Genomic DNA, 144179 nt, shown 5'->3' on the forward strand with positions numbered 1-144179 from the left:
CAAAATCGTACATTAGCCTTAATATGTTGCTGCGCTGTGTTTTTTGTAATTGTAATGACTAAGCTATTTCCCTTTTGACATTTGTATAGATTATTTGTGAGTAAGTTGAGTCTTATTATTATGTTTTGCTTACCTTTGAGTATATTTTGTAGTATGAAGTTATTTTTTCGTTTTTATTTTTTTTTTCTATAGATTTTAGGAGCTTGAGTGTTCTTAAATTTAATAATTAATTTTTTTTACATTTTCAAACGCTTTATTTCCCATTTGTGTTTGTATTTCCTGACTAGAAGAAATTGTGTACCTCTTACTTAGCTTCAAACACCGTTTAGCTGCCTTTTATAGTTATTATTTTTTACTACATTAACACTTAAGCGCCCACAAACTGTTTATGTATATGTACTTTTGTATATACATATATGAAGACTGTACTAATATTTCATATAAGACGACATATACATATATGTATATATATGTATATTTATATATATTTTATAGGAATTAGTTGCATCAAATATATATAATGATGTTTCGCAACAGTTGTTCAAATTGTTCGACTTGTTTATATACAAACTCATGTTTAGCAACAGTATGCATACAACTTCGCTCAAATTGTTGGAAAAACTTTTTGCTTTGGGAAAATGTTGCTCAGCATTTTCAAGTTTACTAGCATGTTGCTCAACATTTTTGCGACTTGTATATATACATATTCATGTTTAGCAACACGTTTGTTTAATGTTGCAACAATTTTTTATTTTAGCAACATGTTGCTCAAGAATTTTGTAACATGTATATGCATACTAATGTCTAACAAAATGAATTTTTTGAAGAAATGTAGTCAATTTTAAGCTTAGCAAAATGTTGCTCAACAATATTCTCATTTGTTAGATACATACTCTTGTTTAGCAAAATGTTGCTGAAACGTTTGCTTAGAAATAAAGCTCAAAATTTTAATTTTATCCACATGTCAATCCACATATATGAGACTTGTATATATTATACATGCTTCTGTTCAGCAACAGTTGCAACTTTTGTAAAAAAATGTTCTAAAAAGATTTGATTTTAGCAACATGTTACTCAAAAATTTTGTGACTCATATATATACATAAACAGGCCTAGCAACGTGTTGCGTAAACATTTGCTCACAAGCTTAAAAAAATATTTGGTTTTAACAACATGTTGCTCAACATATTCGTAATTGGATAAACATATACACGTACACACTCTTGTTTGAAATAGTTCTAAAAAATTGTTATTTTAGCAATATTCTGCTCAACATAGCATATATGCATATTTATGTTTAGCAACATGCTGCTGGAATATTTGAGTGGAAATGTAGAAACATGTTGCTCAAGATATTTGAGCCTTCTTGTGTAGAAATCTTATGGAAATTTTTAATTTTACAAAGATTGTAGGCGTAAGAGAATTTGGATATTAAATTTTTTAGTGTGCTTTATTAAATTGTAGTTTTTTGTAATAAAATTTAGCTAGGACAATGCAGAAGCTGTACTATAAAAAAATAGTTTCGAATCAACTTGTTTATGTTTTAGTGGATTTTAAGTTAAATTTATAGTGAAGGTTAGTTCAAAATATCAAAAGGTTCACAACTAGTTTACTATTTCTAAAAAATCTAGTGAATATTAGTCAAGATTATTTACATAAAAATATTATATAATCAATAAATTATGTCTGTACAAAGTTATGTAAAACTGTATAATGCTTTGCTTTTAATCTTAGAAGCATATTTACTTAAAACTAGTATACAATATTTACTCTTAATTATTTGTCTTTGTTTATTTTATATTTTTTTTACTTACGTCACTAAAAGCAGTCATTGTTTCTCCTTAAATGTTATAATTCGTAAGTTATAGAAAATTTACAAATTACTTTATTTTATGTACATGAATTTAGATAACAACGATAAAAAAAAATATTTTTAAATAAAAAAATTATAAATAAAAAAATTCGATAACAAAGTTAATAATAAATTATAAAGCGAAATATTAATAGTAATAAATAATATAGAAAAAACAAAATCTGATAAATGTTGATAAGATAAATTATATATAAACATATTTTATGCACACATATATTAAAAACTCTGATATCTGAAGCGCTAACCTAAGAGAATAATAAAACAAACAAATATATTTCCCCAGGAATAGTTTTCGATACACCTGGCAACCTTGTTGTCAACTGACGGTATACAAAGTGCCCTTATGTGCGACTGCTTGTGTTTAAGCTACTTTTCGCCCTCCTCTCAACTTGCAATCCTACAATTACAGAGCATAGAAAGTTTTTCAAAGATTTTGCTCAAAAAGTTTGACTCAGTATTTATTTTGAACCCTATATAACTCAGTATTTATTTTGAACCCTATATAACCCGGAAAAATCACATGTCACGAGCTCACAAATATACCTATAGAAGCAGAGAAAAAGTACTTAAGTCCAATTTGGTCAATGAAAGTTGTACAGAAAACGTTCTTAAATATATCTTTTGTAGTTACGCTTTCAACCAATTGATAACTACACATTTACAATACCAACAACGCAAGGTCTAAATGTTGTGTTTCCAGGCGTTCAAATCAAAGAAAGCGTGAAAATCTCAAAATTTAGGTAAATCAATTTCTATTCAACAAAATTTATTTAAAATTATTATTTTTATTGTTATTTAATTAGTTGAATTGGACTTTTTTATTTTACTGCTATTGTTGTGAACCATATTTATTCTCAAAATTTATAAAAATTAAGTTAAGCGTTATTTCACAAAAAATTGTTATATTCTCACGAAAAATTAAAACTTAAAAATATAATCCAGCGAAAGTTCTCAAAATTTATAAAAAACGACTTAGCCGCTATTATTTTTTACGTAAAACTTCACTGAAATGTATGCATATTTTTGTTCCTGTTTAATTATTTGAACTTTACTACTATAATATTAGAAATTTTGGTAGAGTAACTGTCTTTCGACACACCTAGGCCTACAGGAGGCCCATTGTGACATCTTGAAAATTTATATGGACCATATTTTTTGTTAAAATTTTCAAAAGTTGACTTAAGCTTTTATGCGTGATTTTGTATAAATTTGTTGAATTCTCGTAAAAAGTTAAAATTTAAAATAAAAAGCAAGAGCAAGTACAAAATTCTCAAAATTTATAAAAATCGTTTTATGCGGTTATTAATTTTTTTTTTAAATACTTAAATATTCACCAGAGATTTGAGTATATTTTCTGTTGTTATTTATTTATATGACTTTTATAATATTGGAAAAACTTACAAAAGTTTAGTTAAGCTTTTATACGTGAATATGCACAAATTTATTGAATTTTCAATAATATAAATGCTCAAAAATTTTTTATACTATGTTCGGTTGATTTTGAACGGATTTTTGAGATTTTAAAGATCGACGTTTTTGTACAACAATAACCGTTATTTGACGAGAAATCGTAAAAACTCTTCTCGGAAAATAATGTTTTGGATAGTTTGTGACTATTTTGAATTTTCAAAACAAAAATAACAAAAAAAAAATGGAGTAAATATAATATTATAAAAATAGCACACAAGTCCAAATCGAAACAAAAAAAAAAAAAGAAAATACGAAATAAAATACCAACACATAATTTCCATATGTAGCAAATTATTTATTTTTATTGTAAAAATCATAGTTCGAACTTAATTCTCATTTCATATACGCACACTCACGAACAATACACAACAACATGAACATTTTTGTAAATTTTGAAATTTAGTCGCCATAAAATATTGAAAATAAATTGTTAAATAAATTAGCGCTGATTAATTAATAGATTCACTTGAATTTATTCACATATTTCAATTATAAGCTATATACATATGTATGTATGTATATGTGAATGGTGTACAGTTAGCTTGCAATGCATTTTGCACATTTGCAAATTTCGCCGTTTTTAATGCGAATTGGTGTTTTCGATCTTACAGTGACTTTTACCAACTATTTAGTACAGTTATTTAGATTTTGTCGCTTACACTCTACTACTACACACACACACTCGCTCATGCGTATAACATCATTTTTGATTTCACTAAAAATTCCACATTAAATTTTTTGCTTAATTGTTTGTATATATTTATATAAATGTATGTATTTATGTGTATGCCATATTGGAAGCTATATATGTGTATCCAATAGAAATTGCTTAACGCTTAAATACTTAAACTAATCAGCCTCATAGTGTAAGCTTAAATTTATTTATTTTAGTTTTAAGTTTTTTTTGATAACATTTTTTTAGAAAAAAATCTATTATTCAAAATTTTATTCAATTATTTTTTGCTTGTGTCTTTAACGAGAAATATTTTTTAAAGCATTATTTTTTATTTCGTTAATTTATTTAGTATTTTTAAAAGTATACAATTTTTATTCATAATTTTAATTTTTCCAAATCATATAAATTGAATAGTTTGTTAGTTTTTGAAATTATTTTTTAGAAGCTCCGAGCGACTAATATTTTTGAATTGCAATTAAAATCTGTATATACAATTAGTTTTGTTATTTAAATATTATAGTTTTTGTAAATCCAATTTTTTTATTATGGAATTTTATATGTTTGACTCATTTTCAGGTGTTTGGATTAAGAAAAAGCAGAAACAAGTCAAAAATGTAACTTCTTGTTAAATAACTCGAAATTTAGAATTTAAAATTTCTGAGTAAAAAATATTTTGTTTTTTTCCTTTTCATAAAAAGCCAATTTTTAAAGGAAATTTCTAAAAGCAATTTAAAAAAAAAAGTAGAACTTCAAATTTCTGTGTAAAAATATGTGGTTTCTTGCTTTTCACAAAAAGATAAATTCAATTTTAAATTAATTTTACTATAAAATTATGAATTTGAATAATTTCCTATTTCTTCTCTTTGTAAAAAAATACGTAAAAATTTAGCAAAATTTTCGTCATTTCATAACTCATCACTATTGTACTACTAAATGTGTCGTAAACTTCATATTAAACTCCGAACAATATGAGAACTTCAAAAATATTTATTTGGACCAATTTATCCTAAGCGGTCCTTACTAGTACTGAAACTGAGTATTAAAAGATTATTTAAATAAAACCTCTTTCTTTCCAAAAAACCTACACAAGATCTATGAGAAAAATTAAGTGAAGCAACCAAAACCATTCATTTAGAACAGTGCAGTGGTCTAAGAATGAATTGGGAAATTATAAAAAAAAAACATTATAGTCAAATCTCTGAACATAAATAATTTTTTTTTTTTAATGAAAATTGTAGTTTAAAGTTATATTCTGAGGCAAAATACCTGGAAATTGAGCAATGAATATTCAATATAATCACTGAAAAGCGATGAAATTATGGCTTAATATTTTGCTGAATTTTGAATGAATTTTTGAAATATATCTAAATTTAGCTGACCATATTTGTCCCGGCAAAATCCGACAGTTTTTTTAGTCATCGATTTGTTTCATATTATAATTCACTGAAGATCGCGGTGAGAGAGCAACACAAATTTATTCAATTTCCAAGCCAGGGACGCTTAACACGGAATTCGGACTATCCCGGACAACCCAGGACAAATGGTCAGCCAAAACTAAACGTTTTTATACAGATCAAATTTGTTTCTTTCCATATACCTCAAAAACAAATATATATATATATATATAAATGTGTTATAAATTTTTCCGCATTATCGATTTTTAAGGTCGATATTTTTATGCCATCTATTTTTTTGCAATAATTTGCGCAAGTTATCGTTATTATTATCGTTTTTTATGTTATCGAAATCTATTATGGAATTTTATGTTTTTAAATTTCGAAAATTTTTGAAATTTACTCGAATTATTGATTTTCTGTTACCGATTTTTAAGATAGATATTTGAATATTATTAATCTTTATATTATTTTGCACAGTTTCTCGAGTTATATAGAAAATTATTTTTGTCGATATTTATAGTGGAATTCTATGTTTACGAATTTTGCAAAAATTTGCACAATTTTGAAATCATTTAATTATCGATTTTTATGTTGCCGATATTTAATATAATATATATTTTCGTTATTGATTTTTCGATTAGTTTGCATCATTTTGAAAATTTTGTTTATAGCAGTTAATTCGTAACTTTTTTACACAACGACTTTTTTTGTTATAGTTGTTTTTATGGAATTTTATATTATCAAATTTCGCATTAATTTGCACAATTTTTAGAAAAAATAATAATAATGGAAAAAATAATTTTAAACTTTTAAGGAACGATTTTTATGCTATCGATATCAATTACGGAATTGTAAGTAACTGAATTTTAAAACAATTCGCAAAATTTAAAAATTTTGTTTATAGCAGAGAATTCGTAATTTTTTTTACAATCGTTAGTTGTGTTATCGATTTTTAAATGGCTCTTCCCTCAAGTAGATCTAGATGCAACAATGTTATTAGCAAAATTTGTCCAGGTGCTTAGATCTGCAATATCATTTCGTCTTCAATTCAATAAAAAGTTATCAATCGCACCAGCAAAAAAACAAAAACAAACAATTTTTTTTTTTAGAATTTGGAAAATAGTATTTATGATACTTTCTCTTGTATTTGTAGTATGTTTTCAAAAGTTTTGGTATAAGTAAGGTTTTTTATGCATGTATGTATATATGTGTATTTACGTATATGCTCATAAGCCAAACATTTCTTTCAGTGTTCCACTATATACGCATACTTGAAGCTTAAATTTAAAACGATTCACTATATAATAATTAAATGTATCAGTACATATTTCAATATTAATTAATTGATAGCATTACATATATGTATGTATGTATGTAAATTTTAACAGTAATAATATTAAATATTTCGCTTACATTCTCATTATAGCTATAAACACTTGGGCTCAGTTTTGTTTTTGAAAAAATATTCAATTCAAGATTTTCATGATTTTCATATATTTCATATTTTACTTTGTTTAGTTTTTTCTTCTTCTTCTTCTTCTTCTTTTTCAGTTTCTTTTTGTTTTTGTTCATAATAATAATATATAATAAAATTTTACAAATAGAAACAGTTCAAAAAGCACCGATCTTCAGCTAAGTTTTGCTAACGTGATCACGTCTGCACGCGTCCCACGTGGCATATGGTTTTTATATATACATGTTTATATGTATGGTTTTGTGTAAATGTGTGTTTGTGTATCTGTGTTCACTACAACTATTTTCTTATGCCTAAATATTTCATATAAAGTTGCTTATAAACTTACTGCTTACTTTTACTTGGTATTATAGTGTTCTATGTACATATGTATGTGCGGTATTTTGCTATACTTATATATCATATTTTACATATTTACTTATGCTCATTTATTTATATTAAAGTAAAGTCTAAGTTTATGCAATGCGCTTACTAATTAACTAAACTTTTCTACTGCTTACGAGCTTTAGAAATGACAAACCTCGAAAAAATTTTACTACAGGAAGTTATAAATTAAAATTTTGTGTTGAATTAGGTAGTCACGCTGTTTTCTAAACGTTTCTTTATTATTTAAGCAATATACTTTAGCAGCTGACTAACTTTATGCTTGTGTAGGATTGAAGTTGAAAGATAGGCCTCGAAAGTTATGTGCAATGAACTTTTGCGTGCAACTTTCATTAAATGGCAAAGAGCTTTCATCGATTTTCGGAAGGTTTCACTTGTTAAGTTTTTCTATCGCAAAATTTTAATAAGAGATTGCAAAATGTTCTACAATATTAAAAAAAACTTTCACTAAACTGCAAAAAGCTTTCATCGATTTTCTGAAGCTTTCATTTCTTATATTTTAGTAATTTTTAGCTAATGCAAAATTATGACAACGTTCAACTAATATTCGTAAAAGCTGTAACGAAAACTAAAAAGCTTCCACTAAATTCAAAAAATATTTCCAAGCATTGGGCGAAATCTCGTCAAATTCATCATTCAGCAAATTGCAACATATTTCACAAAATTTTAAAAAACTTTCGCTAAAGCGCAAAAATCTTTTATCAATATGCAAAAGCTTTCAATTGTTAAATTTTTCTTTATATGTAAAATTGAGACAACTTTCAACCGATATTTGTAAAAAATTCAATCTTATTGCGAAAGCTTTCAAAAAGAGTAGAAAAGCTTTCACCACGTTTTAAAAAAATATTAATAAATTAAGAAAATCATTCATCAGATTGCAAAACAGCTCACAAAATTTTAAAAAAACTTTCATTACATAAGAAAATATTTTCGCATCTAATAACTGATTGTAAGATGCAAAAGATTGTAAGATTGTAAAAACGTCAATGCAGCTTTAACAAAACTTTTAAAGCTTTAATGCATTTTTTTTAAGCTTTTACTACAACTACGAAAAGCTTTGAGCAAGATCTAAAAATTTTTGTAACATCTCATCGTGAACTTTCGCAAAAGCCTATAGAGCTTTCGTGTAACCTTTTTAAAGCTTAAGCTTCGAAAAAGTTATCAGAAAAGTCTAAATTTTGACAGATGACTGCAAAGCGTTTTCGCTCAGAAATCAGTAAAGCTTTCATGCTTGTATTAAAATTTTGAAGCTTTCACTAATTTTTCAAATTAATTCAATTCTGTTCTAATTTTTTCACTAATTCATTTACTAGCATAAAGTTTGTCAAAGTGCAGCATGATATCGCAAAACACGCAGTTCTAAATCAATATAAGGCAACTTGTTTTCTCCAACAGTTTTCCAGTTTCGCTAGCATACTTTTTTGAATCTGTTCAGTTAATATTATGTTAGTACTATGCTAATTTTAAATGCAATTTGCAATAGAGCTTAGCCAAACGTTCAAATTAAGAAATATTATTTTAAAGATTTGTTTGTTCTTTTACTGTTATTTTAATATTTTTAAACTATGAAGATGCATAATTTGCCACGTATAAAACTCGCGGTCACATGAAAAATTTCTGAATAATTTTTTAATTTTGTTTCGTCTTTTTTTTAACAAAAAATAGTTTGTGCAAAATAATTGGCTGCCAATTTTGAGATCTTTTCAAGAAATTAAAATTTTTTTATTTCAACTACCACTCATACGCACTCGAAACAGTTGAGTAAGGCGAGTGAATTTTGGAGTTAAATTTATTAAATTTTTTTTTATATTATTAAATGTATATTTTAACTAATTGCTTGTAATTATTTATAGCTACATAGACCAATCAATAAATTCACTAATTATAAAATGACGTTGTCGACTATTAAATTAATAATACCATTAATGTTTTAGTTTTTCGTCTTAGCTCAGTTGTATTTGTGTAAAAGCACTCATTTCCGACCAACTGAAAATGAAAGCGCGCCATTTATCAAAGGCGGCACAAAATGAGCTTTCACCTTTTCATATTGCACTTTTATAATTGTTGTTGTTGTTTTTGTTTTTCTTGGTTTTGTAAGACATTCCAGCTCTGTGCTGCCGCAGCTACGACAGCGCTTTTGAGTGAAATCAACGGGTGACAATACCATTTCCACTCAATGCAATTGAGCACTCAACTCAATTGCTTTGCGAACTTCGACGCGTTCGCCGCACCTCAATCGCAACTTTTCAGTTTGATTTTAGTTATTGTTTTTATCTTCGATAGCACTTCAGCGTACGCCAACCGCGCTCTACGTGCACTCGATGATCATCGGTTGACTGGATTCGATCACCGATGGGCGTGACTCTTGATTCTGCGCATGCTGATGTGCTGCCGCCGCATGAGCGGCTGCCGCTGCAGCTGCTGCCGCGGCATGGGCTGCTGCTGCTGCAGCATGCGCGTGAGAGACGCTCATGTAGGTATCGTTGGGAGCAACTCCGGGTGGGGAGTTGATCGCGTTCGCGCCACTGCCGTTTGCGGTGCCTGGTGGTAGTAAATGCATTTGTTGTTTGATGCTAGCTTTTAGTGGATGTGGCTGTTGCTGTTGCTGCTGTAGCAGCTGTTGTTGCTGTTGCTGCAAATGTTGTTGCTGTTGCTGTTGTAGACTGTGGTGGTGTTGTTGTTGTTGCGCGTTTGAGCCAAGCAACATTGTAGCGGCGTTTGGATTCGTCGTTGCGCCGGACAAATGTTGGGCCGCCGCCGCTGCCGCGTGCTGTTGCAACATGGCGGCATGCTGCTGCTGCAAATGCGCGTGCGTCTGTTGTTGTTGTGTTTGTTGTTGATGTAGCGGATTGATGGAAATTAGACGTGGTGATGTTGGACGAACGGCAGCGTTGGCGTGGCTGCCAGCACCGCCGCTGCCGGGTGGCAGATGGCGCAGGTGTGGATGCATTTGTTGTTGCATATGCTCGAAGGCTTCGCGCGAGTCGGGCTCAGGCACATATTTGTCTGTTTGGAGGAAGCAATGAAGAAGTAATGCATTAATATTTACTTCACCAACAATAGAGTGCGCTTTTCACGAAAACTTACCTAAACACTCTGAAGTTGCCGCCGCGGCCATGGCCAGCTCCTCCTCCAGATCGTTGGGCTTACAGCTTGTCGTCTTCCAGTGCGTGCGTAGTCCGGAAGCGCTTATGTACTTCTTATCACATCCCTGACAGACATAGGGTCGATCGTTGGTGTGCAAGCGCTTGTGGAGCTTCAGATGTACGAACTGTGTGAACTTCTGTGGGCACAGATCGCAAGCATATGGCTTTTGACCGCTATGCAAACGCAGGTGGGTCTTCAAATTCGACGTCGAGGAGAAACGCTTTTTGCAAATGTCGCACTGATGTGGCTTTTCACCGGTGTGCACCAAATGATGCTTCTGTAAATGCGCCAGCTGTGTGAAGCTCTTCGTGCAGACATTGCACTTGAACGGTCGCTCACCGGAATGCGTGCGCAGATGCACTTTGAGATTGCTCAACTGGCCGAAAGTCTTACAACAGACATTACATTCATAGTGCATTTTGCCATCTTTCTTCTTCAATGGATATGGCAGTGAACGGTAGCCGCGCGCCGCCAACGAGTTCGGGCTGAGTGGACTGCCGCTGCGTGGACAGGAATTGCCATCGGGGCTCAGGCTGCTGGGCGGTGAAATGCGCAACGGTTTCATTAGCATCTGTGAGCTGGACTGCAGTAGGTGCAGATTGGGTGTGGAGCCGCTGGACGCATCCCATTGGCGATCGAAGGGCGAGTGTGAGCTGTGTGGCGGCGAGTGGAAGGTGGATGTGGGCATATGTGACAGTGGATGACCGCCACCTGGTGCGCCACCATTCACGCTACCGCTGGAATATGGTGAATACGCAGAGTACGGCGGCGTTTGATGGCCATCCGAGACGAAGGCGCTGTGTGCAACATGCGCCGGCGAGAATTTCAGATCATGGCCCGATGCCGGTGGTGGCGAACAATCGTCCTTCAGACTGCCACGTGACGATGCAATTAGCATTTCGGTGTCATGCAGCGCTGCTGCATGCATATCGGGCGCCTGTGCTAAGTTGGAGCTGGAATCGGGACTGACAGCATTGCCATACCTATGCGATTTCTTATAGGAATAAGCCATCTCTGTGGGTGATGAAGGTGGCGGTGTGGCCGCATTGGCTTGACGGCAAGCAGCCGCTGCAGCAGCTGCGGCCTCTAGTCGATGCTGACCAGTCAATATGGTTTCGAGTATGCTGGAGGAAGGAGGCGTGAAGCGCATGTAGGCAACTCCAGCCGCCGACGAAGTTTGTGCGGCTGTGGGTGGTGGCGGCGGTGTGGTGGTCTCAGCTTCGTAGTACGCCTTGTTTAGTGGCACAATGGTACGCGTCGCATGGCCGTTGGTGTTGTTTAGGCTACGGTCCACCATGATGACGGTGCTCGAAGCGTGTTGTTGTTGTGTCGTTGAACCAGGCATATGGTCCACATCCATCGCTTCATCGTCCAGCTGTGTTGAGGACGTACAAGCAGGTGTGGCTTCATTGGCGGCCAGCAAATCATCTTCGCTGGATGTGGCACCAACTGTGGGCAGTTCGTCACTTGTGTTCTGTTTGCTATTGTTTATGTTGTTTATGTGGCACATGGCCTCAGTCTTAATGGCGCATTTGCTATTCTTGAATTCATACTTTAGCGGCATTTTCACCTTAAACTTGCGATACTCATTCTTATCACCACCACCGCAATCAATAGCGGCGGCAGCGGAAGACACCACTGCGGGCGTCACTGACGTGGCTGGACCACAGTTGTTAACAGCCGCATTGTTGTTGCTGCTACTGTTCGCAGCAGCTGCTGCCGCGGCCACAGCCGCAGCAACGGCCGCCTTTTGCGGATGCGTAATGACAGTCTCTTTTGGGGCAATCGCTTTCTTCGAACAGTCCAATACATAGTTGTGCTCACTCTCGCTATCGCTAGAGTCTTCGGGTGGGGTCAGCCCATCCTCATGATACTCGTTGCTGTGGTAGCCCTCATCGGAACGCACCGAGCGCACGCTACCATCATTCGGCGTCAGCTGATGTTCATAGTGCGTGTCTTTATGTGGTAACGGTGAGCCCGCCACCTCTTTTGCATCTTTCGCGCCACATTCACTTGCCGCCGGCGAGCGTTCGCGCACAATTACCGACGCGCCAGGCTCCTGCTTCAGATGCAGCACCGTCTGATGTTGTTGTATGTGTTGTTGATGGTGTTGCAGGTGTGTGGTAGGTAGTTGTTGCGTCGAAAGCTGATGGGCGCTCGGCCGCTGCGTTGACTGCGCGTGTTGTATGTGTGGCAGTCCGACCAAATGCTGTGGTACATGACTGGCGTTCGCGTCACGGCAACTGGGTGGCGATGGACTAGGCGTGATGGAGCGCCGACTAACGGTCGCATTGCCTGCCACCACCGCTGGTAATGGTGGTATTGGCAGTCCCATAACATATGTGATATGGTTGTATGCAACTTCGGGTGGTATCTCGGGCGCTGGCATGCAGTATGGCGAATTTGAACGCAATTTCGCTTTATGGCTCAGCAGTAATGTGCTGGACGCTGTGGCATTACTCGGTACATCTTCATCTTCGCCATCTGCCTCCGCGTCCTCATCATCGTCCACAGCCTGCTTGCATGCACCGAATATCGTACGCTCCGGATCGACATCATAACCCAGCCGTCGTGCGAAATCCTTGCAATACCACACCATCAACTCTTCGTTGGGCATAATGTCACGTGTGGTGTAGAAATAGATGTTCTCCTGATGTTGACATGCCACCAAATTCATCACCGACAAGCTGTACGCGGAGGCCACATAACGCATCCAATTCGCCTGCGCACGATCCGAGCCATCCAGATAGTAGAAGTAGTCATCTTTGAAGATCTGTTGGCGAAATGCGTCAATCATGTGAGGGGAAGAGAGGAAAACGAAAAGAAATTGGGGAAGTTTGGTTAGCTTATGGGATATAGCCAAAAATATATGTCAACAAGTTAAGTTAGTTGAGTAAGAAAAACAACAACAAAAAAATATTGTACGAAATGGTACAAAACACTTATTTGGCGGCATATTAGCAACAGTGTTGTGCACCATTTTGCCGGTTTTGGAAAAATTTCGACACAAAAGTTCAGAGTTCAGTCTACAAAGTTGCGTTAGAGATCGCTTTCAATGAAAAAAAAATAATTAAAACCAAATATCGTAAATGTATTATAATATGTACAAAAAGAGTGTACAACAACAACAACATTGGAAAATTACATATACAAAAAAATATAGTTATATATAGTATACATGTATATAGCGAGACACCAATTCATAAAAGACCAATAACAGGCAGTATTTAAAAAAAAATTTAAATTAAATATTTGTTGCTTATAAAAATTAAAGTAATATTAATAAATTAATAGTAAATTATTATATGTTTGAATATTCAATATTTTTTAGCATTGATTAGCTCAATACGCGCCTAAAAGTATGTTAAACTATAAAATTGGCTACAGACTGAGTTTGCCAGAATTTGCAAACTTTAAAAAAAAAATTTTACTAATAAATTTATAAAATTTTAACAAACAATTTTTTTTATTTCATACGTATGAAATTTTAACAATTTTTCTTTTTTATACTCGTACGTATGGTTATTTTCTTTTAGTTATAAAATTGAAGATAAAAAGACGAAATATTCTTTAGTTTATGTCAAAAGTTAAAAATATAAGAGCAATACGATTTCGTTAGATCTAGAATATTGTTAACTCTAGTACCATGGAATGCTTTCAGTGTCTTCCAAAAAGGATTAAGCGTATTTTATCAAATATTAATTTATATTTTTAATAATAAAAGTGCTCTAAAAGACTGATTTTTTTGTCGAAAAAATATTTTCTCAATATCTTCGCATATAATAATATCAATTGCTGACAAAATAAAAATCGTCTGTAGCCAGCTTAAACTTTTTAAAAATAGCTTAGCATACATTTAGGCTGCATGTCAATATATTAAAACCAAAAATTTACAGTTATAAGAGAATGTTAAATAGGGAAAGAGAAAGATAGAGCGATAGCTATATATATATAGAGAGAGAGCGAGAGCGACAGTGAGCAAGAGTGTAAAACGTCGAAAGTAGTTGTACTTAACGTTTAAGAGTTAGCGGTAAAAAAAGTTGTTAAAAAGCATAAAATAGTACCTTAATGTTCCCGTAGGTTATGTGGCGTGTTTCCTGCACCTGATTATTTCGTTACGAATTTTGTTTTACGAATTTCGGTCATATTTTTTTTTTTCATTTTACAAATGCGTATGCGTTTTCGAATTTCGTTTTTTAGGTTATGTCGAATTTGTAGATGATTGGTAGAGTTGTTGTTATTTTATTTTTTGTTTGTTAAATTGGTGATGGTAGTTTTGGTGGTAGGAATATATTTATTTATATATATATGTACATGAAATTAAATGGAAAAATTTTGGTTTTGGTTAACGGTTAGAAACTTTTAAATTTTATAAAAATTAATTTTTTTTAATTTTATAACTAAGCATTTTAAAAATTATAGAAGTCAAGATTAGTAAATTTATAGCGTGAAATGTTGGATGGTTTGATGGCTTGATGGATTGGTAGTAAGTTAAAAATGGTTTCTGGAGTGTTGGCTTGAGTTGAGTTTGTTGGAATATTTTTATGGTTTGTTTGATGAATTCGAGGTTATGTAAATAATAATATATATTGAAAAAAACTGAATATGCTTTGTTTATGAAAGCTTGAAAAGCCAGCAGTGCCTTTGTAAAGTTGGTTAGATTTATATTTTTCGAACACAAAATAACTATTTGCATGAGGCGCTTAAAAGTATGCAAGAAAATCAGCATATTAGATATGACATCGGTTTGGTGATTTTAACACAAAAAATATTTTTGGGAAAAATATTAGTTTATAGAAATACTATATTCTGATTTAAAAAATGGTTGTCTTTTAATTTTATACTTAAAAATAATTAATATTCATAAAAAAGAAAAATGAAAAAAAAATTAATTGTATTAAAAAAAATTTATTGAAAAATTATATAAAAAAATTGTATTTTTTTTTTTAGTTTTATTATTAAATAACAAAATTGTTTAATAAAATGTGTTTTAAATCAATTAATCAATTATTTAAAACATTTTTTGAATAGTAATTAAATTGTGGGTTTTTTAAATTTGATTGATTAATTACGGTGTTATTAAAAGAGTGAAAATTTTTAATATTTTTTTAAGTATTAAGAAAAAAATCTTTTTTTTTATTATGTTGATTAATTGCAAAATATTATTAAAAAAAATGAAAACTAACTAAAAAATCATTTTTTTACTTCAAAGTTAATTACATAAAATTATTAAAAAAATTATAATAAACTAATTTAACAATATTATTGTTTTACCAAAAATTATAGATTTTTTAATTTTTATGAAGGTGAGAATTTTAATATAATGTTTTCATTAAATTTTTTTTAAATTCAATAATTTTTTTTTTAATTGAATAAAATTTTTTTAATTCATTATATAAATAATTTTTTTTTTTGGCAAAAAATATTTTACTTTATGCTATGAAATGTGAGCTTATGAGTTACGGAAATGCTTCAAATGACCAATAAATGAGCTGATGAGCCATTTTCTCCATTAATAGTAAACAAACACACACACAAATACCCCACAACAAACACTCAAAATGGGTGCGATACTCATTATTCTCGCAATGTAGCTGCCACTTGTGTATGTGTGTGTGCGGATGAATTTCAATGCATGGAAATGTATGCTTTCTGTTGCATTAAGTTCTGTTGTTGTTTAAGTATTATTTTTGCTTTTGTGCTTACCCGCCAAAAATAGCGCGCCTTATTCGTATCGTTGGGATAGTTCGGAGTTGGAACGCCTTCAAAGGGGCCAAAACGTGTGCCGCGCGGTATCACACCAGTGCTCCAAACTCCTTCAGTCTGCAAAATCAACAAAATCAATTTAAAATTTTAATTTAAAATCAATCAAAACAAAGATATAGATATTGAAAGTAGGCTTCCGTTCGCTTACCTTAACATTTGGCGTTGAGAAAACCATCGATGGTTTCAGTGTTAGGCTGCGTGGCAGCGTGCGATCGGCCCGATTCGCTATGCCACGCTCACATTGCACATCGGGTACTATGTAAACGGCCAGCCGTTCGAAATCATCCTCGCGCATGCGCGTCACATCGTAGTCCTGTGTGCCGTCGGGTGAGGGAGTGCGCGCGCTGCGCATTGGCGTTGTTGTCGCTGTGCAGGCGGCCGTAGTCGTCGAGGCGGTGGGCGGCGGCACTATAGCGGGACTTTGCGTTCGATGCGACAGCGTCGGCGTTGACGTCGCCGCTGTGGACATTGTGCGATTGTTGGCTGGCTGTTGTTGTTGTTGTGATTGTGTATTGACGGTGGTGTTCATGTTGTTGTTAGTGTTACGACTAATGCTAGTACTACTGCTGTTACAATGCTTTCTGCTGGTATGTGCTGCTGATTGTTGCGCTAGTTGCACGTTCATTGTATGTGTTTTTTGATTGGGTTTGTTGCTTCAGTTATTTATACGGTTCTTTGAATTTTCGTACAAAATTCTGTGTATTTCACGTTCTTTATATTGTGTACGAAATTTATCTATATTTATATATATAAATTTTTTTTTGGTTAGTTATGCAGGAGGTTGCAGTTTCCACGTTAGTACGTTGCAAAATGACTTCTTATAATGAAAATTTACTGGAAAGAGAAAAAAAAGTTAGATTACAATATTATAAAACTTTTTAGAAGGTAAAAAAAATATGTAATATAAAAAATATATCTAAATAATATAATTTTATTTTCATTATTTTCTAATTTTGTTACTGCTAAATGGAATTTTCTTAATAATTAACAATATTTATTTTATTATTTAATTATAATTTTACTATTTTCTATTAATATTTAATATTCATCTATTATGGATTAATTTTATAAATTAAGTTAAATTTTTTTTGGTTCCAAAATACTGTAAAATTTCAACAAAAAATAATTTGTTTGATCCGAAATTTTTTTTTAATTTTTATTAATTATGAGAAAAAATTATAAAAAAAAAATTATATCTAAATTATTTAATTTAATTTTCATTATAAAACAAAATATTTTTTGCTTACTGTTGAGTTAATTTTACTAAACAATTGATACATATTGCATTTTTGAACAATATTTATTAATTTTACTTTCATACATTAAAAATTAACGTTTGGAAAATAATAAAAAAAAAACAAAAAAAAAATTATTTTTAAAAAAACTCAAATAAAAAATTTTCAAAATTTGAAAAATAATAATTAGTATTAAAAACTCTTAAATAAATTTTTAATAAGAAAAAAATAAAATCTTAAATTAAAAAATTATCCGAACTTTTTTAACGACTATCAATAATCACTTTATTTTGTTTAAAAAATTTATATTATTAAAAAATAAACCAAATGAAAAAACGTAAATAAATAAAAAAAAAAAATGTTGTGTCTTATTTAAAACAAACAAAATTATATACAAAAAAAAATGTATATGAAAAAAATTTAAATAATATAAATTTTTATTAAAAAATTGTTGTTTTATTTCTATAGCTATTTAATTTAACTTTTAATGAAAAAAAAAATAATAATAATTTTATTTTTTATTTACATATTTTTTTGTTCAGCATAAATTGAAAAAAAAATTCGTTTGAAAATATTAATTTTTTTTAATTCGATTTATTTTTGAATTTACGACAATACAAGTGAAAAACACATTTTATCCCCAAATTTTGCCAAAACATTCAACCTTTGCTTGGAAACTATGCATATTCACACACACGACTGTCTAAGGTAAAAGTTGAAGGCCTCAGATACATATCCAAATATATGAGTACGTATATACTTGTGTATGTGTGTTAGCGTAAAAATCCCGCAATAGTATGCACGATAACCTTAAACTTGAACTACAACAACATCAGCCGAGAACTAATGACCTTTAGACGTAGTAAAAATAAATTTCACCATGAATTTGCTTCCTCTCTTTTGAGCCTCTTTCTACTTGCCGTGAACTCTGCTTCTTGTTGCTTTGGTCAATAAAATATTAATTTTATATTATAATTGTATTAAAAGCCAAGGTTAGAGCAAATTTGTTGTATGTGTGTTCGTTGCATTACTTCACTCACACATACACATGCACACACTCTTTCTGGCGAACACTTGCGCTTTTCGCCGCGCTCATGCAAAGCGTAATTGCCGCCGTTGTCCACTCGAGAGCCACTACCCAATTACCTACTTATTGCTTCGTGAGTATATAGATATGAGTGTGTATTGCTGCTTATTAGGGTGGGGGTGTGCACAGACACTTATATGTATAAACACATGTGTTTGTTGAAGGGTTTGTGTGCGCAAACAATGCAAAAAAGTGCTAAATGCCAAGGCTTTATTTGCATGCCAGTGCAAAATATGTAAATATGTATTTTTGTGGGTGTATGTATACTCATACATCGGTAGTCTAAATAACGCTCAGTCGGTATTTGTAGTGACGACAGTCGCAAAGTTTCGCTGCTGCATTTTCACTTTTACTTTAGCTGCCGTCACTGGCCCTGCTGGCGTGATGCTTCATTATTTCCGATCGGAAAAAAGAAAATATTTATTGATTCCCCCAAGTACCCCAAGTACGTACTCATATATGCATGTATATGTAAGCAATATTTATACATGTGTGTGTAGATACAGTAATGCTGTCGTTCTAGTAGACGACAATATATTGATGAGCTACATTAATGAGACTAGAGTTCTTTTTATGGAAAATTTTTATCAAATTGCTCATTATATAATATTTTATAGTATTATATAGAAGTATTAATTTATTTTTTGAAGAAATTTTCAAAATTGTTTAATTACCAAAACCTTTTTGTGAAATTCTCTTTGAACACATTATCATCTTATCTAACACTATTTATATATAATTATTTTAATTTCAAATAAAAAACGTAGTAAACTTGATTTTTTTTTTTATTATTTTGAAGTATAATTTAGCGCTTTTCAAACAAAATTTTATAGCAAAATTATGCAAAAATTTCTAAAAAGGTTTGTATGCCATACAATTTTAATATATTTTTGTTTCAAAGTCAAATTTAAAAGTTTTTATATAAGTTCTTACCAATTTTTTTTTCAAAATAAATCGGAAAAACTTTTATAGCAAAATTATGGCAAAATTTCTACTAAAGTTTTTATACCGTAAATTGTTTATATATCATTTTCCCAACTTTTTACCAAAATATTATCAAAAGTTTTATAACAGAAATTATTATGGCAAACATTTTACGGCACAACATTTTTTCAAATTAGCAGAAATATGCTGACACTTGTGGTTCCTTTAAAATGATAAAAAAATGTGTAGCAAAATTATGGCAGAAAATATATGCTATAAATATATGTTTTTATAGCAAAATATTTTTTACAATATATTATAGCAATATGTTTTTAATAATAATTATTAGAAAAATGTGCTAAATAATATTTTATAGCAAAATATTTGCCATAATTTATATAGAAAAGTGTTTTTAATAATATTTAATAACAAAACACTTGCCATTAATTTTTTATAACAAATTATGTAAACACAATTTTATAGCAAAACATTTTCCTTAATGTTTTTATAACAATTAATTGAAATAAGTCTGTATGATATAATTTTTACTTTATTTTACAGGTATAATAAATATTTTTGAGCAAAAAATTAAAAAAAAATGGTAAAGCATTTTTATCCAAAAATCTTTTCTTATATATATGTTATATAAATTCCAATGAATTTGTTTAGTTTTTCTTACGCTTTTTTTGATATTTTTGCGAAAATTGTTTTTGTAGCTATTATATTATATTATATATATTGCTGATTTTTTCCCTTGCATTATTTTCTTCCTTTGTAAAAACCCCTTTAACAAATCAATATGCCACGCATAATTTATTCACATTTAATGCATTTTATGCACCCCTTTGGCAATTCCATCGCCTCTCCCGCATTGCGTTTAGACATTGCGCACACATTGTCTCGCCTTATTGGCAACTATTAATAAATAGAATATGTATTTGAGATTTGCGCAGAGCATAACATTCACCTATATATTTACATATACATATATGCATACATCTTCTCACACACAAATTTACACAATGCATTATAAATAAATTTGCATATAGCACTCAAGCCTTGACGCAGTATATAAACAGTTCCGCGTATAAGCAACACTTGCTTGTGTGTGTGTGTGTGTATGTGTGTATATGCACAAATTCCCCATCCTTCCCTCTTTGCAAGCACACTTTCCCCTCTCTTCCTTTATCAACTCGACCTTATCTTATCGCAAGCTTTAAACTTACATGAATCAATGAGTTTGTGTGTGTATGTAAGTATGCGCCCACACTCTAACAAAATATCATTTCAATCACTGTGTTTGTATGTGTGCGCGTAATTTGCACGTGTGCGTATTTGTCCATGACCATGTGAGAGCAAACAATTTACGTCTGTTGCATTCTTTGACGTCGCTAATTTTATTTATACATATTATTTGCATATGTAGGCATGTGTGTGTGTATATATATTGGAGTATGTATATTTAAGTGCTAACACAAACAAATTTTTAATATGTAGAATACTTTTCAGTGGCTTTTTAAATGAAGTGGGTGATTGAGCGTGAGTACAGAGATGAGTAAAAGTATATTGAATATGACATATTGTTGAAAATTATTTATTGAGTAACTTTCATTTGAATATTAGAATTAAACTAGTATTTGTATGCATAATAAATTATTTTTCGTCGTCACCTGCCACCAATTAAAATTTCTAGCTACACTAATTGTTCATTTTCTCACTACAATCCCTTACTATTAAACTCAAAAATCACTCAATTACTTCCCTACACATTATGCACTTTGGAGTCACTTTTTTATGGCTCTCGTTCTTCAATTTTGCATTTTCAATGCCAGGCTTACCATTTGAGCGAAAAAAAGTTACTCAACTTTAATTTCACTCCAACGTTTTATTTGCCACTCAAGTACTGCAAGAGCCTCCAGCTGTCAAGTGCAACTTGTGCAATATATTTGGTAACCTCGTTAGAGGTTACGTACTTGATTTTGCTGCACAAATGCCCTCTACAGGCAATATATTGCCGGCGTGTTTGTATATGTGACGGGGAGTCTTCTTTTGCTCTGTACATACATATGTTTGTTATAAATTGCCTTGAATGCGTCTGCTTGCGAGAGTTTTCACTGCAAAATGTTGACGGTGAAGGTGAAATTAAATGACGCATTGAATTTGTTAAATCACAAAAATAAATTTTGTCGAAATACGAAAGCCAAGGAGAAAATTTTAAGAATGTTTTTTTAATAAATTATTTTTAAATTTTCAATAATTTTTTTTAGACATTAATTAAATATACAATTTTTATTTTATTTTATTAATGTTCTTCATGAATTATTAAAATTTTTTTTGATGTATTATTTTTAAATTTTTATTTAATATTTTAAGTATTAATTACATATAGTTTAATTAGATATTTTAAAGTTTTTTTATTTTTTGTTAAATTATTTAATTTTTAAAATTAATTAAATATTTTTAATTAAGGTTTTTAAAACTTTTTCTTTGTTTAATATTAAATAATGTTTTGTGATTATTTTAAAATTATTTACATATTTTTCTTAACCTTAATTAAACATAATTAATTAAGTACTTTTAAGTTTTTAAAACATTTTGTAATTTATATTAATATATTATCAATTAATAATTTTATGAATTTTTACTTACACACACTTTTTTACATTAAATTAATATTTTTTCTATTTAATTTTATCTTATATATTTTTAAATAAAGATTTTGTTAATTATATATAATAAATATAATAAATTTGTTTGTTAATTTTGATTTATACAATTGTTTTATTTATTTTCAGGTGTAACTAAATTGTCTCTTGTAGTGTTTTTGCCAAGGTAAGTAAATAAAATTTTCATAATCTTTTTTCCTAATTTTTTGAAATATGTATTGTATCTAAAATTGTTAAAATTTGATGTAAAAATGTGTATTAATTTTTTGACTAAAATTTTTTTTAGCTTAAATTAGTTTTATGTAAAATCTTTTAAAATTTTTTATTTTTGAAATTTTTTTGAAATAATTTTTTTTTATCCAAAATATTTTCTATTGTTTTTCAAAATTTTCAATATTTTTTTTAACTTTTATTAAAACGTTTTAAAACTTATTGAAACTATATAAAATGATTCACTAATGTTAACACCAACTTTTTCTTAATCTTTTGAAAATATTTTTTTTATCTAAAATTATAATTTTTTTGTCTTTAATATTTATAAATTTGGTTGAACTCTAAGTTATGTAAAGTCTGTTTATAACTTTTCAAAAGATATACAGATGTTAATCAATCACTAATAAGAAAAAAATTAATTTTTTTGGAAAAAAAAAATTTAAAAAAAAGAAGCTTTGAGACAATCCTAAAAATTTTATTTGCAAAAAACAGAAACAACTCTACCAAAATATTTTATTATTTTACTTGAATAAAGATATATAAACACAGTTGTGCTTACCATACGCCTACTAGCGTTAATATTTCGCTGGCCCTACACGTCGTATGAGTAACCTTTTCCATATGAATTCAAGCAAAAGTGCATATGCCTTGCTGTAAATTATCACACACAGCTGATTTCGCTTTAATTTATTTCTGTAGTTTCTTTTATAAAAATTCTCACTTATATATTTGTGTGTATTTGTATTACAAAATATATATTATGTATTTTTTTTTATATATTTTTCTTACAAAAAATATGTGTAAAATGTAAAGTTTTCACTTTCATGCGAATATTTGTAGGCATCAAATTGATTTTTGATTCTGTCGTTTTGCATTTGCCATTGAGTAGGCGGCTGTTGCTGTGAAAAATTTTTAATTTTCATATATTTGTGTGCTGCCACAATTTTTCACGTCATACAAACTTGTGTACTCGCACTCAATATGCACTCAATTTTCAAATTTTGCGCTTCAAAATTGCTCAGTGGGTGTTTATTTTATGTACACGTATATGTATTTTGTTGCTAATTTTGTTAAAGTCTTACTATATTTGAACATTTACTTTGATTTGCATACGCGCATGCCGCCGCTGCCGCTTGGAGCTCGAACGTTTTGTTTCAAGGCTGCGCCGGAAAATAATTTCACTTTTACCCATAAATGTGCAAAAAAATACGCTTTACGCTACAAATTCGCTACAGCATGTCGGCATTCATACTATTTAGTGTTTATTTTTAAACTGAAGGGTTGCGGTGCAAACATACTGACACACAAATCTACTGCTTGGACATTTTCGATGCAAACCTGTGTTGGCGTGCACCGAAAATTTTGCGCTTTGCAATTTTTCTAAAGCAAATCTTCACTATTTCGCACGCAATTGTTGCAGAATTAAAACAAATGCTTTACACTTTGTACTTGTTCAGCTTGTTTTTGCACTTTTTTCGGAAAAAAATTAAATTTTTATTGATTAACTGCAGCGCTCGGCACTTTTATCACTGCAAAAAATTGCAACAGAAGTCAACAGTATACAGTTATTGCAAAGTCGATTTTTTTATTAAAATTTTCTGTTTAGTATTTTACACGCTCTCAACGAGTACTAAAGTAAAAAATTATTATAATTTTTTTTAGTAAAATTTTAAATAAATTTTTTTTTGTTCTCTATCATCTTGCGCTCGTGCAGCTCGACGTTAACATGCGAGTCTGCATTCAAAAAATGCACTAAAATGTATGTTTAGGCGCTGAGCAGCCCATAGCCGAGCTGTAAGAGCGGTCGAGCGTTGGCGCTTCTGCTAAGCGAGCAATTGTCGAGCTGTCAAAATGAGTAGAATATTGCCTCCATATAAACTACTAGTAGACAACGAGAAAATGGCAAAAACAAAAAAAAAATAACAACAACAACTTAAGGATAATAAACGGTTAAAACTGGTAGCAATGCTTAAAATTATATATATGTGATTCGCTTTTGTTCACTCAAACGAAATACTCAGCGAACTCACAAAAATTCTATGAATATATATATGTATGTTGATTTGTGTGCGCCTACATATGCGGAAGTGTTGTTGTGCACAAATGCAATTGCAGCTGCCATCCACTACTGACCCATTTTTCTAGTCACAAACACACATACTTACAAATACGAGCGCGCGCAAAGCTTTTGAGCACCCTTAAATTAGCATTACACTCAAGCGCACAAAACGCTCTCAGCGCACACAACTCATATAATATGAGTTACACATATGCACACATTTTTATGAGTGTTTGAGAGTTTGTGTGCGTTTGAATTTTTGTATGTGTTTGAGAGTTTGAGTATTTGTTTGAGTGACTCACATAGTTCTTATCAAATGGAGGGTTGTTGTGCATTCGATTGCCAAGGTAGTGTTCATAGTGGCCGTCAACTGCCAGCTGCAACGTTCGGCTGCCTAAAAGCGAGAAAGCTTTCGTTAGACCGCCAAAAAGCTCTGGACTCGCCATGACCATCGTATGGCGGCAAACAACTCAACGGCTACTTCGGCATTTGTACACACAATTTCGAATCTGTTGTGGAAGGCACTGGCTTGCATGTCATATACTTGGCAAGCAGTCGGCGCCAGCGACACAACATACACAGACACATACAAACACACCAACTAATAGCCTTGTATACGCCTCACTCCCGGTTAGCTGCTTCATGCACTTAATGTTTTTATAAGCTATAAGGATTTCCTTAATATTTTTGCACTTTCGCTCTCACACTCTTGTGAGTTTGTTTGTATTATTTTTGTATTTATCTATGTGTGCATGTATAAACATGTACTAGCTTAATGTAAATAGCAAAGGGCACGCTGCTGTCGTTGCACAGGTTGCTCTGCAGCATGTAGTAATTTTGTTTGTGCTGCTATTTCGGCTTCTTTTTGTTTGTCTATGTTTAGCGTTGTTGTTATTATAATTACTAATTTTAGCAAAGCGCCGTCTACCCACCAAATGTGCTGTATTGTATGCACTTTTTTCGTGCTCAACTGTAGCTGCTAAAATTGGTTTGCATTTCGGTGGTATTTTTAGGTTAGTTCGGGTGCGCAATTTATTCGATAAGTGTTTAAAAGTACCGTAAATGAAAATATGTGTGAGTGTTTATGTGTGTGTGCTGCTTAGCATTGGCATGCCTTAGTTTCATGACTGTGACAAAATCTGAAGAAATTGCTTATAAGCATTTTTCATTACAAGGCAAAATGTTGTTTTGTCTTGTTGTTGTGCATTTTTATAGCCATTTTGCTGCAATATTTTTGCCAATTTCGCTTTTATACAGTTACATAATAATTTTATTTTGTATTCTTTGTTGTGTATATGTGTGCCTCGCAACACATTTTCACTCAAAAAGTGAAATTCTTATATACAATTTTGTTTCCTTGTTGCTTAGATGCGTGTGCAATGTTGCGGGGATGGGCAACATGTTGCTGAGCATACACTATGTGAGTTTTAGAATAATTTTTTAGACATAATCTTTGGTTTCAAAAAAAATTTTACTCATATTATTTGTTTTAAAACATAAGAATTTGAACTTGAAAAACAGTTTTTTGCAATTTGACACATTTTTTAAAAATTTGAAAAAAATTATTTTTTAACCCAATCTGCAAATTCCGTAAAAAATAATATAAAATAAAAAACATATTTTTTATGAGTTTTTAAAAGCTCTAATTCTTAAGTAAACAGATAAAAACAAAAATAAATTTTCAATAACAATTTTCAATAAATATTTGCTATCGATAAAACTTTTGATGAAAAATTTTAAATTAATGAAAAAAATATCATAATAAATAAATATTTAACATTACTTTTCTATTAGTTTTAATTTATATAATTTTTTATTATTTTTTTTGTTTTATTTATAAGATTGAAAATTTATCACATAAACATATTTTAATTATTTCAAGCTTTTTAAAAATATATATTAAATATTTCAATTAGAAAATTAAATAGATAAAAAATATCAATCATGAAAATAACTGCTTTGAAGTGTTTAAAAATATTTTAAAAATAAATTTTATAAAATTATTAATAATTTTTTATGTTCTAATAAACTTTTAGCAACAAGCCGATATTTAAATAATATATTATAAAGATAAGATGATATTTAATTTTTTTTTTTATAATTTTTAATTTTTTTTAATTGATTAAATTATTTTATTATTGATTAAATTATTTTATATATAAGAATTTTGTTTTTAATTAATAAAAAGTTTTTTTTATATATTTTTAATGCAAACAATTTTTTTTGTTAATTTTTGTTATATTTTTTAAGGACTTTTTTTTAGAAATAAAGCAGTTGTTTTTAAGGTTTGATTAAATAAATTAATATTTAAGAATAAGTTTTTTTTCAATAAAATGTTTTTTAATAGTTTTTTTTTATGAATAAATAAGATTTTTCACTTATTTTGTACCCACCTTAGATTTATGTTTGCAAAAATCGATGTGATACTTTTTGTTGTTATTTTTTTATATTATATATCTATTTATTTTTTCAATCATTTTTAATTGTTTGCAAATATTTTTCTTAATTTGTATAAATATTTTAGGCATGAAAGATAGTTGTATAGCTTTAAGGCAGAGGTAGCGCAGAGTTTTACTTGTTGCCCATAAAGTTCGTTATGTAGTAACATTAATGCTTTATTTCTTTATTTAGAAATTTAAATTTTTAACTTCAAAAAATGCACTTTTTATTGAAAGTTTTTATAAAAATATGTTTCGTGGTTTGCTGTGCGCAAAATAAATGGCAGTGAACGTTTATTAGGCAGTTTGCGTAACTAACTATTGGAAAACATTATACCGTTATTTCTTATAAAACAATTTCTTGCGTTGCTTAACTTTTATTTTGAGTTACGTAATATTTTTATTTTTAGTTTTTATTGCTTAAAATTTTTTTTCTAAATTTTAATGTTTTTTTGCCTATTAGTTTTTTTTTACTTTAAATCGATAGAATTTCTTTGTTTCATATACGTTATATCGGTAGCTATTATTGTACTTGCCAAGTTAAAAAGATATTTTAATTGTGTTAAGCTTGTTTTAAATATATTTTAAATATAAAGTTTTTGTTTAATTAATTGTAAATATTTTGCAGTTTTTTAAGAATTTTCTTCGTAATTTAATTTTATATTTCACCAAAATATTTTTTTAAATAACTTTTTTTAGCTAAAAGTTTTTATGTAAAATATTTATGATTTTACTATTTAGAGGAACACATCAGTTTTAAATATTTTAAAGTTTTTCACAAATTTTTCAAATTTTTTTTTTCGAACTAATTTTTTAATAATTTTTTTTTAATAATATCTTTTATGTAAAGTTTGTATACTATTTTTTAATATTTAGAAGAACACATCCGTGTCAAAAAAGTCTCGATATTCCAGTTTATAAAACATAATTTTGCAGTTCTGTGGTCCATGTGAGAAAATGCAATCGCAAATATTCTGTCGCTTTTGCTTTCTACTTAGAAATTTGCATATCACTTTCATTTCTCACGCTGACGTGCCGATACTTTATTTATCGTGCACAAAAATGAAAAGAAAATTATTTTGTGAAAGTGTTATTCGATACCGCAAACGTAGAATATTTACTTTTACTCGAACCCAACCTATCCTATGCTCTTTCTTTGATCGCTAACCGCTACCGCGCACCATACAAAAATTTCGAAACATAACCGAGCACCAGCAATGACATTCTAAAGTGCAGAAATGCGAAGAACTGCGAACGTGTCCGCGGCACACAGTGCGACACAAACACAAGATCAGCGTTTACGTGGCGCAAAATGCAACGCTGAGTGCAGCATGCAAAGGGATGCGGGAGACAAAAAGCATATAAATATATACATAAGTGTATATGTATTGTATGTGTGTATGTATATTAAAAGAGTGACTGAGTGATCAAAAGAGGGCGGGTTGAAAGGGAAGCTATATATATGTATACTTGTATATACCAGATATATGTAAATATATATAAATGCCATAAACACTTATGTTTCTGTAATTAGATAAGGATATAATTGTGTATCTGTGTGTGTGCACATTAATATTTTTGTAGGGAGAGCGTAGCCCCAAAAGGCATTCAGTTCATTTGTTTTTGAAGGAGACGGAAGCGTTTAGTGCAACAGGCTACAAGTGTAGCGGCAGTAAAAACACACCAGCTGCATAAAGAACTTACTATGCAATAGTTGGGAGCCATTGCGATAATTTGGCGCTGATGAGCTGTTGTGCGGCGCGCTGAGCGTAATGCCATACTAACTAGCTAGTACTAAGAAGCAATAATAAATGTGACGGGGAAAGGTATGCCGACATATTTAACCATTAATAATTTTCACACAAAAACGCATAACCAACAATACACAAACGACCAACCTCATACACACATAGCGACATAGAAACAAAACGCAGATTTACCCCTGTGTATATTTTTATAGCTTCCTTGTGTCCTTGCTTATGTCAAATATACACACCAGCTACGCAATCAGTTGGCATTTTCATACAAATTTCTGAAAAATTCGCGCGCACGTTAAGCGCTAAGGGTCGCTATGGCATATGTTCGCTATCACAACGAGGAAGCGAAAATTCTAATGAACTGAAAATAAAATAAACAAATAATGAAATATTGAGTAAAGTTCTAAGCATATGTACAAATGCAAACAAAAGGAAGAGCGAAAAATAACGATTGAAAAACGAAAAGCCATTCGCTTTTAATAACGCAATAAAAATGCTATAAAAACAAGTGTGCTTGTTAAATTGAAAGATGACCAGAACAAAGTGCTTTTTGTAATTTTAAATTGGATGTTATACGTATATAAATATTTTCTTAAATAATTTATTTCATTAAACTTAGACAAATATATACTTGAATTTCAGGAATTTTTGAAAAAAAAAATCATAATTTTTGATACAGAATATATTTGAAAATAAACATATTTTGATCAAAAATATTTTTGAATTTTTTTTTTTAAATAAAAATTAATTTTTAAGAAAATTATGCAATTAAGATCGAAAAGTAAAAATAAAAAATGCTTTAAAATTATGTCACATAATTTTAAATTTACTTAAATTTAAAAAATGTTTTAACAACGAATTTGAAAAAATTTTTTGAAAACTTACATTCCAGTGCATCATAAAAAATTTGACACGCCAAAAAAGTATTTTTTTTAATCAAAAATCAAAAAAGGAAGAAATAATTTTTTTTAACAACCTTATATACATTACTTTTAAAATTAAAATATTAATAAAATTTTTAATGAAATTTAGGAGAAAGTTGTTAACACAAATTATTAAAATGAAGCTCAATAAAAATATAAAAGCTATATATTTAGTTATAAAAATAATTTAATTTAAAAATTATTTAAGAATTGAATTTAATTCAATTAAATACAATTTAAAATCTTAAAGTAAATTGCTTAGTTATAAAAAAAGCTTAAGGAGCTAAAAAATTAATACTAGCATGAATAAATAAAAAAAGTAAATAAATTCTTCTAATCAATTAGAAAAATTAACAAAAGGCAAATACAAAAAAGTTATTAAAAAAATAGTTTAGGAAATTTAATCATTTAAAAGCTTAAAAACAGTAAAAATGCAATAAAATTATTAAAATAAATTTAACTTATAAAATTATTTAGTAAAATAATTCAAAAATATATAAAATATAAAGACAATGCTTGTATTAATTATGAAAATACTACAATCAATATAAATTATTTAATGAAAATGTTAAAAAATGTTTGTAAAATATTTGAAAAAAATTTATAAAACAATTATTATTATGATTATGAAATGTAATATTAAAAAAGAATTGTAAACGTAAATTGTTCATTGAAAAACAAATTAAAAATGAAGAAAATTACACAAGTAACAAAGAAAAAAACTTTAAATTAATTAATAATTTTTTATATTACAAAAAATACTATATGTACATATATGAAAAAAACTATAAAATAGGTAAATGAAATTTTATAATTGAAACATAAATATTTATATATATATTTAAAAAAATACATAAGTAAATTATATAATATTTAAAAAAAAAAATATTGAAAAAAAATGATAATAAATTTTTCTTTAAATTTGATTGAAAATTTAAAATTATTAATTTTAAAAAAATATATAATTCAAATATGAATTTTTCATTAAAAAACAAAAATAAATAAAAAATTACTGTAATAAATAATTTACAAAATAAAACCCATTATAGGTACATATGTAGTTAGCACCTGGTCACCCTGCAACGACTGTATTACAGCGCATCGTCGCATTGCTCATCCGCACTCGGCGCTTAAACCGGCAGCGCAAAAAAAAAGTTATTTCGCAAAGCGCATTCAACAATATAAACACACACACACGTACATTCTTAGCACATCAATCTATGCACATTTGTTTGCTTATTAGCTGGCGCGCTCGCTGCCTCGTTAGCCGGTAAAAAGCGCTTCGCGTCTAATCGCAAAATTGCATTTGAAGGACATTCGCTGACGCCGTTGCGAAAGCACTCGAACAACAACGTTGTGTAAACAGAGCGCGGAACACACACATACATACACACACATTGAAATGCCTGCGACGCGCTTTGCACGCCAGCAGATGCTAATAAAATCTAACGTTGTTGAGGCGGGTGTCAGACAGACAGCGGTGGAAAGGGTGGTGACAACAAATATTTGCGTTCGTTCGCGAGAAACGACTGTGGCTGCGATGCGGAAAAGCGTTTCTGTATTTTTTGCTGCTCCTCTGGCGGCTTTTAGAAAATTGAGAAAGCGAACAAACGATTGAAACGGGGTGCAGAGCGGGGTATACCTAGTGTGTTGGTGTGGGGTAACGGGTGTCAAATATTATTAAATGCACTATAAAAGCAACAACAACATCATAAATATTTGTATGCGCTCAACTCAATTAGCTGTTAGAATATATTTACGCGAATATATGTATGTATGTATGCATATGTGTGTCAAAGCTAGCGCTGCTCTCTAGCTATCAGTACGTATGAGTGTTTTGTGCGAAATATTTATTTGTGTTTTTGTTTGCAATTTTTGTGTCGACATTCAACTTGAACTGCGGTGAGCAATGTGGCCGCTTGTTGGTCAATCGCCGCATGCCACCGAAAGGCGCGTGTGTGTGCGTGCATTTATATTAGTTTCGTAAATTTTGTTGTTGTTGTCAGTTTTCATTTTCAAATACGCAATTGCAGCAATCGCTTTGCGTTATGCCACAATTGTCGAAATTTGTATTTTTTCCCATAGAAAACATATGCGTTTATTTTGTTTTATTAAATTTTTTTTTGAAACACATAAATTGATTTGTTTTTTGTATTTTCCGTTGCACATGCAACAAGTGCATGCAGCATTCACATGCTGCAATCTCTAAACTATGCAATTGTTTCCCGTTTTGTTGTTCTTGTTGTCGTATTTTTTATTTGCATAGGACGACCTTCAGTTGTGTGGCGCTGCCACCTTGTTGGTAACACGAGTATGCTTTTTGTTTGGTTTCTATTCTTTTTTATATATATGTGTGTTTTTGTGTGCGTTTATGTGGTTTTCAATTATGTGCTTTTGAGCATAAACACTGTGTCTATAAATAAATAAAGCAGTTTATTTGTTTATATAGACGGGAGCATGAACATAGTTGGAATACATTTTATGAGGGAAAGTTAAAAAATAAAATGTAATAAAAATTTAAATAATATATAAGGAAAATTAAAAAAAAAAATTTATAAAAATTAAAAAAAAAACTTTTTAATGAAAGGTTAATTTTGTAATTTTAGTGAAAAAATGTCTGGAGTGACTGGTTTCCTGACCAACTTTTTATGAAATAATCAACTTAACACAAACAACATAAAATGAGAAATACAATTTTTAATTTAAAAACATATGTACGTAGTTTTAATTGCACGGTGGTAAAATAATTTTAATATTTCAAAAATATACAAAATTTTGAAAACAGATTTGAAAAAAAAAAATTTTTGAAAAAACTTCGAAAAGGTTTTTAAGAAGTAAATTTATAAAAAAAATTCAAAAATTATTGTAAATCGGAAAAGTTTTTAAAAAGTAAATTAAAAAAAAAAAAATTTATTGCATGCATTTGAAAAAATTAATTTTTTTAGTTTAGTTGGTCAGGAAACCATGCACTCAAGACAAAATGAAATTTCAAATAAAATTACATGTGTAAATAAAATTTTCATTAAAAAGTTTGAAAATATAAATTTTGAAAAAAATTATAGATTTGTCAATAAAAACTTTGAAAAATAAGATTTAGAAAAATACTAAAATTTTCTATCGAATGACTTTATGATAGATAGTTAATTTCTCGCAAATATTAAAAACTAATTTTAAAAAAATTTTATTTAAAATTTGTGAAATTGTGCTAAAAATGTAAATATTATATACCTGCATATTTTAAAATAAAATGTAAACCAATTGAAAAAAATATTCAATTTATTGAAAAAAATTAAGAAAAAATTTTAAACAAAGTTTGAAAAAATTAGAAAAATACATAAATTTCTAAAAACTTTAAAACTAAAAATTATAAAAAAATTAAAGAAAATATATATTTAAAAAAAAAAAATTTAATTAAAAAGATACATATATTTTTTAAAAATTAAATAAATTTTCTCTTTTCTTCAATAGTGGTTTCATGTTATAATCTATATAAGGTAATAATTAATATGCATATACTTGTATAAAAAATACCAATATTTATTTCTATATAGCAGCTTTTGTTATTTGCAATAATTTATATCGGAATATTTTCTCTCCATTGCCATATGGGCACATTTTAGTCTAACTAAATTTCAATTGCAGGCATGGCAATCAAGCCTGTTGTGAAATTTACATATTTACAAGTTTATACGAGTACTTTCATACAATAGTTGTTGCTTGAATGCATTGCATTTTGAATTTGTTGAACTTTCATTATCAGTTCAAGGCCAACTAAGTACACATGCACAGATATTAGCAACTATTTGCCTAGTGCGATATATAAACACAAATATAATATTTGTGGTCGGAAATTTTTCTGAAAATTCATTAAATTAGTTGCCGAGGTTTACCACCTAGGAACTAGAGAGGAAAAATGTATAAAAAACATATGAAAAATATCCGTAAAAAATAAAAATTTTTTAAGTGAGGATGGAGAATTCGAAGGAAATTTTTAGAAAATAAATGAACTAAATTAAAATATAGTAAATAATAAATTAAAAAAAAGGTTTTAAAATATTTAAGTCAATTTTTTTTTTCAACTTTCCAATCATAATTTTCAGCCATTTTATTATATTAATTTTTTCACACTAATACGCTTGGAATATGTCAACCCTAATCTCATACCACATCGCTCAATCAATGCGGCATAGTGCCACAGTGCCATTTTATGTGTGACATTCGCTAATGTCAATGCCGATGTTAACGCACACACACACACACAGTTACACACATTTGTAAAACTATTGCAAATCAAAAAGCACAACGGTACATATGTTTGCCTGTACTTTTGCTTGCTTATCGCCTCTTATCAGCACTCGCGCTGTTCAAGTGCGCTGTGTACTAGCTCAAGTGTGAGCACTAACTGTGAACACACACACATACAATATGTACTTGCATACACATGTAACCATATCAGCAGCATTAACAAGTCAATATAATTTAGATAATTTCGTACATACACAGCCAAATAAACACAATGTATAGGTGCGTAATGTTTCTACAGGTATTTGTATGCATGTGTGTGTGCAACAAGATGAGCGCTCATTTCTATAAATATTAGCGCTTTTAGTAGTTGCGGTATGAGGAAGCGTTTGTGCGTTGCGTATCTTATCAGCTATTTAGTTAAGCGCTATGAAAATATTGCAAATTCTCGCACTTGGTAAATTTTATAGCTATTTATATATGCATTTAAGGTTTACTAGCTTGCTGGTTGGTTCTTTTATGATTCAGGAAATATTAAACTCAATGCTTTGCAGGTGTATACTCAAACGTATGTAGTGATTTGTTTATTAAATATTAATTTTTAAATTTTTAAATTTCAAATAAAAACTTTTGTAAATTATTAAATTGAAGAAAAATGTAAAACTTTTAGAACAAAAATTTTAATTAAAATTACTTAAATTTTTTTTTTTTGTAATATTTTGAAATTTATTAAAATTTATATAATTTAACGCAAATTAGTTTTTTACTTAATTTATAAAATTATTTTTTCTTTAATTTATTTAATTCTTTTATTTTTATTTAAATTATCTTTGATTAGTATATTAGAAGTTTTATGCAAAAAATTACAAATATTAAGAATTAAAAAATTTTTTTATATCAAATAGCTTATTATAAATTAATGTTAATACATAGCTTTTAAATGTCGAAGTTAAAAAAAAATATTTATGTTATTAATATATTTATTTCATTTTGTTATCACGTAATTTTATATTGCATAAATAATAAAGTATTTGAATTTTTTAATATTAATTTATTTTTGTTTTCAATTATTTTTCATTCAACACTTTTTTTTACAACAAATTATAAATTTTAAATGCAATTTCTGGTAAGATTTGAAAGAATTTGAAAAAATTAAAATTTTTAAGTTATATAATATCAGAGTTTTTCGAAATTTTATTTAAATTATGATTTTTAGAATTTTTTTATAGCGAATTATAAATGGTTGATACAGATTATCGGTAATAATATTTAAAAGAAACATTTATATTTTTTTACAAATTTTTTTGAAATTTTTTTTTATATAACTTTTTTGCTCTTTTGCCTAAATAAAAATATAATTTAGTCTTTACCAATTGTTTACGACCAACTAGTAAGTATAGCCTCTTCTTTTTGGTTTTTCCTGAATCCAGATTTTTTAAGTCCAATTATAATTAATTTTTTTTTAAACAATTTATCGTCAGTTATTTTTGTAGAGCTACGTCGTTTTTGTGATTTTACATATTTGGCTTATGAATTTTGAGAAATTTTGCAACATATGTAACTACTAAACTGCCGTTGGAAGCACCTTCCTTGTGTTATCCTCTATAGGTCACTCATACGCACTGCTGTTTCGCGCCCAAATTATATGTATATTTGTGATAATAAATGTTTCAACAAACCATTTGGATAATCACACTATTATAACAAAAATTTCTTTTATGTGTATGTTGGTAGCGTTTAGTAGGAACAGTTAGTTGGAAAATAATACAAATGATGCGTATACGCCACGGCGCAAGCAGATCAAAATAATTTTGTGCTAGAAATATGCATTTTTTAGGCAAATTAGTATTTGACTAACATTACTAGGCAGCTGAGATATACAGCTCATATTCTTTAAGGCCAAAAATACATACTGTTTACAAATAATTTTTTTTTTTTACCGAAAAAATACGCATATAGCAAGCACTCATCGTCTTAGATTTGGAAAAAGCCGCCTAAAACTTATTTGTTGGTGCGTATTTGAAAAAAAAAATGCAAATTTTCCCAGAACTGCATTTATATCATATAGTCTAATGTACGAATTTCAAATTACGTTACATAAATATATATAAAAAGTGTACAAAAACTATTTCTGGCGACCAAATTACGCTTACATTTTCTAATATTTTCGTATTTGCCGCTCAGTGCCCGCAGATAAGCAAATAAATTCGCATTTTAGTTGCTGTTTTTGTTTCTTGTGCATTATTGTTATTGTTATTTTCTAAAATTGTTTTCCGTAAATAACAAAGCAAGTGCAAGTGCAGCCGCACATCGACTGCGTAACAACAAAAAAGAAGCAGAAAAAACAACAATTAAATATTAAGAGGCGAAAACAGCAACAATGTGATATAAAAATGTGTTGCACAAGCAATTGCTGTACATTATATATATAGTTTATGTGTTATAGGGGGCATATGTTAGGCGAATTTGCATTTCTTCAGTTTGTGTGTACCAATATATATATATATATATCGTATGTATATATAATATTTATATACTCTATAGGCAAACGCTTTGTGCGCTTACTCAACTTGACCGACTGACCGACTGCGCACTGTTGACAAATCGACAGACAAGCAGGCATTACTTTTCTTGCATTACTCACACATAAATACACATGCACATATATATATATATATATCTAAAGCGATATGTAATTGCAACTAAATAGCTGAAAAACACCGCTTTTTGTGCACAATTTTTGAGGACTGGGATATTGCACTTTTGTTGTTGCCATGCGCTGCGGCAGCAAACCGCAAACGTAAGCGCGACAACAACAACCACAATAACTGCAATGCAAATGCACGCACACACTTAGACATACTTAGGCACATCAATTGCGCTATTTCGCATGCAAATGCATGTGCATATACATATGTTTGTTTGGCGTCTCACACGCCCATCGCCCGCCTAGACGCTCATCTTCTCACTTTCCGCCTTTAATGACTTGTTGATTGCGTTTGTTGCTATTGTTGTTGCTATATTCCTTTGTTTTCTACATGTTTTTGCTATGATAATTCACATGCCCTTTGTTGTTATTGTTGTTGTTGGCTTTTTGTCGCCACCGTTTGGCGTGCATTGTGCGTTTCATTACAACCAGGAAGCGTTCGAGCGCGCAAATGCAAATAATTAATTGAAATAAAAATACTAAATAAGCAAGCGGTGCGAGGGGGTGTGTGTGATGAGACAGTTGTACAATTTTATACAAAATATATATGCTAATATTTATGTGCACTTTTGCATCTGATCGCATATTTATATATTGCGAATTGAGTGGCATTTTTACAAATTGCTCGGAATACACTTGTTGCTGGCGTAAGTCCGCTTACTTACAAACAAGTAACATATATGGAATATAAAAATTTTTTGCTAATTTATCGAAGGGCTAAGGTAGCCTCCAGTCATAGAAAAATGACATTGATATTATGTAAAGTGTTTGTATAAGCATAATTTTTATCTATGTTTGTATGTATATGTACATATATTATATGTTTAATTATTAATCATTATACAATCATATTTAATTGTTTGTTGGGTATACTCACATTTAACTTATGCTTAATGCTATAAAATTAATTGTAGCTTGCCAGTTGGTTTAAAGCTTACCTGAAAATGGAATGAAAATGCATTGTGAATACAAGTTTTGTAAAATTTTTTTTTTCACAAAATATATTAAAATAAATATATTATCGATCCGGAAATTTTGGGATAGCTAAGTAAAATTTTCGGGATCCCGAAAAGTTTTTTTTTACCATTTGTGTTAAATAAATCTACTGAAAAGTTTAAGAAGGATTTTAGGATGTCATGAAAAGCTAGTTTCGAATGCCGGTTTTTTCTTATCTAACTGTATATGTATGTATGTAGAAAGTTGAAACACAATGTATTGTTAATATAATTCGTGCAATTTTTTTTTAATATATTTTTTTTTCTTAAAATTTACTAAAAAAAAATTTATCGATCCCGAAATTTCGGGATTTTGGTAAAAATTTCGGGATCCCGAACAGTTTTGTTACAATTTGTGTTCAATAATTCTACCGAAAAGTTTAAGAAGGATTTTATGCAAAGCTAATTTCGTGATCCCGATTTTTTTTCGAACTTGTAGTTTTAGCATTCAAGTATTTGATTAAAAAGCAGTCATACTCAAAATAATATATAAATAGAAGTAAAAAAAATAAATTATATAATATTATGCAGCACAGTGCAAACAAAATGCATAACTTTCTAGGCAATTCACTTTTCTAATCTTTTAGTCCAAACTTGCTTGCACTACTCGACAAAAATATTGAAACACTCACATATGGCACGCTTGAGAACTAATTCATAGACCAATGCACTACATATTTCTCGTATGTATATACCGTATCTAGTATACGAGTAGTCATATATACATACATATGTATGTATGTATGTATGTAGCAATTTTTCATAATAAAAACTCAAAAGGAAAAGCAAATGTAAAAATGCATTTAGTGTAGCGTTTATTGCATTTGGCCTTGACGGTTCGTTATCAATTTCGCATATTTACAAACGTCAGCAGTGGCAGCGGCAAAAGCAGCGTAAGTGACAGAGGCAGCGTTAGCGATAGAAAACGGCACCTATACGCGGTTTTTGTAGGGGGTTATTTAACATAAAGTAATTTAAGTTGGAAAATTTATGTTAAAAATTTATTGAAAATAAGGCGATTATAAAAAAATATCATATATATATATATATATATATAATATTTCTCAAAATGTATTTTATTAATTTGAAAAATATATATATAATATATTGTTCATAAATTTGAAAAATATATAATATTATGAATTTCAAAAATATATTTTTTTAATGTGAGTTGGAAAATTGATAGCAAAAATTTAATAAAAATGCAAAACAAATAAACATGTAAAAAAAATTTATCGAAATATATTTTTATATAAAAAAATTTTTTTTTTATAACTTTGAAAAAAAAAATATTTTTTTTGTAAATTTGAAAAATTGGTATTTCTTATAAATTTCAAAAACATTACTTTTTATATAAATTGAAAAAAAATTTTTTTTTTATTAATTTAAAAAATATACCAAATATTTTTTGCGTAAAAAAATAAAAATAAAGCTGAATTTTTAATTTCAAGAAAAATAAATATGTAACCACTTTAACATGAAAAGGGACAGCAATGAGTACTAGTCATTTGCAGTAATTAACTCATTTATTTTTTGTTGTAGTATGCATTCAAGTGCGCTCTTTATGTATATATAAAGAGATTTAGATATGTGTGCCTGTATTTATTTACATTTGTTGGTTGATCAAATAAAATGAAAGAAGAAAGAAATAAGATTAATTTGATATTAGTGAGTAAAAAATGTACATATTTCTCCAATTAATAGACATGAAGGCAGTTTTGGTATTGTATTTTTCATAAGTTAGAAACTAAAAATTTTATATACTTGTGTATAATTATATTATGTAAACTTCTGCAGTTATTGTTTTATGCAATTATTATTTTTTAAAATTTTAAGACAATGTTAAATATGCTATGACTTTGCCGGATGTTAGCTTGGGCTTTCCAGCATGTGATCGATGATGATGCGGTAATTACTATACAAGTTTCATAAAAAAACATTTCCTAACTGCGATTAATATGACGGTAAGTGGCAGCTGTTGATGAGCAAGCGCAAAACAATAAGTGTATTTTATGGAAAAAATTAATAATATTTATTTAAATGTATAGTTATATGTATGATCAATATGATCAAGAGGACTTTGTTGAACACTTAATAGCAGCAACGCCTACTGTTTTTGTTATTGTTGCTAAGTGAATACATCTCGCGCTTAAATATTAAGCAATGCGGAAGCAATGAAAGTAAATAGTGATTAAATTATTCTTGGTTTTTTGTTAAGTTCTTTAGGAGCTGTAAGCGAGATTTGCGCTTTAAAGGAACTTAAGAATATTTACATATGTATGTACAAATTTACAAATACGTATATATAATAAATACATATGTATGTATGTACATATAAAGTAGTGCGGAAAATGCTTAAGCTTCATTTAAAATTATTGACAAAAAAGCGATACCGCAATCCCGATCCCGATTCACATCTTATTTTTCGTAGTTTATGGTACATTTTACTTATAATTTGGCATTTTATTTAAAAAAAATTATACCCTTATCCTGAATCCGTTTCCAAACTTGCAATTTCGGGATCCCGAAATTTCGGGATTAAACTTTCACTTTTGAAGTTTACATTTTGCTTATCAATTGGCGTTTCTATTGAAGAAATATTATACCACAATCGCGATCCCGTTTGCATTTTTGTAAAATCGGCATCCCGAAATTTAGGAGTTTAAAAAATCTCGTTGCTTTGTAAAATCTCCTAAAATTAAATACCTTAACTATAGCAGCCGTATATAAATAAATACCGGCTCAATTAAAATTACAAAAAAAAATAAAAAATTATCAAAAAAAGTTTTCGTCTCCAAATTCACCAAACCGCTATTTATTACCAATTTCGCTTTTAAACTCCATTTTAAACATAATTTACTGCATTATTTTAAGCAATCGCTTTCACTTGCCGCGCTTTGTTTTGTGCGCAGCCAGCTACCGCCTACATTTCCTCTCATCCTATTGGGCATTCGTACACACATACATATGTATGTATGTATACATTTTTTACACAATATGCACATGTATGTATGTACGTTTCAATAATTTGCATGCACTTATGTATGTTTGTAGACAACTAAATGCCTGATTGCTGACGACTCAAGGTCGAACGACAACAGCTGGATATTTTAATTGATTTTTTAGTAATTGTTGTTATTGCTTTGGTGTTTTTTGATGATTTGTATTTTTTGTATTGATTTTGCATGCAATTTGCAAAGCTTGCTGTCATGTGTGTGCGTTTGTGCAATGCCAATAAATATGTGCATGTTTTTTATATAAATGTTTTTTGTTTGTTTTTATTGTTGTTGTTTTTTTGTCGCTTTCGTGACTTTCGTTTGCAAGTTAAATTCTTAACAAGCCGTTTTCGTGCTTTTGTAAAAAATTAACAAGTGGGTATGACAAGAAGTATGTGAATAAGTATAAAAACGAGAAAATAAAAAAATTATGAAATGAAAAAATCCAAATTGAAAATTTTAAATAACACAGCGGAATAAATTTAAATACCTTCGTATATCGCAAAGTTTTGGGCACATTTGCATAATATTTTCTTAATATTTAAATTTTTTAATTAAAGAAAAAAATATTTATTTTATAATATATAGTTTTTTTTTGGCTTTAATTATTTCTATACATTTTTTTGTTAATAAAAATTCTTTTTCATACATTTTGAAATATTTTTTAATTTTTGTGTGCTGGCAGCCTCTGTTGAGCATTTCAATATAGCAACATTTTATCAGAATGAAAAAACAAAAAAAAACTGTACTTTAGCCCTAGATTATTCATTACTAATATAAAAATGCCAAGAAAAAAAAATTATTATATTGTAAATTATATTAAAAAAAAATAATTATTAAATATACCTGATAATATTTTTATTTTCGTTATCAATGAAATTTATGTTTTTATAATTATTATAAATTTTCAAAATTTATTTCAGTTAAAAAATTATGCAAAAGTATATAAAGTTATCACATATTTTTTACACTTCCTCACAAATCTTCCCTCCACATCGCACTCAACCACCCACCAACACGTATTCATACTAAAACCTCACACAAACACACACACTCCCTTACCGCTCTAATACTTGCACTTGCCCATGCGGCGATGTCATTGACTGCAACACTTTTACTGTTACTCAACTTATTTTCGCGCACACACCTGCCAACGTGCACAACAACCGGCTGACACACCCACTCACACACCCGTTTTAGCACAAATGGTATTGCATTTAACAACCCCGCTGTGCACATAACCTCCACACATACATATTTACTTAATGGCCAAGTGCATTGTTGGCGTTTTGCGGTTACGTTGCACTTTAACCTTGAAAATTACTTTTTCACGCTGTGCAGCAGATCTATTTTTCTTTGTTGGCCTCCTTCAGCAGGCGACGATTGCTGCCTCGGCGACGGCACATGCGCACACCTCGTTCAGAGCGTAAGAGCGGCAGCAAGCAGCTAAAGAGCAATGGCTGCAATAAAGTGGGCGTAGTATGAGTAAAGATACCTATATGCATTGCCAAAGTCTGCATTCGCATGTCCTTAGCTCTGCATAATTGCTCTGTAAGAAATACTACGTGGCGTATGAGTAACCTCTAAAATGTATGCACATGTCTGTATGTGTGTATGTATGTGCGTATATATGTGAGTGCGCTGCAGTAGAAGCAGTAGCATTCATAATATCTTTCGAGTTGCCGTTGGCTAGTTAGCACTGCTTGACTTTGGCGTCAGCGATGATGGAATATGTTTGCGTCATTAAAATTAAGGGTTGCAGTTGAACGGCATTTGCTCTGCTCGTGTGTCTTGCGTGTTGTTGCTTTGGTGATGATGATGGCATAGTCATTGGCATAGGTTATGTCAATGCCCTTCTTAAGTGCGCATACATATGTACACATGTATATTTGTATGTATGTGTGTATGCATAAGAAAGCTTGTATGTGGAGATTTTCGCTTATGTAAGTATCTGTGTGTGTTTGTCGGTATGTATTGGTCAGAAAAACTTTCGCTTGCGGTTTGCAATATGCCATTTATTATGAAAAGTTTACTTATGTGCATTCACACACATACTTATATACATATGCACACCTATTTATGAGTATAATGCAAATAATTTATGCTACTTAAAAGGTTATGAGCTCATAAATGTGCACATATTTGCTAATGTGCTTTTATTTTTGTGTGTCTAAATACATTTTCGGTCACGTTGTAAGTAATAATTCATAAGTTGTGAATAAGCACATATAGCTTTTGAGTTGGAATAGAGTAGTGAAGTATTTATATATGTACAATATATTGCTTTTCTTTAGAGCAATGTTTTGTCAAATTTAATCAGTTTCTGTAAGAATCATAACTGAAAATATTATTTAGATAATTTTTATATTTATTATTAAAAAAAAATAAATAAATAACCGTTAGTTTGTATAGAGAAAAAATTAATATTAAATATTTTCAAAGCAAATTTCTTTTCATTGAATTATACAAAATTTTTCTAAAAAAGCATATAATGAATTTCTACTTAATTTACTATAATTTATTATGTAATTACTTTATTAATTAAATTTTCAATTTATATATCTTTTATTTATATATATATTTTTATCGTAACTGTAAGCATTTAGTTTATATGATTGGCATCTATGCAGATGGAAATTTAAAATTAAAAGTTTTACCGTTATTATAGAATGTATTTAAAAGATTTGTATTATTTAAAATCACATAAAATTCATTTACAAAAGATTTTTTTTATGAAAGCAAAAAATTAATTTTTTATATAGAGCGAAGATGTATCAAAAATATGTGTGTTATTCAAAATGTGTTTTATGCCATTTAATTATAAACGATGTTTTTTATTAAAGCAAAAAAAAAACTTAATTTATTATATTTTGTTAATAAATTCATTTTTAAATTATTAATTATATTACATACACTTTTTTATTTATATTTTTTTATTAAAGCAAATATCCAAATTAAATTAAGTAGGTGCTAAATACTAAAAAAATAAATTGTTACAAATTAATAAAATTATAATTAAGATTAATTATTTTATTAAAATATTTGTATTAAAAAATATGTGTTTAAAATTTAAGATTTTTTTTTGTGCATTGGAAAATATTAAAATTTTTTTTTTATAAAAATATAAATAGAAACTTGTTTAGTTAAATTTTTTTTATAACACTTTTTTTTAAATTTCCTTTTAATTTTTTTAATTGCAGTGGTTTTGACATTTAATTTAAGAAATATTTAAAAATATTCTGTTAACATTTTTTAGTTGAAAATGAGACAAAAAATTTAGTTTTTTTTTTAAGGTAAAAGAACTGATTTTATTATATTTTTTTTAAATTAAATTCTTAATTTTTTTGTTTAATTTTGTTGAAAAATGTATATTTTCGTATATATTTTTAATTTTATGTACCGTTAAATGTATGTAAAAATTAATTAGTTTAAGTTTTTTGTTCAATATATGTATGTGGAAAAAATTAATTTTAGTTTTTTTATTTATAAACTAATTTATTCTTAATTAATTTTGTTTCTTAATTTTTTAATTTTATATTAATTTTATTTTTAACTTTTCTTAGTTTCTTTTAATTTTTATTAATTACTTTTTAAATTTTTCCAAGCAAAGTTGTTCTTACAGCTTTTCATGAGCTCTTGAAATTATAAATATATATCAACCAAGCAAATATTATACTTATAAACGCTGCAAAATGTTCCGTTTAACCAAAACTATGCAGCGCAATCAATGCGATATCAGCCAATTATAAAAAAACACACTATTGCAGTTAACATGCAATTTGCAATTAATACTTTACATAGCTGATTTTATTGCATTTCTAATCGGCTTATGGACTTAGCGCCGTTATCAGTGGTGTGCGCGCTATCAGCTCAGGCGCTAATGCTGAATATACCTACATATACTTAAGTACAGTATAATTTCATATAAAATTTTTTGTACCGTTGTTGTTGTTTTACAGCGCCTTTTCCAGCCCTTTATTGCCTTTTTAATTTTTACTTTTATTTCTACAACTTTTTTGTTGCCTTATTTGTTGTTGTTGCATAAGTGCATATGCATTCTTATCTTTTTCAAGTGTTTCGCATTGCACTCGCCCTTTTTGCTAATTCTATTGCGCAGTGAAAGTTGTATTGCAAAGTACTTTCGTTGAATGCAGTTTTTCGTGTTATCATTAATTATATTTCTATTGTTTGTCTGGCTATTATTTGCATATTTTCTCAGTAAACAATCGAAGTTACTCAATTGTTGTTTACTCAGCTGAGTGTTAGTGTAACCTTGAATTCATTGCAAGTTCACTTGTATGCTGTTTTTGTGGAAATTTATTAATAATAATTTATTTCTCACAATTTTGTGCTAAATATTTGCACTTAATTGGAAGAAATTCTATATTTAATAGTTTCAAATGAAATATTAACCAGAAGAATTCAGAAATTTTGCGAGAATAAATATTTTTAGAATAGTTTACACTAACTTCCACAGTAATTTTGTTGAGAAAATAGCTGTGGCAGAGCGCAGAACTTTGCTAGAACATAAAATAATGTATAAATTGCAATATGTATCAGTTTTTAGTAAAACTTTATATTTTTCTTATGACTTTCTAGAACTACCCTAATATAAAAATTCTGCTGTCTATTATGCTATTACTTCTTTTTATATATGAAATAATTAATTTTTTTAGCAATTTCTTAATTTAGCTAAGACATTATAGCGGTAAGTGTCTGTAATATTTACAGTATGAATATTTTTTATCAGGGAAAAATTTACTTTTTTTCACGGAAAACTATAATCTGGCATATTAAATTTTTTTATTGCCAAAAGAACTCTTGCATACTGTTTTGAGTTTATTTTGAATTGCCTTCACTTGATAAAATATGAAATTTGTTTACGAAAATTGTACAAGTAGTTAAGCTTTTAGAACCACCCTAATAAAAGAAAATGTTTATTTAGGATAACATTAACTCTAACTAAGTAAAAAAACCACCGTTTTTCCACCGGTAACATAATTTAGCAAAGACAAGTGCTCTTCCGCTGGTAGGTGTCTCGGATATTGTCGGCTTGAAGCTAATTGTCATACAAATTCAGTGTTTTTTTAACAGAAAACTGTGAACTAAAAGTATTTCTATATATTCACTGTCTAAAAATTCTAACAAAATTTTGGAAAATCACTAGAAGTGAATCCGGCAAAACTAAGTTCTTCCAAATCAATTTTCCAAAATTTTAGGCTGGCGACACCACACTAGTAAAGAAAAATGCCTACCAAAGACAGCATTAATTCAAACTAAATGTAAAAAGTACCGATATACATTCCCATCCTGTGTTAAATGTTTCTGATATTTTCGTTCTGAAGCTAAGTCTACATGCAAATTTCATCTTTATTTAAAAAAAAAAAATTGTAATGGCTCGAATACCGACAATTACTAGTAAAAGGTTTTTGAGCTCACTAAAGGTGAAGCCGGCAACCTTTTAGGCAAGTCAAAGTTGCTTGTCGGAATTTCAGAAAATAGTTTAGAAAGGTTAGAGATATTTTCTAAATATTAAGAAGTTTTGTTGAAAATTGCTACCCTAGAATATACCCAACCTTATATACAAAATCAGCCAACGAGTTCAATCAACTCCTTGCTGAAATTATTGATATCAATAATAATTGATTTTTCCATTATGCATAGTCAAACAGACAACAACCAAAGTCACTACAAGCACACACATCTCTCGCTGACTCCTCTTTCGCACCAAGCCGATGATGTCAATATCCTTTAGCATAGTATTTTGCCTGCCACAGCCTACAACACCACTAATCCTGGCCACAGCAGACACAAAAACACGTACACACAAACAACAAATACCAACAAACGAAACTGTGTCTGCGAAATGGGTGAATAAGCCTACCACAACAGCAGCAGCAGCAGTAATGTGGCAGCATGGCAATCACGACCTACGACAACTTGAACAACATTTCGCAGGCACAACAACAATAACCCGAAAGCAGTGCAAAATGTATTTGGCCAACAACAAGAGCCGCCAACGACAGTAAAAGCAACAATGTCAGACAAATGGTAAAAGCGTGTGTGCGAGCGGGGCGTGTGACGGCGAGCGGCAAGTGGCAAACGGCTGGTTCTATTGCAGACATAAAGGCGAACGACCCTTTTCAGTGATGGCAATGCACTCGGTGCGGCCCTTTTTAGCCAGTCAGCCGGTCGGCAGACTACAGCAATATATGCTAATATATATATATGTATATATGGGGGTAAATGTGTTTATGCAAGTCATGTAACTGTTTCTGGAAAGAAATTATGCAACAATAGCCTGAAAAAATTACGAGGATATCGGGATATAAATATGTATGACTGTGCACTTCACCCGTCTAGTCGCACCCATTTTAATGTCAATAACAAGCTAAAGAAAAGATTGAGCCACATTTTACAGGTGAATGTGGAGTTTATCAGGAAGTTAAGGAGTTCAGGCGTAAAGACGTGCGGGTGGATGGAGTTGTTAAGGCTATACTGTTGGGTGTGTGTCTTGGCTAAAAGTAATGAATGAAATTATTAACTTGCTTGGAAGTAGTAGAAGGCCTCAGAAATATTCATATTTGAGGTATTATTAAAATATTTAATATTTCCAATTAATGTTGAAATCTATTTTTTTTTATTAATTTTAAATTATTTCTATAAATATTGTAATTTTAACAAGTTTTGAAAAAATGTTGATCCTTTTAAATTATTTTAGTAAAACTAAAATAAAGAAGATAATTTTACAAGAAAGCATAGGCTTAGAATAAATTAAAAAAAAATTCTAAGTACAGTCTATTGAAATTTTTACCTTTTCAAATTTTTAAAAAAAAAAAAGAAATATTTTGAAGAAAATTTGTTGAAAATAATGTTAAAAATCTTTTAATTATATTGAAAAAAGCATAAAAGTTCTCAAAACTCTTTATAGTTTGGCTTAATTTTAGAATTTTGAGTCTCATAGCAAATTTTGAAATATAGGATTATTTTCCTCAAATATATACTAAATTGTAGTTTATTTTTTTAGTTTAAAATTTTTATTCTTTAAATAAAATATATATATTTGAAACAAGTTTTATTGTATTTATTTTTGATTTTGAAAACTTTTTATTGGAAATAGTAATGAAAAATTATTATCATAACATAAGTTCTTTGAAAAAAGAAAAATTATTATCATAACATAAGTTCTTTATAAAAAGAAAAATTGTTTCAACCTTTAAATAAAATTATTTACCAAAAAATATATTCCCTCCTCACCAATAATCGACTGACATTCAAACACGACGAACGAACAGCCTGAAAAATACACCACCGTGAACCATCTCCCTAACAGTCAAGCGTCTACCTGTTATCCTTGTCAGCATAGCCTAACCTTCCTCGGCCTCGCGCAACCATTTCATGTTGCTTTAGCATCGCTTTTCGCTTTTATATCACATAAACGTGGCTCAAGCTCGGCGTTCAATGACCTGCTGTGTTTTCAACATCGTTTTTGGTTTTTGTTTTGTTTTTGTGGAAGTACGGTCGTCGGCTTTTCCGGCAGCCGCCTTGCGCCACCAGCAATCCAGTCCAGCACCAGCCAGTACATATGCATGTATGTATGTATCCAGCCGTCTGGACTTCAGCATTCACTTGGAACTTTATTGTGCAGGATTGCTGTCGCTACTGCGCTGCCTGCTGTGGCGGCTGTCGTCGGTATACACACCCAATATGGAAAGCGAAACAGGATTCATCGTACGCAAGTATAAAAGCGAATAAACTTTAGTTGTTGTACTATACATATATACAGTTGTTGTGATTCATTACCACCACTGCAGAGGGGTTTGAAGCTTCTTTGTGCCCGCATTGTATGCTTTGCAGAAACTAAAGTTTTTGCTGCATTTGTTCAAGTTGTTGTAGCTGATGTGTTGATTGGTAGTGCAAGGTCCTGCCGACTGGTTGACAGTTGAAACGGAGCTTAACTCGAGCATTGAGTGGATTGTCTGTCTGTTTGGCTGTTTGCAGAGTTGCCAATATGTTGGAAAGTTAGAGGAATAATTTTTGAAGTAAAAATGGAAATTAAAGAAAAATATTATGCAAGTTTTTTCTTAATTTTTCGCGAATCCAAATTTTTTGAATATTTTTAAATGGTTTTTGTAAATTTGGCAGATTTGACTAGAAGTACAATAGAATTGAAGTTAAAAATATGAAAAAAGTTTCTGTAAAGATTTTCGTTGAAACTTCGTGTATGTACAATGTTTCTAGCTCTTTCGGCGCTGAATTGTATGCATCGATTGAAGCCTTTCGTTCATATAACATTTGTTCTATATAATATGTTTTTTCAAACTATTTTATGCCTGTAAGCGTTAAAGCTATTTTTTTTTTACACTCCGAAATGTATGCTATAAGTATTTTAAAATAAGCACCTCGAGTTTTGGGTATGGCTTGTGTAGGTTATATGGCTCACCCATGTGCTCTTTTGCGCCGAAAGGTATGCTGTATGTTTGCTTTTTTTAACCAATAAATAACTTACTTAATACCGGAAAGCAGATGAGAAAATGGGTTTCCAAAAAGAATTAAAAATTTTTTTTTATATTTGATATTCAAAAATAAAAAAAAATTAAGTTGAAAAAATGTTGAAATTAAAAAATTAATTACAAAAATTTTAAAAAATGAACATATATGTATATATACATATTAATTTTGAAACAATTTTTCTTAAAAATATTTTTTTAATAATTTTTTTGAAATTAATATAATTAATTTTTTATTAATTTAAGATAATAAATTTTTTTATTTAAAAAAATTAGTTTATGCATATTTTGTTTTAATTTGGAAATAATTTTCTTTATTATTTTATTATTTATTATTTTTATATACAATTTATTTATAATTTTTTTTCAAATTTTATTTAATATAAAATAATTTAAATAATATTAAAAAAAAATAATTTCAACAAATTTTCATGTTACAGTAATGCAAACTTTTCCTTCACAAAGTCTACCAAGCAGCTTTGTTCTATTTCCTGTTATCCAGAATAACATAGGCACCGCCACTTCTGTTACAGTAGCCCGTTTCCGTGCTGTACCTCATTCACTTAGTTATTCATTGCCACTTGCTATGTCTAACCGTGCCGATTTCCCAACCGTTCCGCTGCTGTTGGCATTGCGAAATGCAAGCACACGCAAATTGGGGTGCATAATCACTTAGGATTGGTCTTGACTTGTTTGGCTATTGGTGGTCACAGCCACCATGCGACACCACTTGCAGTGCGCTGCACCAACTGCCAAGTCACTGCCGTCACCAACACCACCACCACCACCTCGGCTGACTGCTTGCAACATAACTTGATAACGCCTTGTTCACTTATTTCGCACTGCCAATATAAGCGCTGCTCGTCGTTGACGGCTCGTTTGGGGTGGCTACATGCACTCGTCGTCGTATGTGTTGTTGACATCGTCTGCGTGCGAAGGCAATGTCTGCAAAAGCGACAGTGCGCTTTTTGTTGTCTGTCAGCGACGTTAGCAGCACTGCAACGGCGACGCAACAGCGGCCAAGGACCTCACTGTCGTCGTGTCTACGATTGCGCGCACACATACGCGCGCCCATACGAACACACACAGTGTGCGCTGGTTCGTGCTCGTGCGTGTGTTTGTGTTTGTAAAGTTTCACTTTTAATTTTTTTCAACCATTCAAAAAGCGCTCGGCATAAGCGGCAGCCAGCTAATGTCGCTCGAAATGTGCATCGTCGTGTGTTCGTGAAAGGACAAGCGGTGCATTGGCCCTGGGTACGGTCGATAAGCATTGCCAGCATGCTGGTGTTGCTCTGCTGTTGCTTATGCTCTGTGCCCGCATATGACTGCACGAGCAACCAACAACAAGTGCAACACAGAAAGCTGTGTCTGTGTGCATGTGTATATGTGCGCCCGGCTGTTTGGTGTAGTCATCAGTTGTTGTGTCTTTCGACTGGCAGTTCGTTGAACTTTTGCTAAGCCGCCGCTCGCTGCCATTACCACCGTTGGCGCTACCAAACGTTAAAGGATAATAACAACAAAGGCGTGTTGCAGTAACTATAATACTCTGGCTTGTGTGGCAGCATAGACAACCGGACCTACACCAAAATGCCGCCAGCGCGACTCAATGTGTCGGAGTACCAGACCAGTATAACAGCGTTTGTGTTGTCGTCGTCACCGAAAACGTTGTGTTTTTATTGTTGTTGTCGGTTTTTTCGTGTTATTTATTCGCCGCCGTCAGTATTGGTTTGTTTGGTTCTATGGAAATTATTATTTTTTCTTATATATTTTATCGTTGATTTTCGACATGGGTAGTATTGTGGTTTTTAATTTCATCTAGCTGCTGTTGGTTTGTTATTTTATAGCTATAGGTGCGATTGTGATGAAATTGAAAACAAAATTTTTGATGCTCTATTGGTTTGATATGAGAAAAAGTGTGGATTTGATTGTTCTTGATGCTTTTTGTTACGAAATATAGATAATTCCACCTATAACATATTGTGCGCAGATATAAAATGTATTATTAACCTCAGATACCACCTGCTCCAAAATGACCCGGATTGACAAAAAATAGAGCAGTCCGAGTCAAATTTGTTTAGATGGTAGAACCTAAGTGTTGCCTTATAAAGCACTTAATATCAATCGCTCAAAATTGATATTTTTGAAAGAAATGGCGATTTTTATACCTTGATTTTTAACTTTTTCTTGTTTCTAATCATATCATTTTCTTTATACCCTATAAAATAATTTTTAAATAAAAAATAAAAAATAAAATTTTACTCAACGCCACATATTTTGCGAATGTTTTAAGCAAAACTTTTTAAATTTTGATCCAATTACTAATACTTCATTCAATAAATATATTGGCAGTAAGGACCTTGAGTGACCATATAAATTTAACTGAATAAATAAAGCGATCTTTTGTTTGATATAGTGCGTAGATGCAATTATAATTACTTTTATGATCAAAAAAGTCCTGTCACATACTCCACGTATAGCGAAATTGAAACGATTTTCCCAGCGCCATCTAGTTTGAACACTTTTTCGCAGTTTTCATAGCAACATTCATAAAGGTATAATAAATGAATATTGTTTAGACCTAGATAGCATTAAAAATGGTTTATTTTTAAATTACCATATTTCGGAAAGAGTTTGTTTATAAATTTAGGCCAAAGCGCCACCTACCGGCGATAGAAAAATTTTATAATCCAACAGTTAAGACTTTTATGGCTGTTGACTATAGAAGCACAAGCAATAAAGTACTTTACCGGCAAAAAGTCAGAAATGAGGTTTATAGCTTAACTTAACTTCAAATATATTTATCATTTTGTAATTTTCAAAAATATTGTAACCTCAAAATTTCTATTTTTCAAATTTATATAAAATAAGAATATGACACATGCGATATTGGTTTATATATAAAAATTATTTATTAACAGAAACCGATAGAAGAAGTATTGATTTCAAATAATTAAAGAAATTAAAAAAAATTTTAAAATTTTTAAAAAAGTTTTTATTGAAAAAAAAACATTTAAAAATTAAAAAATTTTAATTTTAATTGAAAAAAAATTTTAAATATTATTTATTTATTTGAAAAAGGATTTGTAAAGTGTACTAATATTAAAGAGCTATAAAATCATTTCATATTATTTTTTTTTCGTTGTAATTTATAATATTTTTAAAGTTTTTCAAGTATTGTCTATACATTTTTTTTTATTTTGATAATTTTTACCTTTAATACTACGAGTTGACCCATCGTTATTTTTGCGATTTTGTTTTTTATGATTTGTGTTGTTGTTTTTTCCCTTAATTTTGTGAAGCTTAAGTTTTAGTTTTCCAATAATTTATATAATTTTTTTTTACTTATAGTTATCAGTCTTGTGTTCTCACTTAATATACATACTTTTTACAGTAAGTATTTTACAAAAAACAATAATTTTATTTTTATAAGAAAACATAGCGAAACCGTTAAATAATGCAAACTTATGCTATGCAATTATTTATAGTCTTTATACAAATGTTACAAATTTTTAATAGAGTATTTAATATTTATATATATCTTTCTTTACAAGGAAAAAAAATACCGCAAAATCGTTGTGTTTGTTACTGTTTTAATTTATTGTTTATTATAAATAAATTATTTTTAATTTTTTTTTTTAAATTTTAATATTACTTTTATTTTTGTTTGTTTTTTATTTTTTATTTTTACTGTTTATCTTAACTTTTTATTTTTATTTTTATTTATTATTTTAATATTTATTTTATGATTTTTATTTTAAGATTTATTTTTGTTTTAGTTTTTGTATTTTTATTTCTTATGTTTATTTTTTTCAGCATTTTCTTGGGTAGATAAGTGTTTCTGTCTCGCTTTTTTCTTTCACTTTTATATTTTTAAACGTGACTTGAAAAAATTGACGAACGCAAATATATTTCGAAAATATAACGGATAACGTCTTATCAGTTTGTTGCTGATGAATGAACACATTGCGTGGTATCTGCTGCTGTGACAGCGGCGGCGACAATTACTTCTATACTATATATATACAAGTATATACGTATGTATTTATGTAGTTGGCGAGTAGTTGAGCTGGTTGCTTAGCAATAACGTTAAGTTTGCTAAGTTTTAATGCGTATAATGGTTTTGTAAATTGTTAAAAATTAGTTTTGTTGTTGTAATTTTTTTTGAATTTATTGATATTTTTTTTTTTGAATTTATTTGATTTTTTTTAAAATTTGTTTTTAATTTTTACACATTTTTTTGTAATATTTTCACACAATTTCTTAGCTCTACAACACATATGCGCACACACACAAATCGTTTCTGACAATATGTATAGCCTTAGTACGAATATTCTCGAGGTTTTTGATTAAATGCTTGCTGAGGCTTAGAATTATGCTTAGATTTTAATTGAAATATGTTTTTCACACTTCGGTAGTACTACTATATTTTTTAGTATTTATTATTTAGCATAAAAGATAGCGCACACACAACAAAATTTAGAACACAAAAAATTTTATATTCAGTCTCAAAGAGATTTCAGCGTTTTCAGTCTCAGTGGCCACCAGACATGACCTGCCTCACGCGTTAACATCCCGGTATAGGACTAAAAATTCATTCGCTGCGGCAATCAAGTGAAACCAACAGCGATACGATGTGCAGCGAGCAAGCAACAGCAATAACAAAAGCAACAGCAAAACAACATGACTGTAGCAAGCACCAGAACCAGAACAAAAACAAGAACATATAAGGGCGAGTAAGAGATATGTAAACGGTTAGCAGCGCACGGCACATAGCAGGGTAGGCAGGAGCAGGCGCACAAATAGCTCATACACATATGTACATACCCTTACAGACAACTGCTGTGCGCTGTTACTGGAAACCGCTGCACGGCGCTGTAAAGTATGCAACGCATATTTCGTTTCGCCTTGTTCCGACAGTTGTATGCGCTTTGTTGTTGCTCCTCTGGCTGCTACGCCTAAAATTATGCGCGAATTTTACTTTTTAACAAAAATACAACATACAAATATTTTGGTGTGCGCTTGAAGGCGAAGAAAAAAATTTTATTTCGAGGGGGTTGTAAATTTTGCAGCGCACAAACAATGTCTGCGTGCATTTTTTGTTTGTTTGTTGTTTATGTGCGCGCTGTTAGTCGCCTGTTGTAATTTTGGCAATGGCACTTTGGAAATATAACGCTTGTTGACTTAGGGCCACACAAACGGTCACATACCAGACCTGCTACAAGCGCTACCACATTGTCGAACTGACTACCAATAACTGTTCAACACTCACACATACCTACATACATAAACACGTATAATTGTTTTTATGTGCGCTTACGGTGCTAGTTGAGGCAGTCCCAGACACCCTTCAGGCATGTCTGCTTGAGTTTGGTCAGGGTGCATACATTTAGGCACTGGCGAAATTTTTTTTTTTGCTTTATTTGTTTTTGAATGGATTTTCGTTTGCTTCGTATTTAATAATATATACGGCTGCTGACTGGCAAAATGTTGCGCACTGGTGTGAGCGCTGATTATTTGCTGGCGACGTTGTTGTTGCTGCATGCTAGCGGTGAATGGCCTTTACGGCGCTTATGACGTAAGTTTATGCAGAATTTTAGAAAAACGATATAAAACCTGTTTGGAAAAGGAAATAAGTGAAATACGTTCTGTAGGCAGTTTGCTTTGGATTTTGAAATCCAAAAATCAGTTTTTTGGTGTTTAGACTCGATAATAGTTTTAAGGTTTGCATATTTTTCGGCGCATTAATTTTTTTTTTTATCTAAAATAACAAAAACGTTAAACTAAGCTGTGTTACAATTTTGGTTTGTTATATTGCTGCCCAGAACTTCGATTTGTCAAAAGTATAGCATACATTGAGGAGCCATATGAGTGTTAGCAGGCTAATAATACTAAAAGTACATAGTTATTTACATTAAATAATATTCAAATATTGAATTACAGCTATTTGTGAAGTTAATTTACCTGAGTGACCAGCTAAATTAATAAACTTTGCCTACTCTTAGACAGTACATTTTTTTTTTTAAATTTGTGGCGTCGTTGTACTTAGTCTGGTTTAAGTCAACTAAGTTGAGTTACGTATTTTAAGCGTTAAAATTTTTTAAGTTACTAAAAAATTGCATACTTTTAGTCGATTTCGGTATGTAAATCAATAACCTGTATGTGAAATCAACTAAGCTATATATACGATAAGGGAAAGAAATGATCGAATCATTCATTTTTATAAATCGTATAAAATAATATACAATATTTCAAAAACTCAAAATTTTATGCTTAAGGCAGCTTAAAAGTCGTTGTTGTTGCAACATAAAGAAGAAATAGTAAAAATAAAAATAAAACAAATTCATTCGCCATTGCGACGACAGCTTATGCACACATATACCCATAAGTAACTCCCCACAACTCCTACAACAACAACAACAATAACACATACATACATATGTCTGCATTGTAAACTTTGTTGCTGTTAGTGGCAACTCCAACTGGTGTATGAGTTGCAGCGCTCGGGTAGTAACGAACGTCCTTGGGTGTGAATGAACTGTGGAGTCGTTAGCTGCAACAACAAAAGCAAAAGCAAGGTAAAAAGAATGAACTATTGCAATTGTATGGAAGGCGATGACACTGGCAACAACGGCAACGTGGCAAAAAAATGCAAATAAACAAAGTCGCAAAGTAGAAGCGAAAGCGTCTGCAAAATTACAATCAAACCTTGAAGGAGAAGGGCGAGGAATGACGGTGGAATATAATATGAGTACAAAGAAAAACTCGCTGGCAGGCAGACAGGACAGACGGGTGGCGAGGATTTGAGGCTGTCAGGGTTTTTATGAAAGCCACGGAGTTTAGCTGTCCGCATAATTGAATGCCGGTACCGTTATTGATAGCAATATTTTCAATAAATTATATATGTACATATATCTTTAAATTTCGGTATACATTTAGACTAGATCAGATGTGTTATTTACTAATTAAAAGGTAAAGAGAAAATATATAAATTTTTTGTTTAAAATTTTAATTGTAGTTTTAGTGGTAATTGTAATGGTAATTATAGTAGTAGTAATTGTAATGGTAATAGTAATTATGTATTAATTTGGACTTATAGTTGTAATTATAATTGTAATTATAATTGTAATGGTACTTGTAGTTGTAATTGTAATGGTGCTTGTAATTGTAATTGTAAATTTAATAATACTTGTAATTATGCATTTTAAATATTTATAAATTAAAATACACATTTTAACTTAAATGGCAATTCTAGTAATAATGGTAATTGTAATGGTAATTATAATTGTAGTTTTAAATTTATTTGCATATGTAATAATTTTTCTTTTTAATTGTCTAATCACTAGTTTGGGGAAAAACCTCATATGCTTCGTTACTTTGCTTTAAAAAAAAATTTTGTTGTCAAAAAATTTAAAAAAAAAAATTCCATTTATATGTATGTGCAACATAAAACAATTTTATACCGTTACTCACAGCAACTTACACTATTGAATTAACGCATATACTTCATTATGACATCACCGAGGGTGGCCAGTGACCGGTCGCACTTGGCATAGCCCATAACCGTTATGCGACGCGACGCGCTCTTCTGCTGACACAATTAAGTGTCATGCAACTTTCAAAATGCAACATGAAAATGAACTTAATGCCAGCATACACTCATACACATTTCAACACATAAAAGCATATAAAATGCAAAAAAAGGAGGGACAACAAAATATATGCACTACGCATGCGCGACCGGCACAAGTCATTTGTCAAAGAGATTGCGCGTGCGCAGCGTGCTAATATCGCTGGTGGCGTCGTCTGTGGCGTCGCCTGTGGCGTCGCTCTGACCCGGAGATATTGCGCGGTGAACACATACTTGTGGATGCATCAATGTTGCACATCCGTTCGCTTTCCATTATAACACATACATATATGTATACTGGTTGTTCAAATGTTCTTGATATTTTTGCTGTTGTTTTTGTTGTTACAACTCACATTCGAACGGTAAACTGCATATAAATCAACTTAATCATTGCATTTGGCATTCGTTGCACGTATGCGACGCAGCAAAAGTAAGTAAAATTATTTGAAACAGTAAAATAAAAATGAAATGCATAAAAAGCACCGTTATTTACGACAAATGCATTAGTACGCATGAGGTGCGTAAGTATTTGGCTAAGCGGGTGCCATTTGATTGACAAACTTTAAGGTGCGTTGGGATGTGCGTGTGTGTCTGACAGTCAATCAATTCTAGGAAATTTATAAATGACAATTTTATGCTCAAATGTCACTTTATCCACATACCTAAGTTCTTTAATATACATACATATGTATATATGTATAACTTTGCACATAGTTAAATATGTATGTATATAGCTAATTCAATGTAGTTGTTGCAATAAGTGCAATAACTTTAACTACGTATGTATTAACTAATGTCGAATACTGATGTCTTGATTTTTGCTATCCCGATTTTTTTCGATTCCGATTTTGTTAATCCCGAAATTTGGGTTTGAAAAAATTTAAATGGATTTTAATGCTGATATCGCGATTTTAATAATCGCGATTTTCACCGATCCCGATTTCGGTAATCCCGATGGCAATACTTTCGGGATTGAAAAAAGTTTTTGTTTTCAAAAATTATAAAGACGTTAAGAATATGTACATATTTACAAATCCCGATGTCAGTAATCCCGATGACAAAAATTTCGGAATTGAATAGAATTTTTTTTTTGGAAAAAAATATAAAAAAGTAAAAAATTATTACTTACAATTTTTTTAATGTCCGTCCCAAAATGACAAAATTAGACATTTTCATAAATTTTCTTGTTATATGCGTAAAACCATACATACATCCATATGTATATATGTTAGTACATATAATAAAATATACAACTAAAACGGAGGAAAAGCTTCAGTGTTTGAAAACATCAGTCGCCTCTGGCATTACTGCAACTGTACTCTCTTACATATACACATTGTCGTACATACATATGTATGAATGTACATGTCCATATAGACGCACATATGTATAAGTAAATTAACCATAATAACCCACACCTGCATATGAGTATTCCACCGATCAACGGTGTCAATTGCGGCTGTCACTCATTTCGTATGCAAGACAGGTTGATGGACTGTTGGTTGTCACTATTTTATTGTTGTTGTTTAAAAAAATAGTGTGTACGCACTTTTGATGGGCATGCATGCCAAGCGGACGATGAGTGTTAGATGGATGTAGAACGCCGCCAAGAATTTATGCAAATTTTTGTTTGACACAAAATATTAGTGGTATATACATACATAAGTACGAGTATATTGTTTCACCTCACCATTAACGAGGAAAGTTAAAAAGAAAAGTAAAAATCATTTAAGCAGACGATATTTGAGTTGTAGAGAAGGGGTTTAGGAAAAGAATGTTTGATAAATGAATTGTTCAAAATAAAATACTAATAAAAGATTAAAAAGAAAAATTATAATTTTTCTAATTACAATTTAATTGTAAGTGTATTGGTAATGGTAATAGTAACTATATTTGAATTTTAAATTGTAGTTTTAATGGTAATTGTAACGGTAATTGTAGATGTAAGTGTAATTATTAAATATTTTATTAAAATATTAGTTTCAAATATTATGTATTTAAGCACTAATTCCAACATTAATGGTAATTCTTATTGTAATGGTAATTATGGTATAATTTTAAAGGTAATAATAAATATACTTGAGTATAATGTATATATACATATAATTATGTTGTAATTATAGGTCTACATGCAATTGTAATGGTAATTGTAATGGTAATGGTAATTGATATTAGTAACTTTTTTATTAAAAAAATTCATTTCAAATATTTTGTATTTAAATACTGATTGCAACATTAAAAGTAATTCTAATTATAATGGTAATTATAATTGTAATTTTAATTAAATTTCAATTTTAACTAATAATTATTTTGACTTAAAAAGGATCTTCTACTGATTAATCAAATAAAAAATGTAAATAATGTTAGAAAATAACCACTAGTTGGGGAATCAACTCAAGTGCTGCATAACTGAAAGCAACCAACAAAGCCGCCATTCAACATTTGGCTGTGCTAATTTTGCTCTCTCTTAGCTTAGTTATTTCGCTCTTTTTTACAAACCACTCTTTCAGCAAATACGTGCACTTTGCTGCTATTTCAATTTGCAGTTGTTGTTTTTGTGCTCCCACTTTTTAGCTCAAAGTCACAGTCAATGCACAAAGAGTCCATGGTTAATGCCATGACATTTATGCCACATGCAATTGCATTACAACAAGTAACCACAAACAAGCGCAAAAACGCAAAAGCCAAAAGTAGCAACAACAAAAACATGTCTGCACTGAGTAGTAAATGTTGCAGCTTTATGAGTAGATTATTTCGCATTTAACGCGCATGCGCGCAGACTCTTACTCATGCATTGAAAATACATTACTTTGATGCCGGCAACTCACAGCTCACTAAAAAAAATATTGCAAAAATGAAATTACTCTTAGGCATGCGCAAAACACTGCGCTCTTTTCAATGCTCTTCAGCGCCTTTCATGCTCTTCACTTGTTTATTGTGTTAACTGTTTCGCTGCCTATTGGCTGGTCGTGCGCTGTAGGCCGTTGGCTGTCGCGCGACGACCACCACTACCGTGTTGGTCTCATTGCGCTTGAGTAGGTCGGTCATTGAACTGGCGAACTTGTTTCTCACCATCATTGCCAGTGTCAGTTGTTGTTACAGTGTTTTTTCTTGTTGTTGCTGCGCTCAATTCTTTGCTCGCTGTGCTGGCTCGTCGTACGCCCGCTTGCTTTCTTTTCTACAACATTGCTGCTGTCTTTAGTTGTTCGTATGTTTGCTATTGTTGTAGCTGTTTGTGCAGCTTTTCGCTCTGCGCTTGTGCGCTCTTTTTCGCCATGCTTTAAAAGCTTATGCTCATATAACCCTTATGCATAGATATGCATATTGATACAGGCCACGAAGGCTACCGGGTATCAGTTGCAAAGGACACAGACAGTTGGCAACATCAGCGGCGGTGTTGCAACAAAAGTGCTGTACGTTATAAACTTGAAGCAGGCGCATATTTTTAACGGAAGTTTAAGTTTTAATTGTTGTATTTTTTTTTTTGTAATTAAAAAAGTTCTAAATTCACTCGTTGGTTAGCCCATGAGTGTTTTATTGTGCTCATAGCAACAACAACAAGTTGGTGAAGTGCGGCAGCGGATTCACTTGGTGGCGAGGCATTAAAGCGTAACGCAACTGCACACTAACTTGCCAATGAAATATTATATAGGAAGTGCACTTGTTGCATGTTAATGGCAATGGAAGTGTAGAAATTAAATAAAAAATAAATATTTTATGCCGTGTTTTTCTTGATGGCCTTAGATATATATAAATTTGTATATTTTAATGAAAAGAAGAAAAAATGTTCGGTTGCTGATACTAGAATACCACACAAGATCTCGATTTTGATCATCAGTTTGTCTGACGGCTATACGATATAGTAATCTGGTTTGGTTTTTTCTATGATTGTACCGTTATTTTGGATTATGAATCATGCCAAATTTCGTGAATATACCTCATCAAATTAAAAGGTTTCCTATACAAGAACTTGATTCCGATTGTTCAGTTGGTATGGCAGCTATTTGCTTTATTGGTCCGATATCGGCGGTTCCGTCAAATGAGCAGCTTCTGCGGACGAGTGCGAAAGTTCAGATCGATATCTCAAAAACTGAAGGACTAGTTTGCGTATATATAGACAGACAGACAGACATCTAATAAAAGAAATCCGCGTAAAATAACTTCAAAACTGTAATATTGTTCATCATTTAGAAGAGCGATTTTAGATCATTCAGAATGTTCATTATATATTTTTAGAAATTTTATGAACAGCTTGTGACATTTCAATATACTTTTTATAGTTAATTTATCAATTTTAATTTCAAGTTAGCAAAAAATTTGTATTTGAAAAATTTAACGTGAAAGCAAAATAGAAAATTATAGTGCCAAAAAAGCAAACACATAACATAGCATGACATACAAAAATTTAGCATAACATATCATAACATAACATACCATATCATAACATAACATAGCATATCATAGCACAACTTAACATAACATAGCATCACATAACATAACATAACATAACATAACATAACATAATATATCATAGCATAGCATAACATAATATAACACAGCACAATATGTTATAACATAACATAACATAGCATAGCACAACTTAACATAATATAGCATCACATAACATAACATAGGATTGTAAACCATAACTTAATATATATAGCACAACTTATCATAACATAGCATCACATAACATAACATAACATAATATATCATAGCATAGCATAACATAATATAACATAGCACAATATCATATCATGACATAACACAACATAACATGTTATAACATAACACAACATAACATGTTATAACATAACATAACATAGCATATCATAGCACAACTTAACATAACATAGCATCACATAACATAACATAACATAACATAACATAATATATCATAGCATAGCATAACATAATATAACATAGCACAATATCATATCATGACATAACACAACATAACATGTTATAACATAACACAACGTAACATGTTATAACATAACATAACATAGCATAGCATATCATAGCACAACTTCACATAATATAGCATCACATAACATAACATAGCATTGTAAACCATAACTTAATATATAGACATAACAAAATGTGACATCAAATAATTAAATAAAAACTCTATTTCCTCTATCACAGTTCCAAAAAAGCAACACCAACAACAAAATTTGACAGCAATTCTCAGCACACACACACACAAGCACAAACACCTAAAAGCGACCAGAAAATATGTTTAGCGTATTGCAGTTGGCCAAGTGCGCTGCACACTAGCCCGTGAGAGGTCATTGGCCGGTTTTGTGTACCTGTTATAGTATATGTGATTACACACAAACACACATGCGTTTTATGCACTTGTGCTGCTTGCTTGTCTTTCTTTCGGTGTTTTCATTATCTTTTTTATTTTTGTAATTTTTTTGTTGTAGTCATTTTTATTTTCCATGCAATGCCGTGGGCCCACTGTTGCATGTGCATTGTACCGTAAGGTGTCTGCTGCCGCCGATGAAAATATTGAATTTCAACAATGTATAGAAAAAGAATAAAATATCAAATAGGCAAATGAAACAAAACAAACAGTACAAAATAAAATACGTATAACAGGGCATACACAATAATGAGGGGGCAACTTTGAGAAAATGTTGAATGTCATGGAATTGAGCAGATGAGTAGTTGAGTGTTCGTGTGTGTGTGTGTGCGAGTGTGTTTGTGCGAGTGTCAGGTTTAGGGTGCGCTGTGTTTTGTGGGGGAAATATAAAAGCGAATTCTTTATTGAAGTTATCGTATATCATTAGTTAAATAACAATGAACAAATGTGTTGCAAGCAAACATAGCGGTAATTATTTTTGATTATGTGCTCGCATTGTTATTTAATGAGTATTTATGTTGTTGCTGAGTGCTGATGATTGTTGCTGGTGTTTGGTGTACTAGCAAAACAGAATGTGTGATATAATGGAGGAAATGCGGTGGCGATTGCTGGTAAACAGAGAAAATTAATAAATATTTTTTGTTGTTATATTTTTTTATTGCGTTATATAATTAATTTGTAAGAGACAATTAATGTTTTGTAACATTGATAAACATTTTCTTTGCCATATATTTCAATTATTATATTTTTTCTTAGTATGAAATCAATATTTCTAATGATTGATAAAATTAATGAATTTCTCTAATCATCAGTACAAGTAAAAATACTTTTATTTACATTTTTAGAAGTATTAATTCCACATTTAATTTTTTATTAATTAATTATTTCAATTAATTAAATTTTTAAAAATTAAAAATAAAATTATAATACTTAATATAATTATTGGGAAAAATGTATGTTAATTAAAGTTAAAAAATTATAATGAAAAAAAAATTACATAAATTTACTTAAAAAATCAAAATTAAAGGAGAGTATTTTGAATTTAAAAAACTTAAAATAAAATATAAAATAATTATTCAAAATTTTAGCAATATACCAAAAATGAAAAAATTATAATATTATGAATAGAATTAAATAATTTTATTTAAAAAAATACTTTTACCGGACAAAAAAATTAAAATAATTTTATGTAAAAATAAATTTCAATCAGTTTTTAATGTTTTGTACAAATTTATAAATATCTAGTTCCTAACTTAATCAAGTATTTGTTTAAAATTTTTTATTAATTATTACTAATTATTTCACTAATCATTACCACATATTTTATTTATTATTCAGAATATATTATGTATTACGTAATATGTTCATTTTCTTTATTTTATGCAATAATTTTAATAAATGCTTTGCTAATTGTAAAATGCTTAACTAAATTAGATATTTATTGCTAAAATAATAAAAATTTTAATTGTTATTTATACTATGGGATAATATATAATTTTAATTTTTATTTATTTTTCAATTAATTATTAATTCAATTTTTTCATTACGTTGAATTGTAATAAAAATGAATATAAATATACAGAATGGAAAATTAAAAAAATGAATAACATAACATTGTTTATTAAAAAACAAAATAAAAAGGCAATTTAAGTAATACAAAATATTTTTTTTTCTGTACAAAAAATTTTACGTTATAATACTTTCAGATAGTAGTTGAAAAAATATATTATTATTACCAATATTGTTTTATTAAAATTATAAAAAGTTTTTACTATTAATGTTTAAGATATTAAATTAAAACAATATTTTTCTTATAAATTTTTTTTTAATATTTGAATAGTATTTATTATTTATATATTATGTAACGTTGATACTTTTTTTGATTTAAATTTTTTGTTAAATTTTTTAAAATTTATTTGTTTCAAATTTTAATATATATATATTTTTTTATATATTTCACCTTTCCTTTTGTATTTGTTTCTATAACACTGTTTAAGTACGAATCGATTGAGTTCGCATCTTAAGTCTTTTGTTTAAAGCAGTGTTATACGATATACTTATTTAATTCATGCATATACATATATAACATATAACAACACAAAGTAGCTGTAACTCTTATGTGAAATTGTTGCTTTTATTTTAATAAAAACATATAATAATTCACACTTACTGTATTAAACGTCATTAAACGTAATTAATCGAAATTAATTTTATTAACTTTTTTCAAGTCTTTGCTTTTAAATAATATATACTTTTTATATATTTTGCGAAAAGTTGTTAATTTTGATTCAATTTTTTTTATAAAAAATTAATTGAAATTTTATAAAAACAAAATTAATGAAAATTGTTCAATGAAAAAAATCTAAAAAAAAGAGCTAAAAATAGTTAATAGAATAGTAGAAACAATTAAAAAATTTTTACAACAAAAACTTAAAAATTAAATTAAAATTAGTTAAAATTATTTTGGTCAAAATTTTTTTTTATTTCCACAGCTTCGTTGCAGTATTATAATTGCTTATCTTTTTATATATTTTCTGTTTTCGTGATGAGTTTTCAGTATTTTTTTATATAAAGAAGTAATAGATTTCTTACAGAGTCAAAATAGTGAATCAATAAAACTGCTGCAAACAAAAAAAAACCATGGAATATTAATAAGCGGCCATGCCATTACGCAAGATCCGCTTTGTGCGCACGCCAGCGATTAAAATTTCACGTTAAAATTATAAGTATGAGAGTGTTTTGTACATTTGTTGTCATTAAATTTAATGCTTAAGTGCTTATTAAGTTTTGCTTTTTAATCATATTTCGGTGTTCTTTTTCCAAATTGTTGTTGTTGCTTTTTTCAAAGCAGAAACTACTTAGTAAATATCCTGTTATTATGATGATGTGATATTTCATCGCTTGTTTAGAAAAAGATAAACAAAATGTATGTATAGATATGCATACAAATTATTTTAAATAAACTTTTAACGTTTATTTATTTTAACGTTCCGTTTGTCATAATTTATATAATTTATTGTATTATATATTGTATATAATATATATAATATAAATATAATATCATTACTTAATTATAAGAAATACTTCTCAGCTTTGAATATGCTGCAACACACTGATTTATAACGAAATATAATAATTCATATTAAAAAAATATATATATTCTAATTTAAGAATATATTTGCATAAACTATTACAGTTGTTTGTTGGATTTATAATAAAATTATCATTAATTATTTTTATTAAATTTTTAAATTTTATATTCACACCTTTCACCTGCTTATAAAGTAGCCATAAATTTCAACTCACTCAACACTCAATCACAAGTTGTAAGAAAAAGTGTTGCTCCTATTTCAACACGCACACCCCGCACCAACAATTTGACCAACACACACACATGCACACATTGAAATAGAAACACAAATGCATGCAACAAGTTAGTTGCTAGAAATTATGGCCTCTACGAATATTTTTATGTATGTATGTAAATGTATTTTATATGTATGTAGGTATGTATGTATGTGTTTGTAATATATATATACATATATATATCTCATTTGTATATGTGTATATTTGCGGCCGTGCAACAGTTGAACGCCCTTTTCACGGCAAGTGATTCCAAACGACGCGTCATTTCCCTCAACTCATTCCACTCCTGCACTCCTGCCTTCAGCCTACAGCCTTATCGCGCCGTTTCATTTGCAGCTAATGCTTCTAACCACAAATGCGCTGTGCTGCCACTCAATGCCATTGACTGCTGCCGCAGCTAACTTGCCAGCCACCTAACTATCTAGATGGACTGGCTGCCCGTCTGCTTGCCTGCCTGCCAGCCGCCTGATTCTGCCTCTTTCAGCTAGTCTAACTAAAAACTGATGCGCCTAGCAATTGGCGCGCATGTGGCAGGATGGTTGTTGCAATGTAGTTCTGCTAGCACTAGCTATCTAGTAGCTGGCAGAACAGCCTGTGAACTGGTTTCATTTTCATGTTGGCATCTTCTCTAATGCCAGGCGTTGCAGCAAATGCTGGAAAATAGAGGCAACGATGCATGCATGCGGCGTTATGTATGTATGTTTGTGCAACAGTAAGAATAACGAAAGGCGATCGAGACATTAGCTGCTTTGTGGCTTGGAAAGTGACTTGGCTATTGACTCTGGGCAATCGCTTGAACGTTGGTGTGTGTGTGTGTGTATGTGTTAAACTGGCAGCTGTTTGTGGCAGATTGCATGTATGTGTGTGTGTAAGCTTATAAATACAACTGGCGACTTGGTTGGGTTCAACAAGTGGCCGTTTAAAGTGAAGGGGAATAAGTACAACAACAATAGCAACAACTAATGCATTCATCACAAATATTATGGCAGAAGAGGGCAGTTGCAACATGTTGAAAGGAAGCAAAGACCTTCCCATAAGATTCACTTTTTGCTGACAAGCATGCGCTGTTGTTGTTCGCGTTGTTTTTGTTTTTGCGCTTCCTTCTAATTCCTGCCGGCCGAGCGCATTGCACTGCATTCGTGCAGCAGTCATCTACCTTTGCTTTGTTGATGTTGTTATGTTTGTTATTGTTTTTGCCTTTGCCTTTGCCTTTGCCTTTGGTTTTATTACTTGTTTTTATTTACTGCTGGTTGTTGTTGTGCTTGTTTATGTTTGTTGTGGCTTTTCATTTCATTTCATCGCATCGTCCGTTCGTTGATCTCTAACGTGTAACGTGTGTGCAACGTTCAGCTGGCAACGTGCAACATTTTGTGGAATATTTCAAACGAAAACGAAAACTTATGGCCCAACAACATCTAAAACAACACCAACAGCCAGCACTGGTTTTAAAGGTTGTTGCAAGCGTTGCGCCGAGAACGAAAGCAAGAATGCCACATTTCTTCGTGCAGCAATGCTTGTGGCAGCCACCGCACGTTGACAGCAGATTTTCGGGATCGTTGCCACTTGCTGGCGCAAACACATATACAAATGCATGTATGTATTGTATGTATGTGTATTGCCGCCTGCCAAAGGCTGTACTTTGCTGCCACACACTTGACCAGCGCGCTGCCTCCGCGGCGACCTGCCTCTCTGGTAGCGCGTTCGGTTTGGCGTTGCTTTATTCGGGGTAAATGCACTCTGCACGAAATGTGAATGAACGGTGTGCACGTGAAAGAGGTCTAGAAAGCACACAAACTCATACACGCACAGGCTGTGTTAGGTTTGTATGTGTTTGTGTTGCATGTGGCAAGGATGCCCAGGCGGCAATGTGCTGGTCGTCGATCATGCTGTTGTTATTACCGGCGAATGTGTTCTTTTATTGTTTTTATTTTTGTTATTGCAAGCAGCGGTGTTCGCTTTCATTGTATAATTATGTGAGTGCTGCGTTTGTGTTGTTATTGTTTTTCTTGTTGTTGTCTGCATTATGACTATTTGCCTTGCTGCTACAGCCTACAACAAATCCTCAACACAAACACACACACACATACATACAAAGTTAGATTACATAGGTGGGTACATGTTGTTGTTGCAGTTGTTGTTAGCGCTATACGCTCACTTATTAGTTGCTAAAATGTGCAATTTACGTTTGGATAATTGCAATAAGCGCACAATCGGTTTGAAAAGTACAAAAGTGCAAGAAAATCTAGCGAGTGTCATATGCGCCAAGAACGAGTTTGTTGCTTAAGTCTTTCGTAATTTTCCTTTGCAAAGTGCGCTTGAGAGGCTGCAGGCAGCAGGAATTTTTTGATTACCACAATATATATGTGTGCACGGAAAATGATATAAATGACAGCATTAATAGCGTGATATGAGAAATAATTTGTAGATAATCTGCTTTGTGGCACAGGCTTGACTTTCATGCTGGGAAATTGTTTGTTGGATGCTGTTATTGCTTCGCTAATGGCTTCAAAAGCCAGGAAATTAGTTTCTAAGCGTTTGAGAATTGTTTTTTGCTGGGGAAAATATATTCTTTTTTAATTAGAATTTTTCAAGTGATTAAATCTACTGGCAGCTGGTGCATGATAATGACTTGAATTTTATACTTTTTTCAAAGCAGGTGGTTTTAGTAAGTGATGAGTATTGAGTATAAGCTTTAAAATTAAGCACTAGTGAATAATTTGAGTTCTTTAATTGGTTTATAAAAGATTTTTAAAGAAAACTTTACAAGAAAATATTGTAATTCTGCGCGCTGTTAGTAGTCAATGGGTTAATATAAAAATTAGTTTGGAAAATGATATTATTACAGTTGGTTGTCAAAAATTTTGACAAAAGTTGTCACCAATGTCAAAAAATGTAAAACAACATTTTTTTATTATTTTTTCTAATAATTTGTTAACTTAAAGATGAATTTTTTTTATAAAATGCATTGTTTATTATGACAAGTACTTTTAGTGAGGGGTAAGTATTTCTGAAATGTCATTTTAATGAACAATGTGACATTTATAGTATAGTGAATTTTTGTTATATTTTAATGTTAGTTGTTTGAAGAAAAACTCTTCGAGCTTTTATATGACTAATATAAAACAAGTTTTGCATAGAAAGTTATATTAATCTCTCTGGTTGACAAAAGTTGTCAATCTGTCATAATATGGCAAAGTAAAATCAGTATGAACATTTTTTGACCCATTTGTGAATAACAAAAATATTGTTTCTTAAAAATTCAACTTTTTTATGTTTGTTGCTTTGAAAAAAAGAAAAGTAGTTTTTAATTGACATTTTATTTTAAATTAATATTATAATAAACTTTTATGTGAATTATGAAAGTTGACACTATAAGCTCAGCTAGCTGTTGAAGAGTTGATTAATTCAAAATTTTTCTTTCAAGATTTTATTATTATAATTGGTTGTCAAAATAATGTCAAAACTTTTCATATTTGTCTTAAAATTTTTTCAAAATATTTGTAGATAGCAAAAATATTATTACGTATAGAATTTAATATTTTTATGACTTGCGCTTTTAGCGAGTTATAAGTAGGAATAAAATGACAGTTTAATTAAGAATTTGACATCATAAATTAATTTTTATTATAATGGTGTAAGAAATATATAAAGAAAGAAGTTGAGAACACAGGCTCAGCTATCTGTTGAAGGGTTAATTAAAAAAAAATTAGTTAAATTAATTAAATAAATCAATTAGAGAACATTTTTTATTATCATATTTGGCTGTAAAAATGTGTGTCAAAATTTGTCATAAAAATGACAAAGTAAAAAATATATATAATTATTGTTGAAATTGTGCTCTTAATCAACTTAACATGAGCTAAAATATTACTCAGAAATTGTATTATAATTTTGGTTGTCAAAAACTATGTCAAAGTTTGACACATCAGTCATAAAAATGACAAAAAAAAATTTTGTTTAATTTTTTCTGAAAAATAATAAATATATTATACTTGTTTAGTGGGCGTTCGTAAATTTTTTTTGTTAAAAATTAAAATAATTTTATTACTTTTTATTAAAGATATGCTAAAATTTATATTCATTTATATAATATAATAAGATCGCAAAAAATATAGAGTTTTTTTAAGGTTTAAACGAAATAAAAAAAACAACACTTAACCCCAGCTCTCTACTCTACTTAACCCCAGCTCATAACAGTTGTGCCAAACATAAGCGTGCAAAAAACAAAAAAATATATATAGCAATTAGTATATACAACGCTAAAGCAATGCCCGTAAATGATTTCGGTGCAAAAAGACAACAAAGTGTTACCATCATTAAGCAGAAGACACAAATGTGCTGAAGGAATAAAGCCCGCGCAATAATGTGAAACACAATAGTCGAACGAATGGCAAAAGTCAATGAACTTTGCGTAATCGCACATATACATATGTACATGCATTCATATGTATAGATATACACACACCTATTTATACATATATGTATATATATATATATCCAATATATATCTAAGCAAACAGTCATGCCTACCCATTATTCTTTTTGGACTTAATCACACCTCCCAATGAGAGCGTTGACAATTCTGAGCGTAACAACAAGCACAACAGCAACAATAAAAGCAACAAGTGACACCGCCAGCTTAATTAGTAAATTAACTTTTTTTGCACGTTTTGTTTTGCTTGGCGTATTCCACTTTTTCCACATGGCACGACGAATTGCGAGCATTTGCATGAAATAAACGCACACTTCCTTTGATTTCGTTTACATAAATTAGCAAAATGTGTGTTTTAGTGAATAAAAATAATCAAAAAAAAAATTTTTTAAAATTTGCACACCTACTATGTACATATGAATATATATATATAGCTTTTTATACGTAGTTAAAATCAACTTTTGGCTACTTTTTGGCCGTAGTAATGTGCCTATCAGAAATTGCGTATTACAATTTGACCTTCGGTGAACCGTTAAAGATTTTTATTTGTATGCTACTAGATTTTTTGTAATGTTAATGGAAATTTTAGTATTTAAAATATGAGATTTTGAATGAGTTGAGTAGTAAATTTGGAAAATAATGGCTTTACAAAACGCCATTTGAAAAAAAATATTTAGTAAGAAATTATGTTTTCTGAACATGAAATATTTTGAGCTATGCACTTTTTCAGAAATGTAAATTGAAATGTTATAAAAGTGATATTTAGAAAATACTTTGAATACTTTGATTAAAATGTCAATATAATTAAATTCACTCACAAAATTAAATTTTGAGCTATGCACTTTTTTTTGGAAAAATCATGAAATACCATAGCTGGTCTAAGCTGGTATTTTTAAACACGATATTGTTTTTTACAATAAAAACTTGAACTTTTATTCGAATTTACCAGCAAAGTCATACTATTTCCTTTATATTGATAATTTATTTAATGTAAATAAATTTTTTTGAAATTTTTTATATAATTATCGTAAAATGAATATCAATATTAATTAATGAAAGTGTTTTTGTTCAAATTAAAAAAACTGAAGTCTGCATAAGTTAAGGTATTTAAAAATATTTATATAATTTATTTTTTTTTTATTAAAAGTTTTATTTTTTTATTAAAATTTAAATTTTCTGTACTTAAAATAAAATATTTTAAAATTTTAATTTGATATAATTTAGTTTTATATTATATAGTTTTATATGTTATTTCATATATTATTCGTTTCTGAATTGTTATTCGAAAATTTTAGTCGAAAAAATCTTATTGTTTACAAAATTTTTGTTTTGTTATTTTATTATAAATTTTATATATGGTATGTTTATTTGTTTAAAATATTAAAAAAAAAAATTTGCAATTTGTATTTATTTTTATTGGTGTTAAAATATTCCCAAATATTTATAATTTTTTTATTAAAAAATATTGTGTTATTTTATTTTGTTTCATGCTTTTTATTTAGATTATTTTTAACTAGTTTATTTTAATTGATGTCAAATTATTTTAATTTATTTCTTAATTCTTTAAGTTTTTTTAACTAAGAATAATTTATATTTGATTTTGTTTGTTACTTAATTTTTTTAAATCGATTTATTTAAGTTAGTGTTAATTATTTTCCTAATTTTTTAAATTTTTTTTACTGAGTATAATTTATATTTAATCTAGTTTGTTATTTAACTTATTTTTAGTCGTTTTATTTAAGTTTATGTTAATTTATTTATTATTTGTTTAATTCTTTAAATTAAAACTAATTTATATTTTATTTTTAGTGTCATTTGCTTAATTTTTAATTAGTTTATCTAAATTTACTTTTAAATTATTAAATTATTTCTTTTTTTTAAATATAATAAAAAATATAATTTTTATAAAAATAGATTTTTTTTTTGAGTAGTTTATTTAGCTTAATTTTTTTTATGTAATAATTGTGAATTAGTTTATTACAATTATTTTAATTTATTTCTTATTTATTTTTTATTTTTTTTTAAAAAAAATATTTTCAGTTTTTTTGTGTGATTTGTTTTATATTTTCATTTTACTTTGTTATTAATCAAAAAACTTTTTTTTTTTTTTTAAGTTCAGTTTTGCTTTGGTTAACACCATTTGCTCCCACTGTGCATTTCCCATTTTGTTATACACTTGAGACATCTAACCAGACTATGATTATTCATAATTTACATATAAGTATACATATGTATAGATATGTATCGAAACAAACAACCGCAACAGCAATAACAACAAATAAGCATTCACCTATTTACATAACATGGCCTTGAAATTGAAAATGAAATTCTAAATAAATGTAAACAATAAAAATGAATGTCGCTTTAAAATAAAAACGTCGCAAATTTATTGCTCAGATATAAACAAAAAGCAACAACAACTACAACAACATACCCAAGTGACAGTGATGTGAAACATTAATGTAATTAGCGGAATTAACGAAAGCAAATGCATTTAAAACACTCAATTTATAAACGGGCATTATATATTACCGTTACTGCGATAATCTGAATCTGAAGTAACAATAACAAAAACAAAAACCAAAAGCAAAAGCAAAAACAAAAAGAAACACAAAAAATATAAAAATTTAGAAATAGAAAGTAAATAAATGAGAAAAATCGGCATCACCCTAATACAGTTAGCCAGATTTATTTGTTTAAGCGCGCAATTTAGCAGCTGAAAGTGTTTGTTGCTGTAATATGATGTTCTTGCCATATAATTTACTGAACACATTAAATTTATTGCGCAAATTTATTTATTGTGCAATGCTAATGTGAGCCATTAGTGACAACTGATGGCGTGAGTTTTTTCGCTTACTTTAATTCTAAGCGATTTTAAGATTTTATTGGAACTTTTTTGCATCTGCACATATATACTCGTATATCCATGAGTATGTGTGGGTGTGTTTTCATGTGTATGTTTGTGTGTGACTTAGCATCTACGTAAGCAGGCATAGTATGCTAATTTCCAATTTCAGTTTCAGTTTCATCTGTCAAGCTTTATTCGTGTGCTGAAATGTTTGTATGTATGTGCAGGTGTGCTGTTGCACAGTTTGAAAGTCGATGTGAAAGTCGGTAAGTGCGGTAAGAAAATTATATCAAACCAAGATTTGTTGAAATTACTTTTTTCGTAATATTTTTTGGGTGACAAATTTTTGTATTTAAAAGTTTTTGAAAATAAAAAATTGTTGAATATAAAAAAAAAATTTTATGAGAATTTTTAACAACTGAAGTTGGAAAAAAATTATAATATATAATATTGAGTAAAAATTCTCAAAAATTTTCAAAATTTTTAATGTAAATATATTTTATTAATGGAAAAAGAAAACAATTTAAAAAAATATTTATTTTTTAATTTTTCTCCCACAATTCCACTGAATTTTCAAATTTGGGTTTTTCAAATAACAAACTATTTCAGTTTACAACAAAGTATGGCTTAAATATAATATTTTCACACAAATACTTGAAAATATTTACTTTTGTCAGATTGTATCTATTTGTTTGCACAATTACTATAAAAAATCTAACGATTCACGCTACGTCACATATCAGCACTTGAATATGCGCACACACACCTACACAATTCTAATGAAATGAAGCTAGACGCTACATATACATACACCTGTATACTCATATATCTGAGCACCAATCGGCAGCATTTTCATTTTAACAAATTTTTTCATTATTATATACATCTATGTACTACTATATACCATTCACCCGTGTGTTAGCGTCACAAGCTTTATACCCCGCTTTTGGGCTACTTGGCTAGAGCAGCAGCTACTGCGTTTTAGCGCTTCTAACGCATACAAACTTGTAAATATAATTGTGTCTGACGCTACAAAGATGTTTAAATGAGTGTGTGTGTATATGTGTATTTGTTTATTGCCCGTCACGTTTGCTGTTTGGAGTCATTCAAAGTCAAAGTCAAGGTTTTCAAATGTTTACAAAGAGACTGTGGGTATTTTCTAATGCCAGTGACTGAATTGTGTATTTAAAAAAAATTATTACATTTTATTTTGCTAATTTTTTTTTTTTTGCTTTTGCGCGTTTTGGAAATTTTTGATGTATAAAAATTTTTTTTAAAATTTTATATATTTAGTTTTATAGTCCTATTACGAATAAACTTTGAAAATTATATAATTTTAATAATCGTTGCAATATTATAAACTTATAATTATAAATAGAAAATTTTTATTTCTTATATTTATAATATTAATTTTTTCTATATTATTTAAATATTTAATTAATTTATTTTTTTTTACTTTAATTTATTTTGGAAATTTTTAAAGCTTTTCCGAATTTTTTCAGTTTTTATAATTTTTTATTTCGTAAATTTTTTCAGCTTTTGGTTAAAGAAATATTTAAAAAATTTTTAGTAAGTATTTTTATTTAATTTTACAACTTCTCTAAATTTTTCATAAATTTAATTAATTTTTTAAATTTTTAATAGTTTTTATTTTGTTTTTGTTTTTTTTTAATTTGCTTAATTATGAATTTTTGTTCATTTGTTTCTAATACTATTAATTATTATAACTTTTTGTATCGTAAATTAAAAGAAAAATTTATTGAAGTAATTTTAAAGTTTTTAAAATAATTTTCATTGCTTTTTTAATTTTCTTTTTAGTCCCTTTAATTGTTTAATATTTCTTTTATTTTTATTTTGTTTTGTTTAATTAAGATATTTGTAACTGTTTTTGTAAATATGATTTTTATAGGTGATTGGCGCTTGGAATGATTCGTCACATGTTACTGAGCGCAGTAACTGAACACGGCAACGCAGTTTTCTAGTAAAATATACCAGATTTTGTTATAAACATGTGCGTTACATACAAAACTAAAAAGCAAAAAAAAAAATATATATATATATATAAAATGCTCAATTTTTGCTAGCGCCGCGTAACTGGTTTGTGTGGTAATCACCATTTTTGCACGTAAAACAACAATGTGCACGCTCACTTGCATATTGTGTGTTCAGAAAAATTATAAACAAATCTAGCAACACTAAAAACAAGTGCAAAATTGCACAACACATTTGTTGAAATGAAATAGTCTTTTGGCATTAACTTGTATTTTGCTAGTATAAAAATAAAAATGGGTCATTGATGACTAATTATTTGAGTTTTTCAAAACCACTTTATTGTTTGTTTTTTACATATATTATTTGAATAATATTTTCAACAGAAGCGCAGTGAGTCGAGCGCGTGGTTAATTGAGTGGTAACAGATAATTAATAACTAGAAATAAGACATTATGAGAAACAGCGCCGACACAACAATATTTGTCAACTAGTATATAGTTAAAAAATCATTTGAAATACTGTTAACAGAGTCATAACAGTGCATTAACACTTTGCTATGATTATAGAACAGCGCTGTAAAAACTGAACATAGACGCTGTTATCGCTAAATTAACGCCATGTAAAGACTTAAGAAATCGAAAAATAAAATTGTGTTTAACAAAAACCTTTTCATTAAGCATATATTAAGTAAACAAAAAATATTTTCTCAATATCTGGCTATTCAAGTCTTGAATTAGGTAATATGTGCGCCCTAAAATTAGCTTTAGCATTTACTTTTCACCTTTCAAGGGCATAAAAATATTTCTTTAATTAAAAAAAATCCAAAAAGTTTCAACCACATGATTACCGGATATCTTCTTTTTATAGTTTTATAGTTTTTTTTTTTTTAATTCTTTTTCATTGTCTGATTAGTCATTATATAGTAGCCAATCGCCTCAATACCTTTATATTTTTTCTATTTTGTATATTTTTAGAAAAAATTACATAATAAATTACTAATTTGCGATGAAAAAAAAAATTATAGGGAAAAATGTTAACACCTTCTAATGAAGTAACACACCAACGAATGATACAACAATAGAAATATCTTATATCTATATAATTGCTGTGGCAATCAATCACTTGAGCGCAACAATCGAGCAGTCGACAGCAGCAAATAAAGCGCCAAAGCATTCAATTTATAACGAAAAGCCTCATACAGTAATGAAAAAAACTTAAAAGTGCCTAAATCGAGTTAACTAGGAATCAATATTTTATTTTTTTTATGCATTTTTCTTCCACAAAAATTTTTTTTTGGAAATTTTAAAAACTTTTACGTAATCCTTAAAACTTCCTAAGTCGAGTTAACTAAAAACCAAAATTTAATTATAGTGCATATTTTGGTATTAGAAAATGATTTTTAAGTAGCAAGATATAATCACAAAAATATGGTAGAAATCTGTTGAAAGGTTTTTGCTTGTATGTATGTATATATTCAAAAAGGGTAGGTTCTGGCATTTTATTAGTATTTTATAGCTCCTTTAGCAATAAAGTGGCTACAACTCTATAAAAGTTAGTACTAGAAAAAATTATTATGGTTGACTTTCAAAATATTTTTTTTATTGCTATTTCGGTTACATAGGTATCAGGAAATTAAGTTTTGAACAAAAAATTGTTCTAAACTCTAGACATTTGTATAAACAAATCTTAATCTTAGACATTGAAATAAAAACCAATTTTTTTTTTGTAAAAAATATAAAATGATTAGCTGGCTTTGTTAATCACAGCTTTAATGTGCGGTTTAATTTGTTTATGCTTCAACGCTTATACAAAGCCCTTAAAAGCGTGTCCACTTCTGGTCTGTAAGCGTTGGCATAATGATGAAGTTTGTAGCTTAAGTCGTTTTTTTTGTTGACAACAACAACAGTAATTTTTCAACCATTATTTAAAAATAACCTCAAATTACTAAAAATATTATAAACAAAACACACAAAATGTCTTTAAAAAAATCTGTAGCTGTTAATTCTCTGCCTACTTAGTCGCTGCTTTTCAGTTTGCCATGTTACATAATACTGCTAGTCAAGCACTTTTTGTGCGCTATTCAGCTCTTAAAATTAATAATTTAATAACAAAGCTGACAACAGTTTATAAATTACGACAAAAAGTCACTTTTATTTTCGAAAAAGCGTTAAAGACTTCATTACTTAGCTACATATTTATATATATTTCCTACATTGTTGCGCCGCTGACGTATGACACTACAAACGCTGCTGTATAACACTTAACACTGCTTGTTGATATTAAATTACAATTTCATGTGTTTTTTGCTAATTTACTTTTGTGATTCGTTGCTGTTTTGTGCGCTTTTTATGATGAGCTCATGCGGTGTTTTGTTGTTTGGTGTATGAAAGTGAGTTAAAGCGATTCCATGGAGGCAAATTTTCAGAGGAAACGAGTTAATAAATAAATTTTTTGTTAATACAATTTTTTTTGCAAAAGAGGGTTTGGTAAAAAATCTCGTTAACAAATTTAGTTAAATTTGTTTATACTTTTAAATGTCAAATAAAGTTTTAGAAAATAAATTGTGAATAATATGTTAAAAATAATACATATAAAAATATATATTCGATATTTTTAAAACAAATTTGTTAAAATTTTGCATTCCAGTACTAATATTCAAAGTTGCCTACATGGATATCCTTGAAATAATAACTTGTTTCTACAGACAAAAACAGTAAAACTTCACTTTTTACCAATAAATCATAACTGTAATAACATGATTTACAAAAAAAAAAAAATGCATCCCTCAGCACCTAATCAAGCATTCAAACAAACATAGCCCTGAGAATTTCAATATTGTCGCCAATGAGCGCTGTGAAGTTCGTGTCCAAAGTCTTCAGTTTCTTCCGTCATTTTGTTGTAGGGTTTCTAGCGCGCTATGATGTGAGCATAGCAGCATGTAATAATGAACAAAACGTGCATTCACACAGACATATCGATTGATTTAAATTTTAACTGTCCTTGCTTTGACATTTACGGTTGTAAAAATTAGCAACGTTATTTATGAAGTAATTATTATGTAATCGGTTTAATTAAATTTATAAAATTTTAATGTTTCATGACCTGTCAAGAGTATATAAATATAAAAATTACAGAAAACTGTGCACCATTTTTTACGGATTAATTAAAAAATTCGACACAGGAGTTTAAGCATATATTAAAATTAAATTCAATTTATTGAAGTGTAGTGTGGTATGAAGCGCAAATCAAATTAAGCGATGATAACCATGCTACAATTTCAACAGCAGTGTTGCAAAGCGAGAAAACATGTAAGAGTAATTAAATTGAATAGCAGTACCATATTGAGGCTGGAAGTAATCACATGGATTGTGAGATGCAAGCTGTTATTATACTGTATACTGTTATATGACAAATTAATTTTTATAAAATACCTAAAATTCTAATTAGTAAACAAATCTTTTCTTTTTATATATCTTATAAAAAAATCAGCCCCACCGTTTTAACAATTATTTTAAATTTTAATAAAACCATTTTTCAAATTAATTTTTCTTTAAAAAATTTTTCAAAATGCTTGAAATTTTATTATAATGGTTTTCGATACAAATTTTTCGCTCCAGCATTTTTTAAAATCGAGTTTTTTTTTCAAAAATAAGTTTTTTAGAAAATAATTTTTTTTGCAAAAATATTTATAAAAATTTACAAAATTTTATTTTTTACTTTACTTAATTTTTTCAAAATTATTTTTTTGCTAAACTTTTTTAACTGAAATTTTTGCAAATAACTTTTTTGGAACATAAAATATCTTTTATTTATTTGTTTAGAAAAAGTATTGATGCAAGTTTCTTAACTGTTTTAATAATCTCTCTTTATTTCAAGATTAAACTTATTCCAAAAACTTTAAATATATTAATATTTTTTAAATAAAAGTTCTTAGAATCCAAAATTATTCTTAATTTTTTTCCAAAATATTCACTGTTTTTAAATTTTATTATTTTTTTAAGTAAATAATTAACTTGACTTATTTAAAAGCGTTTGGATAAGCATGTATCAAATTTTATTACTTCTCGTAATTTCTTTCGATTTATTCTTGCGCTAATATACTCTCTCCCTTCTCGAAGAGAGCATGCTAATAGACTGATAAAGCTTTATAGCACCCACTTGTTGTCATGGAAAATTCTAGCAACAGGCTTTGGCAAGAAATTTTATACACAAGAGCACGACTTAAAAGTTTCTATAACGATGTAAGTCGAGTTAATATAAATAAGTAAAAAAATATATATATAATCTATTATATTTTAAAAGTTTTTTTCATTTAAGAAATTAAACTCTTTTATGAAAATAAAATATTTCTAGCATAAAACATATTTTTAAGTCAATTTAAGCTTTACAATTATATAAGATGTTTTTATGATTTACTGTGGAATTTAAGAGCTTTGAATTTCAACAAAAAAATATATCTTATAAATTAAAAAATTAAAAAAAAAAATTTATAAAAAAATATTTAAAAAATTGTTTTTTAAATTAATAAAAATGCTTTACTGAAAAAACAAATTTTTTAATTATAAATTTTTCTAAAAAAAGAACAAAATATCTATTTTTGAATTTTGGATTCAAAAAAAATTTATCTGTTTAAAATTAAAAAAAAAAAATACCCAAAAATATTACAAAATTTGAAATCAGCTACATTTTCCTACTTACCAAATATCAATTCAGCACGTTGTAATCCTCTTCATAATGCTCCAACCATAATTAAAATAATCCAATAAAATTAGTGATGTGCATGTGTGTGTGTGTGGGTAATCCATTAACTTAAACTCCAATTAAAATCACCAGCAATCAAACAGCGGCAATTAGCATGCAACACAATAAATGTATGTATGCTTGTGTGTGTGTGCACTTATATATATTTTCCAGTGTATTTTTAATTCACTTGTATTTGTTGTTGTGTTCTGGCTAATTTTTGCGCAGTAAATCGAGTTGTTATTGTATTTCATTGATTGTTGCACTAACACTGTTAAGTTTATTTTTTACACTTTGTTGTTGTTTTTTAATGCTTGGTAATTATAATTATTTTTTGTTTTGCAAAAACCTTTGGTTTTTCTTCACACTTTTTTCTTGGCGTTGAACTTAAAGGGACAAAATACACTTAAATGCTGTTTAACTCACGCGTTTTAACCAATAAATGCAGTCTTATGGGTTAACAATTATCGACTAATTAGCGCTATTTAACTAAATTTGCTATTTAGAATATTTGATGCTTAATTATCTATGATTTTTCTTTAATTAATTACAATATTTGTTTAATTTTTTATAATTTTTCTTTAATTATTTCTAATTTTTCTTTAAATATTTGCAATTTTTGTCACTTGAAATTGTCTCAGATGTTGAAACTTGTTTCAATTTTACATACTTCTTATAATTTTCGTTAATTTTTGTTAAATATCATATATTTTGTTGTTGTTGTTTTTCTCACAAATCAAACACCAGTTCACCGCTTACATTTTCACAGTTAGCTTTGCACTTTTCCGTTTGTGAAAAATATTTAGTTGCATATTTTTCTTGTTTTTATTTGCTTATTGGTTGTATTTGCTTTTTTGTTGTTGTAAATTTTCCAACCTTTCCAAGCAACTAATCTAACCAAACTAAGTTGCTTATTGCCAACACTTTTCTTTCAACACTCAGCAATTTGTCTTCTTATTCTTTTGCTGCTACCTTTTCTACGTCTTCTTCTTCTTGTTATTGCTTTTCCACAACAAAACCGCATAGCAAGTATTCTAACACAGTCTCTACCATATACTTTGTACTGTCAATGGCTGACTGTAACTCTAACTTTAAACGGCTGTTGGCTTGATCTGGTTGGTTAGTTAGCACATCGGCTAAGTGTTAGACTCGCATCCAGAAAATGCTTACGAAACCGTGTCTCGATCGTATTGTTGCTTGCGGAAAACTGAATCACGGATGAGTCGCAGCGCCACATCAATGTCATGGGCACACTTGTGAACGTACTAAGCGCACGCACACACACGCACACTCAAACACCGCAAACGGCATTAAAAACCGCTCAGAATAAAACACATACTCACACACACACACGCTTACACATGGAGATAGTATGACAAAGCTGAGCTCGAGTTCGAGTAGAAATTCTGAGCACTCGCCAGCCAGCGAGTGTTAGTCGGTGCCACCTGAAAGCCGATAGCAGTAGATAGTTAGACTTTTACGCGTGACGAATGCGCTCAGCGAGCGACACCGCTTCCCGCTTATAAGGCACACACGCACACATACACACACTCACATGCATATACACCTACAATTGCCCGCAAAGAAAATTCTGATAAACTCATAAGCAATACTCGCGGCCATGACAGTGACAGTGGCCAGAGACACAGAGACAGCTTTGCATGTGTGTGTGTGTGTGTGTGTGTGTGTGTGTAAATAGCTTCATTCACTCAAACACGCTCGTTTTACGGCATTCTAAGTGCTCGTAACTCTACGAAAGCGGCAGCCGCAGCCGTAATTCATCATTCATCCCAAACAACCAGTGGCTGTGTGTGTGTGTGCGTGCGTTTGTGTTGGCGCTCAGCACTTGAGTCGCCTGCGTCTATATGTAAGCCACTTGGCTCTTTCTTCGATATCGAAGATGGTTTGCTGATCTCTTTTGATTGCCTTTTACCTACACATTCGCTGTGTTCGCCATCAAGGTAAAAGAGAAATTCTACAAAGAACGCGCGCGCTCACAATGCTCTTTTATCCGATACAACTATAAGCATACACACAGGTGACTTAGAATCAAACATGACAACAACAACAATGGTTACTAACTCGCTTACATGGCTCATGGTTGGCTGAGCGCGCGCGCAACCGACACGGCCAACTGAAAATCTCACTCAAAGCAATGGTTCTAAAGGCACATAAACACACACATAAGTACACACACTCACGTATACTTTCACAACGCCACGACTCACGATCAGTAGCGCTCATTGTAAATGTGTAGAATTGGCTTTTACCTGTGCCTGTTTGCCATGTTCTAAGTAGCGCACATGATTACATACCACCAATTTGCCACTCACAGCTCAAATTGAGCGTGTGAGCGTAAAATTACAGAATTCATAGCTGTGATTGGCCATTCGGTTATCTGTAGCGAATCGGAATTCTCGTTTGCCGTTCGCCATTCTCGCCCATATACGCGCATTTATATACATATGTACACATATGACAAGTCTGACGATCATTCCCGATTCCCGAAACTCAATTCCCATTTGTCACCAGGTTGTGTTGCTGTTATTATTGTCATTGCTGTTGCCACTGACGTGTGCGGATCAGTTGTGATAGCGTTCGTTGAGTTGGCGAGGCGCTTAACTGCAATTAAATGCTGATTTCTAGTTTAGTTCTCGTTTTGCCTCCTGAAAGCTTTTTGTGAAGCTTAATAATGACTGAAATGCGTAACGCTTTTGCTTCTATTTATTAATTAAATATTATCCGTCAGCAGCCGCTATTACTTCACTTCGCAATCTCTTCAGTAAAAAATTCGACTACGCTCGCCTATATTTGTAATAACTTGTAAGTGATACCATCTGATCGAATTTGACGCGGACTAAAAAAAACACTAAGTTTTCACTTCTTGCAATACAAATCTTTATTATCGCCTTCAAAGTTGGTCCTCAGCTAATATAAGCGTTGGCATCTTAATCCAATTTTCCATACACTTCTCATAGGCCTCGCCTGGGATGGCCTTCCGTGCCTTCAGCAAAATTTTAAGATTTTGGTTTCAGCTCATTTTTGGAGTGTCATTCGCCAAATTGTTGATAAATTTGACGATATTTAAATCCATAAATCTACGCCTCGTCACCAGTCCAGTAATGATGCTTTTGATGGTTGTAAGGTCTTCAGCTACGTAGTCAAGTATCTCTCTCTCTACTCGTCGTCGCTTTGTAAAAGATTAAGGTCTTTTACAAGTTCGCATCTACATGAACTGAATCGCTTGATACACAAAACATTAAACAAAGTTTGTTGAGTTGATCTATAAGAGAAGCTAAGATCCTCTGCTATCTCTCTGTTATCAATACGGCTATTCTCAATTTTCTTAACTTTTTTTAACTATCAACTTTTTTTTTGTCATTAACTGATGTGGATGAACGAAATGCATGAGACACGTTTTCTATAACTTCAGTACCTTCACTGGATGCTCAAAGTATACTCCTAAGACTCTGTAATATTTTCAATGATTCCGTAGCCATGATTTCTATATGATTTCGGTTATTTTCGCAGTATACTTTGTTGGGCAGATATCAAATAATAAATTGAGCGTAGAAGTGGGCAGGGACTTCCCTCAGGAACTCAGTTTGTATAGAGTAAAATATATATATCTAATAAAACTCTTTGTAGTTGTAAGTAAGAGGGTATGTTGTCGCTGAGTTGAATAACTTTATGAGACATAAACAAGTAATGATGTGATGGAATGATTTCATGTTTTTATAGTTAACTTAACCCACTTCAAACCTGGTTAGTTCGCCGAAAGTAATCTGACAGAATCACTGATTGGGCTTATCATGCGTATGTATGTTCAAATAAAAGGTTGTGAAAGCTTATTCTGTCGTGGATTTATAGTTAGAGACTGATTTCTGGCTTAACATACAAGTATATTAAAAAAAAAAAATAAGCAAAAATTCCTATTTGAGAAGCAAGCAGTCTTGAAGGGCCTGTCTATGCTTCCGTACATGCAGACCAAATTACTGTTCTTGGTTTCAGCTAGACCAGTATTCAATCATCACTTTTGGTATCCGCATCCAAAATAATGTCAAATTTGACCGTTTTATACTAACTTTTGTGAGGGTACATTAAGTTCAGACAATACGCTTATCACTAGAAGCCAGCTTCGACTGACCAGTTGAAATAAACAAGTTATTGGTTAAAATATCATAAAATAAAATAAATCAGTAGCTTTAAAAAAAAAATAACACATTTGGACCAAAAAGATTGATCTTCTTAAACCAAGGTATATGTGGACACAGTGTACCAGAACTTCTTTCAAACATTGAATCTACTCGAATATTTGATATACATACATATATTTTATTTTAAATCAAAGTGCTTTACTTCCTTCATATGCATATACATTAGGGTGGAGTGATTTTTTTTTTTTAACATAGAGGCGGTTAATACTAATATAATAATTAATGCCATGAAACTGAAATAAGTTTTAAAGTAAATTTTCGAGTTAAAATTTTTATTTCGTAAAAATTTTTTGATAAGTGTTCTAGTAGCTGTGGAGAGTCTTCTTTCTGGCGAATTAAAAGTTTTCAACTTAAAAAAAAATTTTTTGTGGTCATTATTGGAGTTTTAAAAAAAAGTCTTAAACGACAACATGCTTTCCTTAAGCGTTAAAATAAATTTTAAGTCAAAAACCGTCCCATTTAAAATCTTTTATATGAATGTAAAGTTTTAAGCCAAAAATAATTTTTTCTTGTCCAAAAAAAATTTTTACTCGAAATTTACTTTAAAACTGAGTGCGCCGCCTCTAGATGTTAAAATGTTTTATAATCTACAGATTTTACCCCCAGGCTAAGCAAAAAAATAAAATAAAAATTTTCGCTCCACCCTAATATGTATTGATCCTTTAGGCTGAAGGCATCCATTTGAAGATTATAATATACTCGGATAACTTTCAGTAGTAAGAATTATATCTGTGCTCCTGTTTATAACTCATTGAACAATTCCATTCTTTCCTCCATTACTCTCGACTTCGCCACCTTTCATTTGCTCCTTTCGCAAAAAAACAAATATACTAATAATAAATAAACAAATTGGAACATTTCAGCAATTCGAGCATAACTAAAGAAGTATGTAGACTACTTGTACTATTTTTGCCGCTTTAATCACTTTCATTGAAAGGCATACTTAAGCGGCAAAAATGTGTTCACGAAAATTTGAGCGCGAATTGAAGAAGCATTAACTGGCAGAAATGATAAATTGTGAATAAAAAGTGTTAAATGATTATGAAAAGAAGCAAGGAAAAGAGTCAAAAAGTGCGGGGCAGCAGAAGAAATGAAAGCACACCGCTTCTTTGAGTTCGTTGGCCGCAAATTAAGCTGGCATTTGCTGATCAGCCGACTATTTGACTAACGGACAGACGTGCTGACTACTTCGTGGGCTGGTTCGTGGTTTGGTGCGTATTAGCCCGCATCCAATACAAAAACGTGGCGGAAACGATATAGCCACATGGCTTTCATAGTTAGCCAGCGACGCTTAACGAAGCTATGTACGAGCCTAAGCACATTAGCGGGCAGACATGTCTTCCAAGTACCGGTCGCGGTCGTTTGATGGACGATGTGAGAGGTAAGTAAGAACTCTGCCAGTAGCACAGCGTTGGCAGCTTGTTGTGGCGCCCAGCGCAGCCTTCATGGAACATATGTACATACAAAGTTATAATAATGGGTGAATAGATTTAAACTGGCCTTTGCATGCTTGGTGGGGAAGCGCACATCTTTCATGTAAAAATAGGCGCTAATAATGGCTATGGCTGACATCAATATTTGTTCAAACGGCTTTTACATACATACATACCTACTTACATATATGAATAGTATAAGTAAATAATTAACTGGAAAAACCGAAAAATTAACTGCTAGATTTTGTAAGTTCTGTGAAGAATTGTCTTATTTGCGGTTGCGTGCGAAGCACAGAGTTCATTTTTATGCTTCGGAGCAGTGAATCTGCAGCTACTTTAAAGGCACCCACCTCCCCTTGAAATATATTATAGTGATCTGGTAGTCTAAAGCTGATGAAGCTTGATGCAGAGCTTTCAACAGAAGATTCCCCTATCATTCATTACGCTGCGCTTCTACCCATCCATCTTTAGTACACCACAGATGTCAATGAGTACCGTTTTTGCAAACATTTAGGCTTTTTAAAGTGTATGGTTTTTCAAGCGCCCTGCAACCGACCACAACTCAAAAGAATACTGTAGGTTTAACTGTGGTTTTATATAGCCAAGATACCGTGGAGAGACCCCATATATTTTAATTGCAAAGCCCTTTCCTCTGCTAAGCAGTAAAGATTGAGCCAAAGATATCATTATTTATGCCGATAATACCAATGGAACAAAAAGCAAAGCAGCCGCAATCTACAACCGCCTATCTCTCCTTAAATTTGTCTTTAAAGTTAAAGACTTCAACTTTGTTTCCTAACCAGATATTGTATAGGCAAAACTAGACAAACTTGTAGGTCAATAAAACCAATATATCAGTATTATCATTAGATCTCAACCTCTGAAATCTCTACCCCAGAAATAATATAAACTAAAATCGGCAGAATGGGATATATGGGCTAAGGAAGGCATTAATGAAGGATTAGTGCTTATTATGATATAATTAGCTTTGAGAACGCTTTGGTTGCAGTTGAATGAGACCACATACAAGTACTTGTATTTTGGGTGGTTGTAAATGCTTCAATCCACAAAAACTAGGTTTCTCAAGGTTAAAGTAACTCTTAAAAATCCTTCGACAAATCTTGTAGGTAAATTGTGTTTAATTGGGATCCAATGTGGACGTCAACAAACCTCCTCTCAGCCAATCGAGAGCGCTTTATGAGATGACAAACGAAAGTTGGAGAGTAAAGTAAAATTTTGTTTACTCTACAAAATATGGTTAGTTATTTTAAGCACTTTTATAAAAAATTTCAAAACATTTGGTATTAATACAAAATATATCAAAATACCTCCGTTCTTATTAAACAAACTACAACTACAGTAGTCATATTTACATTTCTTACTTCAATTAAAAAAAATAAAAATTATTATATAACATATGTACGCATACATTGCTTTCTTGGGAATACTTCTTAGAGCATGTCTGAGATCATCATAAGCCATTCCGAAAACTAAAAACAAACTCAGCACATACATACAAACGCCTAATCCTCCTGCTGTCTTTGCAGCAACGCCTTTTATTTCTACGAATGTAAATAGCTGGTTTATATGAGCATGAGTAGCTGATGCGAGTAAAATTCATGTTGCGCTTGCGCAAAGTTCAAGGTTAGGCATATAACTTTTGGTAGCAGTCATCAGCATCGACATTAGCACAAGTCGCCTAATGTCTTGCAAAAATGAAAAAGACAAAACTTCAAATCTTATTCAACATTAGCAAATTCTATGGTGTTTACTTAAAGTAATTATATCTTTCTTTCTTTCTTGATGATTTATTAGACTTTTTCTAGCTTAGTGTCAAATGTTTAACAAGTCTTTGTCTTTGCTGTAGTTGTTGCTGGTTTGGTTGAACAATTAATTTTTCGATTTGCTAAGAAATATTTTTCGGCATTTTTTATGATTTTTTTTGTGCAAACAAATATGCTTCTTCGCAGGCAAATATAATATAATAAGTTTTTTATTGTAATTTCTGCGTTTATATATGATGTAGCTAAAAGTGTGGATAAGCAGAGTCGTAGTATTCTTCACTTTGAACTATCGCTTTAAAGTTTTCTCAGATGGCTCAAAGGTAGACTTAAATGATATTTTTATTGAGTATAATAAGGTTCAGTTATAATAGTATACGTTTTGCTTTCAAATTAAATTATTTATAAAAGCCTATAACAAAAATATACGCTGTAAATGATTTCAGGTTACTGCAAAAAGATCAAACTTTAGTCAGTATTCTATAACACAGAGGTGTTTCGATTAACTAGACGCCTGCAATGCTGGTTAGAAGCTCATTCATTCATTAACTATAAGTATATTTACTCAAGCTTCATAGGTCTATGCGCTAAGTTGATCTCAAAAATATGCGACGAAATTCTCTCTCTCCACACGGCAGCGGTGATATATATTCTAGGATTTATTCGCTGGAGACCAATTTTAAGCGTATTTAGATTGAATTTATTTTACTGATGAGGGAATCGAGGATGGTCTCCTCTTTAGTCCGCTTTAATAAAGCTCGATGTATGGACACCACCCATGTTAACGCCAAGCGAAGGGCTACTGATGGGCCCTCCCAGGCGGTCAGTTAAGTTTTGCTATGAGTTTGTTAGGATTGGCAGAAAATCATCTACTGCGAGTATATGCTGCTCACTTAGGTTGACTATAGAATACGCTACTGCTATATGAAGAGTTTTAGGCATATTTTAATATTTATATCATTGGAAGATGTTTTCGGAACTTTTGCAAAGCCTGTTGAAGAATCATTTAGAAGATTAGCTAGCATATTGAACACATAGGAATAAATGTTGGAGCTTCACTACATCTTTGGTGTCTACTCGATACAGGTTTTGCTCATACTTATTCTGGCAAGAAAAAATGGAAGGAATTATGGATTAATACTGTCGACATACTATGGTAACTGGTTATTTTTTCTCTATAAAAATGTTTATTTCATATGACCGAATATTGGAAAATTTTAACTTTTTTAGCGACTTTTTACCAACCCAGTTTAAATAATTTTATTTTTAATATTTTATAAAGCTACTATAGATAAGAATCCCTAACAAAATAAGAGTGCACCGTACTTTAGTGCCGTACAAAGCATATCGTACAACCGTATCGTACAAAAGTAAGTAATGAAAGTACAAAGAAGGTCCGGAACTTCACGCACTGCCATGCGAGCTTACAACAACAAAAATATAGAGTTCACACGCATGCACATTTATTATTTTATTTGTTGGCTTTTATTATATTATTTTACTCGAAAGTTCGTTGACTTCTGAAAATTCATGCGTGAATATATATGTGTGTGTGTATGGTGCTTTCGTTCTTAACTTAAATTTTGGGTTTGCTTTTACTACGTAGAACTTCAATTCAGTTGTTTCTTTTTCGATGCGTGTGTGTGCGTGCGCGCACTTCTTTCTTCTGTGCCAGCCAATCTCTTTATGACTTTTCGTTTTCTTAATTTCGCTTCGCTTGCTCTTTAGGCCATATTATTTCATGTAATGACCAAAGTTCTTTTTTGGACTATTCACTTGGTTTACCAAACTTTTTAGTTTTTAATTCGTTTTTTATTTCTTGTTATTGTAACAGTCTGCGGCTCATTCGCTGTTTTGTAAGTTCGTTTTCATTGCGCAGTTCATCGACCGTGCCGAGTCTTTCTGACAGCGGCGGCGACTGTCAGCCAGCAATTAACCAACTGCAACTAAATAGCAATTTAACGCTGCCAAGTGAGAGGCCGAAGGCGAAAGAAAATCAGTTTTTTAAATTATGTGTTCTCGTGTGCTTGCTGGGAGCTTGCAGTGTGGCGTTGTGCTGATGAGTGTAAGTAGGGTTAGAGGGGATCTTAACAGTAATATTTGTTATTTAGGAATGAAACATTTTTAATAATTTTATAAAATGTGGGGAACTTCGAAAAAGTTGAACCAATATGTAAAAATATTGATATATTCAAATCATTCTAGTAATGGTTCACAAAAGACTTATGAAACGAACCCGCGTTGAATACTTTCATATTAAGAGATACATGTATCTATTTAAGAAAAATTACTTAAAAGATATGCTGAATAAATTGTAGTTGTAGCAATGTTTACAGAAGTATATACTGGTTACATCCAGGGCATTCACAATGGTTGACTTTTATTACTATGCGTATCACTATTATGATTAACATATTTATCACACTCCTTAGCATCACCAACAAAGTTCTCGAGAATTTGCTTCTGATTTCATTCACTTTTATTATTGTATTTCCATCTTTATGAAGCAAATATACACAGAATATACCAAAGTCTTGAATTGATGATTCTAAAATAAGTAGTTGTTTTGTAGCTTATTGGTATTTTCCGTTGAAATTTGAGTGCAGGACTAAGTCGTTTAGATTTGGTTGAACCCTAGGCTGGGCCTTCTGGCGTTCTCCCATAAGCGTGACGAAATGAAAATTTAATTGAAAAATGCAATTACGTCCTATAAGGAGTAATAAGCCCGTTAGGCAGAAACCAACCGACTAAAAATTTAGGTAGGAGTGTTGTGCGAGGAGAAATCTCCAGCCCAAGGAGCCTCATAGCGGCTTCGGACCATTAAAAGTCCCGGTAGAAAGCAGACGACAGCATCAATGAAGTTGAAGTCGGACCGAGTTCGATCAGCCTCACCGACAGATGGCGCTTTTATCATGAAGGAACTCTACTACTATTTTTCAACTATTATCAACTATTTTTCCAAGCTAAACTTATTTTCAGCTTAGTTTTAATGATTATAGTGATTTGGAATATCGCATTTTCGAAGTGATGCATCAATGTTTTCGGGATTTGCAAAATGTTTTGAAATATTTTTCGATTACCAATTATTTTTATATTTATTATATTAATTTATATCTATTTTTTATTGAAAATAGTTGCTTTCAATTGAATAAATCAAACACTTCATGGAATACTTATACAAATTTATGACCTCTTCGATTTTCATATCTTACTCATTGCCGCTTCTAAGCACATCTACTTCCATGTTCACATACTTTAAGCCGACGGCCTTCTCTCCGTCAGTTTGTCTACACAAATTGCATTTGCCCTACCAACCTACTCCACCGGGTACGATGTCGTGCCGCCACATGTCCAATAAACGACCACAAACACATACATACATACACAAACAGATGCAATCGTGTATGAAGCCGTCACTAACACCTCATCACTGCCACCAATGTGGTCTTCATATTCACAACAATAACAACAAAAACAACGAAACAATGCGTTGGTTTTATTGCAGAAAATTGTTAACTGCACATGACGGTGGAGGAGCAACGAGCCAACAACTCGTGATGCATTTCAATTAGTGACCGCTCGTGAGCACAAATCCAACTATCAACAATCCATCAAGCGCTATGAAATGCAACTCTGTGCCCTTTGCTATCGAAATAACAGAAAATTCAGTGATTCTAATGCTATGAAAGTAAGTGGCCGCATACATAACTGTGTACATACAAGTACATACTCATTTGAATAGAACTTTGTGTATATGGATATATATATATAATATATATATATGTATATATACACTGACATATATATTTGAATCGTCGCACAAGCGAAATTTCAACCAAGAAACCTTAAATGGAAATAAGACATAAAATGCAACTTGAAATAAGAAATGACGCTTGGGTTAAAAAATAAAGAAATAAAACAAAATGCAATGAAATAGAAAATTGAAAAAAATTATGCTGTTCTAATTCTAAGCTGCCACATATGCAGTTAACATGTTGTTATGTATTTTTTTTTTAACCACTTGGTTGGCTACTCCACTCAACTAAATTTACTATTTTATGCATGCATGTAAATGTGTGTAAGTATGTGTGTGTTGTGGTCGTAAAAATAAATGCTTATCATTGGGTTGTGATCGGCGCTGTAATTGCACTTAATATGCAACGCGTTGCACACAGTGTTGTAAAGTGAAGCAAAACAAAAATGCATATAATAAGATTAGACGAAAAGAACACTCTGCAAAGGAGGGATGGACTGCGGTGGTCAAGCACTGTAAAAAAATTTAATAAAATTTTAATATGCTTTGGAAATGGTTTGAAAAAAAAAATAATTTTTAGAGCTTACAATAATTGTATTTAATTAAATGTATCGTTTTCGCAACCAAAAATTCATTTTATAGAAATTAAAGCCCAAAAAATAAAATAAAATTTAAACATGTGGCAACACCAATTTGTTTTTTTTTTTTTATAAATTTGGTTATATTGCATTCATGTCATTTACAAATGACTGAAAAACACGTTTAATAAGAAAGTTTACTTATTTAATTTTTACGGTTTTAGCCCGTTAGCAATTATGATTACTATTGGTTTGTTTAAAGAGTTCAATTCCAAGGGTTACCAAATAATATTGTATATACAAATAAAATAATTTAATTTATTTTTTTAAATTGGAATAAATAAATAAAAATTTATCAAATGTCAATTTCATTCCGTTTTTTTTTTAACATATTTATTTAAAATGCATTAATTTAATTTTTAAATGAGTAACAGCAAAAATTTATTATAAAAAATGTAACTGAAATTTAATAGATAGTAAATTTTTAGTTTTAGCCCGTTCGGAATTAAGATTGCTGTTAATTTGATAAAACGTTGGGTTTTATGATTTACAAAACAATATAATATATTTCACCTACAATAAATTCACCTATAATTCACCTAAATAAAATTCGAACAAACTAAAATTTAATAAAGTGGCATAATCATATTTTTTTCGAAAAATTTTAATTTAAAATGTTTCAATTTATTTCACAAATCAATAGCATCCACTACAAAAAACTTAAGTATAATTCCCAAGGCAGTAAATTTTTACAAATTTAGCCTATTTCAAATTAGGATGGCTTAAATTAAAAGTTAGGTTCTAGGGCTTACAAAACAATATAATTTACCCTTGCTTTACTGCTCTTCATAAATAAAAAATAATTTTTTTAGAATATGGAATTAAAAATAAAAATAAAAATTTAATAAAGTGGCAACATCATACTAAGTTTTGAATAAAATCTTCTTTTTTATAGTACCCTATTGATTGGCAACTTTATTTTACTTTTTAATGCTTAGGTGAATCATATATATTAATTTAAGAAGGGTGGCAATCAGGTTCATGCTGACAGCATAATACATTTTTTTTGTAAAAGTTGTCATTATAATAGTACTCTTTTGATATATATTTTTTTCAAGTAGATCTTATTTTGTAATTTACGAAGGGTGGCAACTACGAGTTATGTTAAATTTAAGTTTGATCTATAGAAGTGTTTAGTGTTTTAACCGCTATTCGGTTAAAAATATTGATTTCGTTTACGGGATCTTTAAAATGATCAAAATATTCAAAATTTTTAATTAATAATTAAAATTATTTGTCATCAAACTTCCAACAGCTCTGGACTCCTGTTTGATAGATGCTATTTAATTTAGCTTTAAGTGGGTTGCCACTTATCTGCAAACTGTTTTTTTCACCGAATGGCACTTTATAGTCTTTTAAAGAGCTCAGACTTTTTAAATTTATTTTTATAGCCGCTATCAATACAAATTATGCGACAGAGTTGCCATCCTTTTAAATAAAAAAGATGTAATGCAATTATGAAAATAAGTATTAGCTTGGGGAAAGTTGTTTGAAGTGTTCAAATCTACATGTAAAAAATTGCTTTTAGTAGATTGAATTGCCACATTTCTTAACATAGCAAGTAGTTGCCAAATTGTTAAACGCACTTAAACTTTTAAATAAATAAGTATATGCGTATGATACGCAGAAGTATAAACGTATGATTTATTCCACCATATAACCAATTGGTGACTAAGAAGAAAGCAGGAAATTAATTAAATTTTTGGGATGGCCACACTAAAATTGTTAAATATTTAATTAATTTAATTTTCGAATTAGGAAAATAATATAGGTTCTAAAATATTGTAAATTATTTTGTTCTAAAAATATTTATTTTTCTAAGGATTTTGGAAAGAGTTGCCACTTATACAAAAAATTGAAAGTAAAATCAAATTAACAAGCTCAGTACATATACTTGTACATATATTCTTTACAAAAACAATATTTAGCTTCAAATGCGACATTTTCAATATGGTTGCCTCATTTACAGAAAATTATACCTGCGCAAGAACTTTGTTGTAATAAGCATTAACTGCGCCTTTTTTTAAATCTTAGGTGCCTGAACACATTTTATACAAAAAAAAGTCTGGTGTTGCCATCAGCTTACAAACTCAACTTTAATTACTTATTTTAATTTGTTGTTTGAAAAATTTATAAGATTTATAGCTACAAATGTTTTGATAATTCATTTAATATTCTATAGAAATTTTTTTCACTGCATTCCCTGCTCCCAATTCCACTGGGAATAGCACAATTGTTCCACAAAAGAGTTCTCAACAGGATGTTGCTGTTCAAGTTGGCATTATAATTTTCGAAAATTATGTTGCAACAACAAAAGCTATGACTAACTGCACGCCGATTCCGCTAGCATAGCAGAGTTCGGCTAATTGTATGTGGGAACTGCATGAAACTTACAAAATAATTCAAATACGCTACTCCCGTTGCTTTGTAGGCTGTAAGCTGCAAGCCAGCCACTCAGCCATCCAGTCCGCCCGTCAGCCAGTTGCGTTGTTGAGCGTGTACGCGCAATGGTTTGACCTACTTATGTAATGCCATGCATGGCGTTGGGTTCAGGCGGTGTGAAGGCAAATCCGCATGCCCGTGTGATATAAAAAAAAATATAAATAAATTGGCTGTAGGCGATGCTTAAATCGCCAGCGCAAGCAAATCACTTGTTTGCCAATTATAACACATGTAAATGAATATTTTGCATATTTCTATATATCTATATATATATAAATATATGTCATATATCGAATATAATATATAAATATATGTCATATATCGAATATTTATATATATGTATATATATAATTTTTCAATGAAGAAATTGAAAAAATTTTAAATTCTTAATACGATTTCAATGCAAATTGATACTATAATCTCAGTTTTTTATCGCATGCTATAAATAAAATGTTTGTCACTGTGAGCTTAGAAACGGCAAAGGTTATTGATTGCTGATCATTTTTTCTTTCATTACTTTCCAATTACTTACCATATTTGCTCACATCACGCAGGGTATTAAACTCAATCATAAATATATACCAACATAAACTTTCATACTCTCTTCCAGCAACATGTAAGCTTTCAATTGGTTGTTTATGTGACCTAATGACACCTCCCACACAATTTGTCTATTTATTGCCGATTAGTTGTTGTTCATTGTGTTCGTGATAATTTGTAATTGACTTGTTTGAAAATTTTCAACGATCACGCGTAATTACTACGAGGTTCGCGAAGTAATGAGTTCCTTAATACAGTTTTTGTGATTTCAATTTAAAGCTTTTAGAGAATACGAGTTTTACGAAATTCGGCAGCTGTCCCGATTGCGTTGAACATTGATGTTTACCACACGGTAGATTAGGCGTTCTAGATCTTGAAATATCTCTCAGTCAGAAAATTCGGAATTTTTCGCAAAGTTACGAAATATGTACTTAAATAATGTACACTTGAAGGAATGAGTCTTGAGATTAACAAAAAAATAATTTAGCTTTCCTGCTTCATATATTTTTCTTAAGAGGTTGTAAGGTGATTTTTCTCGTTAAATGGAGCTGTTCTCTTCATATAAGGATACATATTTTCACTCATTTTTATGCCATGAACAGGGTATACAACCAGGAGGAAATGTCGGAGCCCCTATAAAATATATATGTACATTAGGGTGGAGCGAAATTTTTTTTTTTTTTTGGCTTAGCCTGGGGGCAAAAACTGTAGATTTAATAAAAAGAAAATTTTTGGCCAAAAACAAAATTTTTTTTAACACCAAGAGGCACTCAGTTTTAAAGTAAATTTTTGAGTTAAATTTTTATTTCGTAAAAAAATTTTTGATAAGTGTTCTAGAAGCTGTGCAGAGTCCTCTTTCTGGCCAATTAAAATTTGTAAACTTAAAAAAATTGTTTGCGGTCATTATTGGAGTTTTAAACAAGAAAAAACGTTCACTTCGGTTGCGCCGAAGCTATAATACCCTTCACAAAAACAAAGGCCCCTTACAAGAACTTGATTCCGAACGTTCAATTTGTATGACAGCTATATGATATAGTGATCTAATCTGACCATTTTCTGTGGAGAATAATTTGTTGCCTTAAGCAATAACTCGTGCCTAATTTCGTGAAGATATCTCGTCAAATAAAAAAATGTTCCATGCAAGCACTTTACTCCGATCGTTCAGTTAATATGGCAGCTATATGCTATAGTCATCCGATCCATACAATTTCTTCGGAGATTAGATTAATGCTTTAAATAATAATACATGCCAAATTTCGTGAAGATACCTCGTCAAATTAAAGAGTTTTCCATACAAGCACTTGATTCCGATTGTTCAGTTTGTATGGCAGCTATATGCTATAGTGATCCGATATTGGCGATTCTGACAAATGAGCAGCTTCTTTATGAGAAAAGTACAGGTGCAAAATTTCAGATCGATATCTCAAAAACTGAGGGACTAGTTCGCGTATATACAGACGGACGGACAGACAGACGGACATGGCTAAATCAACTCAGCTCGTCACGGTGATCATTTATATATATACTTTATATGGTCTCCGACGTTTCCTTCTGGGTGTTACAAACTTCGTGGCAAAATTAATATACCGTGTTCAGTTTTGAGTCAAAAACCATCAAATTCGGTATATTTTATATAAACGTGAAGAGTTTAAACCAAAAAAATATTTTTTTTGTCCAAAAAAAATTTTAACTCGAAATTTACTTTAAAACTGAGACTGAGAAAACTGCCTCTAGATGTTACAAACATTTTTTTTTTTGGCCAACAATTTATATTATTGAATGCTACATAGCCTGAAATTAATAAAAATTAGTAAAAAAAATTTTAAATAAAATTTCTGAAAATAATTTCGTCCACTTAGGATCTCAATTTTGAATTTTAAGGCCATTTCACAAAATGTGTAATCATTTTGGAAGCCCAATCAGAACCTTTTCGAATTTCGAGTTCGCTGCTTGAGTCTTTTGTTGATCGCGAAATTCACTGCTTGTGTTGAGCAAACTTTTATTTAAGCGATGTAAACATTTCAGCACAACCAATAGTACTTCTTTATGTATGCATAGATATGTATATATATATTTGCACACGTTTAACTATTTGTAAGTTTTTTTGTCTGCAGGCGTGAAGCGTTCCATTTTCTATTTGCACATCTCTTTAAACATCGATCACAATTAGATTATGAACGGGTAATTGTGTGAGGCAACACTCGACTCTATTCGACTTGACTTGACTTGACTATTTGTGCCATTTGGACAGACACTTCGTCATTTTGCCACTTGCGCACAACGGCTACCGCATAGTACAATATATGTTATAATGTTGGTGTTGTTGTTGTTGTTAACATTTTGCGGCTGTTGCGCTGCGGAGCTTGTTTGTTGTTAGTGAGTTGCTGAATTTTGTTGTTGTTGCTGAATTTTTTTTTTCGTGTAGTTGTTGTTTTGTAGTTTTTGTTGTTATTGTTGTTGTTACCCTCCATGCTAATTGTGTGATGCTGTACCGCCTCAGGTGCTGATTTTCAATTTCGGCTACTAGTCTTGCGTACGCGCATTGTGGTCGTTGTTGTTGTTTGGTTTATGGCCAGAAACGAAGACACATTTTCGCTTGCGGCAAGCGTCACTTGCTTGTTCTATGCTGGTCAAGTACGCTCATTGTTGTTATTTAGCAAGTGTAGTTGACTGCAGTGAGTATATTTTTAAAATTTTCAATTTTTTATTTTTGTTTTTTAAAATTTTTTTTTTTTAAATTTTGCTGCTTTTGTGTTCACTTAAACTTTCTTCGCCGCCGAGGGATAACATGAATATGTGCCTTTGTCAAGAATCGTCTACTAGCGGTTTACCACAGTTTTGACAGCACTTCTCAGCGCCTGCTATTCAAAGTTTGGGCTTAAAAAACAGCAACAACAACAAAGCCAATAACAATATTTTTTTTAAAAAGCACAGTAGCTCTTCATCGTTCAATTATTGCCGCGGAGTCTCCTGCTATATAAGCGCTAAAGCTAACGTACCAGGCATATAGAGGTCTATTAATATTATATATGCATATATGTTAGCTTGCATGTGTGTACATATGTATTTTCAGTATATTTTACGCGCACGCTACAATAGAATTCCAATTGAAAAGAGAAATTTGTTTTTGGTCCCCAGCATCTCAGCCCGACTTCATACACATATATACATACATATATCTATATATAGACACACATAAATTTATATATATATATATATATATATGTATATATATGCAAACTTATATATAAATATTTTTGTCAATCACCACCTCACACACACTTACCTGCCCATCTGCATAAATGCTCTGTCATGAGTGTGTAGCAGCGTTCGAGCGATTAAAACTAGTACACACGATAATTGAAAATGCAAATCTTGACATAGTTAGCCATTATTTGGTACTGACGCACTTTCGGTGAATTTTTGCAAAAAAATAAATAAATAAAATTCTCAGTAACCAAATTTTTTTTATTAACATACGCAAAGAAATGAAAAATAAAATAAATAAAATAAAATAAAAACAACAACTAAACTGGCTCATCAGCTATTGACGTCGTTTGAATAACTCGTCCGTAAAATAATAGCGCTTCTTTTGAGAGATTTGTAAATATTTATTTGCTTTTGCAAGGAATTTTCCTTTCTAGAGTTCACTAAACTTTTCCTAGACCACGCATTGCTGATTCAGTTGTGGGAAGAAAGTGCCAGTTGAGTACTTTCTTTGCAAATGTTATTGAACTATTATGGTTTCTGTGAATTTGTGTGGATTTTTGGCTACGGCTGCTAACAATTTAATTTTTAAAAAGTCAAGAAACTAATTAAGTGTACGACATTTGACAATATTGCGAAGAGAAATTTGTTACACCTAAAATATTTGTCTTAATGTTTTTTTTCTAAGAAGTTTTTAATACCCATATCGATAAGACTGCAACCCTTTAAAGTATATATGTATAAATGATTAAGTGCTTTTATCCCAGAGAGCTTTTCTTTTGTCAAAACCGTCAATATCAGACTGCCATATGATATAGTTGCCATACGAACCAATTAAAACTAAGATAAAAATATTTATAAAAATTTATAAAAATATTTTTTCTCTATTTGGTGAACCTAACCTAAGTGAAGTGAAACCTTTTTCCGTTGAATGCAATCTCGATCATGTCATGCAATACCTTTTAGCTGTAAGATTTGTCTTTTGTTTCATTTACGGCCCTTGGCCAAACAATTATCTAAAGGTTTGGGAGCAGAAGAATTTTGTATATAAAAAGCCCAATTTATGAAGGGTTGTCATTAATTGGTGTTTGCGTGTCACATTGTCTTAAGGAGAGAGAGGAAAATAATTTTATTCAGCTAATGCTGCGATTCGACCAATAATTTTCGCTTGACGTTATTTTAAGTGATACATTTTTCGTCACCAATAACAATTTTCGTCACGCGCGCAAATCAGAAATGGATTCATCAGATTGTAATTCGATGGTAATTTAGTCCATGAAGTTTGTTTGCTTGAACTAGTGTGACAGCGCCTTTCTTTTTGTAACCAGTATTTTTTAATTGGTAGCAAATGGGGTTTTTAGGCAATATTTAGCTCAAAAAAGTGATTATATGTTATGACCAATGCACGAATAGTTTCGGTAGACGGTGCCTGTTTGCCATGATATTTGAAATGATATACAATTAGCGTTAACACAATTGACAAAAAATATTTGTAATAATCACAATTTCCCAATGAAAGTATCCTATTCTAACAAACAGAGACTCTTCTTCTTGTGAACTCTTCCTAAATTTGTAGAACTTACCACTAACACTACTCCTATGATTATAGATAGTGTGGGTAGAAATTTCTATATATGTTCCATGAACTAGTCAAGAAAAATTTCACCGTCATGGATTTGAACAAATAATAAGTAAGAGTTTGAATCTTCGTCATTACGGAAATTTAGTATACACAATGCAATCATTCGACATTTCTCCTTTAAAGAAATCTAGAAACTTCTAAGGCTAGCAATATGTTTCCATTTCTTTCAGGTTATAACCTCAATAACTGTATATTTTTATTGAAGAAAAAAATTAACATCAATATTTAATTACTCAATTGGTACAAAATTAACTATTTGCATATACACTCACTTACATAGACATAAACAACATAATATAAAACAATAAATTATTTCTTGTGTTTTTTTTTCTCTTTTTCTTCTTCTCCAACTCAAGCTGAGGGAAGCTTTGCAAAATGAAAACTTACATCGATGCCGTCACAGTAACTAACGTCACCATTAACATACTATAATCATTGTTGTTGGCTAGCCAAAAGCAATATAGCCGAAGCTGTTGTCGTTGTCGTTGCTGTTGCCGTCGTCATCAACATAAACTTCACGATCATTGCCATTGCCAACGTCACAGCGCACACCCGTTCGGTTCGGCACTAGGTAAGTAGTTCAATAGCCGTGAGTAACCTCAAACGCAACAACAACTTCTACAGCCAACTACTCACATACACACACACAGTCAGTTAAAGTTAACTAGTGCCTTTGTGGGCTAAGTCGCGAGGTAGACTACCGAGGTGACAAGATCAGTCATCAGTTCAGTGACGAAGTCAAGTTCAAAAAACGTAAGAAGAAGTTGGCAATAAGAAATGATAAGCTCAGTTAATTTAAATCAGACGTAAAATTAGGTAATATTTTTATTTGGTCTTCGGACGCTTAGTGTTTGAAGTTAGCGAATATTGAAAAATAAGTTAGATTTTGGAGTTAGGTTTTCATATACCAAATTTTAGTAGAACATTTTTTCTAAATTATTTTCATAGAAACTCTACTTTTTCTTTAAAAAGGGTGACTATTCTCCGATCTAAAACATATATTATCCGAATCAATTTTTGAAGATATAATTGCTAAGGCTATAAAGATATCGTGTTGTGTAACCGAAGTCCATTCTCGTGAATTAAAACTAACAAAATTAAAAAACTATTTGGTGTCAAAAAGGCTTAAATGAGATTAAAAAGATATTTTTTTTTTGAAGGAGTTGCCACATATTTGAAATTTTTAATACAATAAAATTTGTAACATTAACCAAATATTACAATATGGTTTCCGAGCCAAACACGGCTCAATGCCTTAATGTTAAAAATATTTTTAGATTGTGGTTGCCACCTTTTCTAATTTTTTTTGTTGAATAAAATGGTAAAAGTAATGGCAAGGTTGGAATCTGGTTATCAAATTACATAGGGTCTCAACATATATTTTGGAAGATGTGTTTGAAGAAGACGTTGCCAGATGTTTATAAATTTAACCATAAAAATATAATTACTACAGCATATTAAGCCAACCAGGTTTAAAAAGGCATAAAGTTGAAACTATTTTGATAATGATTTTAAAAATATTTTAGGTTGTAGTTGCCACCTGCAAAAATCTTTTTATTCAAGTAAATATTTTAAAGTAAATTTAAAGCTGAAACATGGTAATCAAATTACATAGGTTTTCAAAACGCTAATGTTTGATGAGAAGACGTTGCCAGATGTTTAGAAATTTTACAATAAGAACAAAATTATTGCAATATGTATAATATATGAAACTAAACAGAGGTTTAGTGGCTCATAGATAAAAAAATATAATATGGGTTGCCACCTAATTAAAATTTGTTGACTCAACTAAATTAATAAATTTGTGAGATATTTTAATATTGAGCTCAAATTCAACAAGTTTAAGAAAAAAATCTGTCGGAGCTATTTTCGAGAAGAATTGTCAGCTGTTTGACAATTTTAGCTCAGACACAAGCTTTACTGCTAGTAATACACATGAGAGAACTTGACATTTGACGAAATTTTAATATAAAAAGTTTAAATTAAAATTTTATTTTATTAATATGATCACTAACTTTTTAGTCGCACATGTAGTATTTCTCTTCTATTAAGTACTTTCATCTCCCGAGTTATACGAGTATAGAAATATATAAATATATTTTTTGACTACTTTGCAAGTATTCAATCAATGTGCGCTCGTGCGACTTCAACAATTTCGTTTAGTGGCGAATCTTGTCATTGTTGTCGACTGACAACAACAACGCTACTAAACAGCTGCGACCTACAAGTGTGAATACCGTTAAGAATAACGACCACGCTCGCTGATAGCGAATAGCGCAGTAATGAAATGAGCAAAATAATTATAAAAAATAATTATAAAAAAAAATATATATATATTTTTTCTTCTTTATTTTTATTTTTATTAAACAATAAGTTTTTATAAATCTAAAAATATCTAGTAATTAGTTACTATTATCTTAGCAACTTCTGATATTCATTATGAAAACTGAAGACATTATATTATCAAATTTGTAGAACAAGAACTTTGTATAGCAGTAAACAGTTTATGGTAAGCTAACGGTAGTTGTCTAATCGAACAGAAGTTATTGAACACTTTTAATAGCCGCGCTGTGGCTTCCAGTCACAAGTTCAATGTGTTGCGGCTCTGACTTTCTGTGTATATTTACATAAATTGTTATAAAACAAATACAAAGCATAAATTATGTTTGACTTTTCGTTGTGCTTTTGCCTTTGGTTGGATTTTAATTTTTAGTTTCTATCGTATTCTATTTTATCTGCTCATCGCAATGAATGGCACACAGCTTTATTGTGTTACGAACGCGTGCACTGGGTTTGGTAATTTGTTGTTGTTGTTGAAGTTTTTGTCCCGTGCCAGTGGCGGAGTCAGTGCTAATGTCAGTTCGTTGAACTTTATGCAATTAATTAATCAACTCGCCTGGAATGAACCAACTAAACACCTTTACGTTTATATATGTTTGCAAATGTGTGATATTTATGGAAGAAATGAAATATAAAAAAAAATAAATAAAAGTTCCATATAATTTTAAACTAAAATAAATTTAAAAATTATAATATATTAATATTTGAATTTAAAATTTTTTAATAAAGAAATTTACTGCCATACGTAATTTATATGCATTTTTTTAAATACACAAATTTTTAATTAACTAAAAATGCAAAATCAATAAATAATTAATAAAATAATTTAGGAATAATTAAACAAAAAAATCTAATTACTTAAAAAATTAATTAAGTAATTAATTATTATTCAAAATTTTTTTTATTCCAAAATTTAATTAAAAAAAATTGTTTGTTACATATTTTTTAATGTTTGTGCCATAGATAATTTTTTTAAAAATATTTAAGTATGAAAAAATTATTTAATTAAAAATTATTATTTTAAAAATAAAAAAAAGAACTACTATAAAAAATTAAGTTAACAAATTTTAATTATATTAAAAAAATTTTAATAAAAGTGTTAAGTTTAATTAAAAACGATTGTTTGTTCAAAAATGAATTGTTTAGTAATTTTTACTGAAAAGTTTTTGCGTATTTGTGCCATACATAATGTTTATTCAAATAATTTAAGCATAACACATTTTATTTAATTAAAAAATGCATTGCTTAATAATTAAGAAATAAAATAATTTAAAAAATAAATTTTAAATTTTAAATTTAATTTAAAAAATCTTTATTACATATTTAATTTTAATTAAAAAATGTTGTTTAATTCAAAAATAAATTTTTTAAGTTTATTTTCATTAAATTTTTAAGTTTAATGTAATTAATTTTTTTATTATTTTTTATTATTTTTTTATATTTTTTATTCATTTAATTTTAATTAAAATATGTTGATTTAAAATTAAGATTATATAGCATAAAAGTGCTTAATTAACAAAAATATAATAATAATTATCAATCTATGGCATTACACTTTTTGCAATTGAATTTTAACAATTAAATTGTTTACATAATTTCATTTAATTTAAATTTGGAATAAATTATTAATTGCTTAAATTTTCTTATTTAACAAAACATAATTAAATTATCAATCTGTAACTTTGCTCCCGCGAAAAGTTTATGTGTATATGTGGCATCGTCAGCAACACTTGTTGCCTCCAAACCCACTTCTTGTGCAAATAAATACTTACAAACACACACACATTGGTTTACTCGTATATGCACGCCTTCGTTACTTGCTATCATCCATTATTCCATTAGATATTTAACGTACCCCTGCCACTTGGCAACCGTTGCTGTCTTGGCCAAAGCCATTGCCACTTGCCACTTTGCCATTCTTGGCATTCACTTTGATGGCTTGATTGAAAAATTAGGTTAGGGGCAACGAACTTTGTCGTTCTATGTGTTGACAGCACAGTCGCAGTTACAGCAAAATGACAAAGAACCGCAGCTAGAGACACAGCGGCAGCGACAGTTGGTAGAATAGCAAAGTGTTGATTTGTGTTTAGATTTGCAGAAATGCGCTGATTTATTGTTGTTGCTGTTGTCGTTGTTGTTGTCGGTGTCGTGATGCTGTCGGCGCTTCTAATACCAGTGTTTTGGAGGATCTCTGATATGTGGTATCTAGCCATGGTGGGCATGTTCTTGTAGAATTTCTAAAATTTGGTAAAAACTTGAGTTAGCTACAGTAGCGAGAAATAGTTTAGATATTTTTTCTTAGAAGTAAATAAGATTTTGCCGCATTTTTATCGTAAATGCTTAAAATTATATTGAGTATTATGTGGTGTATAAACAGGTATTTAATAGGTGAGGTCCTTAAAAATGGTAAGCGCTGAGAGATCCTTCTGAGTATTTTGTAAAACAGTGAAACATTTGTAAAATTTCTAATTCTATTAAAATGTTGAATTAAATTTCTTACTTATTTTAAATTTTTCGTATCTCATTTAAAAAGTGATCATGTTTTTCGATAACTATATATATACGTATATGTATATCGTTGATTATCGATCGCGATTATTAGTATTTATCGATAGCGTTTATTATTGATTTAGTAAATCATATTTTTTTGTTCGAAATTTGGAAGACATACATATATCGATACTTATCTTTACCGATTATTATTTTTATCGGTAACGATTATTATAGATTAAGAAGATCAAATTAATTTTACTAGGAGGATCATTTCGAAATTTAGAAGACCGATATCGATAATTATTGTTCGCGATTATTAATTTTTATCGACAACAATTGAGAAATTCCGAAGACCCTTTGAAATGTTTACTAAGATCCACCTAGTCAGATAGTTACCTATGTAGATACATAACAGTTGTTAGATTCCAAGCACCTATCGATTATCTTTTCGAGATGTAATTTTGTCAGAAGATTTTTGGTGAGAAGAACTACCGTTCTACCTTGTTCAATTTAAAGTTAGTTCTTGAGATTCGGCTTTGAACAAACAGGCTTTAAACAAAACTCAACGTGAAGGCTTCACTACATGTTAGGCTATGTGCATAGTCAAACGAATATCGAGGCACCGATTATCGAAATTTTAAATAAATAGTGAAAAGAAATATACAAAAGTTTTGTCAGCGAGTTTTAAAGGAGCTAACTTATACACTCTTTTGATTGTTTTTTAATCGCTGGATTTCTCTTGGACCTACGAGAGATATAGTCTTTTATAAAACTATATATATTTAGTGGTGGTTAGAAGTGCAAATGGTTTATTATCAGATAAATAACAGTACATTGCCTACCTACCTCTGATGCTCGCTTACGCCTTCTTGAAGTACACTTTTTCGATTTACCATCTAATTCTACTTCCTTAATATTATATTTTATATGCTCAAAATTTTGAACTATTCCTAAAGAGACATGCACATATATACACGTAAATACAAAAAATCTTCTGCCTGCATATACTTATAAATGGGTGGAAACTCGTGACCACTCTGAACTCTGAAGCGATCTGTGTAGCAATCTAATTATGTCGCCATAAAAAATTGTTTGCGCGCGCGCTCATTTAAATTTCTCGGAAAAAGGTTTCTGCAAAATATAATAAGCAAGATTTGGAAGAAGAATAAGAGGGGGAAGCAAATAAGCGCGCAAACAACAGCCGCCAGTAACCGCATGCCAAAACTAATATTAAAGACGGCATGGAGAAAAAACAAACAGCAGCTTGAACTTTTGTTCGCATTTTTGCAACACAACAACAAGCAAAGGCAAACAAACACATACACACTCATAGAAGAAATAGTAGTAGTTGAGGCAAATTGTGTGTATATAAATGCTCGTTGAAACCAACAAATCATAGAGAAACAGCCTTCAAAGTGCTGTACTGGCAGACATACACACGTTTATAGTTGAAGAACTAGTTGCTACTTGCTGCAATGAATTTTCGCGAGCGCCCGCTGAGCGCTGCAACAAAATGAGCAACTTAGTAACTGCCGAGTATACAGCCAAAATACAACAGTGATTCCACGCTTTTATTCCTAAGCTCATGTAATAGAAAATTTAGAATCTATTGACTGCTTTGAGCGCTCTTTTTAGAAGCTAAATGGGGAAAATATTTATTTATACTGCTTAAGAGAGGCAAGTTGTGTTTCAGCTGCTTGAAAAATTACAGCTTCAGAACTGAAATGTTGTTTTAACATCTGATCAAATATGACCCGTACTGATAAATTTAACGCAAATCTGTCTTAGTGCTTTCAAAATAGGCACCTAGGCCAATACAAGTATTGCAACTATTAATCAATTTTTCCAACAGTTGTGCTAAACCTCGTGCGGTATGGCCTTCAGTGCCTTTAGCGAATTTTGGTTTTCTCGGTTCGGCTCATTTTTGGAGCGTCATTCGTTAGTTTGTTGGACAGTTTCAACGTCATATTCATAAACCTACGTCTCATCACCAGCAATGATGCGTTTGCTGAATGTAGGGTCCTCAGCTACGTTGTCAAGTATCTCTATTGCGACCTCTAATCGACGTCGCTTTTTCTAAAGATTCAGGTCTTTTGGTACTAGTGTAGCATACCCAACACCTTAACCAAAATGTGTTGAGTCGATCTATAAGAGATGTTGAGTTCCTGCCGCAGTCTCTCTGATGCCAACCAAGTGGAAGAAAACGTATTTCTTTATCTAGATCATGCTTCAAATAGTAAAAAGTGTTTGGGAAGAAATTAATACCTTTCCGAATGTGAGGTTTTCAAAGGAAGAGCTTCGCCTGGATAAGACCCAACCGTTGTTTTCTAAATAATCAACTTAACCTTTGCTTTTTTATGTTTAGTTGTATTGTAAGTTATATAGGATATGATTAGTAAGTAAATGTACAAAAATCTAGTCAACTGCCGATGGCTCAACTCTTTGGATGCACCGCTTATTATTTTGGAACGGGACCGGCACAGGTTTTTATCTCAATCGTCTTACCCTATAATATTTTTTGGTATATGTGTAGATTTGCATCCTATCGGTTCAATGCTTTTTTTCAGATATTGATCTGTAATTTTGCTGACATTTTTTTTCTCTCCAACAAGCTGCTCATTTGTCAGAATTGTCGATATTGGATATAGGTTATAGCTGCCATATAAACTGAACGATCAAAATAAACTCTTTCTATGTAAAACTTTTTCATTTGACAAGGCATCTTCATCCATTCCAATCCATCAACTCATTTTTCAACCACTTGAGTATAAATATCTTCGGAACCTATTGCTTTTCGTAAATATTATATTCGATTGAAACTACAAGGCAATTTTAAGTTTTACGAAAGTCTACCTGCAAACACACATACATAAATATATATGCACTCTCTCACTCTTCATTTTTCAGCTCAGTTGTTGGTTGTGTCGCCTGCAAAACCGAATGTGAAATGAAAAGAAAAATTTCGAATGTGTGTTAAGCCAATGACCGATACCGACTGCAAAAGCCGAGTGTTGCTTAAGCCAAAAGAAAGAACAGTTGCCAAGAATAGTATACGTAGCAGTTTAAGCAAAAGCTAATACAGCGCACGAAGAGGAAGAGTCGTTCGCTTTGAGCTGAATTGAATCGCGGTAAGCTTACTGAGCCGCGCTTCTTGTAACTTCTTCGGGTCGGAGTAGGTGGGTGTGAGCATGCGGGCTTAAGTTGCGAGTTTTAATGAGCTCGTAGTTACAAATGAACACTTTGATATATATACATATATGTATATGTATGTTTGTGAATAAATTAAGTATTTTAAGTCTGTGTAAGGCGGGTGAATGTCGCTTGTGTATGTGTGTGTGTTTGTGCTGGTATTATTGGTAATGAAGCGTATTTTATACGACAGCACATCTAACGGTTAATTGTGGTATGACGCCTGACTACTAAGTAGTTGCTGTAATTGTTATTATTATGACTTGACATAAATTATACGCTTCGCTATGTTATTTAATACTTTTACTTTAATTGTGGTATTTTAAAGAAGTTAACTGTTTAAAAATTATAATTTTTAAGAAATTGTATTATAAAAATAGTTGGTGAAAAAAGAGAGTTCATAAGCTTTAAGCCTTAAGGAATATTTATTTATCGTTAATATATGTAGCTTATGTATATTTTCTTTTAGATACGCAAATGGTATTTCTAGGTCCCACCATAGATAAATATATATATGAACCACATATTTCAAATAAACATCGCCCTTTTACTATTCGCACCTACCTCACACTATTTTATTCACTAATTTATTCAGTTTCTAAATTTATTTTTATACACTGAATAGGGTATAGTTTTGCCAAGCTGTTTGTAACAGCCAAAAGGAAATGTCGGAGACCCTAAAAAGAATATATAGTTAGTATATGTAATATTTTCACATTTAAAAAAAACATCAGTCTGAATTTCTGCACAGGTCCTTTTCTTCATGAGTAGCTGCACGTTTGACGGAACCGCCGATATCGGACAACTATAGCACATAGCTCCCATATAAAGTGAAAGAGCAAATTAGGGTCTTTGTATTAAGAAATATTTATTTGACTAGGTATGTATCTTCACCAAATTTAGCTGCGCGCCAAGGCATCCCTACAATCTTCGAAGCAATTCTTGGGATCACACTACTATAGCATATATTGTAGCTACCATACAACTGACGGATCAAACTGATGTCCTTGCATAGAAAACTAACTTATTTATCAAGGTATCTTTCCGAAATTTGGCATACACAATTATTCAAAGCATCGCTACAATTTGCAACAAACTGTTCTGAACGGACTACTATAGCTTAAAGCGTCCCTTCAAACTTAGCAAAAATACAATAGCGTTACTAGAAATAGAAATCCCCACGAGGTAAACTCTTTACTCTTGATTGGTATGCTGAAGTCTTCATTATCTCTTATTAAAGTAAGACAGGGCGGCATATGACGGAGTTCTCCTAGTAAGTGTAGGTAGCCCTACTATGCTGTTTGTTCTCCTTATGCCCATTAGAGTGTTCATGGCACACAGTTTGTGTGGCGATTTTTACCTTGAAAAAAAAAATTAACTTATGAATTATTAAAAATATTGTGTAAGTGGTTTGAGAAGTCTACTTTACCACGAACACAAGTATTTGAGCGGCACAAAGCATGCAGTTCGCCGTAAATGATCGGAGTAGTGGGCAGAAAATTTTTCACCACAATAATGCACCGTCACATTATAAAACGGTTTGTTACCGATTTTTTGGCCGAACAGAAACGAGAGTAATCAACCAGCATCTGTATTCGCCAGATTCGGTCGCCTATAACTATTTTCTGTTTTTGAATGATTCATTGAAAGTCATTCGTTGAACTGAAGGCCATCACAGCCGAGGCTTATAAGAAGTTTATGGGATTATGGGAGCTTGCTTTAAAAGCTATAATAAATATTTGTATTAAAAGTTTAATTTTTTGTCAGTCCGGGTCAAATTTGATCAAATGGTAAAACGACTTGTTGATAGGATCTTTTTGTGTAAGAAGAAGTATTTGCCTTTTCTACTAATTTTTGCTTCCAAATCTCCCATGGCAATAATGAATAGTATTGAACTCTGTTAAGGTTTAATTGATCCATTATAGTGGAAACCTTGTTCCTTATTCCTAAACAAATCACAGCTCGTCTAAACTATATCTGTCTCTCTTGAAACGAAATTCAGTATCGGAGAGAATAATAGAAATAGAACTTTTGCCCTTTTAAAATTTGTGTCAACTGACCCTTCGTTTTGTTTACTTTAAACACTTTCATATATGTAGATAAAGAACGAATTCTTAAAAAATAAATGTGTCTGGGATTTGGCTTAAAGTCAGTCAAAATGAGCGCATTTCACTAAATCTAGTAGTGCAAAAAAAGTGTTTCATAGAACTACGGGAGTCCGCGAACTGTAAACTCCTAACATTTTAGCTCAAAAATAGGTATATTTCGAAGGTTTTTACAAAACAAGACCAGCAGTTAGTGTTTTCTCAGATTTCCGCTTAAAATTTGTTAGTACTCAGTAAACAAACACAAATGAACTAAATGATATTGTTATCCAGATTTCCAATTCGCAGTAGATTTACGTAACGCTAATGAATACAACTCTGTTATCCTTGAACGTAATTGTTTAGTTGCTTTGCGGAGCCGTGAAATGAGCGCAATTGAAAAGTGGCAACGCGGCGAAGAAAATTCATTTCATAGGCCCGCTTAGCTACTTAAATAACTGTTAGTTTTTTTTGTGAATAGAATAGCTGATATGTGCATACTGCTACCTAGGTTCAAATATTAGGGTTGCTCTCATATATAGTTAGAAACTTTCTTTATATTATATATCAAAGATATTTTTTCACAGTAACTACTTCAATCTGTGATAGAAAATATGACACACATGTGTTTAGAGTGTCCGTTTAGGGATCGAGAGTTTTAAAGAGTTGTATCTGTCGAAGCAACTGTCAAAGCAGACATATATTTTTGACATTTTTTTAGAAAGACCTTAGTAATTACACAAAAGTTTCAGTGTTTTATTTTAAACAGAGGTACCAATTACCTAAAAGTATATTTGTATAAGGTGTAATTTTAGTGATAAGGAATTTTATAAAAGTATCTGTCATCCCAGTTGTCAAAGTAAACGTATATTTTTGACATTTGTTCATAAGATCTTAGATATTAAAATAATCTGTTAGTGTTTCATTTCCAATAGTGATGCAAATATCCTAACATTAAATCGTATATATTCTCCTCAGAAGAATCTCAAATCAGTTTGTTCAAGAGACATTTTTCGAAAAAAATTTTTTTTGGAGTATGAGAAAAAATATATTTTTAATGAAATATCTAATTCTAATATTATTTTTGGAGAAAGTTGGGTTAACTTGAGCTTTAGCATCTATGTGACACACCCTAATACTGTTACACAAATGCCAATTTTTATAATTGATTCATTTCAAAATTAACTTTCTCGACTTACCTGCTAAAAATGTTATTTTAATATTTTTAGTACCACCCTAATATATTTCCATAGCTGCATATTCACAAACTATACTCTATTATGCTGCAATTTTGTTTTAATTTTGAAAATTGTCAAAATACCGCTTTTTATTCCTTACATTCATATTTTTATGCCTCACATACCCTCAACCAGAAAAGGCAACGCTTGCCGTTTTAATGAGCGTGTTGCCTAACGCCTTTTGTTACCTGCAATTTTACACTTCAAAATCTCACTGACAGCGCTGCGTCTATAGCGAACGCTTCTACATAGTTTCTACACACGCTTGTTGTATGCCACCGCGGCATGTTGCAGCTACAAACTGTCATAAGTAAATTTTTTATGATTTACTGTGACGATTTCCGAGAAGCCGCTGCTGTTTGCCTCGAACAGTTATGCAATTTACGAACTCACCTAACGCGTGAAGGCGCAAACAACATAAAAACAAACAAAACCGAAACGAAAAATATGAAAATATGAGTTGAAAATGCAACAAAAGTGCATTACGCAATACGTTACGCGACGGACATGCGCATTGACGCATTAGCAGCGGTGACCTTCTCTGCCCGCATACTGTGGTCGCACATTGTTTCTGTCTGTGTGTATGTATGTTTGTGTCTTTGCCCAAGGATAATGTGTACTTTCCATTTTTTTATGATGGATGACCTTAGCTGAGATTCTTTTCTATTTGTTTTTTGTGTTTTTTTTGGTTTTTCTTCAATAGAAGTCAAAAAGTAAAAAAAAATGTAAGAAAGCAAAATATTTTCTTTGTAAAAAATTTGGCCAGTGTTCGGATGTAGTCAAGGATGAAGCTGCTCGTGTCATAAATTTGATTTATGGTATTAGGTGAATGCGCACGCGTTTGTTGTTTAAGTCTGTAGTGTTGTTTTTGTATATGTTTGCATGTATTTGTATGTGTTTTTGCTGAGTCAATGGCGATAGACGGCAGCGTGACAGGCATGACTTTTCAACAGAAACGCTAATTTTGCGTATAATTATTAGTCAATGCATACACTAATGCAGGATAAATACACAGACACATATGTATATATATATGGTACAAACATAACTATGTACATGCATATAATATGTATATAATTATACCCTGTACAGGGTATATTAAGTTTACCACGATGTTTATAACACCCAAAAAGCTACATCGGAGACCCTATAAAATTGATATGTAAATGATCAGCTTGATGATCCAAGTTGATTTACCCATGTCTGTGTACAGGTATGTCCGTCTGTCAGGTCGTCCGTCTGTATATACGCGAATTACCCTAATTTTTTGAGATATCGATCTGAAATTGTGTACACGTGCTTTTCTCCCCAAGAAACTACTCATTTGTCGGATTCGGCGATATCGATTCACTATAGCATATAGTTGCCATACAAACTGAACCATCAAAATCATGTTGTTGTATGGAAAAATTTTTTATCTGAAGAGACAGCTCCAAAAATATAGCTCGAATAATTATTCGAAGCCGCGGTATAATCTCTGCATCAAAATCAAGTTTTGTTTGGAATCTTTTGCATTCGTGAAGGGTATTTGAGCTTCCGTGAAGTCGAAGTTAACATTTTTTCTTGTTTTCAAATAAATAGCTCAACGCTTTTTATGTCAATTGCTTGTTTACAATCTTTTTGCATTTACTGTTACGTTATTGTTGTACAGTTTTGCTAAACGCAAACTTGTAAACAACTTTTGCGCAGTTCAACACTTGTGTACAGTTATTATTGAAGTGAGAGGTAAACAACCAAAAGTTGCTATTGTTGTTGCTGTAAGCTCGTTTTGATTTGTCACTCAACGAGTTGAACCCCCAACTCAGGTTCATTGTTACAGATTTCAGCGGTTAGGCGTTGACAATAATAACAACAACTTGTAATAAGAGTGTGAAGAAAACAAAGGTAAAAGAAATATGTAGTGGTCAGTAATGTTCTAGGATATCAGTTATTTATTAGGAAGTTCTTCATTTAAATCAACAGCATTTTGACGCTTCTTCAAAGTTTTTCAAACATGAACGAGCATAAAATCAGTCAAATTCTATGAAATAGTCAGTTCAGATTGCTTCTAACAGATTTTTCAATTAAAGGGTTACAGCCACTTGTAAGTCAGAATTTTGTATTTTTTTGTGATGTTTTTTTAAGGCATTTTATTGATCGCGTAGCCGATCTCCAAGAGGCGTCAAAAAGTGTCTGGTGTGTGATGAATACAGGTAGGTGATAATCAAAGGACAAATTAAAGTTTTCATTTTTGGCAAAAAAAAAATGTCGTTTTATGTGAAAAAAATGTTTACTCCAGCGTGATTTGTTATCAAAAGTCGTATACCTTCGATCATTATCTGAGAAATATGTATATCTGAAAAGGTAGTGTAAAAAGTTGTGGTAGCCGATTATACTACAGAAAAAAATTCTTATAAATACGCTCATATTTTTTCATCCGTCTCAACCTTTCGAATAAAGTTTTTGAAAATAATATATACATTCGATATATGCGAAAAAATAGATTGCTTGAAATTCAAATGTGAGTATAGGCCCGAGTAATGTTCCAGAAAGAAGTTTTTAAAAATTTAGTTCTTTAGTTCCAAGATAATTTTCAGAACTCGAACGACAGTACTTACGTAAGATTCATAATATTTTTTTTTCTGATGACATTGTAGATTAATATGTGACGTATTGAATAAAATTTATTCATGCGGTCCCTAAATCCGTTTTTCGAATTATAACTAATTAAATGTTACTATTTCTCTATTACCATTTTGATATCTTAATAGATTTTCTAGCCTATTTTTATGCCTTTTGAATATTTCATTAATTTTTTCTACTTTCAATCTGGATTTAGTAATTTTATGTTACTTGTTTGAACGGCTGAAATTCTTCAACATTTTTATTATTCTTAAGTCTTTAACCCGAAAATCACCAATTTAAAATTATTCTTAGATACAGATAAATAACGCCATCTATTATAAAAATAATGGATTTATTTTTACTATACCTAATACATTACAATATGAATGGTAAAAATTTCAATTCCAAATGAAGCTGATATTTATTTCTAAGAGTCCTCAATACCCTAAAGAGTTAAAATTATCCCGATGTATACCAAACTTTTGGTTGAATGAGTAGGTTAATAAAGAAAATTGTCGCATATTTAGTAATGAAAATCCACAAGCCATTGTTGAGAGGCCTTTACATTCTCAAAGAGTCACCTTTTGGTGTGCTCTATTTATTCAAAAATGAACGCTACAGTACCATTATTAATGACTTTTTCGTGCCTGAATTGAAGTACGTTTATGTGGGTGACCTTTGCTCAATTTATTGAAAAAAACTTTTGGTCAGATCATCATATCGCGTCGTGGGCCTGTGGCGTGGCCTCCAAAATGATGCGATCTAATACCGCTGGACTATTTTTTGTGGCGTTATGTGAAGTCATTTGTTAAAGCAGATAAGCCCGAGACGATTGACGCCTTGAAAGAGAATATTGTGCGTGTTACTGCTGACATATGGTTCAAATTGCTGTAAAAAGTGGTCGAAAATTGGGTCTCTTGGCTGGAATTTATTCGAGGCAGCCGCGCCGATCAAAAAGCAAATCTTTATAATAAAGCTAAATTCTTAGCCATAACATTAAATTATATGCTTTTTATTTCTTCTTAGAAACAACATGTTTAAAAAATAAAAGTATAATATATAAAGTCGCCGATGTCATCGTTATGATAGTTGTGCTATTCGATGAACACTGCGCATCTACTTTTATCATAGATTTTGAGTTGAAAAATACTGCGAAGGGTAGGCATAAATAGTAGAATCAGGTTCTGGAAACCACTATTCCAGCATCAATTTCTACTTCTGTACCTAAAGATTTTGCCCGTACAATTTGACCAGACGCTTGCATACCATCAATGCCTTTGTAAGCCCTTATATCCCTCCCATTAATACCTTTTTTATCTTCTCATATCTTCCATATAACGAGAAATATGTACACTATTTAAAGTTTTGAAAATTGCTGGGGTTTTTAAGGCAGCAGAAACAAAAAACGTGATCATTTAATATTACTTTCGACCCAACTGACTATATTCATATTTAATCCGGATTAGAGAAAAATTCGTTTTCGAAAGACTGTTAATTTATTTAAAAGAGAACAACGCAATTTGTAGTTAAGAAAAAAAACTCAATTTCAGCAATATTAAAAAATTTTACAATAGCTTGTGAGCATATTAAAGCAGTACTAGATTACACTTACTCTTAGACCCACTTCTTGTGGCTCTTCCGCTATTTTATTTTCGGTTTCTAATTAATATAAAAATCAGGTTTTTAAATCTTTTAGTAGTGATTATTTATGAGACTCAAACTTATGTTATACTACTTTCGATATTCATAGCGCTGAACATTCCCCTACCCTTTGATGTTTCCCTAAACTTATAATTGAATTATCTTCAACATATTTCCTACTTTCTACTTTGCCTTATGTCTTCCTTAAGTGCATTTGACCCAATTAAACTTCCGCTGGCCTACTCAAGAACACGCTCCAACACACAATAGATATGTGAAAGACCCTTTGGCTTCCTGCTGACCTCAATTTATCGCCTCGAATTTTTTATTGAATTTTCCACAGTAATTTAATTGTTCCCCAACTGACACTTCCGCTCGGCATATTAACCCATTATCCCGCCAACCTAATTTCACTATCTCTTCCCCGAATACTTCTTATGACCGCATTTCACTTCTCCTCAGCTCTTAGAGCGGCTGTTGCACTTTTGGCCACTTCCTTCGGCTCATTTGATATAAAAAAAAGTTTTGGAGGCAAAATGCGCAGTAGCGCTTTTCAATATTTTCATTTCATTTCCATCCGCTTTTCAAATCAAATTACTTTTTTTCTTTCACTGTGATGCCATTTGTTTGTCGCTGATATGTAATTTTCTCTCTCTGCGCATGAGCAGCGTGGCAATTAGTTTGGTTGCCCCTGCAACTGGTAATTACGCCGACAATATAAGGACGCCGACGCACAGGTAACTCAAATTTCAGGTGGTGGGTGCGAAAAGGATCAAACAACGCAGCAAGCATTGCCAACAAGAACTACAAGCAAAGAAAATAATATTGAAAATTGAAATTATAAAATGATCGTCGAATTTTCTCGCGGATTTCCCCTCAGATTGCATTCCTGTTCGCTTTCTCATCTGTTCTTCGTCTAAAAAACTGGGTACGCGCTTAAAAAATAGAAATCAGATACTAAAATTTCTATAAAAAGTGCCAAGCGGCGGCAGCTGTCACGCTATAAGAGCGCGATTGAGTGCTTGTATGCGCGTGTGATGCGCGCAATCACAGCAAAAACGATTGTTATCGGCTTCAGGATACACTTTGATTATACACTCTGCCACTTCAAGCGATTGTCTTTTGTGTTTCGTGAAGAATGCCTAACTGTTCCACTATTGCTGTGCGGAATGTGTATGTGCTAGTGTTCTTTTTTTTACCGACGCTGTCAGGTGGTTGAAGTTTTTCAAATTTGAATCCTTTGTTTGGCATTTACAGTTAGGCTGTGCATAGCGAATGGCATCCTGTGTAAAACGGTGAAAAGAAAATAAAAAAATTACACTAAATTATGTAATTGCGCATTTTTAAAGCGTAATGTGAGAAAATCTACGAATTTGCTTTGTGATCATATGAAAGTACCGCTATGCTTCAATTTTAGATGAACGGTTAGGAACTGCTGCTGCTGTGACAGGATGTAACACCTCAACGGCAGCTGAGCGGTTAACTGTAAAACGCCGTGTGTTTAGGAGAAAAAGTTAAAGGAAAAAAAAGTTCAGTTAGAATATTTGGCTTAGATAGACTGCGACATCTAAAATGAATGAATCTCTTTTTGGATTCACAGCTGGCTTTTTCTAACAGCACACTGCCTCTTCAGTTCATTTCGATATATGTAGCATATGTTTAACAGAACAACAGTGGTAGTCAACCATCAGCTCGCTTGTTTCCTTTTTACTGAGAGCTTTAAGTGCCATAATCAAATTCATTACGTTTGAAAAAATTTTAGAGTACTTGAGAGAATTATAGTATATACACTGATGTACCAAACTTTAGTTATAAATTAACCAATGCAGTAAGCAATCAACGACCGCTCCCATCACAATCGGGTCTACGTAACCGGCACGGACACGGATCTTTATCCAGGAAAGAACTTAAAACTCGGCAGCATTCCTAAAAACTAATTATGTGAGTATAATTTTTCGCTACTACAACAGCAACCCATTGTTGAGACTTCCTGTACACATTTCTGTTAGTAAGGGTTTGAAATAATATCCATGCTTATATTATGTAAGTTAAATGAAAAATCATCGTTTGAAGCTCAACTGCTTAAGAGCTTTCAGGTTTCACCTTCACTTGCGCAAGAAGCTTTTGCAACTGTGCCACATCTTTGATATATGAAGTAAACCATCACTTTAAGGGGTTATAACCAGTTGGCAGTCTGAAATTTTTTTTTTATTATTATCATTTTTATCTGAAGAAGTATTTATTTAAAAACAAAATGCACTCTTATATAATTTAATAAACTTTAGTAATCGGCGATTCATTTTGGATTGCCTTGCTCCTATAGCCGATCTTTAGAAGAGCCCCCGAAAAAAGAAAGGCAGTGAGAAAGATTTTTCTGCTAAAAATTACTCAAATTCAAAAACCAAGAAAGAGTATTATTTCTATAGATTAATAGAGATAATGATCGGAGGACTAGTAAAAATTTTTTTTCTGACAAATGTTTTTTCTTCTCGAAAAAAGTTTTTTTTTGTGACTTAAAAAAACGAAATTATTATCAACATTTTTATTCCTTCCATCGAGATCCGACAAATATTATATATCGAAAAAGGTCATATAAAAATTTCAGGCCGAACGATCCAGCCATTAAGCGGAAATTTTCCTCACAATTTCTGCAATCATCCTTTCGAGAAAAACGCGTTTAAAATTTTGAGAGCCGAATACACTATGTTTAATAAATAAATTAAATCTAAACAATATATTCACCACATGTTACTTATTAAAAAATATTCGCGCTTACAACTTTATTTTTTTTCCAGAAAAATTGTGAACAAGTTACTTCTCTAAATCTGCACCTCAAATTTCCACTGAAACTTAAAATCGGCTTAAAGCCTATCGAATAAATTGTGTTTTGAAAAATTATTCAGAAAAGTTAAGAGAGAAGTTATTGAATTTGTATATCATTTTTTATTTTATCTAGCCTGTGATTTCTGCTTAGGCCTTCCTACGCAGCTGTCATTCTTGCTTTATATAACTTTTCAACCTTGGATTTAGTAGTACGTCGTATGATTTTTTTCCTGAATGCAAGATAATTTTATATATAAAAAAAATTTATTTCAGTTTTCTAGTTCCTAAAATTAATAAAAATCTTTTTCGCTTTCGAAGTCGTCTAAAATAACTGTACTTCAAAAAACCGTTCCATCAAATATACATATGTAACTACATCCATAAGTAAATAAGCACCGTAAAAACGCTCAAAAGGCCGGACACATTCACTCTTTCCTTCACTGATTCACTTCACTTTTCAGCGCTGTGTAAGTGTGCGTATAAATATACTTATATTTATTGTAATACATGTGTGCAAGTCGTTTTTTGAAAACACAAATAACAATAACCACTCTACACTTACTTTTTACGCGTCTTTAACTCTCTTTTTCATTTCATGTAGAAAATCTTAAGAATAAAAATAAAATAAACAAGTAAGGAAGAGCGAAATTCGGTTGTAACCGAACATTTTATACTCTTGCTACTTGGAAAAATCAAAAACGGGGGAAGCTTCAGTATGTGTATTCAAAACTTTAACAAAACTTAAAGCAAGTATTGATACATTTCAACTCATTTCTGATACAAGGGTATATTATTCTCAAAAAAAAATTGCCTCGAATTTCTATTATATACCTGTCAGATCGCCTAAGTCATCCATAGGCTGTCGAGTCCACATTTCCGGTATTTAGGTGCATAAATATTTATAGTCAAATTTGGAAAATTTTTATACCTGAGTTGGCTTATCTTAAAGAATATACTCGTGTGTATCCCGATATATTAACTAGTGCTTGATTTTTTTACTGGATAGTAAAAAGCCACGATGGAATTTAAAGTTGTGTTATATGGGGAGGAGGCGTGGTTACTGTCCGATTTCGTCTATTTTCGAACTGTATTGGAATCAAAAAGTCAAAGTAATGTTATGGACCAAATTTGGTTTAAATTGGTGAAGTAGGTTGTGTATGTGATTTTACCTAAATGTGGGCTGTGCCACGCCAATTGTTCAATTTTGACTCCTGCAAAAGTCGCTTTGTGTCATCTCGGATGTAAAAATTAATACCTCTGTCGCATTTCGTTATTGATTTATCGCTGTTTTAATAGTTTTTAACAAAGCAGTTGTACGTGGAGTGGGCGTGGTTATCATCCGATTGCATCTATTTGCATGCTGTCGTAAGAGGTGTCGAAATGATATGTCCTGTGAAAATTTGGTTTGTTATGTATAGTTTGGGAGATATATACATTAAACCTATTAAGGGGCGGAGCCACGGCCACTTTCACAGGATTTTCAAACCACAGGTGCCCCCCATTGTTATATACATATATTTTTTGCCAAGGCAAAAAGTTTCATGCAGATATCTCATATTTTACTCAAGTTATCGCTTGCACGGACGGACAGACAGATACTCACTCGCCTTTCAATTCGTCTCATAATCCTGATCACATATTTATATATAACCCCATATCTAACTCGATTTTTTTTTGTTATACAAACAACCGTTAGGTGAACAAAACTATTATACTATGTAGCAACATGTTGCAAGAGTATAAAAATAAATCAATGAAAAACTCTTCCTTTGCCTCATTTTTGGTAGCCAGCGCTTCAAACCGAAACTTATACCCATACATATACACTTACATGCATGACACTGCCTCTGAGCGCAGTCAGCAGAGGTCAATAAACTTAATTTTTGACCATTGCGTGCAACAACAACAGCAAAAGAGTCCAACAATTACATGGCGCTGCTGTTGACGAACTTTGCTTATGCTTCTTCTTCTTCTTCTTCTTGGCCTCCGCTACGCGCTCGTCTTGGCCAGCATACTCGTTTGTGCGTGTGTGCGCGCTTATTTTCGGCGTTCGTTGAACTCATCAAGCGCGTTAAGCAACCAACCGCAGTAATAAGCGCTGCGTTGTTGTAATGTTGCAATGCACAAATCCGTGCCCGGTTACACCAACACACGCATTCGTGTATATGTGTATATTATATATGCGTGCCTGTTGCGTTGCCATCAAAAGACCACTCGTTCTGGGTTTTATACGAAAGACTTAAGCAACAAACTCGCTTTGTTTACTTCGCCTTATTTTGTTTATTTCGCTCAGCACTGTGCTGCATACTTAAATTGTTGTAATTTTCTTACACATTTTGTTTTTATTTTTATTATTTTTATCCGTTAGCTGCTCCAGAGCTTCTGTATTGCATTTTAATTAAATTATTGACATGAAATTGATTTATGTGCGTGTTTGGTGAGCAGTGAAATTGAAGTGAAAAGAGCAGTGGAGGGTGGTCTGTATGTTGTTTCGTATAAGAGAGTAGAAGGTGAATTTTTCAAGAAAAGAACTTTCTTGAATTTATATAAATTAGCGTGTTGTATTTTTTTTTCATTAATTTCACACAAAAATATTGTTGGGAAATGTGCTTTATCTTATTATTAACGAGTATTTCTTATAAAATTTTGTGCTCTTTTATAGGTTGATATTTCGTTGTGTGAAAATTTGCTTTAGCCTTACTTATTAATTGTGAATGTCACACAAGTACAGAAAAATGTCATATTACGACTTCGGCAACTATTATTATTAGACAGTAAGGCTTAATTCCCATGTAATATATATGACATATATATTAATACTACACATGCACATATGACAAACAGAGTCGGGGGGTGACTATTCGTTAACGGCGCTATCTAGCGTGTCGGTATGTGGCTCGAAATTGCAATAAGTTAGATTCAAACGCCATCTAGCGGTTGGATTTTTGTTTATAGAATAGAATCAGATCAGTACAGAACAAAACCATAAAAGATATACTACAACGTTATATTCGCAAGCAGATCTCAGTACACTCTCTGAACATGCTTTAAAGTTTCACGGAAATATCGACGAAATCTGCTGAACTGTTTCTTAGTAACTTTGCTCGAGCACCTAACCAATAATCTGATTATGTATCTTATTTACAAATTAAACTTTTTGTATCAATGCTGAAAATTAATAAATGAAGACGCAATAAGATATTTCTCCACGGTAACTATTGTAAAAGCTTTACTTTGAACGATTGTTCTGATAATTTTCGGTGGCCACAATGATGAGGAGTATTATCGTATTGAAACACTAGGCTTGAAACTCACTTTCAATTGTCATCAGAAAGTTATTTATGCTAAAGCGATGACAAAGTTCCGGAGATAATTTTTCAATAACAACTTCCCAGAAAATTCATTATTTCATCGCCTAATATTATATTATACTTTTTTGGTTAATATTAACAACTGCAAATGGTACGCTCAACTCGGCAAAGGAAAATATGACACTCTAAGCGTCAACTACATAATCTGATCAAAAATGAGCCAGACTAACCAAAAAAACCTACGTATTAAATTTTTAATATCACCAAAAAAAGGTTTCCGAGTCAATACAAGAATGCCAATTTTTCATACCTCGACTGGTACAGCCATCACTGCCTTCAGCGAATTTTGGTTTTCTCATACTCATATACCCACATCATGATGCGTTTGATGAATATAGGGTGCTCAGAAACGTTGGCAAGCATCTTTTTCGTGACCTCTACTCAACGTCATTTTTGCAAAAGATTCAGGTGTTAAGATACGAGTCTAGCATTAACACGCTTCATACCCAAAACATTAACCAAAATGTGTTGAGTCTATCCATAAGAAATGTTGAGATCCTCTGTTATCTTCTCATGCTCACACGACGATTTTAAATCTTTGTCTTTAACTTTTTCAGTGTTATCTTCTCACACATCAGTTTGCAACGTTCACTTCCAGCTAATCAAAATAATTTCTTTAAGCAACTCTAATCAAAGTGGGCCTTTCAAGATCGCCCGTGCCTTAAAACCGAGTACTCTGACATTTCACCGAAACACACACGCTGAATTAAGTGACAAAGGACGAAAAAGTATCGTGAAATGAATACAAACAAACAAAAATTCACTACTACAGTTGGCATTGCAGCCTTTTCATCTTTTCACGCGCCCAACCTTGACCATAATTTGAACGCTTAGCGACTGTGTGACCGGTAGCCGGTGTTGACAACAACTAGTCAGTAGGTAAATATGGTGGAAATTAGAGCACGAAAGGGTTAACGAGCACTACCTTTAAAGCCTTTAAACTGTAAGTGTGTGTGTGTGTGCATGACACGCCGCTGACGTTTGTCCTCGAACACCTTGAAAAGGGTTGCCCATAATCGCTGTGCTCTACGCTACTTCTCTGCATTGTATTGTACAATACTTCATATGCTGTTTGTTGTTTGTTTTGGCGCGAGCGTTAACAAAGCCAATTTTATGGCCAAACAGCAGGACACAAAGCAGCGCGGTGTCCTTGCTTTAATTGCGCACTATTGAAGGTGATTTCGATTTTATTATTCGCCTTTGTTTGAGTTGCTCCAGTTGTAGCATGGCTTTTGTTGTTAGGGTTGCTTTGTGCTGGCACTGAATTTGCATGTCGAAAAGCAAAGGATTTGTATTTCGAAATTTTGAAAATTCTTGCAGCTCGCAGTTGAAGTATTATAAATTTCCTGGAAAATTTTCCAACAGGCTACAACATTTTTTTTTTTTCAAATATTATTTTCGAACACTGTCCAAATGTCAAATATTTAAAAAAATGTATATCAAATGTCTGCTAAGCCTGTTTGTTTTACTGAACTTGCTTCCTATAATCCTTGAGAGCACTCCAACACAAATCACTTGTCCGACTTTTGTTAAGCGCTGCTTAGTTTATTTTCTTTGCTGACTTTTGAAATTTTTTCCACACAAATCTGTTGCTAAATAAACAATCATTTTGGCCAGATATTACTCGAACAGGATTTACTTTCAACTTTTCGCCTAAGCACTTCCTGCAAAATATACTTTTCCGCTGAGCCAAGTTAAGTTAAACGCGCAGTCGCGCCAGCTGTCATTGCACCCGGCTTTCTAGTCGCATCGGCGATCAATTCTTCTAAATTTTTTAACGAACACTTGTTCGATTCATGACCATGCCTCCACTTGACTGTGAGTTCACTTGCTTTGCAGCAGTTGCAAATATCCTGTGGGAAAATTTTCAATTTCCTCCACTCCACTTAATAAACTTATACTTCCTACCACTTTCGTTGCTGTTTTTCGGTTGCTTTCCTTTATTAAAGCGCCGTTATTATGTCATAAAAAATGCATTACGTCTATTTTTTCGATGCGTGAAACCTTTCCAGCCTACACGCTATTTTACGCTCTTCATTCAATTTCGTTTATTTATTTATTTTGCCCTTTTTTGGCTATCCCTGCGCGCACACAAATTCTCACGCAGTGAAGCGTTCGAAAAGTGTCTGTTACTCGCGTTATGCGTGAAGAAAACCATAATTTTGTATTGTCTTATTTGCTCGGTGTGTTTTTTACCCTTCATTCCTCTTTGATTCGATAAAAAACACAACAACTGTTCTATTAAGGATTGTCAGTGCTTACACTTTTCTTAAGGAAAGTAAAGGTGTTATGGGGGAAAACATAGGTTTTGGGTAATATTTTATAATGAGAGTAGTATTTATGTCAACATGTTTGTAAAATTTTAATTTAAAAAATTATATTTAATTTTTATTTAAAGATGTAAATTCTAGCTCAAAGAAAAATTCCTTTTCATGACTTAAAACCAAGAAGTAGCGGTAAGCTCTATATTCAAAAAGTTTTTACTAATTTAGAACCGGGTATTCTATCAATTGACGAAAGTGTGGATCTAAGGACGCCAAAGCTGAACCAGAGTCATGTTTAACTGAGAGAGAACAAAGAGATCATTTTCTATAGTACTCAACTTTACAGAATCGAAGTCTGCTTATGTAGATCTACTAAAAGGCCCTAAAGCAAGATGATACCTAAGCAAAGAATACATGAGCTGGCATATAATACTAAAGGAAACGACAAGCCGTCTAAATAATATAATAAAAAAAATATTTTTGAGGTTGTATTAAAAGCTTTGTCATCTCTGTAATATTAGCTGCAGAAGAGAGAAGCATAGACCTGATCGATCAGTGTGTATGGCAGCTATATGCTATAGTAGTCCGACATCGGCGGTTCCGACAAATGCAAATGAGTGAGAGAAAAGCATGTGTGCAAAATTTCATGTCGATACCTCAAAAACTGGGGGACTAGTTCGAAAAGCTTTTTCAAACCAACAAGTTATTTATGATAATGTTATAGAGCTTTGAAAATTTCTAAAACAATCCGAAGAAAAAATATTACCTACAGGAGCGAGAAGCCGCACGCTTATCCAGATCAATGTGCTTGGATTTTTGAAAGTTGAGACTTATGCTTGCGAAATAAAGCTCGGCGTAAGTGGTGCTGTAATTTGTAGAAAATAGCACGAGCAATCATGTCTCAAAAGAAACTTCGGTTCTCGAAATTCTTATACTGATTACAAAATTTTCTTTTTAGCACGGTTTCTAGAATTTATAATAATAGAAAATTGAACTCGCCCATATGGTTCACCAAACTCTTAACTTTCTATTAAATTATATATTTAAAATATTTTTTAAGTTATAGGGCAGAAATTTGAGCAATATAAGTCACTTCTAGCTAAAAGTAAAAACTGATATTCAACGCGGTTTATTGATTATAAATAATAAGAAAGTCAGCTTTTACTTTTAGTGAGGTAAGGAGCGGAACCACTTTGAATACCACTTTAAGGTAGTGGTTTTATATGTTAAACTCCGTGTTTATTAGTAGAGTTTCATGCTAAACACTATTGTCATCAATAGACTTGAGTTGGCGGTATAAAATGAAACAAAAATTTTAATTCTATATTTTTTTTTAGACAGCGATTTTACGCGAAATTTGTTTTCAAAAATATGCTCAATTTAAAAAAATCTAAAATACTTCCCTCTTGCCACAATTTCATCCCTTTATCCCTCATACACAACTAAAGAATCAACACTGCCTATAATTTATATTACAACTGCCAATCTTCTCTCAATCAACAGATATCAAATAACATATACGCTGTGAATGTTCACCTGACGTCATCATTATGGAAATATACATTTATGTACCTGCTGTGGCCTTTACCCTTCCTCATCCCTACCTCAGGCACAAACTCATACACCAACAACCCAAAAATGTAGAGGGGAATCAAAAAGATTCCAAAGCAGACAACAGGTAAGTAACTGTGCTGGTGTATACAAATATTTACGCATGCGCATCCTTTAACAAAATACCAATGAAAGGAGCACAATGTAAATACAAGAGAAGACGCACAGCTACGGCTGTCGAGCTTAGACGGCAGCGTGTTGGAACCGAGTGAGCATGCAATTTAATCCTCTTCCGTTGTCAATCAGTCAACGAAGTGGCATGGGCATTTGATGTTTGTTTTAACGCTGTATATGTATGTATATATGTATGTGTGTGTGTGCCTGCAATTCTTTGGCAATTTGCCAGCTCATCATTTCAAACTGCTTAAGGTTTAAATCTCATTTCGGTAGAATGAAAATATTTTCTCAAGAGGATCATGAGGCAGCGGAAAGTAAAAAGGCACACAGGCGCACATATATGCATGTGGATATATACAAACATGCATATAGATTTATAGCTAGATATTATAGCTTGTAGAAGTCGCTTGTGTGTGTGTGTGTATGAGCAACGAAAGGATTACGGTAAATATATTGTTTTAGCACATTGTTGTTTATTGTTGTTGTTGCTGCTCGCTTTGTGGTTTTTGCTATTATTGTCATGCTTCTATTTGTTTTCACTTCGTTTTTGCAATTGCACGAATTACCAGCTCGGCGAAAGGAAGACGTGCGGAACGCGCATGCGCAGGCATTTGCTTACCATGCTATATTACCCTGAGTTCACAAGACGGCCTATACGAATATATGAGTGTGCGTGTGTGAGCACACGACAAAAGCATCTCAAATCGGGGGTGTGAATGGAGAGGAGTATACCGGCTGGCATGTGGTGTGTGGCATCTTCCTGTGAAATATCTCTACTGCATGAGCGGCGGGTGGAGTGGATTTCTAATTTCTTTCACTTATATTATATTTTTTCTATTCCTTAGTGCTCATACTTTGTTGTTATGTGTTTACCGAATTTCTGCGTTCATTCATTTGCAGCTCGATGTAATCCTTTCGCTATGTCCTTTATACCTTTGTATGCGTGTAAAAGGATTTGTTACGCTACCAATTGTTCGTATTTGCATTTCCAGTACCCTTTCGACGTTGATCGTCATCTTGCATGCTGGCAGCTTTGTTGTAGTTCACGCTCATTTGACAGCGGAAATGCTATTCAAATTTTTGTGTACGCCGCAATTTTGATTGATTTATGAAAGGATATGCGCGCCGTTAGGTTGAAAAGCTAACTGTAAATTTTTCAATTTGAATGAGTTAAACGACGAACAGTTGCTGCATTACAGCATAGCGGTTTAAGCACACACTCACATATGATAACAATCACAGATGCCGCTTTATGCTCCATCTGCTGCGCCATCCGCTTCTCCCGCTTAGAAAATCTCCATTCAGTGCCGACTTCACATACGCGTTACGAAACAGTTATGATGAGAAGAAATACACGCAATATGCGTTTCGGGCATATGTTTATTAAATCTGAATATTAATGAGTTAAGCTAACGGTATTGCTCATTAAAAAGGGTAGTGATTGCAGTGGTTGCTTACACGGGCAGCTGGTAGCTATTTTGCTCTCCAGTTGGATCTTTAATAGCTTTTCAAGCGGATATCACTGCATATGACTGTACGTTGTGTCAGCTGCTCGTTGTTTCAAACGTTTTTAATGAACTATTTTTTTTAAATTTTTTTTTTTAATTTTTGGTTGAAATATCTTTTTAATTTGGAAAACATCGCTTACCATACTTACATACATACAAGTATAGCGGCTATTTGTTATAGTGATCTGATCCAAACAATTTCTTCGCAGATTCCACCGTTGCCTTAGAAAATAACTCCTGCCAAATTTCGTGTATATATCTCGTCAAATAAAAACGGTTTCGCATACAAGCACTTGATTCCGATTGTTCAGTTTGCATGACAGCCATATTCAATAGTTTTCCGATATCGGCGCTTCCGACAAATGAGCAGCTTCTTAAAGAAAAAAGAACGCATGCAAATATGTAGGTCGATATCTTACAAACTGAGGTACTATTTCGGGTATATACAGACGGAGATATGAATATCACTGAATTGGCTTGACTCATCACGCCTCATAGGTCTTACAAAGTGCGTGTTAGACTGTGTTTAGATGAGAACTCTTTTTGTGGCAAAATGTCAGAACGATATCTCAACGCCTGAGTGACTGGTTCGCGTATGTATATACAGACGGATTTGCGGACATGCTTAAATCTACGCAGCCCTTTACGCTAATAATTTATATATGTTCATACATATATTCTGTATACGGTCTCTGACGTTATGGTACCAAAACGAACTCAATTTTTACTAGTCAAATAGGTTTATACATTTAGCCAGTTACAATATATATTTCTTCTTTATGTTTCTTATTTTGGATAAGTGAAGAATAACCGAGTTTGATATCTTACTCTCAAACTCTGAACTAATAGTTTAATCTGGGAGTTCAACATCACCACGTTCATACCAAACACATTTTTTTTTTTTTAATTTTGCAAAAGACATGTCCAGTAGACATATCATGGTGCTTTGGCCGACAAAATTCTTCGTTCAGCTAAAATTGGTGTTTTGGCCGTTTCTTCGTTCAGCTGACATTTTTTGTCATATATGACTCACTTTGACTCAAAACTTAGCTCTGGAGCATAAATCAACCTCAGAGTGCAGCAAAGCCACAGAAATTCTTTTGAAATTTTTAAGGCCCGAATATTTTATCACTCCCTCGCGCGCCTTTATATACCAAAATGAGCCAAATTTGATAGTTATAAATCAGTTTTATATTTTACATTGAAAAACTTATTATTATGGGTTCGGACCGAATTCGGTGAGCTAAACAATTTCACTTACTTTTTATCTTTATGAAATATACAAGCCAAGAAATTTAAGTGGTTATAAGTGAAACTGACTAACATTCTTTAAATAGCCAAGATTTGGTCACCTTCTTTATTACTTTTGACCAATCGAACAATCCATGATTGGATAAATAACGATTCATGAAATATTCTTGAATTTAATTGAAATTGACAAATAGTTATCTATAAACCAACTCATAACATATTATTGCAAACGAGCTTCGCGATCTAGTATTGAAAAATATAATATTAATCCAGTAAGTTTCTTAGTAGGCCAAACACTTGCAAAAATTCCCCAAAGTGACTCATCCAACGCATAAAACATATTACCTTTGCTTGTTGAGCAAAACAAAGTTATACAAAAAGCAAAATGATAAAAATTAAGAGAAAATTTCTTTTCGCAGAACTGCAGATTTATGACTAACCAAGTTCAGTAGCCTCGAAAAGCCCAAAATCCAAGCGACACAGAAGGAGAGCAGCGCACTGCAAACTGGATCTATTTTAGCGCCACCTCAGCGCAGAGTGAACCGTTATTTGTCCAAACGGCAATTGAATCGGACAGTTGACCGAAAACAAATGCTGTAAACACATTGTAAACAAATATTATTAGTGACGTGGACATGCGATGATACACAACAAACTACATGAAATCAGAACGTAAGAACGTAAATATATTTGTGTGCTTGTATATATATATATATGTATGTACATAATGTAAGTACGTTTGTAAGTACATGTTGGCTCCTAAAAACAACAAAAAAAAAACACCAAAAAAAAAACAGTTATTACATACGCACGATTGCTTGTAAGCTTAACACTTTAAGGCTATCTAAAAGCATATATATAGTTCTGTGTGTGTGTGTCACTTGGCATTCTCACTCGCGTATGCGACGCAACGACCAAGGTTCGTTAGCTCACCGTTTGGCTGTTGTTTAGTTCGCTGGTCGTTCGCTTCTTGACCCATTTACGCTCGATCGTGCGTTTGCGGTGCTGGACGTGCCAACACCAGTGTACAACAACAATAGTACTAAAAAAACCACCACAATAACAACAACCAAGCAATAATAATCAACCAACTCCAACGCTCGCTTAATAGTCAGAAAGTTTTACGTTCTCTTTGCCTGTTTTGTTATTTTTCCACTTGTTGCCGTTGCTGTTGTTGTCGCGTTCTTACCGTAATTCTTTCGCAACAAGAATGTTCTACCAGATGACAGCCACAGTCGTGTGTTTGTATGTATGTGTGGTGACCACTGTGAAAATAGGTGAAATAGCTCAAGTGGGAGGGAAGTGTGGAGCAAAGCAACACAGTCACGTTGATGAGTTGATGAATGATGGGCGGACAGTTTGGGCAGGGGGAGCACACACATACATATACCTATACCATATGTAGATTTATGTTCTAAAGTGAATGGCGCTATAGTTGAAGTTTTCGTGTTTCGAAAAGTGGTTCGGGTTTCAAACGAACAATTTATAGCAGGTAAAGAAATATTATTGCGAGCAACCGCGTTCATCACTACCACTCGATGAGTCGCAAGTTTGAAAATTTGAAATGAAGGCTTTGTTGTTTATGGCTTCGCTTTACTACCAGAAATATACCACTTTTTTTTGTAAAAAAAATATATCAAATATAAACACGAAATGGACATAAACCGGAAATATAAACCGGAAACGCATAAAAAATGGAAGTAAATATTAACCGGAACCGAATATATCTCCAGATCAGTTTTATTAATGCAAACTCAATTGTCTCACTCAAGTCTCAATTGAGTTGCAAAAGATTGCAGAAAATATTTTTTATAAATTTTAGATATATCACATATTGTAGTTTTTGTTTTCGTAATATTTGTTTTGTGAAAAAATTTTAAATTTTCTTTTGGAGAAAGTTCTAATCACTTACAAACTGGAAGCAAATTTTAACCAGGAGTGATTACAAACCGGATGTGGATATTATCCGTAACCGGATATTGCTTCGAAAAGTTTTAATTAAAAATTTTAATTAAGTACGATAAATTTTAGATTTTGTAAATTTAATTTTTTTATTTAAAAAATTTAATTAAAATTCAGTTTGATATATATTAGATTTTGTAAATTTTATTTTTATTGTTGTAAGCTTTTAGCAAAAAATTATAATTAAATATTCCATATTCTTTTGAAAGAAAATATTAACCGGAATACAAACCGGAAGTAAATGTAAACCAGAACTGAATATTAAAAGGAAGCGGGTATTAACTAGAACCGGATATAGATTCGAATGGTTTAATTTTATGCAAACTAAACTTTAACATGAATCGAAGAAGGGTTCAGAAGAATACTTTAAATAAATTTTTAGATTTTATAAAATTTGTTTTTGTTGTTGATTTGTGTTCCTTTGTATTTAATGGTTTTTGAAGAAAAAGTTTTGACCGGCTATATACCGGAAGTCAATATAAATCGGAAGCGCATATAAACAGGAAGTTAATGTAGACCGGAAGTTGGCATAAACCGGAAGCGGATATTGTAACATTTCGTTTAAATTTTTGTAAATGTTGTATGAATTTATTTCAATAAATTTTTAAAATATTTTTGGTAAAAGAATTCTGAAAAATCTAACTCGAATTAAAAACAGTATATAAACCAATTCAATATGAAGAAGTATAGAAAAAGTACGTTAGTATTTTATTTTAGTTATATAAGATCAAAATTAGTTTTTATAATTTCCAAAATATTCTAGAAAATTTACACTGCAATATGATACCAAGATCAACAATTCACAATGGTTCGCATCTGAAAAACGTCAGTTGAATGTGGAGCATTTGCTCGTATTTACCGTTAATATAAAAGTAAACACCGAATATTTTAATAATGTCCGAAAACCAAAATTTATGAAAAATTTATTAATTTTGAATTTCCGCACAGTTAATTTGTATATATCTGTTCATATGCATAAATATGTGTAAATGTATGCATGTATTTGCTTGAAGCCGCCCAGAGTTCAACGAACGGAGTTGAACTCGAGCGCACCATTTCTGCACAGAAACGAGTATTATTTACCAGAAAAATTCTTTCTTTCACCAACACACATACACACATATACAACCGTATACAAACACACATATGTTCATGCAATGCAACTGTATACACTTTTTTTTACAAAATATATAAAAGCGAGCGTGCGGGGAGTGGTACGACTGGAGCAATCTCTACCATGTATTTGTGTATATGTGTGTGTGTAAATTTGCACTGTCCACCACTATGCACGTCTTCGCCGCCGACCAGCGTCTACTTTCATTGCAACCAGTTCTGCAACAAAGAGAAAGGCTTTCTCTCCAAATCGCGTGTGTATTTGTTAGCGCTTACACCGTTGTCGTGGAAGAAATGCAGAATTGCAAGCCTGTTGCAAGTTAGCAAGCGCAAACCGTCGAGCAGCGGAGCAGCGTTTTTACTTGGCGATTGCAATTTCTTTCTTTCTACGCTTTGGCTTTTATTGCTTTTTGTAAAATTTGGAGTTGTTGTTGTTGGATACTTTATTTAAAAGCTTTGTGCTAAAGAATTAATCAAATTTTGAGTTGTACTATACTAAAGACTTAAGGCACAAACTTGCTAATGATTTTGACATGAGTTGTAAATATACTTGTATAGATACATATACATATATATATTTACACACATAGTAGAGATAAAATTAAGTGAAATCAGCTTCCTCCAAATCCTGAAGACCGTCAATAAGAAGCTTATATATGTGAAGAATTATCAAAGAAAGCTCCCTTCAAGTCTAACTCAATCAACTGTAGAACTAGCAGTTTTATAGGGTCAGACTAAATCTTAATAGTCAGTTCAAATACAATAATGAAGATTTTTGAATAAAGGGAAGAGTGGAAGAACAAGTTCAAACTGTCTCCTAAAGAAACAGCAGGCTGTAGTCTTACTTCTGACACTGCAGCAGCATAAGAGCACCTACATTTCGGGGTAGTGCATACATCACTCTTCTACAGCTGCTCAATGGAGTCAGGGTTCGTTCATAGTGCTGACATTTTGAATGTTGAGGAATTGGACTAGCGAATGGGTCCGAAATTTGCAGAGCTAATTACACTTACATTTACTTCTCACAAAAATTAGTTTTAAGCTCTGAACAGGGTATATTAAGCTTGCCATGAAGTTTGTAACACCCAGATGGAAACATCGGGGACCCCATAAAATATATATGCAAATGATCTGCATTACAAGCTGAGTCGATTTAGCCATGTCCGTCTGTATACCATATACACGAAATGGTTCCTCAATTTTCAAGGCATCAACTTGAAATTTTGCATACGTCTTTTTCTCTCCAAGAAGCTGCTCATTAGTCGGAACCACGGATATTGAACAACTATAGCATATAGCTGCCATATAAAATGATGATTAGAATTAAGTGCTTGTTTGAAAAACGTTTTCATTTGACGCGATATCTCCAAGAAATTTGGCATGGATTATTGCACAAAATAAAGGTACAATCTCCGGGAAATTTTTTCAGAAAATGAAGTTTTTGTATAAAATCCTTTGTACTTGTGAAGGGTTTTATTGCTTCGGTGCAGCCGAAATTAACGATTGCTTTTGTGTTATTAAAGAATTGTTTTACATTAAACATAATTAAGATATAAACTATCCTATCTTTTAAGTTGGATCAAACTGGATACAGTGTACTAAATTTTACTAAAATCGGTTCAGTAGTTTAGGAATTTACCGCGGAGAAAACGTTACATATAATTTTTATAGGTATTGAAAATAGCGAAGAGTGATTTTGGTGATACTTTACTTTGATGTTTCTATAATAATTTTTCCATCGAAGACTGTTTTTCATAAAAAGATAGCTTAAGCAAAGCTATTAAGCGCTTGTACAGTAAGAAAATTCAATCACAATTTATTGGTACATTGCTAAACAACACGTGACTCTTTTTCGCATCGTATTTGAACAATCAAATCGAGACACCTGTTTGCTTAATGTCATATCTAGTGAGAACTACCTCACAAATACCAAAAAAGTTACCCAAAAGCAGAAATGATATATGCAATTACCTTAAAGTTTATTCTCAAGCTGCCAAACTCTGATTTTTAAATGTCTATTTCTATTGTTAATACTAAGTCTAAAGTTTAAGATATGTAGTAGAACAAATTATTAATTTACCCAACGCGGTTATGCAGCCGTAAGTCTCCAGCGATAATATCACACATTACTCCAATCATTTCCGGCGACTTCCAGCTGACAACAAATCGCCGCTCTAACGCGATATCAAGCAGGCTTGACCTTTATGTAAGCCAGACAAACTTACAACTATTGCTGTAGTTATTATTGCAGTGGCATTGACCTGCAAGCTGAAGACACAGCAGTGTTTTTTTTTTTTTTTGGGAAAAAGAGTGGAAGCACTTGCATGCGTTACATAAATCAAAAGCATAGATTTTTGACATCTTGCTTGCGTATGTGTGTTTATACGCATATATGCAACTGTGTACACATATATGTATGTGTGGCTTACTCTGCTGGTGTTGGTAAGTGGCAGCGTGCTATTCGAGCGGTCAATGCTCTTCACCGTCTTCTTTCTTTTCGCTTTTTTTCTCCGCTCTAATCTGGCTACATAAAAGCTATTCTAATGACCAAATCTTTCACATTTCTTTTTTCGGCAGCAGCAACAACAATAACAAGAATAAGTAATCGACAAAAGTTCCAGCTAAAAACCTTCTAAAATATGCTTTATTTGTCTGTTATTGCGTCTAGTAGCTTTTCTAATATATATATATGTTTGTGTGTGCATAAATAATGTTTGTGTGCGTACCTCCATCGAGGCGAATGAACTCTGCTCGGTTTTTAGCTTAAATTATGTATTAGAACTTGGCGTTTGTTGTTTGCGGTGTTTGGGCCACCTTCTTTGCATTATCATCATTATGGTGATCAGCGCCATCATTTACATACTTTTCATTGTCATTACTATACGTTTCATATTTGTGATTTTGTGTGTTTCGTTTTTTTTTTTTGGGGATTTTCTTTGCTTTTGTAGTACTGTGAGTAGCTTTGGCGCAGTTCGAAGTTCAAAAACCACATTTTGGGCATCTTTTTCGCTTTTTGTATAACTATTTCAGTGTGTGTGTGCGTCTTGTTGTGCAGCAGTATTACTCCATCGGTAGAAAAAAAATTGGAGTTGCTTGTTTTTTAAGCCTAAAAGTGAATGCCTTGTGTGTCTATGCAATCGTTTTGGCTCAGTTTTGACTTTGTGTCTAATTAATTGTGCTTTTCGTCATTTCTGGCTGTGTTTTGTAGTAAAGTTTTGGTATGAGTTCACGCTGCTTTAGTTTTGATTTTACTTTTGGGCTAAAGGAAAGTATTGTCTATCATAAAGTTATATATCTTCGAATTACTTGTATATGCTCAACTCTTAATATTAAATAATATTTATTTTACATTTTATAATTTGATAATATCTTATGTGTTTTTCCAGGCTACCAAAAATTGCTAAAAATATTAAATATGTTTTTTATATTTATTTGTTCTTCGATTTTTATGGGTTTATATACAATAAATATATTTCTCAAATGAATGAGTTACACTATATGGCATTAGAAAAATAAGATTTTGTGTTAAAAACAGCTCACAGACCATTTTATGATTGCTTAACTCAGTACTCATTGAGGAGTTGAGAGAAAATCTAACATATTTTACAGTTTTTCTTCAGTAAAGCCATTTACTATGAGGTACTGTTTTAGGGTCAATCTATTAATTCGGAATTGTCAACACTTGAACACTTGAATCACCCATAATCGGTTAGCTGAGAGCAACTATATTACACCAGAAAAACGCTCAGACCCACACATCGAAAGTGACTCGCCCAGAAGCTCCATGGTTTGGTAATTCTAATGTATCAATCATTTAGTCGAGCTTCTGTCTATGGCGAATGATTTAACTGTGGAAAAATTCGAATCAAAATGGCAACGAGTTATGGGATGATATACCGGATACTTCTATGTTAAACAAAAATTTAAATTATTTCTTTTTTCTTCAGCTAAAACCTTTAGAAATGGCATACTAAAATTTAAAATCGAGTCTAAAATAGTTTTTGAGTTACAGCCATTTGAAGGTTAGACGCCCAGTGCAATCAGCTACATCAGTTTATCTTTAAACGCGTTTTTCTCGAAACAGCATTTTTCGAATTTTATGAGATTTTTTTTGCCTGTTCTTTATACATTTCTACAAATAATGACCTATTGGTTTTTTCAACTGATTAACTACCAAAATTTGGGCTAATAGTCACTTTTTTTAATGCCGCCATTTTGTTAATTTTTATGTTTTTTTTTTTAATTGGGTTTAATTTGTACGGAGAATATCTTCAAGAATTTTTTTTTAAGGTTTCATGCAAAGGCCGGTATCATTGCAGCAAATCGGAGATCTCGTATAACTCAAAAAATATTGATTTTTTTTAATCTAATTTCACTGTGTATACTTGAAAATACCTTCAAAATTCCAATCGATTTCGATACAATAGTTTTCTATACAGTCGTTTAATTTTTTTAATTTCCAAAAGGCTACTTGTTTTCGCCTATCAAACTAGGTGTCTGTATTAGTTTTGAAATTTGGAAAGTTCAAATTTCCTCTAATTCGTACATTAAATTAGCGTAATTCTAACACAGAACGTGTCAATTAGTAAGATACTTTTTAATAATAGAAAATATAGGAAAATATTATAACAGAGCTGGAAAAGGTAAGCATTAACCCATCTTACCACTAATATTGAATTTATTTGTAATTTTATTGAAATTGATATATTATTAGATGCTAATTTTTTAGAAGTAAAATTCTTATTAAAACGTTTCACTTAGATACGAAACATTAGATAGACATAAAAAACAGTTTTTTTAAATTTTTCCAATTCAATTAATTTCATTGTCGAACCTATTTTCAAGCCTTTTAACTTTATGTAGAGATCAACACCATCTTTTGTATAAAATTGCTGCACCGACTTCATGTGAATATATAAGTTCAAAAATAGATCCACTCATATTTACCACTTGCGTTTGCATTCATAAGGCAACAAAAATCCGTTCCTGATTTAATTTCTTTGCTTAAACTTTTCATGCTCTTCTACTTACTTATTTTTCACAATTTATTTGATTTTTCTTTCTTTATTTTCTTTTTTTTTTGTTTTTGTGGCCGACAGCGGTCAACGACCTCAACGGCCCAAAATCGCTGGGCAGCTTAATGGACTGCAACGAATTTAGCAGAAGCGCCAAAACCTGCGAAAATTCTCCTGAACTTGAAATTCTTTCGCAACTATGGGTAAAGAGCTCTCTCTTTCACCGGCCAAAAGTAGCGCTCCGCATAAAATTCACGCATACATGTAAGTGCAAACGCATGAAGATTATATCAACAACTGTACATGTGTTATAAAAATTAATATTTTTGCACAAAAATGGCGAAATAAATTCCGCTATGCTACACACTTCACTCCACATACTCCGCAACGTTCTAGGCGTTGATTGTTTTTGTTGTTTACTTCTTTCTTTTCTTTACCTTAATGCCATTCTTGCTTGAGAATCATCAACCGTTTGGCGGAAACTCCAAAAACTTCCCGAAAGCAAAACAAATTGGTGAAAGTTTTTTGGCGGATTTCTTTTTGTTGTTTACATTCTTATTTGCAACTTCGCAACGTTCGCCATTCAAACGATTTTGCACATACATACATATGTCGGTATTCTTGATTATTTGTTCTCTTTTAGTCTTGGCAACGGTTAAAGCGGCCAAAACGGCTGTTGACTTGTTGATCATTTATGGCCAAATAAAAAGACTCTTTGTGGAAGCCTTGGCTTATGAAAAGGGGCGTTGAACTTCACTTTTCGATTCGCACAATCACACATACACACACTTACCCACATACCTATATACTAGTATATACTTTATTATATACATATGTACTCTCCCACATATGTATATACATATATGTATGTACGATATATTCGGGTGCTGCACGAGTGCTGCTGTTGGCGGCAATTTACGCAAGTCAAAAGCAAGTGCACGTGAGGTGTGTCGTTGTTACCGTTAAATGGCATTATCGCAACGAATCGATCAAATGAAATGAGGCGCTTTAATTGCTTTTCCTTTTAATGCCATAATTCGGTGAAGACATAAAGCTGTTGTTCGTGATTTCCTGGCAGTTTTTATTAATAAATGCGAATTTTAAAGGAATTCCTTTAAAGAGATTTGAAATGAGATTGTAGCAGCTATATGTAAGGTAAATAGTACAAACTCAAATGTACTATAGTTTTTATGACAAATACTTAAGTGGTTTTGATAAGCAAAGTTGAGTCATCATTAAATATGTAGAGATTATGAAACTTGCAAACAGGTGGCTCCAAAAATTTTATGAATATGCAGAATCACGAGTTTGGTAAACTCATTTTTTCTTTACACAAATATTTTCTAAAATTGTATACAAGGAAATAGAATAACTTTTTATTTAACAGGCTCTGATTCTCTTAGAAAGATCTTACTAATATATCATTATCTTTTGAAGGTTTATACCCACTTGTGAATTTCAAAATCTCGAATTTTGTTCGCTGATATAACGAATGTACAAATACCAAATAAGAGAGGACTAATTTCGAGTGTAAGCAAATATTTCATACTTTTGCAATTTACAAGATTCAAAGCTCGGGAAATTTCTGCAGGTGTTAGCACAACTTTATATCAAAAATGTTGTGAATGAATTCAACATTTATTGTTCGATGATGCAATCGTGAATGAATTAGCATAAAATGTATATCTTATTAACTTATATTATCGGTCAGAGGCTCAATTCGTTTTATAGGTATATTTTACTTCTTGACAGCTCGTCAGATTATTTACTGCAACAAGACCTGGATAGAGCTTCAAACGCTTATTACCTGCAACTAAGAGTCCAAAGACCTCTGGCTGGATCAAGATCTAAGTTTCTCACTAGAAGAATGCATTTTCAAGCGCTTAAGGTATTTCTCCAAGCCAGACTTGCTGATAACCATTATAATCATCTAGTCCTGGTACAGATGTGCTATAAATTTAACCCAAGACAACAGTGTCCAGTGTGCAATACAGGTGATTCGGATGATTTGATACAACTCATCAATGACTGTCCGCTTTACAATCCATACCGCCTTTTCTACCTGAAGGACGATAATTCCTCGGTACTCAAAGCTACGGAAATATTAAATAGGCATGATATTAATTCAATTAAATACTTTTTCTATTTTATAAAATACTGCTGCCGGCTCAGAAGCTTTTGCCTGTGCAAATAATTGTATGTTTGACTTTACTGTCTCACTATTTATTATTTATTTTAAATTTTAAAATTAAAATTGTTGTTTACTTTTTCTAACCTATTGTACGAATAATGTTATATATTCTAGAACAATAAATAAATTATTATTATTATTATACTTCTCGTCAGCTAAAGTTATATAAATTAAAATCTTCTTCAAATGAGATTTGAGGTTTGTGTCAGGTATACAAACCCAACCAAAGAGGCTAAATAATATAATTATATAAATAAATTTTAATATAAACTGAGCTATTATAGGAAAACATCAAGCAGTGTAGTGGATATAATAGCGTATCAAATATTATACGTTCAGCTAATTTTGCTAAAATATCTTACATATTGACCAATAAATACGGTATATATACAACCCGAAGTTTGAAAATTTTATATGTATAAGGTAATATTTGGGAAATACGGGTACTATTGACCTGAATTTATCTATTTTTAGCAATACCAAATATTAGTGATAGAAGAAGTTGCTTTCTAACAAACATTTCATCACCAATATGTATGTATAATATATGTACATAGAGTAAAGTTTGAAAATCCTGATATTAGCTATATGGAGGCAAAGGCAGGTCTTCGTCCGACTTTATTTATTTCAGACACAAAAATGCACCGTTCCCAGAAAAAAAACTTTCATTTAATATTATTAAGTAAACTCAATTATTATTTCTTAGGTAAATGAAAGCTAAGAAAATTATTGATAAAATTTTTGACATACGGACATATATTATCAAGAATTATCAGCAAAGTTTAATTATATATCTCACATTGTGCCTGATATTTTCGGTAAAAAGTTAGCCATAGGCACTGGGGCTCCACATCGTCATTTTCTGGGAACTAGACAATTAAGGTACGATTTTGACAATTTTTAGAATCGAGATGGCTTTCCATAAAAGCACTATTTATGTGAAGTTTTATACCGATATATTGATTATTATGTGTGAGGTGAAAGAATCAAATGGATTTCGAAGTAGTAATATATGGGAAGTATTCAAGTATTAGTATTCAACAGATAATTGTATTTTTATCCTATAAAAACTATATCTTTATTTTTATGATGATATTTGTTAAGAATAAAAAAATAAAACCAAACAAAAAATTACGATGTTCAAACAAAGCTGCATATAAAATTAATACCAAAAAATAATTAACTTTTAAAAATATATTACAGAAAAAACTAAACTAAAATAATTTAAAAATTTCATGTAATAAAAAATTACTACCCAAACTACAACCCATAAATTAACAGCTAATGATAATGTTGTAACTGCTATCTCTTACTCCACATAGCGGAAATCGCACCAATAAACTCAAGCGCTCATACAGCGCACTCTCAGTGACAATATAAACGAAGCACGCATGCGCAAAGGCAGCACAATGAATGCACGCTCTTATCTCGGCTCTTTCCAACAAGCATACTCACTCTCTTTCACCGCTCAACTTCGCAAACTCAACAGTGAGTGCGCAAACGCTTACGCGCCTCGAATTGAGTGTTCGCACTATCACTTTATCACCAAGATACAAAGAATTCTGAGTGGCTGAGCGTGACAAGTTTTGGAGTGTGGAAGAAGGCAAATGTTCGAGTGACGTTCGCCGTTCACTGTTGTCACTTCATTGACTCACTCAAGTTCGAATAGCGGTAAACTTGCGGTACTTTTCGTTTTCATTGCAGCGTCGAGCAAATGTTTAGCCTAGATTTGCGCGCGAGTTCGTTGAACTGCTTGCTTGACTATGGCCTAAGCAGTGGCCACTCGCCGCAGCAACAAATACAGTTCTACAGTTATGGTTAGCGGCTAAGCGTTGCGACGTGAAGGCTGATTTATCGGGTAAGCCGAACGTCGACAACATTGATTTGATTGATCAGGCTTGTCGATTTGTTTCTGTTTTTTCATACTGTTTTTTTTTTTGTTTTTTCTTGACTTCAGTGCCAATGCGAGCGAACAAGTTGCTCGCTTAAGTCTTTCGTTTTATGCTCATACTTGCGTTGTTGCGTGGAAGGTGTAGAGTAGATGCAGCGCTTATGTGTAGATATGTAAGCATTGCATACATACATGTACTTGCAGGTGTACATACACATGTTTTCGAAAACCACATTTTTGTATACAATTTTTTGAAAATTTATTAGAAAATTGTAATTGCCGTTTTTTCAAAAATTGTTTTTCTTAATTGATTTTGGATAAAAAAAAAATTAAGTAAATTAAATTAATATAATGTTAATGTTTTAAAGAAAGTATTACGCATAAAATTTTTCTCTGAGAGTTATAATTTTATATTAAGGCTTCTAGAACAAACATACAGTTATGACAATCATAATTCTTGCAGCAGATCTTAGTGCCTCATACCATTACTGAAAATGTGTCTTCTAAAGGGATGATAGCATAGTGAAACTCACATGCTCTGAGGTGCGGTTAAGAGGTATTATAACAAATCTGTTAATGGAATATATATGACGAATTTACTGGTAATAATATTTTTTTTAGAAATCTGGTACAAAATATTTAGTATGACGATGATGTCATCTTACGACCCAACGTTAGAGTACAGCCGATATTATATTCCTAATTCTGGTAAGCGACCTCATCTCATTTGACCGGACTCACAAAAAAAACATTACTTTCACATATTTAGAAACAAGTCTTTGTAATCGCCTTCAAAATAAGCTCCTGAGACAAAACAAGCATGCCAACACTTATGGGGTTGTTACATGGGTTTTATGGCTTCAAAACAATTTTTTTTATTCTTTTATTTAGTTGTATAACATCTCTGGAATATTGTTCTCAATTCTCAATTTGAGCCGAGTAATAGTTCTAGAGATACAGCCTACAGTAAGGCGCTTAACAAAATAATATTTATTATCGGCTACCAAATGTTTTATACACATTGTTATGAAGTTCCTCTTTCTTGCAAAAACAAAAACAAAAAAAATATATATAAGCGAAGCCAACTACAACAAGTGCTAAAAAATTTTAAGGCTAAACAAAAACTAGGGAGCAAGATGATAATTCATTAATTAATTTGATAAGGGGTTTGATTCTAATCTAAACGATGCATAATAGCTCTGCTTTATCGTATTGAGCTTATATATGCTTCAAGTAGGTCAGCTGCCTGTTCGTTTCACAGTTTGTAATGCATCGATCGATGCCTTTTCGATCCATCCCGATCGTTCTTGCTGATTTTGACTTTACAGACCTGACTTGTTAAGCGATTGGCTGGCATAGCATTTTTTTACCATTCCTCTTAAAAGTAGACTAACAAAATATCAAATATTTATAATAAACAATTGTTTTTTAAGGGATAATTGGAAGATATTGTTAGGGAATTTATAATATGAGTATAAAGAGTTCTAGTTATTAAATGAGTATATTGTATAGAGGACTAGTAATTCAAGCAAGAATTTTGAGCTAGTAAGGTAGATCCCGATATACATAACATTTTCAAAATCTTGATTTGTCTTGTAGAAGTATGACACTCCGAATGCAAATTACAGATTCCAGTCGGCTAGTTAATATAGCAGGAGCTTAGGGTTTGTAAGACCAAGTAGTGTCTGCAGTAGGATCTAATTACGACTCATGTTCATTCCAGTTCAATTCTCCAATTTTCGATCACATTTATCACGCCTTTGTGATGCCCACCATCTACCAAAATGGTGTTTCTATAAGTTCTTCAAAGAAAAAATGGCTTTTATCCTACATTGATCTCCTAAGATGTGTATGTTGGTTTCTCGATGTAATTTATCATCTTACGGAGTCTCCGATTCCCAGATATACAATTTTTTTTATTAATATATTTCAGGATCAAAATTTTTTTGCAATGCTGCTTATTGTAGAACTCTCGTAAACATCCGAAATACCTTGAATGAAATTTATCTTAACTGAGAACTAACGATATGACAACTCCAAGCATTCTCAACACCGCTTAAATGTATCTCAGCCCGAGCTATTTGCAAATCTTCAACAATTTACCACAAATCCATGTAACTAACGCTCATTGCCGAGAAGCAGAAAATAATAGCAACGAAGCCATTAGAAGTGACCTGCAAGCAAGAAAATGCAAACTCGCAAAAATCTCCCAACCACTTCCTCATACCACAGCGCAGCGCGTAGCACGATTAAGCATACGAGCATGCAAGAGCCAACGAGCGAGTATGAATAACGCGCTTGCACAGCCGAACGCGCCATGAAGGAATGGAAATCAGACCAATGGCCTCGCCTAACCTTAGAAAATGCAACTGAACAGTTGCCGCGGCCTGAGCGTGGCGAGACCGAACCGTTAACTGTTATTGCTCGCAGTGGGGTACGCAAGGGACACAGGCAGTTGCTGCATGTGAAAACTGCCATTTGGCAAGCGAAAAAAGCAGGTAAGAAAAAACCGACAGCAGCGCAAAGGCGAAACAAAACAGCAAAGCTCCACAAAAAAACAAAAATAAAAACAACAACTTGCAGAAAATCAAGTTGCAGAAGAATTGCAAGCGACTGCAGTGAATTTATAGACTCGGCTGCTGCTTAGCAACGCTGTCGCGCACCGTTCAGCGCGCCTGCGCAGTGCGCATGTGCAGTTGTGGCGGACGAAAAGCCAATGACCGCAAGTAACTTACATTCGAGAAATGTTTGAAAAGCGGTAGTTCTTGAGTAGAAAGGAACAAATGATCTGGTAGAAATGTGCATGTGTATGTATATGTATGTGAAAATGTATATATGCTGCACTGTCATGCAACTGAACCGAATAAATCTGGCTTGAAAATTCTTATTGAATTATAGAAGGTTTGATGTAGGTTCGAAGTGTTTGTTTATAAAAAGAAGCGGCCTGGGTGCTGCTCTGCTTATTTTTAATTATTTTTTCTAGTGACTAAAGTTGACTCGGTTCAATATAGAACGATTAGGTAACGACGGCATGAGCATTAATCGATGACACAAGTAATCGAATCAATATCCTTAGTAACATTTATGAGAATATCGATTTTAATATTTAAATTCATATAACCCTAAGAATTGAAATTCGCTAAAAATCTGTTCTGAAAATAACCTTCTTTATAAAGTCTAAATATTGCCACCAAATATATGTCCAAATAAAGCATTTCTTCTGTAATTTCGATAGTATCCGACATGTAAACATAATCTTCAAAAGTCGATTATAAATATCGATAATTCTCTATACAATATAACTGATCGAAATAAGGATGAACGATAATTCTTTATACAAAATATCTCATCCATATATGTAAATATCGAAAAAAGTCGATTAAAATATATTTATATCGATAACTATCTAAACAAGATACCTGATTAGAGCATATAGAAATTGAAAAAAATCTATTCTACTTGTATTTTGACTTAAAAAAAATTTATTATAAAAATTATCGATATTTCTTCATACAAGATATCTGATATGTATGTCGATATCGAAAAAAAAATCTATTATAAATGATTAATATGCATAATTCTCTATAAAACATATGTATATGATCTGTATGTTTGTACTTGTAGATATCCAAAAACATCGACTATAAAAGCATTTTGGTTTCGAAAAACCGTTTATAACCGCTAGAGTAGTCGCAGTAGTATTGAACAGATAGGCTAAATTATAAGATTTTTTTATAATCTCGCATTTGGGTACTCTCGAAAACATTTGATCCAAATTGTCGAGCTTAATAAAAGTTAGAAACTTTGCCGCAATCGTAAATAACTCTTAGAGAAGTCTGTGAAATTTAGAGGCGTTAACAAGCTTTTGGGGGTTCAAGGGTTGTGGGCTTCGTTAAGGGTTAAGGTTATTGATCTGAGGTTGCTGACTTCGCTAAGAACAAACAAAAGGGTCATTGGTCTCCGGACGGGTTGTTGACTTTGCTAAAGGTTTATAAAAGAGAACTAGGGTAATTAATTAACCGATGCCAACTATTTTCGAAATAACATTATGGCATCGAAGATTATATACTCGCTTGATTTTGGTAAGACATCTTATATAATGTATATGCATATATATATGTTAGATGCATCCAGTAAAAATTTAACAAAAAAATATTGAAATAAAAAGATTTCTTGGGTAGTGGGCCGCTTTAACTGAGCCCTTACTAAAATAAAAATCCTGGCTCTATCAGTTACCAAATTTAGCTATTCTACATTTCATTTTCAAATATCTGGAGTGCTACCACATGTTTGACTTGAGCTGTCATATTACTAGCTTTTATGTAGACTCTGTTATGTCACTTTTAGCTCGACCAGAGCTTATTTTGAGGTCAAACATAGACTTTTGTATTAAAATTTTTGCGAAAGGAGTCTCCGACTTGATGAATTTGTCAATTCCTCAGTTATTTGGTAATGAAACCAAACTAGAAAACGTTTCAAAACTCAACTACGAAAGTTCTGAGCG

At 31.4% G+C, this 144179-nt stretch overlaps 1 protein-coding gene across 4 annotated transcripts; it reads right to left on the minus strand.

Moving 5' to 3' along the window:
- Positions 1 to 6541: 6541 nt before the first annotated feature.
- Blimp-1 (PR domain zinc finger protein 1) lies at positions 6542 to 80510 on the minus strand. Of its 4 annotated transcripts, none has more exons than XM_070110878.1 (6): positions 79274 to 80510; positions 16336 to 17021; positions 16128 to 16244; positions 14486 to 14524; positions 10362 to 13194; positions 6542 to 10280 (listed from the first exon to the last, which is right to left on the minus strand). In XM_070110878.1, exons 2-6 carry the CDS (start codon positions 16810 to 16812, stop codon positions 9583 to 9585), a joined length of 4164 nt encoding a protein of 1387 aa, XP_069966979.1. In that variant the 5' UTR covers positions 16813 to 17021; positions 79274 to 80510; the 3' UTR covers positions 6542 to 9582. The 4 variants fall into 4 exon arrangements, with proteins under 4 accessions (XP_069966979.1, XP_036220650.2, XP_036220649.2 ...); XM_036364757.2 differs by lacking the exon at positions 79274 to 80510 and adding an exon at positions 26765 to 26822; XM_036364756.2 differs by lacking the exon at positions 79274 to 80510 and adding an exon at positions 22872 to 24209.
- Positions 80511 to 144179: the final 63669 nt, after the last annotated feature.

This window comes from Bactrocera oleae, chromosome 6 (genome assembly GCF_042242935.1).
Source record: "Bactrocera oleae isolate idBacOlea1 chromosome 6, idBacOlea1, whole genome shotgun sequence".
Lineage (NCBI taxonomy): Eukaryota > Metazoa > Arthropoda > Insecta > Diptera > Tephritidae > Bactrocera > Bactrocera oleae.

What these genes read in the sequence shown, in the direction of transcription:
- Blimp-1 (XM_070110878.1), bottom strand. Translation starts at nt 16,812, where the DNA reads ATGAACGTGCAACTAGCGCAACAATCAGCAGCACATACCAGCAGAAAG. An exon ending in TCTCAACGCCAAATGTTAAG is followed by an intron (nt 16,245 to 16,335) that starts GTAAGCGAACGG and finishes TTGATTTTGCAG; the next exon opens with ACTGAAGGAGTTTGGAGCAC. An exon ending in GGCAACTTCAGAGTGTTTAG is followed by an intron (nt 10,281 to 10,361) that starts GTAAGTTTTCGT and finishes TCCTCCAAACAG; the next exon opens with ACAAATATGTGCCTGAGCCC.